Genomic DNA, 144,179 nt, shown 5'->3' on the forward strand with positions numbered 1-144,179 from the left:
GAATGCTTAAGGATGCATTCTGGAATGCAGATAAGGATGAAGAAAAGGCAGTTAAACTTTTCCACAAGAAGAGTGGTTGAACGAAAGAATGGGCTGCCTCAAAGAGTAATGGGTTCCAATCATTTCAACTGTTGACATGCAGGCCCACTTGTCATTTGTCAAGGGGATTCCTGACAAATGACAATGTTATGTAAATATCTGTATTAAAGTAACTTTTTATATATCTTACCTCTGAACTATTTGCTTTTATTCATGTCTTTATGTATCAAAAAACTTAAGAGACTGATTCCTATCTGGGCCCCTGGGTGGCTCAGTCAGATAAGCATCTGACTCTTGATCTCAGCTCAGTTCCATCTCAGGGCTCTGAGTTCAAGAAAGATCCAGAGAGATAGATCACTATCAAATTAAGAAGTTAGTTTGAGGTAAGAGGACTGTCTTTATAGGTCGAGTAGTAAAATTGTGATGACCCATTGCCGAATGTGAAAGAAAATCTTTCGAAACTTCAAGAATAAGTTTGTCATATCTTCTTTCACTTGAACAATATGAAACGTACTGGTTTGGAGCCACTGGAAGTTGACTTTAAAAGAAAGACAGTAATTAAGGAAAATATTTTACTGGCATAAGTTAGGCCAAACGACAAGGCCTGTCCATTACTGATGCTTATTGTCCATTTGGCTGTGTAGGATGGGGACTTAATATCTCCAGTATCATGGGTCCTAAATATCTCTCTGTCTTCAGCTCTGATCTCAATACCTTCAGAAGATTCCATGATTCCCATTTCAGATAGGCAAGTAATAAAAGTAAGCTATTAGTTTCATCCTCCATTGAAAAAAGTACTTGATATTTAAAGTACCTTAAAGTGGAACATGGAATGAATCCCTGAAAATAGGAGTTAGAAATCTATTTAATCTGATCTCAACAGTATTTTGGGATTTACACAATTTCTTAGGAAACTGGTTAATCTTTCTAGAATGAGATGGTTTGTGTAAAATGCTAACAACCTGAAAATATATCATTGAACTAAGATAATTTCTTTTAGCCTGAATATTCTAGAAGTTTAAGGTTATTTGTTTCAATATATACTTTTAGAAGACTTTCTGACCTGTCACCTAATTCTCTGAACAACATTCATAGTTGCCATAGTGATTATCCCAATTTTTCCCCTTGTAAATCCAGAGCATATAAAGGTCAAGTAACTCACTCAAGACACATGATTAAGGGAGGGAGTCAGAATTTGAACCCAGGATTCATGTTCTTTGCCTGTTTATGAGATCGTTTTTTGACATTCCTTCCATTTTAGATGATTTTATTCAGTGACAAGCTGGCAGAGAAAAAGAAGGCAAGTATTGGGAGGAAGTTTAATTTGAGGGTGTAATAATGGTGCCAGTTGAAATTTTCTTAGCACCATAGGAGTTAACATAAACTCATCAGTGTTGGAGGCTTCATTATACAATTTCTTCAGTGTCAAAGATGGCAGTGACCAGCCTTAATGCGTTTTTGGAAAGAATTCTGATATGGCTCTTGCAGAACTTCACAAGAGCTTATCTTTCAGATTAGACAAGGAATACAGAAGACATATTGTGTAAAAATAAAAACAAAAACATCTTTTTATCTCTCAGGCTAGGGTGGTTTAGCTCTCTTCACCTGTTTTCTTTCATTAAAGTTCTCTTAAATCACACACTTTCTAAAAATTCAAGCATTTCAGGGACATCTGGGTGGCTCAGTCAGTTAAGTGTCTGCTCGAGTCATGATCTCAGAGTCCTGGCATCAAGTCCTGCATCGGTCTCTCTGCTCAGTGGGCACTCTGAGGGCTTCTCCCTCCTCCTCTATTAAGAGATCTCTCTCTCTCAACAAATAAATAAAAATCTTAAAAATATTCAAGCATTCCAGTATATTGGAATACAAAATTTTTATATAAATATTGCCTCAAAATTAAATTGAATTTTAAAAAGTATCAAGTAAAATAAGGGCTTTGTTTATTTGTTTAAAGATAGAAATATATACATTTCTTCTAGAAAATCTTTTAAAAACACAAACATAAGATAAAACTATCCATAATTCACTATCTAGAGATAAGCCACTGCTGACATTTTCTTTCTCTCATATGCAATAAACCAGAAAGTTCATACCCCAAGAATAAAACAGTAACTTTATTTGAACATTCATCAAAATTGGATATTGCCAGAAAATATAACCAATTATATTTGATAGACAAAAAGTATTATCTCAATTCTTGAATATCCATTTCTTTGACTCCTAATGACATGAATACATTTTTTTTCCCATTTGAGTATGGCATATGGCATATGAACAAACTACAGTGAAAGGACAATGGATCTGGTTTTGGAAATGTGCAATACAAATTCTATGCACTGGTGTGACATTTCAGGAAGACAGCTTGGAAAGCTGCATTGCAGTTCTTCTCTCTGCCTTGCCCTTACTCTGCTGTCTTCAGTACAGGGACTGCATAGTGTCTCCAGCTTAAGACTCACAGACACATTCTTAAGGAAAACATATGAATATGATGACATCGCACAGGTCTGTATGGTATCTTTGGCCATTAAAGTGGAGAGCTGAAGATTTCCAGTGCTTTTCATTGAATTTCACAGAACTGTTTTTTTTGTTTTGTTTTGTTTTGTTTTGTTTTGTCACCTTTGTGAAATGATCGAGTCTACAACAAAAATAGGTACCTATTATTTAAATTTCTTTCCTGGCAAAGTTAAAATATTAAATATTTGTTTTGAAAAGAAAAAAAAAACTTCTCTGAAGGTTTTCTGTTAAACCTTCTATTTCTTTTTTTGTGATGTTGTTTTGTCTGTCTTTCAGTTATAGAGTCATTGGTTTATTGTTGATTAGCAAGAAATCTTTACATATTAAGGATATCAAATTTTTATTTTGCATTTTTTTACAAGGTTTTCATTTGCCTTTTCATCTTAGGGTGTATTCTTGTGCCAAAATATTTTAGTTTTTTTTTTTTTAATTCCATTAGCTAACACATAGTACATCATTAGTTTTTACTGAGTGTTCAGTGATTCATTAGTTGCATTTAACAGCGAGTGCTCATCACATCATGTCCTCCTTAATGTCCATCACCCAGTTACCCACCCCAAACACACCTCTCTTCCCACAACCTTCAATTTGTTTCCCAGAGTCAAGAGTCTCTCATGGATTTTCTCCCCCTCTGATTTCTTCCGATTCCATTTCGTTTCCTTCCCCTACAAACACCTCAGCTCCTTCCACAGTTTAGCTATTGTGGACATTAGTGTTATGAACATTGGAATGCAGGTGCCCATTCTTTTCACTACATCTATATCTTTGGGGTAAAGACCCTGTAATACAATTGCTGGATCCTAGGGTATCTCTATTTTTAACTTCTTGAGGGATATCCATACAGTTTTCTAGAGTAGCTGTACCAGCTTGAATTTCCACCAACAGTGTAGGAGGGTTCCTCTTTCTCTACATCCTCACCAACATTTGTCATTCCCTGTCTTATTAATTTTAGCCACTCTAACTGGTGTAAGGAGGTATCACATTGTGGTTTTGATTTGTATTTCCCCAGTGGCAAGTGATGTGGAGAATTTTTTCATGTGTCTGTTGGCCATTTATATGTCTACTTTGGAGAAGTGTCTATTCATGTCTTTTGTCCATTTCTTGACTGGCTTATTTGTTTTTTGGGTGTTGAGTTTGATAAGTTCTTTATAGATCTTGGATACCAGCCCTTTATCTGATATGTCATTTGCAAATTTCTTCTCCCATTCCACAGGTTGCCTTTTAGTTTTGTTGACTGTTTCCTTTGCTGTGCAGAAGCTTTTTATCTTAATGAAGTCCCAATAGTTCATTTTTGTTTTTGTTTCCCTTTCCTTTGGAGACGTGTCTAGTAAGAAGTTGCTGAGGCTGGTTGAAAAGGCTGCTGTCTATGTGTTCCTCTGAGATTTTGATGGATTCCTGTCTCACATTGAGGTCTTTCATCTGTTTTGAGTCTATCTTTGGGTATGGTATAAGACAGTGTTCCAGTTTCATTCTTCTGCATGTGGTTGTCCAATTTTCCAAGCACCATTTATTGAAGAGACTGACTTATTTCCATTGATATTCTCTCCTGATTTGTTGAAGATTAGTTGACCGGACAGTTGAGAGCCCATTTCTGGGCTCTCTACTCTGTTCCATTGATCTGTGTGTTTATTTTTGCACCAGTACCATGCTGTTTTGATTATCACAGCTTTGTAATATAGCTTGAAGTCAGGTATTGTGATGTCCTCAGCTTTGGTTTTCTTTTTCAACATTCCTCTGGCTATTCAGCATCTTTTCGTGTTCCATGTTTGTTCTAGCTCTGTGAAAAATGTTGTTGGTATTTTGATAGGGATTGCATTGAATGTGCAGATTGTTCTGGGCAGCATAGACATTTTAACAATGTTTCTTCTTCCAATCCATGAGCATGGAATGTTTTCCCATCTCTGTGTCTTCTTCAATTTCTTTCATAAGTGTTTTGTAGTTCTTAGAGTACAGATCCTATACCTCTTTGGTTAGGTTTATTCCTAGGGTTTATTATGGGTTTTGGTGCAATTGTAAATGGGATTAACTCCTTAAATTCTCTTTCTTCATTCACATTGTTAGTATATAGAAATGCAACTGATTTCTGTCCCTTGATTTTGTACCCTGCCACATTGCTGAATTGCTGTATGAGTTCTAGCTATTTTGGGGTGGAGTGTTTGGATTTTTCACATAAAGTATCACGTCATCTGTGAAGAGTGAGGATTTGACTTCTGCCCTGCAAATTTGAATGCTTTTTATTTCTTTTTTTTATCTGATCACTGAGGCTAGCACTTGTAGTACCATGCTCAACAACAGTGGTGAGAGTGGGCATCTCTGTCGTGTTCCTGACCTAAAAGGAACAGATCAAATCTTCTGTTTGGTGTTATACATAAAATGTCCTCACCAACCCAGCTATATGCAAATAATCACCCATGTTTTCTTCTAGAATCTTGCTTTTGTTGGTCACATTTAATTTTTTAACATAAAAAAATTTTATTTTGGTATTTGAAGCAAAATAGGGACCTAACTGTATTTATTTTAATGATTAACAACTTGTCAAAAACCGCTTATTAAGTAATACATCCTGCTCATCACATGTACTATTTGTTCAATTTGCCTGTATTTAATATCTCTCACACATACACATAGCTGCAGATATATCTAAGTATTAAATGTATGTATAAATATACATATACTTCCTATTTTATGCAAATGATCTATTTCTTCTGGCAATCACCATCATTTTAATGAATTATTTTACTTTAAAAATACTTTCTGATCTGTTAACAAAACTGACCCACCATATCACTCTTATTTTTCCTTTTTTTTTTTTTTCTTGCCTAAGCCATTTAAAAATTATTTCTTTAGGTACCTGGGTGGTTCAGTTGGTTGAGCATTCAACTCTTGATTTCAGCTCAGGTCATGATCTCAGGGTTGTGAGATTGAGCCCCGAGTCTGGCTCTAAGTTCAGCAGAGAGTCTGTTTAATTCTCTCTCTCTACCTCTGCCTCTCCCCTGGCTTGTGCATGCTTTCTTGCTCTCTTTCTCTCTCAAACTCTCTATTAAAAAAAATGATTTTCTTCTCTTTCTGTCTTTTTGTTTTTATTTAAATCCAGTTCATTAACATACAGTGTAATATTAGTTTCAGGTGTACATTTTAGTGATTCAACACTTAACACACCCAGTGCTCATTATAGCAAGTGCCCTCCTTAAATCCTCACTTATTTAACCCATTCCCTCACCTAATTCCCCTCTGGTAACCATCAGTTTGTTCTCCATAGTTAAGAATTTTTCTTGTGGTTTTCCTCATTCTTTTTTTTCCCCCTATGATTATTTGTTGTGTTTTTTAAATTCCACATATGAGTGAAATCATGTGGTATTTGTCTTTCTCTGATTGATTTATTTTGGTTAGCATTATATTTTCTAGCTTCATCCATGTCAATACAAATGGCAAGAGTTCATTCTTTATTATGGCTGAGTAATAGTCCCTATACTTATATATACCACATCTTCTTTACTCATTCATCAGTTGGTGGACATTTGGGCTCTTTCTATATAGATAATACTGCTATAAACACTGGGATGCATGTATCCCTTCACATCAGTATTTTTGTATCTTTTGGGTAAATTCGTAATAGTGAAATTGCTGCAACATAAAGTGGTTTTATTTTTAACTTTTTGAGGAACTTCCATACTGTTAAAAATGAATTTTCTTAGTTTATGTTTTAATTTTAGGCTTTTGTGGGTTTTTTTTTTTTAAATCTACAGGTCCTGTCTTTTAAATAGACATCATATTCTATTATCAAGCATTCTTGACATAGGTATCTAGTCTTTTTCATGGAAATGCCTAGCAGTTAGGGTTGAGAAGTCAAAATGCTCTTGGAACCAGCATAGCAACAAGCATGGTCAACATTAGTGGTGACTCTGTGTTCTGAGAACTCCACAGTTACCGCAGAGCAAGGAGCAGGAAGTGAGGCAATGTGAGTGCTCCACTGTGAATTCATGGCCACACCTCAGTTTATTTCTGGTAAGCGCATGTGACAACTATTCACATACATTACTATCTTTATACTATCCAGGATATGCCAAATAAAGTAACAAGTCCAAAGGCAGTCTGTTTTAGAAAATTAATTAGAAGAGAGGGTAAAATCCAGTCTTGCTTATGCACAAAATATAAACTTGGAGCTTCTTCTGAGACTTGGTATAGTTTAGGAAGAAACAAGCTAGGGTTTGGAATATTTTGATCAGTTGACTTGCTCTAACCACTTTTTTAATGAGTTCTCCTCAGCATAGTGCAGCAGTGAAATGTGGAGGGCAAGGGTGGGGGAGTTTTCCTCGCTATTTGCAATTAGAGCATCCTATGAAAACGTCCCTAAGTGGAAATGGTGTAAAGTGAAGAAGCAATTCTTAATTTATATGGAGAAATTTTTGAGCATTCCCAGCCCACTCCTCCCAAAATAAACTTTCCTGAGCTTTTCTCATACCTTAGGATACATCGTGCTAATGGAAGCATAAGATCAACTGAGATAAAGCCCAGATGCTCCCAGGATACAGTTCAAGGCTGCTGTGGCTCTGAGGGGTGTCACCCAGGGCGGTCCCATAGTACGAGCTGGGCAGGGCCAGTCTGGCTGCCTACCATCCTTGCAACAGCTGGGGCAACGCAAACACCCAATGCCAGTTTCCAAAAGCAAGTGATTCTTGTGTAACTAATTTTTCTTTATACTTCATCGAATTCCACCAATAAAAGCCAGGAATGAGCAGTGAATGGTCAGATTGTTGCTTAATTCTATTAGACATAGCCTGAAAAACCTCCCTGGACATCCCTAAGAAGTCTTCTTGCTTACTGGAGAGCAAAGCAGGACCTATTTAATATGGTTTGGCACTGATCTCCAGAAGGTGGTCTTTGCTCTTCTGGCTTCCAAGTTGGAGAGAAGGAAGAAAAGTTGATTTCTTGTGCATTTTGCTGTAAACTTTAACCCTTGGGCGATTAAAGCCTCTTTATCCAAAGCGAGTCTCTGGTTAATAAGGCTCTTTTTAAAACCACTCTGAAACACACTTTCAAAACAAAAGTTAGAAAGCTGTATGATCCATTCTCAAGAAAGATCTGTTTCTGTTCAGAACCCGCCCTGACCTTTTTGTTGAAGAAGAACAAAATAATGGAGTAACAAAAACACAAGTGGCTGCCAAAGGAAGAGAAAAAAAAAGTTCCTGTAAGGCACTGAAACAATAAATCTCCTCTCTGCTGAACTCCCAAAGGGAGTGTGTGTATTTCCTCCCGTTCTTTATCAGAGCCCCCGAAATAAGTGGGAATGGGCAGTGGCTGCTCACACTCCGCGCACCTTTTCCATTTGCTAATAAGGCCCTGCCAGGCTGGAAGGGAGTTGTCCCTGTCTGACTCTGGAGAAAAGCGCCACTGAGACGATCCACAAGACGATCCACGAGCACCATGAAACTCATTCAAGTGACCATCCTTTGTCTTCTTCTGCCCAGTCTTTGTAGCAGTAACAACAACACAGGTACCGTTTTCTCTTATTCCGCTGACAGGGTGGATCAGAAATCACTGGGAGGGGACTCAGCCTCAGTTGACCTTCAGGGACCTTCCCCCGAAACTTGGATGCAGCAATTCCTTTGCTGTGTCGGGTGCATGGGTATTGATTGACCTGGAGTGCGTGGAGAAGGCTCCACGGAGAGGATATTTGTTTGCACGGGAAGGAAATGCTTGCTGGTGCAGTGGCCTTGCTGTGTATTTATTTGATGGCACCATAAAGGTACTGAGAATGCATGACAGCATTTTTGAAGAATAAAAATCTGGGGGTAAAATGCTGGTTACAAATGTACTGTTTCTCAGAAATGTTCCTCTCAGGCGTTAAGCCTAGAAATAACAAGATTGTCACGTATGGGTGAAAGGCTGTAATCAGAAATACTGCATTGCAGATGTTGGCCTATATTTGTCCCAACTATCTTTTGGTTCTGATAAATGGTGAGGTTGGATCAAGCTGCCTGCGGAAGTGAATATTAATATCTCGAGAGGGCAGGACGGGTTAAGAGAGGAGAGTCATTTGATTAAAGTTAATAACATTTCATCTGGAAATAAGTGCATACCTACACATATACACACAACATTTTGCACAACATTTCAGAAATTTGTAGATGGACCACAATTTCAGAAATTTGTTAATAAAGATATATATGAACCACTATAAGCTCTGACTATATTAATGACCACTTGCAAGAAATTATTATATTACTGTAGCCCCTTCTGAGAGATTCTCTGTAAGCAATTAAATTTGATGAATATTTATTAGGATCCTAGTACTTACCAGTGCAAAGAATACATAAATGATTAAGATTACCAATGATGTCCTTACCAATGATTGTCCTTACTAACAGTGGTAAATGTACTATTGGGGAAAAACAAATATGTAATTCTAATACAAGACAGATTTGGCAAGTGTGAAAACCAAAGTATCATCTATCATAAAAGAACACAGTTGGGAAATCTTGATTCTGAGAGGCCCTGGAAAACATTCATTTCAATTTTATTTTACGTGTGTTCTTTTCAAAAGTTTGCTTCCTACAAAAATTCTAATTTAGAATAATAGTGTAGGAAAAATTAGACACAGTCTTTCAACAATCTTTGTCATTAATTTCCCAAAATACATATACAAATTTAGGATACATTCCCAAACATTTCAAAATCATGTATGATTGCTTATCATGCATCTTGGCATTTCCAGAGTTAAGTTGCCACAGGTCTAAAGACCAGAAATTCTAACTTAGAAGAGTTACCAAGGCTCTGATTTTTTAAAATAAAGAGTATGAAGGGCCACAGAAATCAGTGCATAAGCGTGTAAATAACTCTTCAGTATGCAAGGGAAATCCTGATGCCATGAAAAACTCTGCTCACAAACAGGTGTCAGGTCAATATAAATTTGGAAGTCTGGCTTAGGCTGCTTACCACTCCAGCTCTTCTACCTCACTGGTAATGAGCCCAGCCTGTTAATAGTGTCTTCTTTCTAAGGAACAGTTAGCGCAAGTAGGATAATTTCTCTTTTGAGCAGAGATAATAATTACATCATGACTATCTCCTTAACCTTTGCCAACAACCCTATTTGTTAACTTAAAGAGCATGTCTGCAAAAACTACTCTATTTGTCTTAGAAAAGGAAGTTCTAGCACAAGAGCGTAAACTGACCATCTGAGTGGTGCTTGGAAGGAGCTGGAAGAGATTTTCCATCCAGGTGTATGCTTTGTCACACCTGGCTCTGCCGGTTTTATGTTTCCCTTCCCAGACAGGGCACAGGAAATGAAGCATTTCCTTAGCTGATTTATTAAGTTCTTTCCCTAACCCCCTATACCGGAAACACATTGATTTTAAAGCTTTGTACCTTGCCCAAACTTAGAATGCTTACCATATTTCCTCAGCAGGGTTGATTATTAGGGATGAGGAGGGAGACAATTTCTTGGCCTTAAATTCACAAGTTGTCAAGAATATCCATGCTTCTTTGCATAGCAATTTATTCCTAAATAATGATATTTTAGAGAAATTGACTACTTTTCTTTTTTCTTCTGACATTTTTGTCAGTCACAGATTTAAATACATACAATATAGTCTTTTGTGCTCTTTGTGAAAATCAAGTGAATCTTTTTACATGCCAGCCAGTGACCTTCTATTACTTGGTTGGTGGTATAATATTTTACCATCTCCCAATTTGGAAAGCTCTTCTGTTGAAATATGCAGGGAAGATTCCTGAAAAAGAATTGTCATTCTTTCCCAAGGTTTTCTGAATTGTATTTAAAACTGAACAGCCCCTCCTCCTGTGGCTTTTAAACCCCTCTGGTTTATAGGCCTAGATGGAAGAGCCTTTGGCTGTCAGGACCAAAAGAAGTTAAATGAAGAGGGATTCCAAGAGAAAGGAGGCCCAGAAAACAATATACTCTCCCAGCACCATTTGTTTTTTGAATTTTACACTAATTTAGGAGAGATTAAAATGTATTAGGCATTTGCAAACAGGAACAAACATCATTTTATTGATATCTGAAGAATCATTGCTTGGAGAAATTCATTTGTTAGGGATTGAACATTCAGTTTCATGGGGAAAAAATGGATCATAAAGATTGTGAGACAGACATTATGCTAAATGCTATAGATTTATAGAGATCAGTAAGACTTGGCCATGACCCTTGAAATGAGGGAGAGATGAGGAGTCAAGTAATTATAAGTTTGATTATATTGTAAGTCTTAAGTGGTAAATAAAGAACGGTCCAGAGCTTAGTTTTCAGTGTGGGATATCAGTAAAAGTGGAAATTGTGATAAACTTTGAAATTTGAAAAACAGATTTTAAATTGATGAAATTTCTTGAGTAGGAACATGAAAACCTAAGGATATTCTAAAGTACACATGTAAGAAGGTCAAAGATTGGACATAGGTTAAGTTTTGGAAAATAAGGTTGGAAATAGAGCCTCAAGATATATACTGACTACCAGGATAAGAGCTATTGACTAGTTAAGAGTAAATAGTTAAAATTGAATAGTTGTTTAGTTTAGAGCCTCTAAATACGTTTGAATGTGAGAGCTACATGATCAGGGATATGAATTGGGAAGATTAATCTGTCAACAAAATATAAATTAGACTATTGTAGTCAAGAGAGACAAAAGATAAAGAAAATAGAGCAAATGTTATTCTAAGTTTGAAAGCCTATCAATAAAATAAAAAGAAGGATCTGGGAAAGCACTAAAGGAAGTAGATAGTTAGTGATTTGACATATTCTTGACCAACAATGAGGGAGAAAGTGACTGTGATGTACAGAAAGGATTATCTGAATACTAGGAGTAGGGAAATGGTTTGGGAAGAGAGGAAGGGAAAGAGAGGTAGAGACAGTGTAAGGAGAAAATTCATGTATTTGACTTTGGACATGCTGAGTTTGAAATCCCAGTAAGATATTTAAATAGAAATGCACAATGTAAATTAAAATCCATGGGTAGTTGGAATCCCTCTGTAGCTGGATGAGGGGGTGAGTTTTCTTTACTCTTGAATCCCAGGAGTTCTTAGTTCTGCTTTTTGTAGAATTAATAACATAGAAAGACAATTTATTTCTCACCAACTACTCATATTTCTAACTCCCTTATGGCACTTGTTATTTAATTCTGTCATAATTATGTGTAGGCATATCTTATTTCCTCTATCAGACTATAAGCACCTTGAAAGTAGGGACCATATATATTACCATATGTAGTTTGTCCAATAATAGTTCTTTTTTTAAAAGATTTTATTTATCTATTTGACAGAGAGAGAGAGAACATAAGCAAGGGGAGAGGCAGGCAGTGGAGAAGGGGGAAGCAGGCTCCCTGCTGAACAGAGACCAGATGTGGGACTTGATCCCAGGACCCTGAGACAATGACTAGAGCCAAAGGCAGATGTTTAACACACTGAGCCACCCAGGCACTCCTGTGCAGTAACAGTTTTAAACATATAATAAGGGCATAGCTGAATGAACACTTAGATTAATGATACAATTGCCTTTATTTTCTTTCATTTTTAATTTCTTCCAATGACAATCACTTACCAGTTTACTGCCTTGTCCTTGTGAAAAGATTATGGACACATAAAACACATAGCATAGAACATGGATACAAGTTGTGGATTACTTTGATCCCTGGCAATGAAAATGGGCACCAAATACAAAGAAAGGGGCTTCTTATCAAAGGTAAGCCAATTCCCAAAGTCTAGCCAGAGGAGAAGGTGATAGGTATAGATGGACAATCTAGTACCAGGTGACAGTAATCGACAAAAAATCTGGAGATTCAAACTGCTCTGACTATGATTTTGGGGGGAAAGAATATGTAAAAAGAACAGGCTCTACCTTTCCTTTTGGTGTATAAAATAATTTACATAATATCTTCTTATAGTAAGAAATATTCAAGGAGAAAATTTATGCTCAACCAACTTCTTAAAAATACAAAATAGCTTTTTTAAAAAACGAAGTTCATAAAAGAAGTTTAAGAAAGTTAAATAAATACCACATATCCTTAATTGATGTGTTATTTTAGATCGCATATGAGTTGCTCTAGAGCAGATCATTTTACTTATTACTTCTGTTTAGCTTCATCACTATCAGAAAATCTTACCTAAAATAAGTGATCTGTTGTGGGAAGAATGAACCAATATGCAAACAAATCCAATGGGAAAGTGTTTAGTCCCCAAACCATTCGTTTAGCATTCATTTTTTTCCACACTCATTTTTTTAATAGTCTCTGCTTAAAAGTAGATATAATTTCATTCTAGAATTCCTGTTCTCAAAAGACTCATAACAGCTGTCACCAGAAAGTTCTCTGGTGATTTTATCTTGCTAATTTTAATTATTCAGGTAACTCAGGGAAAAAAAATGATGCACATTTGAGGGTTTCAGAAAGCTTTTATTTTACTGGATCATTGCCCGTTCTCTCATTTTCATTGATAAAGGTACATTTCAAGCTTTTAACTTTAACAAATTTTAACAATTTTAACTTGTGAGTAATTATCTAATTCAAGAAATTTCTATGTCTTTTTTTTTTTTTTGGCCATCTCTTTCCAACTTCCTCTTCATCTTTGAGAACAATTCGAGATGCACATTTCTAAACACTGAATGTCAAAGCAGGAATGTACTCTAAGGGACTTTCAATTCCTGTTAGTAAGTGCCTCCTTTCCTGTTACTGAATTCCTGTGGGTCATTATAGCTCTATCAGGGTAGGATAATAATGCCTGTTGGGTGTTAAAAGAAACTCTTTCAGTTAGCAAACAAGACCCTCTTTGTGCTGTTGCAGACACATCAGCATCCATGTGAAAAACATTAGTGATGTTAATTACATCTAGAAAGGCCACTATATGGGTCCTGAATTTGGGAAAACCATAAGAAAAATCATTTTAAAAAAAGAAAAGAAAAATCGTTTTCTCAACTAAAATAGAAGTTTTGTGTCTTTTAGAAATATTAGCAGAGATATTCGTAACTAGTCTCTAAATAGAAGCAGCCCTTGTATAAGTATTAGATACCTGTTGTGTCTTTTCCTGTACCCTCTCTGGCTGTGCTTACTCCAGCCATTGCTATGGCAACCTGTTATGCACATGTGTAACCTCATGTGAACTTGTATCTTTTGCTTTCCTGTCTGCTGTTATTCTGACAACAAGGCATGTGTCACTTGCAGAGCCCCTGATGGCAGTGATGTATGTCTGAACTGGAAGAGCAGGAGCAGTAGCCCTCTATGAGACCAGTCATGCCAAGAGGGGGGATGGAGCCAGTGAGTGAATGTTTTCCTCCTCTATTCCTGATCCATTTCACCGCCTTAGTCCTCTAAGCTTTTCCTTGACTTCACTCATTTATAGACTGTCTGCCCACAAACCTTTGTCTCAGGCTCTGCTTTCTGAGGAAATCCAGAATTTATTATTTTTCTTAATGAGAACCTTTTGGTTTGAATGACAATATATACCAAGATATAGATCATCACCATTTCTCTGATACTCCAATTATTATTATTATTATTTTAGATTTTATTTATTTATTTGACAGACCGAGATCACAAGTAGGCGGAGAGGCAGGCAGAGAGAGAGGGGGAAGCAGGTTCCTTGCCGAGCAGAGAGCCCGATGCGATGCTCCATTCCAGGATCCTGAGATCATGACCTGAGCTGAAGACAGAGGCTTTAATCCACTAAGCCACCCAGGCACCCCTCTGATACTCTAATTATTATTCACTACCTTTCTTCCTCTTCATTTAAAAAATGAACAAATGAGAAGTTTTATCAACCTTTTATTGAATACATTCAATCATGTTCTAAGCAGATCCTGTCCTAAGGCAATCATTTGCTTATTTGTATAGAGTCAGTAATGAACTAAATTGTGAGGTTGATAGCCAAAAATGTTGGAGTCATTGATTTTATTCTTGGTGTGCTGCCCATCTGAAATATGAACTGCTTTTGACATCTGTCTACTCAGTCATGTTCTGGCTTGAACCCAAATTAGCTGGGTCAAAACCCAGACTCATTTGAATCGGGTCCAAGTGAACCCAGGTGAGTACCGTCACAACATTTACTGACATCTACCATTCATCGTGTCTGGCCCTTCATGTAGATTCCTTCCATCACAGCATTTAAGGCCGACTTTATGATTCCCACTTTAGGAAGCGAGGCTATAAAATTATACTAGAGCAATGTGGCTTAAAATCAAACCAGAGGATGTTGTTCTTCAAAAGCCTCCTTATAGCTTGCTGCCTTCCAATGTGGTGAAACTGTAGCAAGTTGAGATTTTCGAATAGAAGAGAGGAAGCAGAGAAACTTGGCACTTGAGTAATTCAGAAGCCACTGCTGCCTCTCCTAACATCTTCCACACCTTTAAACCACAAACTAAGTGCCACAAATGAGTTTCTGCTTAATGTTAATGATCCTCTTCAGACGTTTGATTCAATTAACTAGTAGAAGATGCATTGAAAGGAGTTGCAGGTATTTGCCTACCTACCCCTTGCTAAGTTAGTTGAAAAATATATATAATTTTTTTTGTAATATAAATGTGAGTGCAGCTGATATGGGACTTGGAGGAGAAGAAAAAAGCAGAGGAAATAACTATTAGTGAATTAATCACTTAGTGTCACATTTATAATTCTTTTGGAGCCGGAATGTCTGGGTTCAAATTCCAGCTCTCCGATTTTACTGTCTTTGTGAACGTGGGCAAGTTACTTCACCTTCAGTTTTCTCAGCTGTAAAGTGGGATGAGTGCAGTGCCTACCTTGTAGGAGTATTAGGGAGATCACGTGAAGAGATGTACACAAAGCACCCAACATAGTGTCATGCATGTGAGAACTCTAGAAGGTTTGCTGAGTTTTGGAACTCAGAGACCTATACATTATTATATCCCATTCCTTAGATAAACTGACTCATTTCCAAACTGATTCTAATGCAAAATCAGCAAATATTTAAATAACTACTATGTTAATTCTCACAAAATGAAAAGCCAACACATGAATATTTTTCATGGAAGAATTGGTACGAGATACTAGAAAGGTGATTGCCAAGTGATATTTTAAACACATTATATAAGGCACCATTTGCTATATACAGATTGTATACAGTGTTTTCCAGATTTGTAGGTTATTTAACTCACTAATCCCTGAAATTCATAAATAAAATTATTTTTATTTTTAATGCGGATTCTAACTGTGGAGTCTGGGAATTGTCAACATTCTCACACGTTATTACCTGTCTTCTAGCACTGAGCACTGCTTAATCTGAAAAGTGGAATGTTAGTAGAAGGAACCTTGATTTTAATGTGAGAAACAAGTTTGGGTCTAGCTTCTTAGTGTGCTGAAATTGATCAAGATATTAAGTACTTCTTAGCCTCTATTTCTTTATCTAAATATGAGACAAATGATATTTGTTGACACAGTATTAGAGTTACATGGAAATCCAAAAACCTGTTTTAAGTGCTTTGTAAGTCATAAATTACTATTTAAATATTAGTTATTGATACACAAGCTAACATTTAACTCACAGAATCAAGGGATAAGTAGGAAGACATTTCATAAATTTGAGAACTTTTCCTTATTGGCTTGGTCTATAATGGCCTTTCCACTCTTGCTCTTTTGGCTATAATACCTTTATATGTTTCTCTACGGCTGCTACATATTCAAAGAACCATGTGTTGAAATAATAAGTTATAAAAAACACACACAAAACACAGGAAACCATTTGTATCTTACATTGAGCTTATTTTTTAACTAAAATGGGAAAAGAAATTGTTTTCTTTGGTATGAATTGTGAAATCGTCCTCCCAGGGCATTCGGCAAGTGTGAGGACATAAACACTGAGCTCCTAGACACTGTCCCTAGGGCTCAGAGGCCACTCCTGTACTTGCCAGCGCATGGCCATTGTGAGAACTCCCCTCTCCAACAGTGAAACGTCCCTCAACTAACTCTCCCTGCAAATACAGTTTTAAAAAATGAGACCCACTATTTTAAATGCACAGAATTAAGTAAGTAAAGAATTATTGATAGTTATTGCATTTTGGAGATTAAGATAATGAAATTATGTGACTCCATAAGCTTCTTCTTATTTTTCTTTTCTTCCTTCCTTTCCCAACAGCCTCATTTGTTGAGTACAAGTTTTATATCAAAGTTTACAACTCTATAGATTTGCGAAGTAGAAGAAAGAAAAATGACAATGCTAAAACCATTTAAAAACCTGTTATTAGACTCTGTTTACAGCCTGACTGAACGTAAATCTGTTGGCAACAAAGAAAATGTCCAATTGATATCATTTCCCCAGGACCTATCTTTGAACACATAAGTGATGCTTACTAACTATCCCTTGCTTTAATTTGGAGAACTGTATTTCTTCAAAAGTCAGCAGAGTTGAAATATACAAGGTATTCCTGGATTTGTTTTCAGTAACTTGAGGACAATATTAATTTTTGTCCTTGGCCTGTATAGTGGAGAAGCTGTGAGTGTGTCTTTTGGGATACTCTCAGTTGGCTGAACCAATGTGATTTGTTTTATGAAACTGACCTTATTGCTGTTTAAATAGTAGAATATGCCTTAATTTGGTTTATATGGACTATTCAAATCACATAGGAATGGTGTATCAGAATGCAGGTGTTGAGTCATTCCTGTCTCTTGTTCATGAGAAAAAAATGGTATCCCATAATTCTGTGTATCATTCATTGGATAATTCTGAAACAGATAAAACTATTCCTTATGCCTACTAAAATGCAAAATTATGAAAATGCAATTGTAAAGATGCATTGATTTAAAGTTTTACCACTCTAACTCTGAGGTCTTCATTCACTGTGTTGAATAATTAACTTTATTCGAATCCTATCCAGAGGCAAAGGCATTACATAATTCAGTTATTCCTAAGTTTTAAAAATTCCATTGATTGGTAAATAAACAAATGCCCTTTGAACAGTTGACAGGGAGTTCTCAAGTTTTTACTTTGCCAAATAAAGACAGAAAGCACCTACAATGTGTATACCATTTACTAGTATATTACATAAAGTCTACTTTAGCTGTATGCATATATTTGGCAATTTAACAATTTTTTTTTTTTTTTTTTTTCACTGAGCTCTGACCAGTGTCACAAGCCAGAGCCCTGTGCAATGGTGGAGTATACTGCTGGCTAAGTCAAGAGCTCTTGGTCTTAGTTACCAGGGGTCAGAAGCTTGTTGTGTGACTGAACCAAGCAAATATTTTAACCTCTAAAGTCTTTAATTTCCCCATCAATAATAAGAGTGTAGTTTGACTAAATGATATTGAAGTTTTCTTCCAGATCTACAGTTGTATAATCTCTCTGTAACAAGTGATTTCTGTATATTTTGCCTCAAGTTATCTTGCTTCACTTTCATCCTGTTATTCCTAGATTTGTTCACTTTGGACTAAGATGCTCAATTCTGTTCCCTAATGTTTGTTTCTTTTGGGAATTTTCAGATAAGTCTGTAAGATAGTAACTGATTCTCATGTAAAGGGTCAGTTCTCTGCCATGAGAGACAATTCTCAGAGTACACATCGACAAAAGACCGCTTTTTCCATTTTCCATGGGGTATTATTTGTATATAAACTGGAGACACATGATGGTGGGAGGGATTAAAAAAAAAAGGACAGAGAGAGAGAAAGAGAAGCTCATTGATATCCAGAAAGAGATTGAGAGAAAAGATGGGATTAAAGGAGACTGACAAGGTACCACAGGCTAGGAGAAAGAGAGAAAGCTTCTCGGAGAGATTTGGAATGGGGAAATACCAGGAATGAGAAGGGGAGGGAGAAGGATGTGTAACAAATGGTCCAATAGTTTGGAAAGAATGCTCCCCATAGGCCTTCTAGCCACTCTTGCTACTCTAATAGACGTGCTATTTGGTACAATTCTTTCTTCTTTTTCTTCTTCTTCTTTTTTTTTATATTTTATTTATTTATTTGAAAGGGAGAGAGAGAGAGAAGGTGGGGGGCACAGGGAGAGGGAGAAAATCTCAAGCAGTCTCTGTACTGAGGGTGCAACCCAAGGCGGAGCTTGATCCCTTGACCCTGAGATCATGACCTGAGCCCAAACCAAGAGTCCGAGACTTCAACCAACTGAGCCACCGAGGCATCCCAGATTCTTTCTTCTCATCATTAAATCTCTTGCCTGTCCTTCATCTCTCCATCCATTCTATTTGCAAAATACTTCACATTTTTCAAAGTACTTTTTTTTTTTTTAAGATTTTATTTATTTGACAGACATAGATCACAAGTAGGCAGAGAGGCAGGCAGAGAGAGAGGAGGAAGCAGGCTCCCCCAGAGCAGAGAGCCCTATGCAGGGCTCGATCCCAAGACACTGGGATCATGACCTGAGCCGAAGGCAGAGGCTTTAACCCACTGAGCCACCCAGACGCCCCTCAAAGTACTTTTTGATCAATTATCTCATTTATTCCTTGCCATTGCCTAGGGGATTATACAGGCTGCTGTTATTGGGTTCATTATCAAGGACACACACATTAGAACTGAGATCAGTAAGTCTTAACATTTATTACTCATAAGAAACGCTTAAGGTGTCTGTTAAAAATAGATTGTCCTAGGGCTCAACCCTGTGATCCCAAGACTTCTTCCAGTAAAACCCATAGAACTATGCTTCCAGAAATTACTACGAATAATTTTTATACACTGGTATATGGACATACATTCTGAGAAATCCTAGACTAGACTCCAATTTCCTGACTAGCCATCTGAATTCTTTTCATTGTCCTATACCCACAAAATGACCAGAGGTGTTTATCTTTAAATACTTTTAAAGAAAACTTTAAATACTTTTAAAGAAAATTTTAGAGAGAATTTGACATTAATTCAGTGTGATCCTTTTGTTTTGTTTTGTTTTGTTTTGTTTTTGTTGTTGTTGTTGTTTTTGGCTTGTACTAGTTTTTATAATAGAAACTAGATTGGCCAAGTCAAATATTATTTGAAGTGTTGAAATCTCCATAGGCACATAGATACTATTCTATTCTACAAAGTGAGATCTTTACAGTGTCTCTTTTTCTGCTTCCTTGTCCCCTCTCCAGCTTCCTTCTAATCATTCTATGTTGGAAACAGAGTGAGGAAGGAGTGAGAAAGTTGATTGAAAGGTATTACTTGACCTGGCACTATAAGTTGTGCCCAGAGCTGTAGAGTGGTGCATTTTCATGGGTTCCTCAAAGGTGTGCTTTTGGGCCTTTCTCTTTGCAGGTCTTTGGTTCCTAAGAACGGATCCTTATTCTGGGAGTTCACTGGTTGCTCATTCCACAACCCTGGTAATCCTGTGTTAACCCAGAGTTTCAGATGCTAAAATGCCCAACTCTCTAAATAGCCCTGAGGAACAGGATTTAAAACAGCTCTAAGTCTACTCTCTCACTCTTTCCCTTCATTTGATCCACAGGAGACAGTCACGTGTCTCTTTCTGCAATAATCCCTGCTGGGGCAGTCATTCTCAGCATAGTAATAACTCCCCTGGTCCTACACCAAAGCAGCTAGCCAGCAGTCTTTCATTCTGTTGATTTTACCAGATGTGAGTCATTGTCCCTATGTCATTCAACTATAAGGACAACATATTTTAAGGGAGGTTTGAATAGCAGAACCAGGCGAGCCTTGCTCCTTTGGGATGAAGGAATTCAATATTTCTTCAAAAGAAGTAATTTGCAATAGCCTCCTATAAAAATATATCTATTTATCTCTCTCCACACTTTTATATTATGTTCCAGGGTGAAAAAGGGATTCAAGTGTCCACAGAGCAGATTTTAGCTATTTTATTTGAAAAATTATATGTAATTATTTCTCTCACAATTTTGTGATTTCTCATACATTAGTAACCAAATAAAACTTTAATGTTCACATATTGTGCCAAGTATTCTGTGCCAATCTTTCCTTTGAAACAGTTAAAAACTTGAATGTGTATTTTCTCAGTTTAATGTAATTTTGCTATAAATCAATATTATAATTAGAACAATAAAATTCTATGTATGTTTAGAAATAAAGACATTTTCTTACAAATAACCTAGGGATTGTAGAAAAAAGTCATGATGGAAATTAGAAAATATGTTGAATATGAAGAGAAATAAAATATTTTATACCAAGATGTGTATGATGGAGTTAAGTCAATGATTACAGGGAACACTATAGTCTTAAATATACACATTAGAAAAGAAGAAATAAAAGGACAAAGTAAACCCAAACAAAGTAGGCAGGAGAAGTTAAGAAAAGTAAGAGTGAAAATTCATGAAATAGAAAAAAATATATATAAAACAGAAAATTTCTGTATATAATAAGATTGTTAAACTTCTGCCAATATTAATCAAGAAAAAGAAGAGAAAAAACAAAGAAAAATGAAAAAGATGACATTACTATAGTTGCCACTAAAAATTTAAGTGGTTATCATGAAAAACTTTAAGTCGATAATTTTGGAAATTTATATAAAATGAACAAATTTCAAGAAAAATAAGCCTTTCAAAACTAACTCAAGAAGAAATACAAAAGTTTGGTAGACTTTAACCATTAAAGAATTGCATTGGCAATTAATAATATATTCACAAAGAAAAATCTCAGTCCAGCTGGTATCACCAGAAAATTATACTAAACATTCAAATAATAAATAAATCTAGTTTTACACAAATTCTCCCAGAGTCCTAAAATAGAAGTTTTACTCCCCCATTTATCTTATGAGGTAAGCTTATGGCTAAAATCAAAACCTGACAGGAGTATTTAAAGAGAGGAATACTGTTGACCAACTTCATTATGAAAAAAGATTTAAAATCCAGCAAAACATTAATGTGCCCATGTTGGGATTATATTAGCAATGTGAAGTTGGTTTAAATCCAGGAAATCAGTCAGGGCACCTGGCTGCCTCAGGCAGTGGAGCTTGTGGTTCTTGATCTCAGGACTGTGAGTTTGAGCTCCACATTAGGCATAGTGATTCCTGGAAACAAATGAACAGAACAAAACAAAACAAAAACCCATCCAATAACTATGAAATCAATCAACAAATTCGCTAGATAGACAGAATAAGGAGAACCACATATAATCATCCGAACAAATATCAAAAGACTCTTGTAACAATTCAATATTATTCTTTGTAAAAAAACATTTAGGGAACAAGACTATAAGGGATTTTTTTAATCTGACAGAGTAGCTGCAAAAACTACAGCAATCATCGTGCATAGTGGAGAATTATTAGCTTTTCCTCTGCAAATGACAAGATAATCTTGTCCAGTAATATTGCTTTTTTAAAAAGATTTATTTATTTAGAGAGCACAAGTGGTGGTTGGGGAGGGCAGAGGGAGATGGACAATCTCAAGCAGACTTTGTGCTAAGTGTGGAGCCCCATGTGGAGCTCGATCCCACGACCCTCAGATCATGACCTGAGCAGAAATCAAGAGTGGGAGGCTTAAAGGACTGAGCCACCCAGGGAACCCCAGTAATATTACTTTTATAAAACATTGTACCAAATATGCTACCTAGTTCTATAAAACAAAAAAATAAATAAATATTACAATAATTGGAAAAGAAAAAATAAAAGCTTATATGGTATGATTGCATAAGTAGAAAATCTACAAGAATTTACTGATACATTATTAGAATTAAATACCTAACTAAGGTTTCTTGATATAGAATTTATATAAATTGATCGTATTTCTATCTATCAACAGCTATTTTTAAAAAAAGTAAATTTAGCAAAATACAATTTACAAAAACATCAAAAAAAGACCACCAAATATCTATAAATAATGCATGACTTTTTTAAGATAGACATGATTCTTAAAAGTAAAAAAATAAAATTTATTGAACAAAATTAAAGATTAAAGAAAGCTTTAAAAGTTAGAAAAATGAGCCATGTTCATTGATTGGGTAGCCCAGTGTTTAAATGATGTTAAGTTTCTCCAAACCGATCCAGAGAGTCAATATAATTACAATAAAGTCCCAATAAGTTTTATTGTGAATATAAATTTTATATGGAAATGCATAAAGTCAAGAAAATCTTAAAAGTGATTCTTAAGGAATAGAAACAAAAAAGGAGAACTTGTTCTACCAGTTATCAAGTCCCATAATAAGGACATAGTAATTAAAACTGTGGAACTGGTGCACGGTAGAAGGATCAAGCAATGGTGGCGGCATTAATGCCACATAGATCAGTGGATAAAATTGAAAGCACTTAAACAGACCTACAGATAGGTGGATCTTTGATATAGAACAAAGATGGTACAGCGGAGCAGTGGGAAAGGATTGGCCTTTTTCATAAATGTTGCTGGGACAATCAGGTAGGCTCTAGGGAAGAATTAAAATTGATTCCCATGTAACAACATACACAAAAGCGAAATCCAGATGAATTACATGCTGATGTAAATGTAGAATTTAAGCTTTAAAACTTTAAGAAGAAAATATGAAAGAATATCTATGTAACTTTATTCTAGGAAAACACAAAAAAACACTAAACATAAATGAAGGACATATATTCTGTTGCATTAGAATTAATTATTATGTTTATCAAAAGAAATCACGCAAAAGTGAAAAGACAGCCACAAAATGGGAAAAGTTATTTGACATGGATAAAACTGACTAAAAAAAGATGCAACTAGAATATGTAGAAAAAACTACAAATCAGGAAGGAAAATTAAAAACAAAAACGAAAACATTCTTAAATAGGTACCTCATTTTTGTGGGAAAACAAAAACGGAACACAAGTATGCTTATAGTGGCATATTTTTTATGATAGATAAAAATTAGACAGCTAAAAGTCCTATAGATTACAAAAGTGATAAATAAATTATGGCTTATTCATTCAATAAACCATAGGCAGCAACAACAATGAATGAACTGGAGCTATAATCAATAAAATAAAAAACCCTTAAAATTGATGATATTGAACAAAACAAAAAATACTACAATATATTGTAATTTATGTAGTTAAGAACAGTCAAGTTTAAATTCTATCATATTCAGATGTGCAAAAAGACAATAAACCTATAAAGAAAGGCTAGAAATAATTACCATAAATCAGATTAGTTACAAATTACCTCTAAAACAGTGGGAGAGGGATACAATTCATAGAATATTCTCTGGAAGTTTCTGCACTCCTGGGAATATTCTATTTCTTTTTTTTAATTAATGCATAATGTATTATTTTTTTCAGGGGTACAGGTCTGTGATTCATCAGTCTTACACAATTCACAGCATTCTCCATAGCACATACCCTCCTCAATGTCCATCACCCAGCCACCCCATCCCTCCCATCCCACTACACTCCAGCTATTTCTTAATTTGGGTCATAATTAAACCAGGTTCTGACTAATATCTATTCACAATATGCATATTTATATTTTTTTCACTTTTCCATTTATGTTACCCTTTTATAATCATAACAAAAGTTAGGAGGAATGCATAAGATACAGAGCTTGAGCTTAAGAAACTTAAAAATGAAGCTGGGATCTATAAAAGGGGAAATTAGCTGTCTTATTGGGTAGATGATAAGACTCCTTGAGGTTTCAAGAGTGATAAATATGTACCAAAAGCTGAAGATATTTAATCAGAAAACCTTAAGAAATACCAAGGGGGGAAAAAAAAAAAGCTATGGAGAGAAATATCAGCAGCCTTCTGAAGCATTTGATGAGAAGAGCAATCTCTTTTTACTAAATAAATCTCTACTGTCACTATTCATACAAAATTTGTGATTCCCCATTTACCCTCCCCCTGCCCCCACCACATCTGTAGTACAAACTCTTAAGAATAGGAAGACACTGCATGCTTTTTTTTTTTTTTTGAAACTGTATACTTTAAGCTTTTATTTAGATGTTATCATTTTCCCCCAATCTCATTCTATTTTTCTCTTGAATTTTAGGTGGTCATTCACCCTTACTTATTTAGGGTCAGAAGCTTTCCATGTAGGATTTGACCCTGCTTGGGTTTTTCAACTTGTACTGAGCTAGCTTTCTGTCTTTCTATAATTATTTTAGTACTCAGAGGCATTCATCCTCTTTAATTTAATATGCATTCATTTATTTGTAAGTTTTGCTCCATCAGACTAAATGCTGACCTGAGAACTCATGTCTAGCAATGCACCTCAAGATCTCTGATCTTAGATAAGACCTCCTTGAGGCCGAAACCTATCTTGCAAAGTTCTAATCAAAGCTTGCTTGCTATGTTGCTTGTGTTCAATACAGGCTTTCATGTGTTGGAACAATGTTTAATCCTCCTAGGTCTTTAACTTCATTTAAATTCAACATTTTCCAATCTCCATCTAATTCAGGTAAGGAAGTACTGTTTAAAGATATTCACAGCCATTCTAAGAAATAATAAAATATTCATTGAAAGTATTTATGAGCAGGGGCATCTGGGTGGCTCAGTTGATAAAACAAGTATCTGCCTTTGGCTCTGGTGTGATCTCAGGATCCTGGGATGGAGCACCCAACTGGGCTCCCTGCTCAGCAGGGAGTTTGCTCCCTCTCTCTCTGCCCCTCCCCCAACTTGTAAGCTCTCTCTCTCTCTCTCTCTCTCTCCCTTACTCTGTCTCTCTCAAATAAAGAAATAAAGTACTTGTGAACAAAGTCAAGTGCTTAGATTTCTATTGAATCATTTTAATACAGAAGCACAACTGACCTTATGATTTAATAACAATAATGTCATATTTATGCATAAATTAGGAGTTTACAAAGTATTTTTATATATTTGATCTCTACAAAATCCTAAAAAGCAGGCAAACTGGTATATGTTAAATATTTTCAATTTATTAATAGAGTTTTACATATTTAAGAGAATTTAACCAAATATTTAAATAGGATTAAATGTTAAAAGGTCTCTAAAATGATTGCTAAAATTTCGTATTAATAAATTGAATAATAGCTGAATATATACTCCCAAAACTGAATTAACATCTATAAAACATTTTCTGCACACAAAATGTGTATTTGGGAACATTTAAAAAAAAAAGCTTAGGGGCGCCTGGGTGGCTCAGTGGGTTAAGCCGCTGCCTTCGGCTCAGGTCATGATCTCAGGGTCCTGGGATCGAGCTCTCTGCTCAGCGGGGAGCCTGCTTCCTCCTCTCTCTCTGCCTGCCTCTCTGCCTACTTGTGATCTCTGTCTGTCAAATAAATAAATAAAATCTTTAAAAAAAAAAAAAAAAAAAAAAAAAAGCTTACACTTACCAACTTGAAAATACACTTATAGAGTTAATATATTAAGTATTAGTATCATGAATATGAGATATACAAGTAAATTCTTTGGATTGGTAAGGGAAATAAATCATTCATTTTATGCCATCATTTAGTATAGACCTAGTACATAGTGGGCATTCTCAGTTATTGTCTGTTAAGTTAATGAAAAGCACTCATTAAGTATTTAATTGTGCAGTTTAAGAATATAAAATATAGAAATTCTAAGGAGATGATAGTCATCTTAGAAAGAACTAATAAATAAGGCTTCATGCAGGTGGTACAACTTTAGCAGAATTTCAAAGAAAAGAATTATCCATATTCTCTAAAATTTTTATTGAATTTTCTAAAAAGGAACAAAAATACAGAGTAGGAAATAAAAATGCCATATTTAAAAGATGGCAAAGAAACCAGCTTATCTGTGGGGAAATAATGGGCAAGTTGAGTGGGTAGATTCGGTTTATATATAAAACTTAGAAGATTTTTTTCTAAAATACAGAAATTCATTTTTTAATATCTAATCATTTCTGTGCTTGTAATCCAACAAATTTCAAGTATTGTGGTAGCAAGTTTCAAAGATGGCCTCCAATGAGCCTTGCTTCTTGGTATTCAAGCATTTGGGTGGAACATTCTCACACTTAATTAGGGCTGACTTGCCTGACTCATAGAATTCCATGAAAGGGATGTTGTGTGATTTCCAAGGCCTAAGCAGTAAAAGACATTATAGCTTCTACCTCAGTCTCTCAGATTGTTTCTCTGAGGGAAACCAGCCATCACACTGTGAGAAGAGTCAGGTGACGCGGTGGAGAGACCTATTGGAGTAAAACTGACAGCCAGCATCAAGTTGCCAGCAATGTGAATAAGCCACCTCACAAATGGATCTTGCAGACCCATCACACCCTGAGCTGATTGCTGCTCCAGCTGCAATCTCTGCAGACTGCTATCTTGTAAGAGACCCAAAGCCAGACTTGCTCAAACCTGCTCTCAAGTTACTTCCTAGCAAAAACTGTGAGATAATGAACAACCCTTGCCAGACAAGTGTGGTTTGTTACACAGCAATGTGTGGCTAATATAAGTGCCATCACTCAAACTTGTAATATGTTCTAGTGTTTGATACAACTTTAATTGACATTCAGATCAGAAAGAACTCCTGTATCAAGGGAATTTTTCTAGATTTCAAGTTAAATTATTTTCTCTCAAGCTATATCCACACAGTACATGTTTAATTATACTGACTGAACTTATTTAACTGATCCATTATTACTTGCTCCATAAAGTGAAAAACATCTTTAGGATTATATGTCTTGCCTTATTACAGTCTTAAAGTTCAAAGCTTTAATTTACTGTTGAAGAAGTGGTGCAGATAGAACAAGAATAATGCTTTATCACCTTGTTTATAATACTGAAATAATTATAGTAGCAATAAATTTTATAAGCAACATAATTTTTTCTATAGTCCAACATAGATAATTTAGTATTTTGAAGATTTTATTTTTTTATTTGAGAGAGAGAGAGAGAGAACACAGAGAGGGAGAGGGAGAAACAGGCTCCCTGCTGAGCAGAGTTGGACATGGGGCTCAATCCCCAGAACCCAAGTTCATGACCTGAGCCAAAGGCAGACATTTAACCTACTGAGCCACCCAGGTGCCCCCTAACATAGACAATTTAAAAGTTATACACTGTAATTAATGGAAGTTATAATGTTATTTTCCTTGTAAATATATTTGACTAATGAAGTTGGCTTAGTTATCATTTGCATTTCTTATATGAGAAATTGCTTATATGAGAATTGCTGTGAATGAATTGTATTTGTATTTTACATCTCTGAATATTGGTAAAATAATTGGTAATTTTTTTCATCTAGTGAAACTTCAGAAATTTTAAGGTGAAATTCTTTTCACTGTCATACACATATTGGAAAATTAGGTTAGAGAAACAAGTGATATTACAGAAACAAATTTGGAAAGGATTAAATATAATTTCAGACTTTCTTTCTCAGATTAAACAGTAAATCATTCCAACTCCTTTTTCTTCTCCTACTGGAATCCAATTTCCATCTTTACTCACGTTAGTTCCTCTTCTTTGACGATTTTGCTCCTACTTGTTCAAAACACAGAGATCAAATTGAATTAATGTTGTAATAAGAATCTAACCACTATTGAGCAAAATAGCAGTTGTTACTTCTTAGTTATATAACCTGATCTATCACTACAGCTCCATTTGCAAGTATGAATTTAAGATAAAATATTACATTAATTCATTCTTTTTTACTTGGAGTTTCCTTTCGCTTTACATCTTTTCTTTATACTATTCTATTAAATTTGTCTACCCTTTGCTTTTGCTGTTTTGTTGCTCACTTTATATTTATTGCAACTCAACTTTATCTTATAAATAAACAATGATTTATCTAATTATTTTCATATTTATTCATTTCCTTATTATTTAATCCAAAATACTAAAAATCCAGTTCAACATACTATCCTTTAAAATCTTGATTTGGATTATTTTTTAAAATGTAAAGGTCAGACTCATTTGAAATGTTGTGCTAGTTTTGTTCATAAATTGATTTTATAGCTTGCTGCCTTCTAGTTTGTCTAGTTTGTTGATGAAATGGCATAGGAGACAAAAATCAGAAGCTTTTCAGGCCTAACTTGATTGTACTAGGCTTCTATGTAGGTCTATGGTATATTTAAGACATTACATCATTATTAATCACCAGCTCAGCCTTTACTTTATACCTATATTTTCAGCCCCTAAAACATTGCTGGCTTTAAGCTGCTTTGACTTTGGTTCTTAAAAGCAGATGGGAACAAGTATGCTAGTTTGAGGAGCAAAGAGAAGGACAGAAAATAATTAGGGCTGACTTTCTGCTATATGGAAAAGCTATAATTTGTTGCATTTCAAGGTACTTTATGACTAATTAGGTGGCCTTAAGAAGCTTTCACCTAAAACAATATTTCCAGGGCATATAATGAATATAGCTGGCATGCCTGAGATAATTTGGGGGATAAATGTCAGAGAATTAAATAATTTGGACTCAAATGTCTATTGTACTTTTGGTTATCTCAGTGTATGTTTTGTGTTCTTAAATTTTTGTTATGGCCTAACACTAATTTCACTTTTCAACACAGACTATGCAGGATCAAGAATGGGACCACCATAGTTAATGGTATCTTTATGGAATATGACTGTTTTTATGGTTTTTATTTTTCTGGTTAATGACCAGAGATCTTACTCTTCTTTTGTGGTACCCTTATAATATTTCTTTTTAAAAGCTGGATTAAATTTTTAAAAAGTGATTTTACTTTTAAGGAAAAGAGTAAGGTAGAATAAAGTAATAGAGTAAAGTAGAGTGAAGCATGTGAAGAAACTCACAAAGGTGGTACAGGAGTGGATGAAATTTTGGGCACATTTTCCTGGAGATTAAACGTCAGGAGAGAGCTTGAGCCAACTTTGGCATTTTCTTTACTATCTCTTTTGTCCTTGCTAGTAGGTTGTTAAAATGAACAAGAGTTCTGAGGACACTATGATAGTTGGTTAGTGACTCTTCTGAACTTAGCAAAAACATTTTACCTCAACCTTTGTCACCAGGAGAATATGAAGAATGTGTTTTCAAATATCATAAAAGTCTCTCTGGAGGTAAGAAAAAATGCCAAGAACATAGAGGAAATGCCCCACAAATGATTCCCAGATTTTGAAGTAACCCTATATCAGGAAAAATACCATAAATCCAAATTTAGCCACTATTCAACACTACTGAGTTTACAGAAGAGTAGAGATATATTTACAACTAGTAATAAAGTATAAGAAATAATGATTTACCATTAAATGGAGAAAATTTATTTCAATATGAAGTTTCAACAATGAGTCATATGTTCACTATAAAATCAACCCAAGTTTTTTGCTTTCTAATTTTAGGAAGTAGTACTTCTATTTAAAATGACAGTAGTACCTCTATTTAAAATGATAGAATAATTACAATATTTTGAAAATTCTGACTATTCAGGAAAAATTTACTCACATTTGTCATTTAATTAACATTTAATAAGGGCTTGTTGTTAAATACTATACTAGTAGTTGAAGATACACAGATAAGTGTTAATGCTATTTACTAGAATTGCTTGAAAATTTATCATTCTGGTATGTTTTACATAATGATTCTAAACTAATAACCATGTTTATACAGAGTACTGTATTTCTTAGGAATTCTCAATAAAGGAAACCAATTATATATTGATAATAATGTGAAATTACACCTATTGGTTTTCCCTTATTAATAGTTCTGTCACTTTGTCAGGAAAATAAATTTGTTTCGGCATGAATCTGTCATCAAAACCAGGAAAAAAATAAAGCAGTTTACAGGTAAATGTCAACTGTGATCTAATGCTAACCTTCACACTTAGGAAATATTTTTTTTGCTCAACATTGCTAATATCTCACATTTAAGTAATTATTGATGCTGTATTGAAATCTTTTTTCTGTAGAGTCTATTTGTTCTGATAATCTCTCCTTCCACCTGTGTGAAGCAAACAATTTAGGACCTACTCTGGAAGGATTTTCTATAGAACAAATTTATGATTATCCTCTTCTCAATAAAAGCATTGTCATAATCATGAATTAGCAAATATGATTCTCATTCTAGCATTTAATAAAACAAGGAAATCATTTTCTGTAACTCCGGTGTCACCTGGATGTCACCACACTCAGATTCAACTTTAATGTAAAGCCTTTAAAGTAAAACTATGTTCATATTCAACTTATTTTCTCCTCTGGGTACAAGCCCAATGCCCTGCATTTCTGCAAATCCTTCATGGCAGGGGAAGGAGTAGGTTCTCATGCCCCCACCTTTCTTTCTACCTCCTGCACCCCTCAAATCAGGTACGACATTTGGCTTCTTGTGAGCTTTTCTTTAACTCCACTTCAGCAAAATCCAAAGGACAGCTCCCCTTTCTTTCGTGCATGGCCCGAAAGATCCACTTAACTGAAGTCTTGATGGGTAATTTGCAGACTTTGTGCCTAGTAGCTGGTATTACTGGAAGGCCAGGTTTTACGTAAGAGCTATGCAAAGTTAAGAGAGTATTAGGTATCCTTGGTCTGAAAAGTCCTTCGGACACTTTACCTTCTTCCTTGGCCTTTTCTCTCTCCTCTTCCCCCATGTCTTTCTCTTACTGTTAGGGTAAAACACTGAGTTCATTTGGCAGAGCAATTCAGTTCTCTCCAAACCTTTCTATCACATCTATTATAGTTCTGAACATCCTTTTGAATTTCCAAAATTGCCTCTTCCAAGGGTATGCCTGACAATTTGTAATTAGCTAAAAGCAAGTTTTCTATATCCTAGTTTCTGTCTTTACATTTTAGGAAGGCTCTTGGAGTAGCTCATTATTCTAGGTGAAATTGGACAATATCATGCAATGGGGCACTACTTTTAAATAGTGAAGTAAATTTGAGTAATTGAGAAGTAAAAGTATTATAATTTACTTCTTGTTCTCCTTTACTTTATATATGGATTTTTTTTTTTTTCTCCTGCTGTCACAGAGCAGACATTTCCCAACCAGGATTTGAAAGCATATTCTGGAAATGTCTCTGTTGCCTACTATTAAATACAAAAATCTGTTGCAATGTTCAGTGTAGGCTCCTTCTTTTTCCAAAGGCTGCATCTGTCCAACAACACGCAGAGTTATTTTTAAATGTATTCAATTTAATTAACCCACCATAAGTGACTCCTTTGTTGACGTCCTAATGGAATGTTCAAAATATTAATTTGGAAAATATACATAAAAGCTAGACCCTGAAATCGGAAAGCAGATACTTTGACTACTTTCTTATTCTTATATAAATACATGATGGACTCCTACTGGGCATATGGTTCAGAACAGTTTTTCCATCGCCATTGTGGAGGAACTGTGGGGAGACAGATGCAGAGGAAGAAAAGATATGCTTTTGTTCTAGCACTCAGAATTGGTATATGCTAGAATCAAAAGGGCTCTAAGTCCCCTACTCTGTTGGTCTTTGCTTATTTGTTTCTAATTAATAAGTATGAGTCATTCGTATGTGAAAAGTGTCCCTGACTTTGTATTGCAGTGGATAAGACAAGATTTCAAATTCTGGCTGTTTTGTGATGCCTTTAATGCCTTCAGCCAAATTTTAAAAATTTTACTGTTATTGAGATACTTAGATCCACAAAGAAGTGGTCCTTAAACTTTTTGAAAAGAAACACCTTATTTACAAGGGAAAGTTGCAAACTCCCCTCCCAGTAGGTTAATATTTGCACCCACTATCTGAGGAAGCTGAATGGTGCTAAATACTAAGCAACTACTTAAAATTTGTATTTTATTAATAACAATATAAATTATATGTGTGATTCATATTTTTTAATACACAGACAATAATTAGTGTGAATACAGATTTTTAAAGTTTTTATTTTATCTTAATTCCAGTGTAGTCAACATGCAGTCATATAAGTTTAGGGTATACAATATAGTATTGTACAATACAATGTAATATTGATGTACTTGCGTACATCAGCTGGTACTTGTGTGAGACTTAGTGATCCCTGCCAGAAACTCTGCGGATCCCAATAACGCCATGCCCACAGCATGGTAACAACCTTGTGCCCAAGGACTACAGCATGAAAACCTCTTTCTTCTATACATGAAACCAACTTTCCAATTTTCTTTTTTCTATCCTGCAAGCTTTCTGCTTTGCTACTTATAATCAGGTTCTCATTAGAAAATGAGAATAATGAAAAAATAATTTATAAAGTCTGGCAAAGTGGTTGTCAAAGGTAGGACATAATTGGGAAAATGTGGTTATGATTTAGGAAAGAGCTTCAGCTTTTTCAGACTTTTCTAGCAGACTTTTCCTGACTATGTGGGACATGGCCCTGTAAGCAGTTAATCAAGTATTTAGGGGCAGTCGAAGTCAGAAACATAATTTATCTGACCTAATGGTAGAACTCTAAAAGGAGCTTCAGTTCACTGAGTTTTTTATCAGAATAAATTAAAGTGTAACCTAGCTATTAACTGTACCCCTCACCTTTCGAGGCATATCAGTGGTTTGATCTGTACAAAAACCATATAGAGTAGGCTTCCAAAATTTTGTAAACTGGGACTAAAGAGATGAAGCTATTTGCAGAAAGACACATCACTGGTCAGTGGAGGGGCCTGGACTGGACAACATGGCCCCAGAACCCTGCTGTTATGACTCCCAACACTACACATCCCCTTGTTTAATAACCTCGCTAAGAGATTATTTTCCTTTATTTAGTGTCTTTTCTTACATTCATATGGGGATACTGGATATATATATATATATATATATTAAAAAATAACTTCATGTGAATAAAATTAAGAGGGTAAAATCGTTTTTTTTATTTTTAAAGATTTTATTTATTTATTTATTTGACAGAGAGAGATCACAAGTAGGCAGAGAGGCAGGCAGAGAGAGAGAGGAGGAAGCAAGCTCCCTGCTGAGCAGAGAGCCCGATGCGGGACTCAATCCATAAAATCGTTTTTTGATGTGACTAAGGTAATAAGTGATTTTTGCTAAGTGAGACCAAACAATAATATATTTACAATAATACGGTGACTTTACCCCTAAACAAGAAAATAAACATTTATTTATATAACGTCACCCTAAATCCAGGACAAGTAACAAATAACGTGAAAAAGAGACTAAAAAAGTCACAGCTTCAAAAGCTGTTCAAAAATTTTCTGTGTGATTTGCTATTACAATAAAAGTTGACTTTCTTCCTTTTTAATTTTTTATTAAAATTGTTTTACCCTAATGCTGTAGTCATGGACAAGATAAGACCAAGCTTTGAGCTAAGAGATTTTGTTTTGATTTGATTTATTTATTTATTTTTTGAATATGCCATTATTTTATTTTTTTATTTGCATATTTATTTATTTATTTTTAATTTATAATTTTTTATTTTTTATAAACATATATTTTTATCCCCAGGGGTACAGGTCTGTGAATCACCAGGTTTACATACTTCACAGCACTCACCAAAGCACATACCCTCCCCAATGTCCATAATCCCACCCCCCTCTCCCAAACCCCTCCCCCCAGCAACCCTCAGTTTGTTTTGTGAGATTAAGAGTCACTTATGGTTTGTCTCCCTCCCAATCCCAGATTCTTTCATTTATTCTTCTCGTACCCACTTAAGCCCCCATGTTGCATCACCACTTCCTCATATCAGGGAGATCATATGATAGTTGTCTTTCTCTGCTTGACTTATTTCGCTAAGCATGATACGCTCTAGTTCCATCCATGTTGTCGCAAATGGCAAGATTTCATTTCTTTTGATGGCTGCATAGTATTCCATTGAGCTAAGAGATTTTGTTTTGATTTGATTTGATTTATTTAATAATCACTTATGGATCAACCAAAAAGAGATGAAATACTACTGAATTTTTTTTACTTTTAGTATTTTACATATGTTCATTAGTTACAATTATTTTGATAACAATTATCAACAATATTAGAGAAAAATTAGGTACTCTAAAGTCATTAAAGTAGTGGCATAACAGTACCACGACTGCAAACGTAAGCTTACAGTTCTGGGATTCTAGCCAGTATTGAGGGAAAGAACATGATAATTAGATGAGATAATTAGGATTAGAACATCTGAGTTTAGGGAAGGCTCTAACACCTTCTAACTCTGCATCTTAATAATTCTCAGTCACTTACCAGGACCTCAGTTTCTTCATCTATAAAGTGTAGTTAACACTTGTGTCTGTTTAACTGTTTCACAAAATTGTTGTTAAAATCAGCTGATGTAATTGACAGTAACTGTTACATGAGTTTGTGTCCTTGGGATATCTATCATTGAAAGGGTTTTTGGTTTTGGTTTTTTGGGGGGGTATTTTTGTTTGTGTGTTTGTTTGTTTTTTGGTCCTAGGGCACCTGGGTGGTTTAGTTGGTTGGCTAAGTGTCTGCCTTCAGCTCAGGTTAATGATCCCAGGGTCCTGGGATGGAGTCTCCCATCCGGCTCCCTGCTCAGCGGGCAGCCAGCTTCTCCTTCTGCCCCTCCTCCCTGGCTCATGCTTGCACTTGCTCTCCCTCTCTCCTTCTCTCTCTCTGAAATAAATAAATAAAATCTTCAAAAAGCATATTTTTAAAGTTGTTTTATACCTTCAAGCAACTCTCTTCAGGGCAAGAAAAGATTGACTTCTCATAAAAGAAAAATAACTCTTTTATTATTTTATTTTACCCCTTTATAACTAAAAGTATAGTTTCTCAGCTGATAATAAACTAAACAACATTTTAAATCAGTCAGAGAGTTTTTTTTACATTTAGAGAAGACAAAAATTAAAGTAGATGAAGTTATTAATAAGATACCTAAAATTTAGCTAAATACCGTTTTCTGGCTTCAAATGTAATGCTGCAGACAAAAATTTTTGGAAATACAGTTGTCACTAATCAAATATAAACATGACCATGTGTGCTCATTCACACACACACACACACACACACACACACATTGGTGAGAGGGAGTTGACTACCTTATTTACTATGGGCTCTATTTATTCATGTAGAAAATAATTTACTATGGGCTCTATTTATTCATGTAGAAAATAATTCACCTATACAAAGTATTTCTTCTTACACTTGCTCTTCTATTTGAAAAAAAAAAAAAAAATCCGGGGACGCCCGGGTGGCTCAGTTGGTTAAGCAGCTGCCTCCAGCTCGGGTCATGATCCCAGCGTCCTGGGATCAAGTCCCACATCAGGCTCCTTGCTCGGCGGGGAGCCTGCTTCTCCCTCTGCCTCTACCTGCCATTCTGTCTGCCTGTGCTCACTCTCTCTCCCTCTCTCTCTCTGATAAATAAAAAAAATCTTTAAAAAAAAAAAAGAGAAAAGAAAAGAAAATTCCGAAACAAAATATTCCCAACGCCTATTTCAAAGTTTGTCTTTCACATTTCCCTCTAGTTCTGGATAGACCAACACCCTACAGGGGACTACATTTAGTCCAGGTAACATTATCAGACTGCAAATGAATGTAGTCACTGTTGCCTCTTGAAATACAGAATTCCCTTTTGAGCTCAGATTTCTCCCTGGTAGCAAGTTGATGACTCCATAAAGCCATTGTGTATGACTGCTAAAGTACAAGTTTCCATAGGTATATAGAAATGCAACTTGCACTAAATGATTTGCCATAATGGATAATTTACATAGCAACTTCATCTTAGAGGAAATACAATTTTATTGTTGAAGTGAAGTTGTTCAACAGATACTTTTTATAGAGAGGAAACAGAGACGCAGAGAGGTAGAGTGATTCACACCACATTACACGGTCAGTTAATGTCAGAATTGCCAGGTTTGGGTCTTGCTTCCATCTCCTGGTCATGTCATTTCATGGGTATAAGTTAAAATTCTAAATGAACATGATCTGCTGGTCAACAGTGTCTAGTGAGACCTTCCCTTCTGAGAAAAAAACCGTCAGGAGAGCTTATACTTAAGACCCAAGATCTGATTCTACATTCAGAAGAAAGTTGGAGGTGCCATTAGAGAGAGAACAGAGAATGTTCTCCTTTATTATCACTGTCCTTCTCTGGAGCCCAGCAAAGGGACAGGACAGTGCTGTTCCTCCTGGGACTAAAGCCCCCCCCCCCCAAATTCATCCTCTTGCTGAAGTCATGAGATGGGCCCAGGAGACTTGCTTGTGAAGTCTGCTGGTGCCTATAAGAATGCGTGAAGCCTAAGCATCTTGTTTTCTTGGAAGAAGTTTTTTTTTTTTTTTTTTTTTTTTTTTAGCTTCGAAACCACAATTCCTTTCTGGCCCGAGTTTACAGCCCAGAGAGAGGGATGGTGTGATGACTGTCTAAAAGTCTGAGAGTATGGCTAGGTTGTTCCTTTTCCCTCCTATTCCCACCCCTATAAATATTAAATACAACCTTTTTCTTTTTATGCCTCAAGAAGTTGAAACTCTTAAAACCCAAAGTTCGCTTATAATGGAGTCTACAATCTAAAATATCTCATTATTATGGATGATTTTTTTTTTTAAAAATCACAGTTATTTTTGTGAAGGCAAATAACTGTACTGCCCTGTCGTTTCCAGCCTGACATCTGGGTGAGTAAAGGAAATTCGCCTTTTACACTTCCATCCATTCGTGAGCCAAAATATCTTGAGTTCTCAGGTCCATTTTGTAGATATTGTTGTTTTCTGTTTAAGAAACTCACCAATGGGATGCTGCCTTCCTGTTGTCCCCAGAGGGGCCAGGTGGCTGAGACACCTGTCCACCCGCTTGGAGCCTGCCAGGCTTGGCTCTCCCTCCCCACCTCACAGATGGCTGGCAACCTGAGGAGATACCTCTTTCGGGCACAGCATTCTTCCTCTTATCTGAATATTTTCCTCACTGTGAGAGATGAGATTTTCTTCTTCCTTATCTCCCTAATTCATTCCACCTAGGAAATGTAAGCATTTTCAACACTAGGGTGTTCACCACAGTTTTTTGTGAGTCTTAATTAAATATACTTCCAGGGGTGCCTGGGTGGCTCAGTGGGTTAAAACCTCTGCCTTTGGCTCAGATCATGATCCTGGGGTCCTGGGATCGAGCCCCAAATCCGGCTCTCTGCTCGGCGGGGAGCCTGTTTCCTCCTCTCTCTCTCTCTGCCTGCCTCTGCCTGCTTGTGATCTCGGTCTGTCAAATAAATAAATAAAATCTTTTTTAAAAAAAGAAAAGAAAATGTACTTTCAATTTAAAAGCTTTCTTTCAAGATCTGCCTCTATCTCTAGCATCTCCATTGGGAGATGGAAAAGAGCAGTGAGTTGGGGGAAATCAGAAGGGGAGAAAAACCATTAGAGAATGTGGACTCTGAGAAACAAACTGAGGATTTGGGGGGGGGGCATGGGCAGGTGAGCCTGGTGGTGGGTATTATGGAGGGCACGTTTTCATTGAAAATGGGATTTTCCAATTTTCCTCTCCCAAAAGAATGTCCCTTTTCAAGGCCTCATGTTGTATGGCCTCTGTTTTACTTAGCACTGTTGACTTTCTTCTTTTGGAATATCTTTTCTTTCTTTTCTTCCATGAAAATTTTTTTTCCTTGATGTGTCTAATTATCTGATTACTCTTGAAATCTCTTCCCCCAAGAAAGTAACTCTAATTATTCCTGATTCGTCACCTTACTTTGACTTCACTTAACATCATACAGAACCAGCTATGCCTAGTATTAATGAGCACCAATTTATATGCTCCATTAGCATAATCTTATGGTTGTTTCACATATGCATAGCTTGAGTATCAACATAAACTTTAAGTTCCTCTGGGAAAAATATGGTTTTCTATTTTTGCTTAGCTTCTAATGAAAAAAGTGCTTGGGGTGCTTGGGTGGTTCAGTCAGTGAAGCATCTGGTTTCAGCTCAGGTCATGATCCCACGGTGCTGGGATCAAGCCCCTTGTCAGATTCCCTTCTCAGTAGGGAGCCATCTTCTCCCTCTTTGTCAGACAGCCACTCCTCCTGCTTGTGCTCTCTCGCTGGCTCTCTCTTTAATAAATAAATGAATAAAATATTAAAAAGAAAGGAAGCTTAATAAATGTTTATTGAGGTAAAGAGTGCATTGGTTAGTGAGCCACTTATGCATTTTAACATAAGATATTATGAAATTCCAGGACAGTGCAAAGAAGAAATCATCAAAGACACATCATCACATAATAATTGTTATTTTATTTTAATTGATAAAAAATTAACTGTTAATTTGGTTGGCAATAAACCAAAGTGAATTTTGCTCTGATAGAAAAGAAGGCTCGCTGATGAGATACTGATAATCAAAAGGAGTTGGAGTTAGTGTCTTGTCTTTCGTGAAGGTGCTGTTTTGATGGGAATATAGCAAGTAGTACTGTATTATATTTATTTATGTGTTTCTCTTTTTTATTATATTCATATATAAATATATTTTATTTTTATATTATTATAAAACTTGAGACCCAAAAAGAACTGTAAAAAAATCCCACTGTAACAGAATCCCAACATTTTATAGCTTAGAGAATGTATGAGTTTAAGTTAGTTTCAAAAGATCATAATACAAATTACTAAAAAAGGTGTTAAAATTCCTAAATGAATACCCTGTATTATGTAATATAGAAAAATCTTTTTTTCCCCCAATTCTATTTGGGCACGTGGAATACACTTCTGACAGAAACAATGCTTAAGTTTCCCTTTGAACTATAGGAATAAATATTTACTTTGTGAGTTTTACACCATACACAAAGATAAATCCGAAATGGATAAAAGACCTTAATATGAGGCAAGAATCTATCAAAATCCTAGAGGAGAACATAGGCAGTAACCTCTTTGACATTGGCCACGCAACTTTTTTCAAGATATGTCTCCAAAGGCAAAGGAAACAAAAGTGAAAATGAATCAAGATCAAAAGCATCTGCACAGCTAAGGCAACAGTCAACAAAACAAAGAGGCAATACACGGAATGGGAGAAGATATTTTCAAATGACAGTACAGACAAAAGGCTGATATCAGAGGTCTATAAAGAATTCCTCAAACTCAGCACACACAAAACAGATAATCACATCAAAAAAAAAAAAAAAAAATGTGCGGAAGACATGAACAGACACTTCTCCAAAGAAGACATACAAATGGCTAACAGAAACATGAAAAAATGTTCATCATCACTAGCCATCAGGGAGATTCAAATCAAAACCGCATGGAGATACCACCCTACACCAGTTAGAATGGCCAAAATTAACAAGACAGTAAACAGCAAGTGTTGGAGAGGATGTGGAGAAAGGGGAACCCTCTTACATTGTTGGTGGGAATGCAAGTTGGTGTAGCCATTTTGGAAAACAGTGTGGAGATTCCTCAAGAAATTAAAAATAGATCTACCTTATGACCCTGCAATTGCACTACTGGGTATTTACTCCAAAGATACAGATGTAGTGAAAAGAAGGGCCATCTGTACCCCAATGTTCATAGCAGCAATGGCCACAGTCACCAAACTGTGGAAAGAACCAAGATGTCCTTCAATAGATGAATGGATAAAGAAGATATGGTCTGTATATTCAATGGAGTGTTATGCCTCCATCAGAAAGGATGAATACCCAACATTTATATCAACACAGATGGGACTGGAAGAGATTATGGTGAGTGAAATAAGTCAAACAGAGAGAGTCAAGTATCATATGGTTTCACTTACTTTTGGAACATAAGGAATAACATGGAAGACATTGAGAGATGGAGAAGAGAAGTGACTTGGGGGAAATCGGAGGGGCAGTCAAACCATGAGAGACTGTGGACTCTGAGAAACAAACTGAGGGTTTTGGGATAGGTGGAGGGGTGATCCTGGTGGTGAGTATTATGGAGGGCACATATTGCATGGAGCACTGGGTGTGGTGCATAAAAAATGAATTTTGGAACACTGAAAAAAATAAAATTTAAAAAAACAAGATATTTAAATGCAAAATTATTTACTTTGTCTTTAATTCCACAGATTAGTTAATCTAGGTTATGAAATTATTACCTACTAATGGTACTTTAAGGTTTATAAGACCATTCAGTAATTAACATTTTCTATATACTCTATATATTTCTAAAGAAATCACTCCTTTATTTCCTTAAAGAGCTTAAAATTTCTTCTAAGATTTTGTTTATGTTTAAAACTCACAAAGTAAATATTTATTCCTATAGTTCAAAGGGAACTATAAGCTTTGTTTCTGTCAGAAGTGTATTCCACATGCCCAAATAGAATTGGGGGGAAAAAAAAGATTTTTCTATATTACATAATACAGAGTATTCATTTAGGAATTTTAACACCTTTTTTAGTAATTTGTATTATGATCTTTTGAAACTAACTTAAACTCATACATTCTCTAAGCTATAAAATGTTGGGATTCTGTTACAGGGGAATTTTTTTACAGTTCTTTTTAGGTCTCAAGTTTTATAATTCTAAGTTACTGTCATTCAGTATTCGTGTTGATCTAGAGAAACCAAGACCTATTCTCTCTAGTAGTGGTTTTCCAGGGGACTTTAAATGTAGACTTAGTAGGGGAAAAGATAATTGGAGAGCTAGCTTCTCATTATGAGTATGGATGAAACTCTAACTTCTAGAGACCATTTGGGAGTTACTTAGAAATGTAATTACGAAGCATCTCAAGAAGATTGGAGTAGATGACCTAATCATTTGAAAAGAGGAAAAAATATGATAGTTGGGTTTTCAGCCATATGCTGAATTTTCAAATTTCTCATGATTTCTGTAATTAAAATATTTTTTTTAAAAAAAAAATCCCAATCTTGCTTCATCCTTTCGAGCATAAAAAACTAAGTGTCATAGTATCTCTTATGCTCTCTCAGCTGGTGTCTGGGTATAGGGTAAAATCAGGACAAAATGCCATCTGTTTCTCTTACAACATGATAAGAGCAGCACTATCTGGCTGGGCATAAACAAAGATGTGAAACACAGGTCTCCTTGTTAAATTTATCTCTAAATACCTTGGAGATAAAGGAAAGTGAAATGCTACCTCATTATGTCTTGTAATGAGAAAATATTTCAAAATAAGCCATTTTCCTCAATAGTTTATTAAGAGATCAAATCAAACCTGAAAGAAATTTAGAGAAAATGCTGTAAAAACATAACCGATGATTACGTGCATCACAGTCAATAAAACCTTCAACAGCAGTAGTTAGAATAATCCTTTCCCACTGTAGAGTAAGAGAATGTTTCTATTTCTCAAATTTCCCAACTGAGTAAATCTCTTATTTTTATTTTTCGTAGATAGCTGTAATAGATTGGAAATTGCCTTCAGAGATTTAAGTCTAAACATTTTACAGATGTTTATGGATGGACACATTTTATATGTGTATATATGTAAATGTATATGACAAAATGATAGTATGTTTCAAGAAAAAAAAAACAGTGAGGTATTTTGTCTGTTTCCTCATCCTAGGTACATGAGGGCAAAACATCAATGTATCTAGTCACTTCTACCCCTTTAATATCATACCCCGTCAAAGGCAGAGAACAGGCAGAGCAGCAGGATGTGGCTTTACATGGAACCAACTTCCCATAGCAAAATCTGTGGTGGTTAAGAGTATCTTCTCTGGATTCCAAGGGGCCTGGATTAAAATTCCAGCTGTGTTACTTCCCACTGCATAATGCGGGCAAGTTGCTTTTTTTCTTTTTAGAGCCCCATTGTCTTCATCTGTACAATGATGAATGATATGAGTATGGGCATCATGGTTTCTTCTTAGAATTAAAGGAGATAATTCACAGAAAATGTTTTCATGGACCTGGCACACACTGACACTCAGTATTTTCAGGGGTGGTTTGTCAGTCCTTGCCGAAGGAGGGCATTCTCTCTGATGGACAATCTGAAGAACTATTAATGGAGACATTAATGAGCACTACTAGATTAAGATTTTACTCAGGGAAATCAGTGACCAAATGTAGCAGTCTGGTGAGGACAAGCCTTGCAGTACATCTCAATCTTACCTCACCAACCATTAAAAATGTGCCTGCTTCACCTGGGTGGCTCAGTTGATTAACCGTCTGCCTTTGGCTCATGTCATGATCTCAGGGTCCTAAGACTGAGCCCTGCACTGCTCTCCCTGCTCCCTGGGGAATCTGTTTCTCTCTTTTCCTCTGCTCCTCCCCATTCCCGCTGAGCAGGAGCCCGATGCAGGGCTCAGTCCCAGAAGCCTGGGATCATGACCTGATACTAAGGCAGATGCTTAACAACTGAGACACCCGGGCACCCCTAAATTTTTTTTTTTAATTAAAAATGTGCCTACTTGTATTTGGCCACAAATCAGTTTATAGATGTGAACTCACTGATCTCATGTGATGACTTCAAGAGGTCAGAGACATCAGTAAACATAAAAATGGGGATTAGCTGCTCAGTTCAGCTGGTGTCTTCTCATTCTCCGCTGCACCTGCTTCCCCATCATTTTTCCTACATTAGAATTTCTATTTGGTCACTCTCCAGAGCTCTCCAGTGGCAGCCCTAGTCCCTGGTTTGGTGTTCAAGGTCCTTTATGATCTAGCCTCCAGTATTGTGGCAGACAAGGCCTTCTATGTACTTTCATAGTTTAGAGCAATCCAGCCAAACACAACTGTTCTCAATTCTCTCAATTACCTCTCACTTCCCCTCCAGACCTTTGACTATGCCTCTTCCTCTAGGCAAGTGGACATGCTACTTACTCTTCAAATTCTAGCTCCTAAGTCCACTCTTCAGAAAGGAGTCCTTGTTCATGCCAGCAGGGTAGTCATCCTTTATCTTGAAAACTCTTGCCCAATTTTTTTATCCAGTAAAATTTTTAGCCAGAATCACAATAGGAAACATATTTTGCGTGGACACGTGTTTTACTCAAATACACATATACACATCCACGTGCATGTGAACTTCATGAAACAATACTTACCCTCATTATTTGCAGTATCCCTCTAATGTTTCTTTTCTCTTTCATTTGGCCAAAGTTCTGACTGCAGTCTACTAACTAGATCTTAATTACTCTTTACTTGTACCATAAACTGCAGTTTGAAAAACAGTGATCCACCTGCCCCACACAGAATAACTTTGTTATTTATTGTGTATAGGCATTGTGTTCCTTACCAGACTGAGAGATACTCACAGGTGACACCATGTAGTATGATATAGTCTTTCACTAGATCTAATCATGCCTTTCACATTAGTTGCCCAGTAAGTGTTTGTGAAAGAGAAAAGGAAAAAAGGAAGGGCGGAAGAGACGAAGGGAAGAAAGAAATAAGAAAAAAAGGCTTTGAAGATATTGATTATACCCAGAAATTGAGGTTGTTACTTTATAACAAGTCAGCAGATAGGGATCATTTCAGTTATTTATAGGTGATTTTTCCAAAGTGGTGTGTGCTTCTTGGAATAACTTTCTTCAACTTCAGTTTAAACTGAAAAATCAGTGTTACATCACAAACTCTGCGATGAAAAGAAGAATAGCGGGAAAAAAATAACTAATACAGAAAAGATAACATCATGCATGCTTGCTGTGTTCCTTCTCCCTGTTGGGGGAGTCAGGGAGTAGTGGTGAGAACACGGGTGTGAAGTGTATCCAGAGGTGGAAAAAGCTTTCGACTTGATTTCTGTAAAGCCTGTGAAAAGGCACTCTGTGATTCCTGGATGTGCTGAACACATCCATATGTGTTGAATACATCAACCCATTTCCCTATATTGCCTATAAACAAAGTCAGTGCTAAGTGCTAGCACGTCCAAGCACCACAAGTCTATAAAATGAAACAGGAAGTGTGCTCTGTCTCCTCACATCTGAAATATTGCTTTTCCCCGATGTGCAAGAATATTTTTTCCATATTCAAACAGGAAAATTTTGGATAAAATTTTAAATTTGAAAAGTTATACTAATGACATGTATTTACTCTAACGACATATCCAGTTTGACTGGGATCAAGACACAAGTCTTTGTCGCTCAAAGTCCATCCTCTTAACTAATGTGCTATACTATATATATTCTCCATGGACGAAGTAACAACATGAACACAATGCCTTCCATGGGCATGAATAGATTGTCCAAGTCCTTCGTACACGTTTGTTTGTTATTTTCTGATCTTCGATACAACAGTGAGTATATAGAGACAGGACCAACAAACACAGAATTAAAAGGATTCTATAAAAGCTAATAAATTCAGTAATATTATATAAAACAAATATTTCCATAAATCATTGAGAATTATGTTCTATATACTTCACTTTGAAAAAACAAGAATATTTTAAGATGAGTTTTAAGAGTTATTATTACTTTCTCTTGTCAAAGAAGTATTATCAAAAATAAACATATAACAGCAAAACAAAGTTTTGTTTTGCCACCTTCATTTTGGTGCCTTTGATTGTTAAAATTTAGAGAACTAAATTATTTGAAAATGCATATTCATGGTGGTTCCATTGCCAAAAATTTAAGCATGTTGCTATGTTGAATTTCTTTAAAATTAATTGAATTTCTTTAAAAAATTAAAAAACAAGACTTTTTGTCTTCCTTTGGCATATATGTAGAAAGAGAAAGGAGGGAGAAATCCTTTTTTTTTTTAATATCAGAAAGAGATGTACTAATACTGAAATTTTACTGCTTAATAATTTTTTTTTGATGGCTAATGTGGGTTTTTTTTATTTTTAATTTTTTATTTTTTATAATTTTAATGTGCTATAAAAATATTTAGTAAAACATCCACAGTCCAGAGAACGTCCATTTAATTATTTCATCTGACAATGTTTGTTAGGTTGGCTTAAAAATATTGTTAAATTTCAAATTTGTACTTGTATTTCTCACTAGTTTTGTCAGCTATAATTTTGTTTCAGAGCTATGGACTGTTCCTGACGGCTATCTTGAAAATTCATGCTGTTGGTGAGAAGCAGATAGAGTTCGTGAATGAATAGCGACATGAAGGCTCAATTCATTACAATTAGAAAATTAATTTCAAATCCATGCCTTACGTACTGTCTTAGCAGGAGTACACTACAGTTGGCTTTGCTTAAATGTACTAGTCTGTATTTGACAAAATAAATGTAAACTTTAAAGCAGCTACTTTAACACAGTTTCCCTTTTGCAGATGTTGGAAGTATAGTCCCTCAAGGATTACCATCAGCAACGACTCCTTCGGCAACTGCATCTGTACCAACAACCACCACAATGAACACTGTTATGGGATCAACGAGTGAAATGTCTATAGGTAGGATTAACTCTTAGTGAAATTTACTCTAACCTTAGCAGATAAAATTAGTAGCATCTATATAATCTAATCACTGAAAAATAATTTGAGATCTTACATCTATTGTTATGAAGGTCTGTTCTATTTCACTATTTTGAAACTTATGTGTTATTTTGGTTTGAATACAGAACCCTGAGATCACAGTAGGCTTCTTTGATGATATCCCTCTGGATATCATCTCCTGTTTGAGAATAATCCTATTGTTAATGTTACATACACAAAGTTAATTTTTAGAGAATTAAAAAAAATCCCTATTTCCTTAGTTATAAAAATATGTTCTAAATATTCCAATTGTCCACTTAAATATCACCAATAACAGGGTGAAACCATATTAATAACACAAGGATCTTGTTATATTGGGCCAATAACAGAACTAATTTGTAAGGTTCCGTAGCAATGTCATCATTATTGTTACTGAACTGAGTTGCAACCTCATCATGTTTTATGGTTCTAGGTGTTTTTACCATTCATGAAAAGTAAAATGAGCCATTGGGGTCATTTAATTAAAAACCCAAGAGGTAAAAAAAAAAAAAAAAAAAAAAAAAAAACCCAAGAGGTTATCAATCCAATGCATACCGCCTTGTCCATCCTGCAACACACATAAAATGAGGCATATCATTCAGGTTCTGTAATCAATGGAGAGAGAAATATAGAATCGCTTATTTATCGCTTATGGGCAGGAACTCTGGTTAGGATGCTGACGTCACAAGAAGACCTGAAAATCATACACCCTAACGAGGAGATAGCTGGAATTCCTCTGCTCCCTTTCTCTCCTCTCCACTTCCTCCCCGTTTAATTTTCATTCTAAGACCAAGTTCAAATAAAATGTTGAGGACCAATGAGGGCTGCTTCATGAGACTTAACTGGGGTGGTGATCCTCGAAGAAAAAGGGTCTGATGCATATAGTCTGTTATTTCTGAAATGTGCAATTCTAAGATGAAACCAAACCAGTTCTCCTAGAATTCCTGTACCAAACTGGAGAAAGCTTTACACAAAAAGGGCCACACAGGGGGTTTTGTTCCCAGAATGTGGTAGGACCAATATCACCAACCAAGGGAAATTTCAAATGACACAGTCAAAAAACAGTGAAGGACCATGGAGTCTCCAGCGAATTCCTGCACTGTATATTTTCTTTTCTTTATTATATTGTATTGTATGAGATAGAAGTTTACTGAATGCACTGTAAGGGAGCAAGCAGGCAGGATAGCAAAGGGAGATTGTCTGCCCTTTATTTTTAAAAATTGTTTCAACCCTATGTTTTCTGGGTTTAAGCAGAGAGGCACGCTCATACTTTCACCAAGTATAAGCATTTGCTGCTCTCCTCTCTCTGTCTCTCTCTTTCTTTCACTCTCTCTGTGAGTTGCCAGTGGTGTTCTTGACATAAAATTGCATTAATTTGGTAAAAGCATGTTACTTTTGTAATAAAAAAATCACCCCAAAAGGACCAATAAAGAGAAGGTAGGTACTGATATTGCATACTGACTCAAAGGGTTGAAGTTATGCAATTTATACATTAATCCTTGGAACTTATGCTTTCTCAGTGAGATGATTACTAGCCCTGACCATAGTGACCTGTGGTGACTAACAATGTCAAATTAACACAGACCCTAACTGTTATGTTATGTGACCATGGAAGGGAAAGACGGGAGCTTCAGAGAAAGAATTCAGGCAGAATTGTCATTTCTGATACTGGGAATTCTTCTTACCTGCCCAGCTCGGAAGGGAAACTCTCTACCTACTCATATAAACTGAAGAGATAACCCTAACAACTTTACACTGGTGCCTCCTAAAGTGGGTCACTGAAGCCCCTTATCTGAAACAAGTCGCTTCGGAAAACACTTGAAATCAGAGAACACACACACACACACACACACACACACACACGCATAGCTTCTTCTAAATTTCTTTTCTGGGCACTTCACTGTCTTATATAAACCAGTTAACAAAAACTAATCTCCAGTCTGTGTTCTTTAAAAGTTCTCCCAGATGAGTTTTAAATTACTCACATTCAATTATACAAATTGTAATAGGCCAGTGAAGCTTTACTTTTTATTACAAAAATGTCCAGATGTACCCACAATAGAGCACTATAATTAATCCCCATATGCCCATCTCCCAGAATTAATAGTTATCAAAATTTTACCATATTTGCTTTATTTTTCATTTTCTTTCTCCTCCCTCCCTCCCTTGTTCCCTTCCTTCCTTCCTTTTCCTTTTTCTGTTTCTCCATTTTTATTTGGTTGTCAAGTGATTTTTTAAAAAATATTTATTTATTTATTTGAGAGAAAGAGAGGGCAGCAGGAGAGGCAGAAGGAAAGGGAGAGAAACTCCAGCAGACTCCCTACTGAACTCTATGCAGGGCTGGACCTCATGACCTTGAAATCATGACCTGAGCCAAAATCAAGAGTTGGAGGCTTAACTGACTGAACGACACTGGTGTCCCAGACATCATGGTCATTAGACAAAATAAAAGTATTTGCAAAAAAACAAAAACAAAACAACAACCACAACAAAAAACATGGAAAACATCTTTATTTTTCTTTTGTCTTTCCAACCAGATGTTCTTATTTTGAAGTCAAAAGATACTTGATTTAATAGTGCTTATGTCTATCTAAAGCACGTAAATTTCCTTTTTCTCGACAATGGCAGAAATTCCATCATCAGAAAAGTGGAAAATGTGCTACTGAGATGAGAACTCTTTTTGTAGCAATGTATCAACAGTGGCAGAAGTGACTGACAGCTTTGCTTGGAGTAGGTTTCACATTCAGAGGTTTACCCAATAAGAGAGAAGGGACCTGATCTCTTCCTAGCTATGTACCAAGTTCTCTGCCCATTTTGTTCAAAGGCCAAGTGGCCAGAGTTAATATCAACACTTGGCAGACACTGAATGTCCATCATCATGAGATTAATTTTTTAATAAATATTTTATTTTTAAAGATTTTATTTATTTGACACAGAGAGAGAGAGAGGAAAAAAAAAACACAAGAAGACAGAACAGGAGGCAGAAGGAGAGGGAGAAGCAGACACCCCAATGAGTAGAGAGCCCAATGAAGGACTCTGGGATCATGACCTGAGCCGAAGGCAGATGCCTAACCAATGGACCCACTCGGGTGCCCCAGGAGATAAACTTCTCAGAGAGAAAAATAACCTGAAATATCATTCTTAAAACATAATTATTATTCAGCTTGATTTTTAAACTTTTTAATAATCAAACTCTTTTGGATTAGCTGAATTAATTTGTCAGCCCTGATATTTCACATTTCTGATACTAAATAGATATTCAGTGTCTGCTGAGGTCAATAGAGGAGCCCATTGTTTTTGGCCATCTCTTTCATATAGGATGCCAGTCACGGTGATGTTTACAATGGACTTCGTTTCTGGAAACTAAGATAAAACTGCAAAGAAGGGACTTTTAAAAGGCAGTCTTATAAATTTTCTCTTATTAGTGAGAAAATAGGTTTGGGTACCACATTTTCTCCATATCTTTCTTCTTTTTTTCACTGTCTTTATATACCTTAGTAAGTTTGAATTGAAAATGACTTACTGGGGCGCCTGGGTGGCTCAGTGGGTTAAAGCCTCTGCCTTCGGCTCAGGTCATGGTCCCAGGGTCCTGGGATCGAGCCCCACGTCCAGTCTGGCCCTCTGCTCGGTGGGGAGCCTGCTTCCTCCTCTATCTCTCTGCCTGCCTCTCTGCCTGCTTGTATCTCTGTCTGTCAAGTAAATAAATAAAATCTTAAAAAAAAAAAAGAAAGAAAAAAAGAAAATGACTTCCCTGGGGTATCTTTGTACAATATTTTTTGGGTTTTCATTTTCATGGAGTTTTGAAATTATAAAGTTGGCTTTTTGCTTTTAGTTTATACTCATAAGATATAAAATGTTTATAAATTAGGCAATTTCTTGAAACCCTGATGTCCTAAATGGAACTAAACCAAGGTCCAAAAGATTATTTTGGAAAATATTAAGGATGATAGTTTACTAAAAATTTAATAGAGTACAATTATGATATTTTAATGACTTAATCTTCTATAAATATCTTAATCTTTTATAAATATCCATAAACATCTATAGTCTTTTATAAACAAGATTATATAATATCCCTAAATACATATGGCTATAGTATTATCTTATTGTTCATATTAAATTCAATCTATTTCTTTTATTAACTAGAATAAGTTCTTAATCATTGCACATAAAATTAACAGAAATCACAATCCTCATTAATTAGTATTAGTACATTTTACTTTTGCACTAATTAGTACATTTTACTTTTGCACTAATAAGGATGCATTTATACCTCAGAATTTCAATATATTTAGCACATAAGAATCTTATTGTAAGTTACACATAGAATGCTTATCCATATTGGAAAGTGAATATTCATACATTAAATATAAATCTAAAATAATTGTGTTCTGTTTCTATTATAGATAAAGTAACATTGATTAGATACAAATGATGATGTTCGTGATTACAGGTTCACTGTTCACACACAAGTTCAGGATCTCCAGAAATGGATAGCCATTCAGCTCTTCAGTTTTCCAAAGACCAAGACTGATATTGAAACCAAATAGATTTGGGCTGATGCTCGGGCCAAAGCTCAAATTTGTCACCTCTCTTTCCTCTGTCAAACATGAAGTCAGGGTAGCTATAAAAGGAAAGGGTTAAGGGCTTCAGAAACTCAAGAACTGCACACACTTGATACTTTTTCTATTTATATTCATGATTATTGTTATATGTATCCTGATTATTTCCTGTAATCATTCCTATTCTTGAAATTTTTAGTGAAATAGGAGACATATCCCAGTGAAACATATGAAGCAAGGTAATTATAAAAAATCAATTTAGCCTGTTCTTGGTACCAAGAATGCCAAGAGTAGTGCTGAAATGAAAACAAATTCACCACATCTGGCTGGAAAGGACAGTTGATTTATATCATTGCATCTTCACCTTAAGATGGCACTCTGGGAACACCTGGGTGGATCAACCAGTTAAGCACCTAACTCTTGATTTGGGCTCAGGTCATGATCTCAGGGTCATGCTCAATTATTGAGCTAATCTTGAGCTCTGCACTGAGCATGGAGAATGGGATTGGAATTCTCTCTCTCTCCCTTTCCCTCTGCCTTTCCCCCAGCTTGTGTGCTCCCACTCTCTCTCTCTCTCTCTCTAAAAAAAAGAAAGATGGCATCCCTGTGATTGGGCAATGCAAAAACCTCAAACCTAGCTTTTAGGAATAATGTGTCCTTTGTTGGTTTCTTCTTTTAAAATATAACCCCATATTGGGTAGAGAAGACTTTGAGAATGTCTTAAGTGCTTCAGCACTCTCCACATATTATAATTCCCAGTATCTGCATGTTACAGCCACTTTCCATTTCTATAATAACCTATCTCCTCTAATAAGAAGTGAGGAGAGAGGAGCAGAGGAGAACACCTCCACCATCCGCTTGGAGACAATTGTCCCCAGTGACCTTTCAAAGATCTTAACTTCCTTGTGATTCCTTAGTTTCTTCTGTTAGACAGATCCAGCCAGATTACCTTTGAAAACTTTTTTCTGGAGGGGTTTTAAAGTATTAAACTGTGCAGAGCCAAATTGTTTCTCCCCCAATATAGCATGCATTCCTTTAAGAACCAGGATTTTATATATGTCATACAATAAAAATAGAACCTATGCCCTAATCACAAAAGGATATCCTAAAGTGTTTTAAGAAGGGAATGTTGACTAGTAGGGCTATCATATTTGTAAGTTGTATTCACTACATAAAGCAAATCTTTGTCTTTTCTTGGTTCCCATGTTCTACATGAGTCCCTGCTTATTGAAAACAACATTTACTACATGCCTATCGTATGCCAGGAATGCCTTGATACTACTCAGATTACAAAGATGACCAAGAGTTTGACACTGCCCTCAAGAGTCTAGAAAATGGTCTTGCACAGACTGGGAACTCAGTGTATGTTTCATAAATGAAAAAATTATCTAATTACAAGAATTTGCAAGTTCCTTTATAACTTATGTAATTTTGGAAGTTGCAGGGTCATAATCAAATCAACAAAATGAAATGTAATTCTGGGGGGGGGAAGGTCCTATTGACCAGGTTATTTTTCTCTTGGGAAAAATAACAATTTTAAATCATGTATTTTTGCAATATATATTTTTTGCATGTTTAAAGATACCCAAGTAAAAATTTGCAGTGAAAATTTGCTTTGGGGTCCTATCGTAGAAAAAAAGTGTGTGTGTGTGTGTGTGTGTGTGTGTGTGTGTGTGTGTGTGTGTGTTTTCCTTGGGTCACCCAAGCATTCAGTACTTATGTTCCTTACTTTACACTAAAGGAGATAGGAAATGAAAAAATTAAAGATCAACAAAAGCTGACAGTACCACTGTAGAGAGATTCTAGTTTACCTCCAGATTTGACTGACATTTATTCTTTGGCAGGTGAGATGAAATTATGATTAATAATAATGTCATCTATCTTATCAAACTAGGAGCAACCAGAGAGAAACTCTCAAGTACATCTTTGCAGCCAACACATTCTTCGTTAACGTCAACACTTATAAGTGGAGGTGAGTAATGATCATTTGCAGTCATTTTTCTTTTATGTATGTAATTCATATGCCATCATAATCACTCTTCAGGAATGGACAACGCAGTGATTTTCAGTATATCAACAAGATTATGCAACCGTCACACTATCTAATTCTGGAACATTTTCATCACTCCAAAAAGAAACCCTGTATTTGTTACTAATCACTTCCCATTTACTCCTTTCCCCACTTCCAGGGACCACTAACCTACTCTCGGTCCCTCTGCCTATTTTAGAAATTTCATGTAAAAAAAAAAAAAACCACATAAATAGGATCATATTGTATATGATCTTTTGTATCCGACTTTCACATAGCAGAATGTTCTTAGGTTCAGCCACGCTCTAGCATTTATCTGTAGTTCATTTATTTTTATGAGTGAATAGTATTTCATGGTTTGGATGTACCACATTTTGTTTATTTTTTTAGTTGATGGACATTTTAGTTGTTTCTACTTTTCAGCTGTTACAAAAAATGCTGCTATGAAGATTCTTATACAAGTTTTTATGTGGCCTTTCTTTTGTGATACGTATCTTAATGTGGAATTGCTGAGGCACATGGTAACCCTATGTTTAACTTTTTGAGGAACTGATTTCCCAAGCAGCTGCACTATTTACATTCTCACCAGAAAAGTCAGAGGATATAAATTGTCCTAATTACAATCCCTACTTGTTGCTATCTATCCTTTTCATCATAGTCATTCTAGTGGGCATGAAGTGGTATCATTGTGGTTTTGACTTACATTTCCCTAATGACAAATGCTACCAAGCATCTTTTCATGTACTTGTTGACAATTGTATATTTTCTTTGGAAAACTGTCTATTTAATTCTTTCCATTTTTTAAAAATTGGGTTGTCTTTTATCATTGGATTGTAAGTTTTTTTAAATATATTTTGGAGCCAAGAGCCTTATTGGACAGATATTTTGCAAATATTTTCTCCCATTCTATAGATTGTCTTCCCATTTTCTTGATGGTAACTTTTAAAACACTATAATCTCTAATTCTAATGAAGCAAAATATATCTATTTTTTTATCTTTCATGTAGAGAAGGAAAAACTTTACCTCTACCCATTTTAGGTTTTCATCTGGGACACTAACAAGAAGACAGATTAACAAAAAACAGCTTATTAACATGGGCAGTGCACAACACATAAGAAACCTAAAACAAAGATTAACTCAAAGTAGTGGTTTAGAATTTTGGCTTATATAACATCTAGAACAAAGAACAGTAAGTTTGTAGAAAAATGACTGGACAAAAGAAAGTAGTTTAGGCTTCCAAGGGCAGGAAACAAATTGAAGGAAAATATCTGGAAGGAAAACGAAGGGAGTAAGTTTTGTTTGCGGAGTCCGCTAGTTTCTTCTCTGGGCTAGTAAGAGTCTGTCTCCAGTAAAAGGAGAATTTATATCCTGCCCTTAAGCAGAAAAGCTTTTCCTGTGTTGGCTGCCTCTTAATTGGCTGCAGTCAAAATAATTTTTATGTCAAAGATATTTCAGGGTAACATTCTGGTTTTCTTCAGTCAATGGGGTAAAATCTAAGAAACCATGCTCAACTCAAGGTCACAAAGATTTTTTTTAATTTCTGAATTTTTTTTTGTAAATATATAATGTATTTTTAGCCCCAAGGGTACAGGTCTGTGAATCGCCAGGTTTACACACTTCACAGCACTCACCACAGCATACACCCCCACAATGTCCATAACCTCACCACCCTCTCCCAATCCCCCTCCCCCCAGCAACCCTCAGTTTGTTCTGTGAGATTAAGAGTCTCTTATGTTTGTCTCCACCCCCCCATCCCATCTTGTTTCATTTATTTTTTTCCTACCCCCCAAACTTCCCACGTTGCATCTCCACTTCCTCATATCAGGGAGATCATATGATAGTCGTCTTTCTCCAATTGACTTATTTTGCTAAGCATAATACCCTCTAGTTCCATCCACATCATCACAAATGGCAAGATTTCATTTCTTTTGATGGCTGCATAGTATTCCATTGTATATATCTACCACATCTTCTTTATCCATTCATCTGTTGATGGACATCTAGATTCTTTCCATAGTTTGACTATTGTGGACATTGCTGCTATAAACATTCGGGTGCACGTGCCCTCAAGGTCACAAAGATTTATGCCAGTGGTCTCTTCTAAGAATTGTATAGTATTAGCTTTTCTATGTAAGTCTTTCATTTTTGTTTATGGTGTGAGTTAGATGTCCAGTTTCACTCTTCTGTGTATAATTATCTAGTTTTCCTAACACCTTTTGTTGAAAAAACTATTCTTTCCCTGTTTAAACTGTGTAGGTGGCCATAAATGTATGAGGTTCTTCCCACCCCCCCCACCCCCCCGGACTCAAATATATTCCATTTATCTCTGTATCTATTTTTATGCAAGAATCATACACTCTGCATTACCATTTGTATTAAGTTTTAAAATCAGAAAATGTGAGTCCTCCAACTTTTCTCTTGTTTTTCAAGATTTTTTCACTACCCTGGCTCACTTGTGTTTTCATAGGAAATTTAGGATCAACTTGACAATTTCTGCAAAATAACAACTGGGATTGTGATAAGGACGGCATCACATCTGCAGACCAAGTTGGGAGTATTGCCATCTTAATGATCTTAAATATTCCAATCCATGAATGTAGGACAACTTTCTGTTCATTTTAGGTCTTCTTTAACTTTTTTTTATAATGTTTGTAGTTTTCAGTGTAGAAGACTTGCATTTTTGTCCAATTTATTCCTAATATTTTATCCATTTCATGCTACTGTAAGTGAAATCATTTTCTTAAATTTTTTTTTGGATTGTTCATTGCTACTGTATAGAAATACAATTTATCATCATATATTGATATTGTACATTGCCATCTTGTCGAATCCATTTATTTGGTCTAATTTGTATTTGTGTGTTGTGTGCATCTATGCGTGTATGTGTGTTCCTTTGTATTTTCTGTATATAAGATTTATTTGCAAATATATATAGTTTAACTTCTCCCTTTTCAATCTAGATGCTTTTTGTTTTTTATTTTTTTAGATGATTTTTTAAAATTTTCTTGCCATTTTGCTCTTGCTAGAACCTCCAGTACAGCACTGAATAGAAGTGATAAGAGAAAATTTCCTTGTTTTGCTCCTAATTATAAAGGAATGCTTTCATTCTCTCACCATTAAAGTATGATGTTATTGTGCATTTTTCAAATGTGCCCTTTATCAGGTTGAGAAAGTCCTCTTCTGTTACTAAGTTGTTAAATGTTTTTATCATGCAAAGGTGTTAGATATTTCCATATGCCTTTTCTCAGCATATTGAGACTGCTGTGTGGTTTTTTATCCCTTATTTTATTAATAAGACATATTACATTGATTTCTATATGTTGAAATAACCTTGCATTTTTTAGATAAATCTTACTTTGCTATGGCATATAATGCTCTTTATATGTTTCTGGATTTGATCTGTATTATTTTGTTCAGAATGTTTGTGTCTATATTCATAAGAGAAATAAGTGTGTGATGTTTTTGCCTAATTTTGGTATCAGAGTAAGACTAGCCTCCTAGGACAAATTAGGAAGTTCCTTCCTTTACTAATTTTTGGAAGAGTTTATGAAGAATAGATCGTAATTATTTTTTAAATGTGTGGTAGATTTTACCAGCGAAGCCATCTGGTTCTGGATTTTTCATTGTGTGTGTGTGTGTGTGTGTGTGTGTGTGTGTGTTTCTCTGATTACTAAGTCAATCTCTTCGCTCATTATAGTTCTATTCAGATTTTCTATTTCTTCTTGACTCAATTTTGGCTACAGCTGGTGATTTCCTGAGAATTTTCTCATTTCATATAGGTTATATAATTGGTTAACATACAATTATTTATTGTATTGCCTTATAACCCTGCTTACTTCTGTAAGGATGATAGAAATGTGTTCACTTTCATTCATGATTTAGTAATTTGAGTCCTCCCTCTTTTTTCTTTGTCTGTCTAAGGGTTTGTCAATTTTGTCAATCTTGTCAAAGAAGTAACTTTTTATTTTATTAATTTCTCTATTGCTTTCTTCTTACCTATTTTATTTTTCTTCTTTCTAGTCTTTATTATTTCCTTTTCTTTCTGTTGGCTTTGAGGTTAGTTCTCTCTTACTAAATTTTTAAGTTGGCACACTGGGATATTAATATGAGATCTTTCTTCCCTTATAAACTGGATGTTTACACCCACAAGTTTCCCTCAGTTCCATTTTTGTTACATCCCATAAATTTTGGTAGATTGCATTTCCATGTTTGTTCATCTCAAAGTATTTCCTAATATCCCTTGTTATTTATTCCTTGGACCATTGGTTATTAAGTTTATTTTTAAATTTCTACATGTTTGTAAATTTCTACCTATTGCATTTAAAAAATTCTTTCCTCTTCAGTGTGTTTACTACCTTCCAGAAGTTACCACCCTTAAGCATACAATTTTAAATTTTAATTTAATGTAATTTTAAAAATAAATGATTATGGAGAGCACATATTGCATGGAGCAGTGGGTGTGGTGCATAAACAATGAATTCTGGAACACTGAAAAGAAATAAAATTTTAAAAAATGATATAGAGACTATTCAACAGTATATTGGAGATATCCTTGCCTCTGTTAGGCAGAGCATAATAAGCATAACTTGCAAATGCTTTGCGATTTTTCTCAAAGTACTATTTTTATGCACTATTTTTATAATAGTGCATTTGGCTCTTATTTTAAGAAATGTGTTATCATTTTTAAAGTTTATTTTTAAATTATTCTTTGAAGATGGAAAAACTGGGTTTCAGAGAGGCTAAGTGACTTAACAAAAGAAGCAAAAAATTCATGGTAATTCATAGTAACAATTTGCAATTTCAAACCTAACATTATTTCTTCCTATTCTGCCTTCTTCATCTTACTTTTAGTGTGGATGGCAAGGTTAACATTTTATGACCCTCCTTATAAAGTAAGACAATTGTGACCTGAATTCTTTTAATTGGAAAATACATTTCCATATAAAATTACCTATATGTATGGAATATGTAAGTACTACTTGTTTGAAGCAATGTGGTGGTGGTGCGTGCATGTGGGCAGGGTGGACTTCTATCCGCTTCTCTCTCTTATTGCTAAAAGTAGTCTTTGAGGCTTCCACACTTGAGCCCTTATGGCTTCAGTAGTGCAGTTTAAAATTGCTTAAATAAGGTACTATTATGTTATTTAAATGCCATTCACAGTAAAATTTTAAAAAGTAATGTGCATTCTACATCCAGAAAACAAACAAACAATTCTTTTTTGCCCATTACCTGACGTGGGAGTAACCCCATGGTGGTTGTCATGAACTATAGTTTTCAAAAGGGGCAGCTCAAATATTCCCAAAGCTTTTAAGATCCCCATAAGCACTGTGGCCAGTAATTCACTGATGTGTAAAAACATGTAGACAAATAGGATTGGTAGACCTAAGAAAATGAAGGAGACAACTCTACCAGTATTTGGTCTGGCTCCAAAACACTCTTAAAATAGATTTTTTTTAAAGTGGAAAGTCAATATTTACTTATTAATGAACTCTCTAAGGAAGAACAAGGACTTAAAAAGAATCCCAAATCACCACATCCCTCTGAGGTCACCAAACCACTGCAAATCACTTGATTTCTGGGGTACATAAGCAAAGAGTCACTGTAAATACAGGTAAAACTTTGTACCTCGCCTGGAATCAGTCCCAAATTTTTATATGAACTTGACTTGATAAACTGAGTTAGAAAATGGATAGATCTGAAGACACTTAGACACCCTGTTAGCCAAAGTGTCAGGGAGCTCTTGGTAGTCTGCCTGGCTCCTTTGCCCTGGGGTTATAACCAGATCCCAGTCAGTCTAGCAAAAGGGAGAATATTGGTAAATGCACAATTTCAAGGGGCCCTTCATTCTACCTTAACCCACTATCTAAATGATATGGAAAAGGAAAAGGAAATACAAAATTCACATAGAAATAAAACTCCCTTCTCTTTGTATCTATAGTCCTACTTCACCTAGACTGTCCTCCACCATCACCATTTTGTTTTCTTCAGGATCTCTGGAACTCCATTGTAGCCTTGTTCATTATCTGAGTTGGAAGAGCCACAGTTCTGAATTCTCCTTGAGTTTTTCAGGTGATTGGCCTACACCCTTTCACTTTTTTTGCTCCTGTGCTTAACATTTGAATTTATTAACATTCTGATGTATTACTCTTTACTCCAAAAAAAAAAAAGATCGGAAAATCTGAACAAAATTTTTAAAAAGATCAGAAAATCTGAACAAAATTTTAAGAAGGATCATTTTTCAGTTCTTGCCACTGCTTTGATGCATCTCTGTAAGCCCATTGGCATAAGTAAGTACTTAGGCTTCTCACAATCTTTCCATGAGTGGCTCTTTACTATTACTCCCAGAAGTCACGTAAATGAATCAAAACATTAATTAAGTTGTATTCCATGTTGCCATAGATACAAAATTTCTATGGAGCACTAGTCCATAAAATGATCCTTGGAAATGGAGGTCCTTGGACAATTGCTTTAAAAAAGACTACCCTCGGGGCACCCGGGTGGCTCAGTGGTGTAAAGCCTGTGCCTTGGACGACTCAGGTCAAGATCTCAGGGTCCTGGGATCGAGCCCCGCGTCGAGCTCTCTGCTTGGTGGTGAGCCTGCTTTCTTCTCTCTCCCTCTCTGCCTGCCTCTCTGCCTACTTGTGAACTCTGTCTGTCAAATAAATAAATAAAATCTTAAAAAAAAAAAAAGACTACCCTCTTGGGGTTCCACAATACACAATAACATTTCTTTTTATATTAATAATCCTATCACAAAAACATCCATTTAGCCTTTTTACAATCTATGCAGCTCCAATTAATTTGACTACAAAATGTCTTTCCTTAAACATAAAACCAATTTAACAGACCACAGTAATAGTATTTTTAGCATATGCTTTAGTAAATGCTAACTTTGTAAAAAAAAGTCACTTACCCTGTATTCTATTTCTAAAGACAAAGTGACCACACAAGCAGCTTTTGCTTATGTGCTTTAGATAAAACAATACTGTAATTCAAATTACATAATTCCAAAGGAATAAAACTGCTTAATCCCATGCCTTGCACAATTTAACTCCATAAACCCTCTCAAATCAATTGTCAATCTGTTATAAACACATCTATGTTCCTAATATAAGTAATACCCACATTTATTGCTTTCTCCCAAAAATTTAATTTCATGAAATATACAAAATGAATCTCACATCAATAATTCCAAAGCAATTATAAAACAGCCCTTCTCTCCCATTCATTCTGCTCAGTTCCCACCAATGGTTTTCACTTAAGAATATGGATGCAGTGAAGTTGTCTTCTTTGCTCTCATACTCTGGTATTGATGAGGTTTTCCAAGCATCTCATATATTAGACTCTTCTTATCCCAAGTCAAATCTGGTTTTAAAATTCTTACATTTTGTCTTCAGTTCACTCTATCTTTACCAAAGTTCCAAGAACTTAAAGGACATGAACTTCAAAAACACAAGTCCTAAAAGTAAAGTCAAATACTATTTTGATGTCACAATTTAAATTAATATTTCTCAAAAAAATAATGTTTGTCAAACCTAATATAATATTATATTTATAGGCTTATAGTTCAATTTGCACTTGTAGACCAAAGCAGATATGTAGTGTTATCTGGGGCGAAATGGCCAGACAGAAAAACTGAAAGAAAGCAAACCACGTAAGTTTAAAAAGAACAACTTTAAGATTGGTTCTATTTTTCTGAGATGTCAATCGCTTCCTGGAAGGAGTCCAGTATCTATTAAGTGTGAACCCAAAGTACAACTGGGAAAATTTTTAAAACAAAACATTAATACAAGATTGGATCTTCATATCTTAATAAATGTACGTCACCCATTTTCTTCTCTCTTGAATCTAGGATTTAAAACACTTCAGTATACTAGTAAAATTTCAAAATTTATGGCTGTGGCAACATTTGTCTCTATATCTTTCCTTGTTTGTTTTAGGTCCACCATGCATGTATATTTAAAAATATAAAGCATTCAGGATTCCTTCCATTGCCTGCAGGACACTGTGAAATTGACAGTCTGTCCTGAGTTGACTAAGAGCTCTGATTTTACCCTCATTTGTGAAGTATATTCCACATCAATAATGGGCAATTCTTGAAGGGAACTCTTTGGCATTGTATCCCCAGTTATTCCATTATTCCACTCTCTTCTTTGTATTTTTCTAATCTGCCAGTTTCCCACATCTTTCTTAAATATAAATTCTCTTTTCCATGTCCAAGACCATTAAGTCTGTCTCATGCTAGGGAATCCTTTGGGCCATCAGGATATCTTTTCCATGGTTTTCACAGCAGAAGAATTCTCCACCAAAAATTTCTAAAAAGGAAATCCTGTTCCAACGTTTTCTGAGTATGTTCTTGGAGTTCTGCTGAAAAGCAAAATCTTTATCCCTACATGTCCCTTGATCCTCAAATGTTGAGCTTCTACCTTTTGGGTGATATTTTATACTTCCATATTATCACGAGCATCACTGTCTGCTATAAGATATTTCTTTATTTTCTCAAAATTTTCTCTCTCAATTTATTACTTTAACATGCATGCAGGGGTGCCTGGGTGGCTCAGTCAATGAAGTGTCTGTCTTCAGCTCAGGTCATGATTTCAGGGTCCTGGGATCTAATCCTGCATTGGGCTCTCTGCTCAGTAAGGAGCTTGTTTCCCCCTTTCTCTGTGTCTGCCTCTCTGCCTACTTGTGATCTCTCTCCTATGAAATAAATAAATAAAATCTTTTTAAAAAGATGCATTGAAAGTTTTGCTTATTTAAATTCTTTCTTTCTCATATACAGTGTTAATGCTATAGCCTACATTTGAGTTTATATTTATATTATATTTATATTTATATTTATATTTATATTTATATTTTGCTGGAATATCAATTCCTGAAGGCTTTTTGTGTAAAGACATATTTACCTACTGTCTCTGAGGTCTTCTTGCAAACTCTCAGTTTCTCTGGCATCAATCTCTTAATTGCACTAAGAATTTGCGTTACAGTATAAATGCTTGTTGTCGTAGAATGGAAGCTGATTGGCACTTCTGGAAAACACCAGCAGTTCAGTCTTTCTGCCTATTGTGAGACAGATATCTATTAAACTGGCTTCTTCCCATCTCCACCCAGCATCATATGTAGTTAACATTAAGCATGCAGTACCCAGCATGCCTTTCTTTTCTTCACTAACCAATGATCTCCACATTAGACTTCGAAAAGAGTGAAAAACATTAATCATTTTTATAATATTTGTGCAAATATAAATTGTTTCAAATAATCTTATTCCAGTGTTATTTCATAATCTCAGGTTATTTTTGTTGTTAGTTTTCCTCCCCCCCTCAAAAAATGAACTAAGTATAATTAAAAGTTTATTTTAAGGAATTCCAATTATCCCTTTTCTGCTGTCTATTCCCCCTACCTGAAAATTTCTTCCAAGACAGCATGGAAACATGGTACCATCTTCAACTACTACCACTTCCTTACCACCCCCTTTCTAGGGTAGCTGAGTGATCAATTAACTTTTGCATCAGAAAGGCTTAGATTCAGATCCTAGCTCTCTCCTATTACAAGTTATGTGACAATGGAGAAATTAAGTCTTCTGAGTCTTATATATAAAATTATGATCACAATTACTACTTAATTAAGAGGATTACTGTCTGCCCAAATAAGATAAACTATAGTAGACATATAAAAGAGTCAAATATGCCTTGTTTTCTTAGCAAAATTAACCGGATCACTAAAAATTAAGTATCAAAATGTTGGATTTCTAAAATTTGATCAGAAAACTTTCAGTAACTAATATTCAAGTCATAATTGGATGTTAATATTAATACTAATAAGATAATAAGACTGTCTGTTTATTGGTTACACCCCTGATGGCTACTTTTTGTTTTTACATAATTAGGAGCCACAACCAGTGTCATCACGAAGATTGAGGTAACTGTCACAAATGCAACAGTGACAGAGATTCCACTTTCAAATGTTTTTTCAACATTACAAAGTTCCCAACACAAGAGTAAGTATAAAAAGTTATGCTGAAATGTTTAACTTATGTGGTGGATAGCATTAAACTGGGAATGTTTTCCAGCCCATAGCTACCAAAGAACCATGCCCAATGTGTCTTCTCTAGTCTCTGTCGAACAGGACAACCTTTTGGCAACTTAGCCTTGTACCATGAAACTTTATCCCTCCATAGCCACAAACGGGTGGGTGCCAGGAAAGATCAATTCAGGGCCAAGCAGTAATCTATGATATCACCTAACACAAAAAGTGAGCTTGGCAGCAAATTAGAAAACTTTCATGAAATGGGAGAATTCTCTTTTTTTGTTTTAAGATTTATTTATTTGGCAGAGAGAGATCACAAGTAGGCAGAGAGGCAGGCAGAGAGAGAGGCGAAAGCAGGCTCCCCACTGAGCAGAGAGCTCAGTGTGGGTCTTGATCTCAGGACCCTGGGATCATGACCTAAGCCAAAGGCAGAGGCTTTAACCCACTGAGCCACCCAGGCACCCCGAAGTGGGAAAATTCTTAGAAAGAAACAAATTGCTTAAACTGACTCAGGAAGATAGGTAGTCTAAAAAGATATAAAAATAATCAAGATATTACATTGCATTAGAAATTTTTAATGGTTCCACGAAGAAAATTTCCAGCAGGATGGCTTCAATATCTATATATTCTCTACATATTTTCAAAAGAAATGATACCAGTTCTTCTCAAACCCTTTCAGGAAGAGGAGGAGGGAAAACCACATAAGTCATTATTTGAGACCAACATTATCTGGGTACCAAAGCTAGGAAAAAAATGAAAAGAAAAAGCAAGTAAAGAAAACTATAAACCAATATCCTTCGTGAACATTGATGCAACTATCCTTACCAAACTAACTTTGACACATATAAAAAAGGGACAGAAAAATAAACAAGTGAAATTGATCCAGAAATGTATGACTGTTTTAATAAATTAAAATCAAGGACAGCAATGCACTATATTAGTAAAATCAGTAGATACAGAAAAAGCATTTGACAATTGGGAGAAGGGGGTGGGATTATGGACATTGGGGAGGGTATGTGCTTGGGTGAGTGCTTGTGAAGTGTGTAAACCTGGTGATTCACAGACCTGTACCCCTGGGGATAAAAATATATGTTTATAAAAAATAAAAAATTAAAAAAAAAGCATTTAACAAAATTTAACACCCACTTTTAATTAGAAATCTCAATAAACTAGAAATAAAATGTAACTTACTCAAATTGAAAAGGACATCTACGAAAAATGTATGGTAAGCATCATTCTTAATAGTTAAATATTTCATGCTTTTCTCCTCTTAAGATCTTGAACACAGCAAAGATGTCCATTCTCACCACTTCTATTCAAAATTATAACCGAAGGTTCTAGATAGTACAATAAGGTGATGAGAGGTAGTAGGTAAATACAGAGATTCACTCATGCAGAAATGAAAAAACAGAATAGTTTTTCTTAGCAGACTACATATTTATGCAGGAAATTAAAAAATCAACAGTAAAACTGTAGAACTAATAGAGTATTTCCTATCATAAGCTATATGATATTAAAAATAAATCATATTTCTGTATGTTAACAATGACAATCCAAAAATAAAATTAAATGAATAGTGATATCTACAAAAGTATCAGAAAGGATAAAATATTTAGGAAGATATTAATAGTCAAAGTATAAGATTTGCATACAGAACTACAAAATATTTCTGTGGGACATTAAATATCTCAATAAATGGGGAGACACTACATATTCATGGATTGAAAGACTCAATATTTTAAGATGGCAATTCTCCCCAAGTTGATAAATAATTGATTTATATATTAAATTGAATCTCTATCAGTGTCACAGAATCATAACAAATCATTAGAAATTGATAAGCTGATCCTAAATAATACATGAAAATGAAAAAAACCTCAAATAGTCAAGACAGTTTTGTCAAAGGAGAACAAAGTTGCATAAGCCAACTTCAAAACTTACTTTAAAGCTATAGTAATCAAGACAGGTGTTTTTGAAATGATATTCACAGTAACGTTATTCATTGGAGTCACACTGGGAACAATCCAAATGCCCATTCACTGTTGAGGTGGAATATTCCATGGGATTTTCCATCTGAAATGGATTTGGAATATTATAAAACATAGGTTACCCTTACAATGGACTACTATTCAGCAATTTAAAGGGACAAATTAGTGATCCAGGTTATAACACTATAAAGCCCAAAACCATTATGCTCAGTGAAAGAAGACTTTGACAAAACATCACATATTTTATGATTCCATTTAAATGAAATATCCTGAAGGGACATTCTAATAGGGATAGAAACCATATAAGTAGTTGTCTAAAGCTGGAGGTGGAACCAGGGATTAACTGCAGCAAGTCCCACTGGAGTTTTTTGTGTTAAAAATGCTCTAAAACTGGCTTATAGTGATGGTTGTACAATTCTATAAATTTACCAAAAATTATTGACTTGTATACTTAAAATGAGTACATTTTGTTGTGAATTTCTTTATAAAGCTTGGTTTAAAAACAAAAAGCTAGGCCAATCAAATTTCCTTTCTGTGTAATATGAACTAGGAAACCCAAACAAACAAAAGGGTGATTAGCTGTGAAACCCGAAGCAGCAAGGTTTCAGTAGAATGAGTCTGAGACAGCCATGGTGACTCCTGGGCATACCTGTGGCACGAGCGAACAAATGTTAGGAGGAAGTAAAATTGATGGGAAGAATGGAGAGAACGAATGCGAGGAGATGAAGAGATCCCATGAGCAAGATGAAGCTATTCATGAGAGAGAGAGAGCAGTAGGGCCTAGAGATCCCCTGAGCACAGACAACTTTCTAGCTCCAGCTACGCATATCATCACTATAAGCACTTGCTAAATCATGACCTTAATGATATGAAGTACTCAGTACTTTTAGTCCAAATATATCCTGACTAGAAAAGCTAGTCATCTGCCATAACAGCCTTATCGTATACCGTCCATTATAAACAACAGAGGCATTCTTGGCATATCCACAGTCCTCAATAAGGAGGAGCTATCAATGACTTCCAGTCCCCAGGTCTTTTCTTGGGAGACCTTTAGAGTAGAAGGAGATGGCAGATGGGAACTGCTGATGTTCTAGGCCTACTTTCATCTAGAGACACTCATGGAGCATCCATTTCCCCATATTTTATTGTAATTCTCTTGAGCAGAACCTAAAGAAGATTACATAGAAGAAACCTAATATAGTGATTTTATTTAAAGAGAAGATCACCAAATAGAGAAATTTGAAGAGCAGGGTCTTTTCTCCTTCAGATGTAGGACATTTCCTTGTGGGAGTGCTTTGGCTTCTGATAAGTAGAATATTTTTAGGCAAAATATGTTTGAAAGACATCTTTAGCAGACTAAAACCCTATCCATTTCATACCATGATTGTCTTGCTTATAAACAAAGTTAAAGTAAATATGCAACTGAAGCATGTATAGCAGTTGAAGGTTAAACTCAAATAATTTGCATTCTGCACTAATACCCACTCACTAAGTGACTGATTAGGAATGTTATTCAGGGACCATGGTTTATTAAAATTAGCACTTATACAGAAATGTGTGGTCAGCCCCAGGAGTCAATTAGGACTCCTAATTTTCCTTTGATTTATGTATTAAAATGCCCACTGCATCTGTGTTCTGGGGACTATTGTATTTATTTAGCTTCTAAACACAGTTTGAAGTGGCTTTCTTCTAAGTAGTTTTTTTTTTTATTTTATTTTTATTTTTATTTTTTTTATAAATTTTTATTTTTTATAAACATATATTTTTATCCCCAGGGGTACAGGTCTGTGAATCACCAGGTTTACACACTTCACAGCACTCACCAAAGCACATACCCTCCCCAATGTCCATAATCCCACCCTCTTCTCCCAAACCCCCTCCCCCCAGCAACCCTCAGTTTGTTTTGTGAGATTAAGAGTCACTTATGGTTTGTCTCCCTCCCAATCCCATCTTGTTTCATTTATTCTTCTCCTACCCACTTAAGCCTCCATGTTGCATCACCACTTCCTCATATCAGGGAGATCATATGATAGTTGTCTTTCTCTGCTTGACTTATTTCGCTAAGCATGATTCGCTCTAGTTCCATCCATGTTGTCGCAAATGGCAAGATTTCATTTCTTTTGATGGCTGCATAGTATTCCATTGTGTATATATACCACATCTTCTTGATCCATTCATCTGTTGATGGACATCTAGGTTCTTTCCATAGTTTGGCTATTGTGGACATTGCTGCTATAAACATTCGGGTGCATGTGCCCCTTTGGATCACTACATTTGTATCTTTAGGGTAAACACCTACAAAGCCATTTCTTGAAATTAAGGCACCCCAGAAAGCAAGATAATGCAATAAGAGTATTTACTGCTACCCTTTGCACTTGCCATTTGATTAACCAGTTCTATACTAAGTCCTTCAGATATGTTGTTATAAAAAACTCCTATTCTGGTATAGCCATTCCTTCCTGGATCTCTCTGGTTCCTTAAGGTTCATGCTGCTTCGTATGGAATCCACTTGATATAATGACTTGGCACACATTTCCATGTGTGCCCGATGAAACCAGGAGCTAACCCAGATTCCCGGTTAGTAGAGCAATGTTCCCTTTCCATCTCCACCCAACACACACATAAGCATTCAGAAGTAGCGAAGCCAAGACAGAGAGACAGAAAGAAAACAAAGTGATCGTGGGGAAGGTTGAACAGCTGAATCTTCATCTCTCCCTTAAACACATGGCAATGGGCCCTTGAATAGTGACTAAAAGTGTTGTGGGTATTTCATCTCAAGTGCAGATTTGATTTAGAGTAGAGTTAATGAGGTTTATTGCTTTACTCCCTAGAAAGGAAGGGTATAGATCAAAAGCAAGCATGTCCTCAAAGCATTTCTCTCTAATCATTTCCCATTATCTTTTTTAGAGATCTATTTATTTATTTTAGAGAGAGAGAGAGAGAGCACAGGGGGGAGGACTAGAAGGAGAAGGAGAGAGAGAATTTCAAGTAGACTCCATGCTAAGCATGGGGCCTGACTTGGGGCTCGATCCCAAGACACTAAGATCATGACCCAAGCCAAAAAAACCAAGAGCAGGACACCTAACTGACTGTTGCAGCCAGGTGCCCTTCATTTTCCATTCTCTTAAATTTCTGTGTATTTCTGTTTAACTATTTTATTCTGCCGGAGAAGCCATGTTCCCAGAATCCTAGAACTTTTAAGATGACTTTACAGTTAAATAAATGAGGGCCTATTGAACGAATTAATAGATTAGTGTATTCATTTCAAGGCTTTTGGAGGGCATCTATGTGCCTGGAATGCCTCTTTGCTTCTGGGAATGGCCAGCAATCTTTTGCATTCCTTGGCTTGTAGACGCACCCCTATAATCTCAGACTCTGCCTTTACATGACCTTTTTCTCTTTGTCTTCCATGGACTTCCCCTCTGTGTCTCTTCTGTTTGTGCATTCTGTTCTTTATTTTTTTTTTTATTTCTTTTTAGCGTAACAGTATTCATTGCTTTTGCACCACATCCAGTACCCCAATGTTTATAGCAGCAATGTGCATTTTGTTCTTACACAGATACCTGGAATTACCAAGATCCTTAATTAACTTCATTACAACAACAAAGATCCATTCCATTAAGGTCATATTTACAGGTTCTGGGTAGACATGTTTTAGGGACAGGGACTCTCCATTTAACCTACTCTGGATCTTTTTTTCTTAAAGATTTTATTTATTTATTTATTTATTTATTTATTTATTTATTTATTTTTGAGAGAGAGAAAGAGAGCGGGGGGAGGGTCAGAAGGAGAAGCAGACTCCCTGCTGATCTGGGAGCCCAATGTGGGACTCAATCCTAGGACTCCAGGATTATGACCTGAGCCAAATGCAATCACTTAACCAACTGAGCCACCCAGGCACCCAGATCAGATCTTGAACTACCTTTGCCACACCTAGATTCTGTTGTCCATGCATTTGTCATTGTCTATCTACAGGGGTACCTTTTTGGGCATTGAGGGGGGATTCAAAGGAAATGTCAATCACAGCAGTCCCTACTCCCCAACAGCTACCCTATGGCGGGATCACAGGTAAAGCTCTGTTGTGCAAGTACAAAACTTGCCCTCTTCCTGAGCTCTTTATTTCTGCTAAGGGCTTGAAAATGTGACGCCCTCTCTGACTCTTTTTGTTCATTTCCCATGCCAGCACATCCTGTTGGTTTCTGAGGACAGAAGAGAAAAGTAAGAGGAAGATGGAGAGGAGAGGGCCAATGGGTGATTTTCTTGCTGGTGATTTAATGATTCAGGTATCCGTAACCAGATTTGAAAGCAGGCGTGGTACACATGGTCAGAGGCAGGGGGGAAGGGAGGATGATGGCTCTTTTTCTCTCCAGTGAATTCTCACTTGGCTGAGGAAAGAAAGTGGAATAAGATGATAGGTAGAAGGCTCATTGAAATGGGCGCTATGCCAATACATTACTTTACTGAGCAAGGATTTGGAGGGAATACCTCTAAGGGTTTTGCCCAGCCAGATTTTTTGCTACATCAGCATATATAATATTCCTGACTTAAAATCTGAAGGGAAAGCCTGGCTTTTGTCAAGTGGAAATGAGTTATATCTATAAGTCATCAGTAGGTTATTAAGTAAGAGTTAATAACATTTATATATAGTAACTCATTTATCAAATATATATTCTTCTTGCATAATTTATTCAAGTACAGTATGGAATTTATTTTTACATGAAAAGCACAGATAACTGTACAATAACCAAATAGATATTTTAGATACATTGGTGGCTAAACATGAGAACAGCTTATGCCTAAGCCTTGCTTTTTAAAGCCCACAACCTTTTTTTTTTTTAAATTAATATATAATGTATTATTTGTTTCAGGGGTACAGGTCTGTGATTCATCAGTCTTACACAATTCACAGTGTTCACCATAGCTCATACTCTCCCCAATGTCCATCACCCAGCCACCCCACTCCTCCCAGCCCTCTCCCCTCTAGCAACCTTCAGGGTATTTCCTGAGATTAAGAGTTTCTTTTGGTTTGTCTCCCTCTCTGGTTTTGTCTTGTTTCATTTTTCCCTCCCTTCCCCTATGATCCTCTGTCTTGTTTCTCAAATTCTTCATATCAGGGAGATCATATGATAATTGTCTTTCTCTGATTGACTTATTTCACTCAGCATAATACCCTCTAGTTCCATCCATGTCATTGCATATGGCTAGATTTCATTTCTTTTGATGGCTGCATAGTATTCCATTGTACATATAGACCACATCTTCTTTACCTAGTCATCTGTTGATGGACATCTAGGCTCTTTCCATACTTTGGTTTTTGTGGACATTGCTACTATAAACATTCAGGTGCATGTGCACCTTTGGATCACTACATTTGTATTTATAGGGTAAATACCCAGTAGAAGGCACACTGCCTTCTTGAAATAAAAATTAGGCACTTCAATCACACCAAGAGGAAGTTGGTTTATTGACTATGAAGAATGATTCTGAAGCAGGATTGTTTAGGTTCAAATAATAGCACAACCATTTATTTGTCCCATGGCCTTTGGTAAGCTACTTAACTTCTCCAGGCCTCAGTTCCCTCATCTGTAAAAAAAAGATTATAACCTTATGGGATTATTGTTAGGAATAAAAGAGATGGGGCACCTGGGTGGCTCAATTGGTTGAGTGTCTGCCTTCAAATCAGGTCATGATCCCAAGGTCCTAGGATCCAGCCCCGCATCAGGCTCCCTACTCAGCAGAGAGCCTACTTCTCCCTCTCCCTCTGCCTGCCACTCCCTCTACTTGTGTTCTCTCTCTCTGTCAAATAAATAAATAAAATCTTTAAAAAGGGTAAAAGAGATAAAGTAGACAAAGCTTAGAACTGTGTCTGGCAAGTAAACACAACAAACATTAGCTATTATATTATTAATAACAATCCTCATACAAGCCAGGCAAGGTTGGTATTTGACATCAGTTTCACAAACAAGGAAACCGGTTCAGAAAGACTAAATGACTTGGCTAGAGTTAAACTAAAAGGATGAAATTCAAATGCTGTTTTTCTTGCCACGAGCCCTATAAACTCTTCACTTGTCCTCATTACAACTATTTTACATAAAGTATCTAAAGGTAGTAGAAAACAACTTGCTTTTAATTGGGTGTATCATATGCTTGACAAGTAAGTGTTCAATAATTATAACACAAATTGGCTGACTGGCTGGCTCCCTGAACATAAGCCTGTGATTCTAAGAAAGGTGATTCTCTTGCTGCCGCCCACTGACTGTGGTTTTGCTCATCCTGCCCTCCTCGTTTGCATGATCCTATTCTTTCTTCCCCTCTTCTTTCCTCCAACTGCTTCTTCCAATTCTACACATCCATCAAAGGCCTCTACAAGATTTTGCCTCAGTATTTCCCACAACTTTATGAGTGTCACGAGATACGTAAACCGTCGGCACTATTATTTATTTAGTGCTTTCTTTCAACGGATGCACTTTTTATTCTTAAATTTGTTTGAAAAGAAAACCATCATAAATGAAAAACTGTTTCACTAGGCATCAACAGGAGCTATAAAATCACTGATATAAACAAAATATAATTAAATTATAGCTAGATTTTGTTGCTTGCCAAAGGCTTTTAGTTTGAGGCTTGCTCATTCTTGTTTAAAAAATAAATCAAGATAAGCACATTAGATATTAATGACACATTTTCTTTAAATTGTGATTTTGAAAGTTCTTCATTGAAATAACCAAATAAACTGAACGAAGGCTGAAAAGCAAATAACGTTCTCGCTGAATGTTTCAATCTTATTTAATGTCGCTTTCCAGTACTGCCATATGGAACCTCATACAATGCTATGCACCTCAGCCTTTGGGAAACAGTCATTTACCAGATCATTCAGCCTCATTATTTCTTTTGTGAATCGCACCATTTACCTATGCCACTTATTTTGGAACTTGTCAGAACATTTCTTATGTGATATTTAATTCATTTGTATCATTTCATATGGGCAGATACAAGAGGAATTATCAGGGTAACACAGTCTTAGTCACACACAAGTCACAGTTTAGCCAAACCAGAAATATACGTTGACCCTTGACCAACATGGGTGTTAGTGGCGCTGACCCCCTGAATAGTAGAAAATACACATAGAACTTTTGACTTCCCAAAACGTTAATTACTATTAGCTTTCTGTTGACCTTACCAGTAACATAAACAAATAACATGTTTCTGTGCCGTATGCATCACATATTGTATCCTGACAATAAAGTAAGCTAGAGAAGAGAAAATGTTATTAAGGAAATCATAAGGAAGAGAAAATACATTTATAGTACAGTAATACATCGAAAAAATCCATGTTTAAGTAGGAGCACACAGTTCAAACCTATGCTGTTGAGGGTCAGCCAACTCTTAGACAGTTATAATGAGTCAGCCAATGAGGTATACATGTGAATGATAAGGAAAACCTGAGGGATGCCTGGGTGGCTCAGTTGGTTAAGTGTCTGCTTTCAGCTCGGGTCATGATCCTAGAGTCCTGGGATCAAGTCTAGTGTCGGGCTCCTTGCTCAGTGGGAAGCCTGCTTCTTTTTCTGCCTGCTGCTCCCCCTGCTTGTGCAGTTCTCTGACAGATAAATAAAGTCTTAAAAAAAAAAAAAAAGGAAGATTGAATTTTCAAAGGAAATTATTTTTAGGCAAATCAATAAAGAATTATATATGGAATATATATGGGAATGGCCATATGTATATTCTTTCTCCTTGCCTGTTAATGACATTTTCGATAGATAACTCTACACAGTGATATATGCATTTATAGCTAGAAACACAATATACTTTGTAAGATCTTTTAAGTAAAATATTGCTGTTTTAAAAGCTTTCTGTTTTAAAAGCTAATTGAGTAAAGTTTAGCTTTGGATTAAGGTGAATGAAAGTTTAGACATTTTGAAGTTCATTTCCATTTCATAAGACTTCCATATCATATTTTAAATCAAACTCGACTCACAGATTTTAAGTCACCAACCACCTTGACTAAGGTTTTGGTCTTTACTAAATATCTAAGTTTGAGAATAGCTTAACAGAATGCCCTATATTCATTTGCTATCTTACTTTACTCATTTCACTACAGATCAGAGTTTGGACTTTTCTCAAAACATGTGCATTATGAATATTATAAGTAAACCTGAGGAATAACTGCAAATGACTTCACATTTCATTAATTCACACTCAAATTATGTTCCATAGCATTCATCTTTAGTAAGCTTTTATATCAACAGAACTGAGTCCAAATTTGAAGTGCTATATGAAAACACTTTATTGTCTTCAATATAGTATCTCTTTGATTTCAGACCGTAAAAAGGCATATATTCCAGTTTTGATTAAATATTTAAAATTTGAGCAGAATTTTGTCTTCAGAATAACAATGTATACATTATCATATAAATGTCTGGATTTCTCAGTACACTTAATACAAAATGTACTATGTAGGGTTATAAATTGGTATATATTATTATTTTTTAAAGTTCATCTAAACCTTACAGCACTGTTGTTTTTCTTTAAATGACATGTCTCTCTAAAATTATTATACATTTCGGAAGGCTGATTTAAAAAAAACTCAAATAAAGAATAGTCAGAAAGTTTTGTCTGATATAAGCTTCAAATTTTTTTACTCTTAATGAAGTCTATCAGCAAGAAAGGTTATGACCTGATATTAATAGCAAGAGGAACAAAGGGTTTTGATTTTCTTTGTATCCTAATCCTTTAGCAGCTGATAAATATTTTAAGTGTGTCTTCCAAACTCAGCATTATATCATTTTCAAAAGTATTTTAACCCTTATCAAAATAGAAATTAATTACATAGGCTTTCTATGCAGAGTGGTTTATTGGATAGAAAATCCGTCTTTTTTAGAAGAGGATAGACATTAAAATGACCAGACCTGATTTATAATCATTGTCCCCATCTTGAGAAAGTAGTTTCACTTTTCTCAGCTAATATTTGTAGATCTACAGAATGCAATGATGTCTCCTTTGCAGACACCAGCAAATAATATATGGAACTGATCTTAAGAGCTTCCTTTAAAAATGGTAGCTATCATTATCCAACTAGCAAATTTTAAATAAATCATTCCTTTTTTTCCTTAAAAATTGAATTCGAATAAACAGAATTTGTCATATTTATTATTATTTTTGTTTTGTATTCTCACTTATTCATCCCACATTTTTACTGGAGACCTGGAGGTAGGTACTAGAATCGTGGCTCTGAATAAAACAAGTAATATCTGTCCTCCTGGATTTATATTCCACTGACAACAAACACATTTAAAAAAATTAAATGTCACTGACAACAAACACATTTTAGAAAAAAACAAATAATTGGCACTGTAATAATAAAACACTGTTGAGCAAATGAAGCCCCATGGTAGAGTAGTTTGAAGAGAAATAAGGAGACAACTTTAGGTGAGAGGGTTAGAGAAGACCTCTTTAAGTGGTGACATCTGAACAGAGTTACAAAAGATAGAAGGAAGCCAGCGTGTAGCCTGAGAGAACACCAAGGCATAGGGAAGAGCCAGCAGAGAAGCCTGAGGCAAGAAGAGCCCCATAAGGTTATCTACCAAACAAGGTGAAATGGGGCTGAATGGTTGGAAATTAACTGAGCAAGACAGAGGCCATGTCATGTAGGGACTTAGCAGCCATAGTAAGAGGTATAGGGAGCCATTAGAGCAGTGAAGTTTAAATTTAAATAGATTTTTCCAGGTGGCCATTGCAGGGAGAGATGAGGGTGCTAGATGAACAACCAATTAAATAGTATATTTGGAATATATTTTGAAGCTAGAGCCCATAGGGTGAAAAAATAGGAACATCAAGAAAGGCCACTGTTCTTTGGCTTGTGCAGCTGGAGACAATGGTACCACACATTGAACCAAGAAAGCATGGGAAAAGGCAGATTTAAGGATACCAGTCAGGACTTCTGTTTTAAGCATGTTTAGTTTCAGATGCCGACAGTCAAGTGAACTTGACAGTCAAGTGAACACACAAGAGAGGCATGGATTCTTTTTTTTTTTTTTTCTTTTTTTTTTCTTGAGAGGGAGAGAGAGAGCAGGGGCAGAGGGAGATAGAGAATCTTAAGCAGCATAGAGCATAACCCAGGGCTCGATCTCACTACTCTGAGATCATGACCTGAGCTGAAATCAAGAGTCAGATGCTTAACCCTAACTGAACCACCCAGGTGCACCAGCAAATGGATATTTTAAACTATCATTAATGGGCTTCTCTTTATTTTAAAATCATTTTCTGTATTTTTCACATGACAGATTTTGTTCATGGTGCATTTTTGCAAAGTTGTTAAAGTGATCTTTTCATTATAATTTTCTCAAGTAATTTTATGGTAGAAAGGTCATCTGAACTATATTTACTTTTCCCTAAGTTTGAGAGGTATCCATCTGAACCTTCCTGAAACTTCCTCAAGTCAAGAGATCTGTCATATCTTAGTGAGAATATGACACACGGCAGTGTCACTCATGAAGCCCTCCCCAAAGTTAGGTAGTTGTCTGCAATATCCTGGTTTATTGAGGATGTAAAGTTGGAACACATGCTCTAAAACAGGATTCAGCAAACTATGGCCCACAGGCCCAATCTAGCACCCCACCTACTTTTCTATGTAAAGTTTCTTTGGAATACAGCTGTACTTACTCTTTAAGTATTATGTGTATGGCTGCATTCATGGTACAATGGCAAAGTTGAAGAGTTACAAGAGAGACTTAAGACTCACACAGCCTAGGGATGCCTGGGTGGCTCAGTGGGTTAAAGCGTCTGCCTTTGGCTCAGGTCATGATCCCAGGGTCCTGGGATCGAGCCCTGCATCGGGCTCTCTGCTCAGCAGGGAGCTGGCTTCCCTTCCTCTCTGCCTCTCTGCCTGCCTCTCTGCCTGCCTCTATGTCTACTTGTGATCTCTCTCTGTCAAATAAATAAATAAAATCTTAAAAAAAAAAAAAAGACCCACAAAGCTTAAAATATTTACTATTTGGCTCTTTTAAGAAAAAATTGGACCCATGCTCTGAAGTTTTTCTAACCATAAAGTCTGTGTGATTTTATGATTTAAAGAAAAATAAATTAAAAATGAAGTAGGATCTATACCCATTTACCACCCATAACAATTGGGAGAGTAAATCTGATATTCAATAACTACTTTCAGTGATTGTTTTTTCTTTTATTTCCTCTGAAGCTGAGAATCAGAGTTCAATCAAAACAGCAGGAACACCAGGTAAGTTAATTATTTTCTCTCTGAGAATATTCATGAGTAAAATCCCCAAAATGAGATAAAGAAGATCAGTCAGTGTAGGAGCATGAAAAAATAGTACAAGGGAAAAGATTACATAGCAACTAAAATGTTTAGGAGAACTTGCATTCAAAAAAAAAAAAAAAAAAAAGTGCAGACCAGACCATAGGATGTGCCCAAATGCTCTGTGGCAAGAGTAAGTAGAACGAGCCCTGGTAAATGCATGAAGCCTGTGCAAGTGTCCTCTACCCAGAACCCACTGTTCTGGTCTGTTTCTGCGGTCGGCCTGCCCTTGCCCAGAAGTACAGTGTGTCTGTGACTGTCTTCTCTGTGTTTCCCAACACAGCCTGATACTGGCAGCTTGAGAGTTGATGTTACAAACCATAGTTAACAGCCTAAAATATTATCACTCCAAGAAGAGCTTTTTTTTTTTTTTAATCCTAAGTTTTAAACTGAATAAATTGAGGGTGATGATGCAATAGGAATTGGAAAAGATTGCTGGGCGGGGGAAGATGGAACCGTTGAGTCTTTCTGTTGTTTTGAAATCGTAATTACCTGGGAAACTTCTTTCTTCCTACATTTTACCTCATAGTTTTATAAATGACAAATTTCTTAGGTTCTCAATCCCGGTCACATTTGGCATATATAAAAATGAGAAATATGTGAAATTAACTTAGAAGCTTACATAACTTAAAAAACTGTCAAAAAAATAAAGTCATGAAAACTATGACTGAGTCTGTTTTCACAGTAAATGTACAAAATGATCATCACAGTCTACCTTCCCCATCATGTGTTCAAGGAACTCAGAACTGAAGTGCTTAAGTTAACTTTTAATTATCTTCTACACAATATTTCTCATGAATAAAAGTTATTTTGATGTTAATCCTCCTTATTTCACCTCATCACTATATTTTTTTAATTTTTATTTCCATTTACATAATCTAGAAATGCACTAGAAAAAGCACTGGGAAAAACAAAGCAAAACAAAACATAAAAACAGTGCATCCAAACAAACAGGGCAACTTTGCTTTGGCTGATGGTTTGCACTGCTCTGGAGAAGTCCTTACTTTCTGCTTCATGCACTGGTCATCCAGGAGAAGTTACATATGGAAGAGAATTGAGAAGCTGCCAAAATCATCAAGTCCTTAAAAGGAGGGATCAAAGCATCCTTTAAGAGAAAAATTTACAAAATGTCAGCTTTAACTATAGCTGATTTTTAACTATAATAAAAAGTCCAACTATACTGCTTAAATTTTGAGTTATAGAAACTAGTTCCCCTAAGACAGATAATAAATATGTCATTGATTTGAGCAGTGGATTAAAATAAAGTGAGACTGATTTAATAAACTATGAGAAAAGTCAATCTTAACTTGAGAGGTATTTGTTATGGGTAGATTAAATCCAGACTCACTCAAAAAAAAAAAAAGTGTAATGAAAGTATTCGTTACACATCTGTTAACAACTGTAATCATTTGTTTGTTCAGTTATTTGTTTGTTATCAAAGATGTTCAATCATCAAATTTGTGAAAGTCACTCCTATGATCAAGAATAAGCATCTTACTTGAAATAATTAACATTTTTTAGGAAGAAATTGAGGTAGAATTCTAGTCTGCAGAATTATTATTACTGCTTCCTTTTTATAAATATGAGCTAATATGCATTTAGCCTTTGATTAGATCATATGCTATACATTTGGCATTTTCTTTCATATTATGCATCCAGCTTTCATTTTCTTGAAAAAATTGTGTTTTTAACCACTGACTTCAAAAATTATTATTTAGAGTATAGAAATTGATGCTTGTTTTTACATAAAAATCGTTTTGGGAATTCAAAATAAGCAAGGCAACTGTACATAAAGCATCAGTTATAAGAAATTGTACATAGATATAACATAGTCATAGTAATAGGGAAATGATTGATCAAGGTCTGAAAACATGGCCATTTATTCCACTCAATAGAGGAAACACAGTTTGAGGTGGATCGTTATGTTTTAACAATGCTGACAATGGCTTAGTGTCTGAAGTATGTGAGAAAGTCAAACTTCACCTACCAACTATAATATGTATGGTAAGACCGCAAATTTAGTATGATACTATACTAAATACACAGAACCATATATTTGATCAACCACTGCTAACTCAGGCATTTAATAAATAGTTCTTCTGTTTCTTCACATGTAACTCTAGCTAAGAGTTATGAGTGATACTGGAGCCTGTCATTAGGGTTACCAAGAAGACTAATCAGCATGGCAAAAAATAAATAAATACTGTAATAACTCTAGTGGCCATACAGGTCTACAATGATGTGTCATAGACAAACTTCAGACTTCTTAACTTCAAGTTAAGATTGGAGAAAGGAGAGATTTTTTTCTCTCCCTTTAGCTATGGCTGTGTTATACATCAGATTTAGAAAGCAGTGTAAGGAAGATGAGAAAAAGGTTCATGAAAGAAGTGACTGGGTATCTTCCAGATTATTCTGCCTACTCATTTTTCTAGCTCCGAGTTCAGAGCAACTGAAGAAATGCAAAGAAAAAGTGATGCCGGACTATTTATTCCCAAGAGTTAAATGCAGGCATCATATGGCCATGACAACAATTTTAAGCAATGATGAAATTCGCTTTTCTTTAGCCTTATCATTTTGCCACAGACGAGCAGAGATAATAATGTGTCTTTGAAAGTGAAACTTGATTTCTTTGATAAGGGACCTTAGATCTGAAGAAAAATGGACTAATACGCCTCCATGGATTGGGAAAGAAATAAATGACTAGCCCTCAATTTTACTCAGGGTTCTCCAGAGAAACTCTATATATCTCTGTATAGAGATTTATTATAAGGAATTGGCTCACGCACTTTGAAAGCTGAGAAGTCCTAAGATCTGTAGCCAGGAAGCCTAGAGACCCGGGAGAATGAATTGTATAGTTACAGTCCAAGGCCTGAGAACCAAGAGAGCTGATGGTGTATGTTCCAGACTGAAAGCCAGCAGGCTCGAGACCCAGAAAGGCACAATATTTGAGTTTGAGTCCAAATGTAAGGAAAGACTTATGTCCCAGCTCAAGGCAGTGACACAGAAGATTTCCTTCTTTACTCCTTGTTTCTTACTGAGGGGTTATTAGCCTGTTTATTCTATTCAGGTCTTCTACCAATTGGATGAGAGGCATAGACTTTATTCAGTCTACTGATTCACATGTTAATAGCATCCAAAAAATACACTCACAGACATAGCCAGACTAATGCTTGAGCAAATTTCTGGGAACCCCATGACCAAGTCAAATTGACACATAAAATTCGTCTTTGCAGCCACATTCCCATAGCTATCAGTACAACTTGAGAATGGTCTCATTGTACCCATCTTCTTTACTTTTTTCACTGTGTTTCACAAACTCAATTGCATTGTAGACATTAATTTTGATGGAAAATTAGAAGCCAGAACAGACATTACTAGTCCTACCAAACCTGACCACTGGCCTTTTGGAAAGGAGAATGCTCCAGCCAGGCATCTTCATTGTGCTCAACACCCTGTGAAATGCTTGAGAATTAGTTGCTGACCTCTAGGAATTCATATAACGTGAAGCATCGATCCTTCTATGCTGAAGGTTACTTACCTGAGTATTCTAACTTTGAATAACAGAATCTTGACACAATTATTTAAGTAGAATCCACTCAAGCTAAAAATATACCTATAGTAAAGCAGTATCCAGAGGTTTATTGTGTTTTGTTTTTTTAACTTCGAAATTTTATAAATGTTTTAAAGACTAGTTGAGAATAAAAGGACTTCCTAATGGAACATGTCAATACGGAGGTGATAGGGTCTGCCATAAACTTTCACTTAGGAAACTATAAATTTGGATATAGCTGAATGGTTTCTCTTCTGGTTCAGAAATCTGTGGAGTCTCTGAGAAGTGCTTGTGCCTCTCTCGTCTACAAGGAAAGCCATAAGAACTCACAGTCTCAACTGATTAGCTACCCAGCATTCACTTTAAGAGCAAGCACATTTCAATGTTATTACTAATGGTGTGTGCTTTATAAACTCTACAATGTGCTTTATCTAATATATTAGGAATAATTCTCTCTGTCTTCTTGTATGTATCTGCATGGTCTGGTTTGTCCTGTTGAAGGAAGGAGGTATTTAGTTTGCCTTGATGGAAACAAGTTTGTCTTGAATGGGGTCTAAATTGAAATAGACTATATTTAATGTAACAAAAATAAGAGGCATAAACTTGTAACTCATTCCTGCTGAAATGCAACAGCAAGCAGCATGGATTGATGTTTGACAGCACAGACTCGAGAGCCTACATTCAAATCCTGACTGACACCTGCTTGCTGTGTAACATTGGGCAAATCACTTAATCTCCCTGGGCTTCAGTTTCCACTTTGTAAAATGCAAATATTTATAACGTGATAGCTGAATGAGTTAATATTTGAAAACACTTAGAACAGTGCCTGACACATAGAACCCTGAAAGGGTTTGAAAATAAAAATCCTATTTAATATTTTCATGTCCATATTTTGAAATGCTTACTTTCTTATTCTCAGAAAATATAACATTAGCACAGTTATATATTATAATGCTTTTCAATATTTTGAGGTCATGTTATTCAAATTGTGAATTTAAGGTAAAATGATGTTTCTATGTTAGGGGAAGGGTAAGAATACTCTAAAACTTTAGAATGTTGAGAAAAAAATTTCATTGATTTCACTGAAAATGATGCTATTAACAAATAGGTTGAAGTTAACTCACTTAAAATCTGTTGGCTACCTGGTATAATGAAAAGGGAAAAGAAAGACTTTTAAGTCCTACTTGGTTTATGTCTTAGTTCCAAGCCACGGTATCTCTCATATTCAAAGCACAAGATTAAAAATATTACAGAATGAGATGATTAATACAGTGCCTCATTCATTCTTTGTATACTGTATACAGCTTTCTGGAAATTAATGACTATTCACATTCAAATAACCAAAAAGAATACATGTTTCTTCAACATACAATTCTACAAAGTTATATAAAGTAAATAAATCTCCATTCACAGTTATCACTGGGTTAGAAGATTCTGTTAACCAAGGTTAGTTCATTGATGACCCAAAGCAAAGTGAAAGAAATTTGAGGTAATTTTTTTTTTTTTGCATTGTTTTAAGAGTACATCAAGTTTGGGGCACCTGTGTAACTTAGTCCATTAAACATCTGCCTTTGGCTCAGGTCATGATCTACTAGAATAGAAGCTCCTTAAATGCAATAACTACCTCTTGAATTCCACTCTATTTCTTTCAATATTTCCTGTTGAACTGGAGTAGGTGTCTATTTTTTCTTATTATAGAATGAATGAAAATATTAATGATACAATTATCTTAAACATGCATCTGTCCAAATATGAAGACACAAATGGTATGCCCATTAATTCATTTAATCTTTAGCAGTAGTCACTTCTGCCAAAAAATTTGTTTACCCATAAAGCAAGGACTTAGAGACCCTACATCCAGACACTGTTCTAACATTTGGAAAACACGAGTGACCAAAATATTATCCTGGTCCTCAATTTAGAAGGTGGTCAACATGATGAGAAAGAGAGAATTCACAGCAGTGTAGGAAGGAGAGCTCACTAGGTGAAGAAAGGTGGGGACCAGTTTGCAGGACCGAAAAAAGCAATCAAGGTAAGCTTACCTAAAAGATTTGAGTAAATGCGAGGAAGTAAGTAAACCAGTCTGTGAGAGAAGAGCACCCAGGCAGAGCTAGAACTTGAGGAGAGAACCCATGTGTTTCAGCGCCTGTACTGAGTAAATGGGGTAGGAGATTTGCCAGGCAGATTGCCTAGGCTTTGGGGGGCTATCACAAAGACTTTGGCTTTTTCCATAAGTGGAATGGGGAAACATTGGGTGTCTGGAGCAAAGTAGTGACATGATCTGACTCATATCTTATAAATGTAAATCTGAGAACTAAGGAGAGCCTGTTAGATGAAGCAAAAATATTTTGGAAATTTTCCAGGCGAGGAATGCTGTTAGCTTGGACCAGGGTAGTCACAGGGTAGGTTGCGTGAAGTCTCCAACTCTGTATATATTTCGGAGGTGAAACCAATAGAGATTCCTGCTGATCCTGCATGTGGGTTAGGATGCAAAAGATGAGACAAAAATAGCGTGAGATCTTTGGCCTGAAAGATTGGAAGGAATGATTGCCAGATGGGAAGGCTGCAGATGAAGTAGAAGTTCAAGTTTGGATGTGTTGAATTTAAGATGTTTGTTATTTGCTGAATAAGCATGTAACTTTATGTCTGGAGTTTAAGAATGAAATCTGGGCTGGGAATATAAATTCAGGGATCAGTGGGATTGATGTTGTATTTAAGCCTTGAAATTGAATGAGATCGTCAAGGAAATTATTGTAGTTAGAGATGAGGACAAGTACTAAGCTCCAGGACCCTCAAAGATTGTGAGTCAGAAAAAGAAAGGGGAAGCAGCTGGAGACCAAGAAGAATAAGCCATAAGATGTGTTCCTGCTGCAAGCCACATAAAGTTGGAGGGTTAAGGAAGAGTGAATGATTTATTGTGTTAAATACTGAAAAGTTATTTTTAAAAATGAGACATAAATCCATCAAATTGCAATTAAACACTAGTACCAATTATTTATAAGTAATGGGAAAAAATCATTGAATTTAATTGAGTTTAACCTCTCAGGTACTTAACTTTAAGTGTCCACATTTTAGAAAGAAGTGTAGGCAACATACAAGAAATAAAAATAGAATATATAATTTTCCTTTCTTTTTTTATGTAGAATGTCTTCTCCTCTACAGCCAATCACACTTTTCTCCCATTAATATCTATGTATCTTATATACCCCCTCTTAAAAGGCAACAGGGACTTCTCCAGTCTGAGTCTCTCCTCAGAGGAGTTTCTGACTCCCAGGAACAAGCCTGCTTCCTTATCTTTGCTAGGCTCAGTCACGGACTAGGAGCAGCCTGGGGGACGCATGGCATCAGCAAGAACACAACAGTGAATTTCAGAAAGCAGGTGGGGAAGCTTGGTCAATTACACGGCCTGTAGTTGATTTTTCTGGCTTGCAAACTAGGTTTAAATTGTGACCCAACAGGGGCTCCTGGGTTGCTTAGTAGGGTTAGCATCTGCCTTCAGCTCAGGTCTTGATCCCAGGGTCCTGGAATCAAGCGCCATGTTGGGCTCCGTGCTCAGCAGGGGAGCCTGCTTCTTCCACTCCCTCTGCTGCTCTCCCTGCTTGTACTCTCTCTGTCAAACAAATAAATAAAGTTTTAAAAAAACTTATGACAAAACATATTTGCAATTAAATAATCATTATAATCACCAAAAGTCAGGGTCCCACAGTAAATCTATGTCGTCTAAGAGTGCTATATACTCGTCATTCCAGTTCCTGGTTAGAGAAAAGAGGTATCCAAAAACATGGAGGTGTCTGAATAGTCTATCGCATATATTTTTACATCAAGAATTTTTGAAAAAAATGGGACAAGTTGACTGTGGTTGAAAAGTACAACTCTTTAGAGGCCTAATTACAATATAATAAAAATATTATAAAATAATATAATAATAAAATATTATCATAAAATAACATAAATATCTTAGTATCAAGTACTTTTCTAAGCCATTTAAATTTAATTTTACCCATTTAACTTTACAACACTATGATATAGAACTATTAAAATCACCACTTGTACATGTGGAAACTCAAGCACAAAGAGGTTAAGTGACTTGCCCAGCATTCTATGGAATGATTTGACCTACCTACTCTGACTTCAGAATCACGCCTGTAACTACTCCACTATACTCCTGTATCTCCTCTGTCAATCCTGTTTTAGTAGTAATGTAGCATAACCGAGTCTCAACAAAATCCACAAACATCATCAGCTCTGAACACATCATAAATCCCTCTATCTTAGTCACAGAAAGAATTTCATTAGGGCCACAATTTATGAATTAAGCCAAGAATAATAATTTCATTGATATGAGCATGCTAATAGACAAGTTTCCTCAAATGGTGAGTTAGTTTTCAACAAGTGGGTTATGGCCAGTTTTGGAAAAAAATAAATAAAAGACAATAGAAAACAAAATACCAGAGGCATTACACGTAACCGAGGCAAAGTAAGTGTGTGTGTAGGTGTACCAGATTCAGAATTTTTTTTTTTTTTTAGTATTTATTTATTTATTTATTTGAGAAAGAGAGAGAGAGAATAAGAGCATGAGTTGGGGGAAGGGCAGAGAGATAGGGAGAGAGAATCTGAATCAAACTTACTACTGAGAGCTTAGCCCAACTCAGGGCTTGATCCAACGACCCATGAGATCACAACCTGAGCCAGAATCAGAGACATTCAACCAACTGAGCCAGCAGATGCCCCAAGAAATGATTTATCAATTGAAGGTTGAGGTTAAAAGAAAAACAAAAATTTTAAAGTCTTTGTCCAAGAAGCCAATAAATTCTTCTTTTGAGATGGTTAACTCTATTGCCAAGCCTATGGATCGTAAGTAATAACAGATGGCACTGGACAATCAATGTGTTAAGTAGGGCAGTTTGGAGTTTTATCTAAACCACAGAGGTAATAATCAGAATTGTAACCACTTGGATTGTCTATGAGAAGATAGTAAGATAAGGTATGGAATCTTGAAAATTAACCACTGGGAAAGCCCAGGGAGCTTAATACTATTGGTAATTTAATTGGCCATCTTGTTCTCTACCAACACAATCAAAAGGGCAACATTCTCACTAAAACACTTGACGCAGGAAAAAGGAAAAAGCAGCTAAAAGTACCACGGTTTCAGCTAGTTCCCACTCTTTCGTTTAATATTTCTTTTTCTGCCTGTGTAGTGCACTAGCCTGACATTTTTCTTTGTTCTTATGGGCATATATCTAGCTCCCTCCCACACATCTCTTGCATGGCAAGAACGGTACAGACTCTAAACATTATTCTTCCCCCACAGATGTCAAAAATGCATGAGCATGCAGGGCGTGCTGGGCTGTGGGTGGCAAAAAGGGAAAGATCCAAGGCAGTCATAGGCAATATCAATTTCTCTGATGCAATTATACACGTCCTCAGTACTCCGAAGGGGGCCGTAATTATAAGAAATGCCTCTTGCTTCAGCCAAGCAGCCAGCTCCATTTCAGTGCATACCCACCGCCGTTAGAGCCTCATGTGGAGTATGGTGGCAGTTACGGCCTTCACACCACAGGAACTTAAACTTCAGTGGTGAAAAAAGGCAAACAGGTGTGATCAAAGGAAATTACTTGAAACTACATTCTTTGAAAAATAATTCTTTTTCAAAACCATTCTAAATACAAACAGTGCTTCATCGTAAATTCACAAGAACAGATACTACAAACTTATAAAGCATTTACACATTGGTATTTCTGTGCAACTTGTTGAGATTAGTAGATGTTGAATCATGCACTTTTTTTTTTTAAGATTTTATTTATTTATTTGACAGAGAGAGATCACAAGAAGACGGAGAGGCAGGCAGAGAGAGAGAAAGGGAAGCAGGCTCCCTGCTGAGCAGAGAGCCCGATACGGGACTCGATCCCTGGACCCTGAGATCATGACCTGAGCCGAAAGCAGCGGCTTAACCCACTGAGCCACCCAGGTGCCCCAAATAATGCACTTTTATTTAGAACTTTTGTTTCAGCCCTTCTAAAGAAAGGTGGCAGATGTTTCATTAAACAAATTAATAATAATGATGATGATAATGAACTTCAAATTAACAATTTATTTGGAAGAAAAGAGCGTGAAACAGTGGTGAAAATGCAAGCAAGCAGCAGATATTCTAGAAAAGGCACATACGTGTAAAAGAACCACTGAATTTTAAAGGTGAAAATGAAGCAATCTTCCATGCTATCTTCCTCAATCCTTTTAACCAAAGCTTCAGTGGCAATCTTTTATTCGATCACAAAGAAACAGGATAAAATCTGAAGTCTTGTGCATTTATGTCTATTTGAAGTACATGTGTTGGGAAAAAAAAAATATCTCTATCCCCCAAAGTTGCAATATCTGAAATGTGACTGCTGCTTCCGAATAGATCTGCATCCCACAAAACTTTCATGCAGCGGGTGACATAGACTGCAGCCAAGGAAAGAGACTTACTCCAGCTTTCTCGGCCAATCCTTCAAGATGTGATACTGATACCCAGCTTTTGTGATCCCAACTTTAATCATCTTTACAGGAGGAATAGAGGAATCGTGATTTAATGTATGATTGTGTGTATCCTATGATTCCACAAGAAACAGTTTTCACAGGTCCTCAGAAATGCAAACTGTAAAATCAGCAAAGAAATTCAGTAAGAAGAATTAATACCCTCATCTGACTGGATTTGTGATTTCCCTACAGGGGAAAGCTCTCTACCTCCGGAGGGGTCAACTTCTCATACCAGTACATCACCCTCAGTCTCAGTAACAATGCCAGGAAACAACTCCCAATTTCAAGGTATGACTTCTGTGTGCGTGAGTGGACATGTGCTTTCCTTGATCCCTTCTCACCAAGAAAACCTTATGAATCATTTTTTAACAATTTTACAAGGTATAAGTGAAATACAAAACAAAACTGCATATCCGTGGTAAAGCAAGGACACAAGGAAACTTTGAAAGTGATAGACATGTCTATTACCTTGATTATGGTGATAGTTTCACAGGTATAGGCATTTGTCCAAACTCGTCAACTTGTATACATTAACTCCCTACCAATCTTGATTTACAAAACAGAGTCCTTTCAGAAGGAGGGTTTTTGCTTTGTTTTGTTTCCACTTGAAACCATCATACCTAGAAATCACAGAGGCTTAGTTAAATGGGGTGGTTGGGGGGGTGTGGATTGTGAGGATTGGCATACATTAACCAAAGGTGACCTATTGTTTTTCTTTTTTAAAATAATAGGTACTGAAGATGCAAAAAACGCAAGCTCTTCTTCAGCCAACCCCTCTTACTCCAGTGAGTAAAAGACGTTTCTTCATTTGTGTATAACAAATATTCAAAATGTTTTAATGTGGCTGAGAACAGAGAGGATTCGATTATAGACAGTCTTTTATCAACTTTGCTGAACCTGGAATTTCATTATAATCCTACCTAATTACTGCCTGTTTTAAGAATTTCCTGCTGTTGGGTCTGGTTTTAATGAGCACACCTTTGGGATTTTTTTTTTTTTACCCCAGCATTAAGCGATTACCACCAAGGGTCAAGGTGAATGGATAAGACTAGTCTCAGATAAGCCAAAGTGCATAGGCAGAGAGCTCCATAAAGACAAATTGTTCACCTTCACAGAACTTTACCTTATGTTAAAAATGGCCTTTAAAGAAATGCTCCATTTTAGCCGAAACATAAATATATCATGTAACCTATGTGTGTGTTCTAGGACTAAATAGAAAAAAAAAAAATCCACTCATTGCCCTAGAAATTAAGAATGAGATGAATGTATATGAAGCAGATGACAAAAGATGATCTAGATTTTGGTAAAACCATCCCATTCAAAAAGTCACCACTGCATTTATCGACCTGCTAATTCACAGCATCTTCATTTTTGGAGGCACTCATGATCTCACACAAGGTCTAATATGAAGCATATATTTAACTATAAAATTGGAAGTAGAAGCCATCCTACAGAAAACTGGATAAATACGAGGAGGACATATGCAAGCCGATGAGAATACTCAGTAAACTCACTATCACTATGGCCTCTGCATCTCTGGTTGTATGACTATGACAGCTCTGTCTTTTCATCACCGTTGTTTTCACCTGGGCAATGACTGTCACAAAAGAAGACCAGATGCTAAAAGCAAAACCAAAACAGCAAGACCCTCTTCTGAATAAAAACTCACCTCAATTTACTGTCACAACACCACTCCCCTAAATGTATGTGCACATACACACGTACATCATTCTTGAACCATGGGCTCATTTTTAGAAATCATATCCATCCTGATATGCACATATGTCCACTTATGCTATTTTATGCCTTTTCTAGTTCTAAGATATTATTATGGAAAAATAAGCCGTAAGTGCACTGGCAGAGAGCTCCATAAAAATGAACGGTTCACCTTCACAGAACTTTACCTTATGTTAAAAATGGGCTTTAAAGAAATGCTCTGTTTTAGCCAAAACATACATATCATATACCATGCATGTGTATTCTACGACTGAATAGAAAAAATCCACTCGTTTCCCAAGAAATTAAGAATTTCTGAATTTTTTAGGAAGCCCACATCACAGCTAGAGCAGTTCCAGTACGTGATAGATGATAGATAGATTGATCGATTGATTGATCTATCGATTCTGGTAACCGTATTATAAAGTAGTAAATAATACAATGTGTGAATGTGGATTTATAGTATAGAGGACATCTTCTGCTCCTCCAGTCTTCCATCTCCTCACTTCTCTAGTCTCTAAGAAGGTGAGGAAACCAGCTCCCGCACGTTCGGAACTTGATTTCAAAAGGCTGCAAGACTGACATCAAGTGGATACATCAGAAATAACAACTAGAGGGAAACCTTTGAATCAGATACATCTTTGCTGAAAATATAGTATGTTTAATAGAGTGATGTTTAAAGAAGGAAAGATGCATGCCTGCTTTTGTTCTGTAAATTCTTTACTGTTAAATTCAATAGCCACCCTAATTGCCAACGTCTTCAATACTTTTAGGTATTATTTTGCCAGTGGTGATTGCTTTGATTGTAGTGACACTTTCTGCATTTGTTCTTGTGGGTTTGTATCGAATGTGCTGGAAGACAGACCCAGGTAGGTAACAGAGTTTTGTTTCATTTTGTTTTTTCAAAGGCGAATGGACGCTCAGTCTAAACTTGAATGTAAACTCTTCCAGGGAGAGAAGGATTACAGAAAGAAATAAAATGCCCTATTGCTTGATCACAGAAATAGAGGGGAAGGGACAGAGAAATCCACTGAATGCTGATGAATGGATTGATGATGATTACCTGCTGGTGGCAGATATTATCAGATATGGACAAAGTCTTTTTAATGAAAGAACCCTCGTTTTGTGAGTGGCCAGGGGATTATAGTAGTTAACGGAGGCATAAAATGACATACCTTATCTGTAGTGAAAAATTTTTCTACTTCCATGTGACAGAGAATAGAGGTAAGCATTGCTAAGAATTTAGGTGAGGGCCCCACACTCTCATGAAGGGCATTCTGTGATGTGGGCTGTCCCGGGGGGGGGCGGGCAGAGCTTTCTTCCAGGGAAGGTTGTTCCGTGACTGTGTGTTTTGTTGATTCATTCAGCTCCTCAGAACTAGACATGATTGCGATTTTTAGTGGGTTTTAAGCTTGACAATTCTTTCTTATCCTCCTTAATCTCTCCCATGGCATTTAAAGTCTTCCCTTGCTTTGTTAGAAGTCTTTCCTTCTCTTCTTTACTGCTGCTCTCAACTATAGAGAACACACAGAGAGATGCTGGAGGGGAGGTGGGTGAAACGCGTGTGGGGATTAAGGAGAGCACGTGTGAGGAACATGGGGTGATGTATGGGAGTGATAAATCTCTAAATTCTCCTGAAACCCAATGTATTTTTTTAATATTTATTTATTTGAGAAAGAGCATGAGTTGAAAGGGCAGAGGGAAAGGGACAGAGAATCTCAAGCAGACTCCGTACTGAGTGAGGAGCCTATCACTGGACTCATTCTCACCACCCTAAGGTCATGACCTGAGCTGAAACCAAGAGTCGGACACTTACCAGATCACGTGCATCACGCCGGCACCCCAAAATTGATTATTTTTATAAGATATGCAAGCCATACTATTTTTTACCCAATAAAGAGTGTGCCCCCAGGGCATTAAGGGATGCTGTTCCTGCAGCCAGTCTCCGCCATGCACCACACAGAGAGTTCAGGGCACAAAGGTGACAACACAAGGCAAAGTTAACACATAAAAACCAGTAGTGTTCATTTTAGCTCTTATTGGAAAATGAGCAGAAAACAAATAAATGCCTTTCCTTTTGAGAGTTCGTGAATAAACTTCTTAATAATGTCTGAAATATGTTTCCTTAGTCTATTTCCAGAGGGGAAATAGCAATTTTATAAATCAGTTCACTTTCTCTAAGTTTCTAAACCACCAGTCCTATCTTTTATGGGACATTGACCATCCAAGTTGAAGCCTGTGGGTGTTGAGTATGTAGGATAGGTAAAAAAATTAACGTGCTAAATCCACTTGTAAAAATACCCTACACTGAAAGACTGCTTTGCATAAGAAGATTAGCAAATAAGTTATTTGAAAAGTTGACATTTTCTAATGAAGAAGATGAATTGGGTGAATTGGATCATTCAGGGAAAATAAGTATAAAATTCCTACAGCTATGGAGAGTTATTGTGGAGGCATATAATACTTTATAACAAAGTTCAGCAATTGTACAATTAGCCAAACCTATTTGGTTATTGTTAACTTTGTTTTCCAAACAGAAGTTTCACAGCATTGTTATTAAATTAGCACCATTAAACACCTACAGTTAATCTCTCTTGAAGTATGTGGGTGAGACTTCATCAAGTTCAGAAAATTTGTAAACCCTCTCTGCTCTGTGGAAGACAACATGAATCAGAGATTTCGGTATGAAATTAAGCTTATCTAGATAATGTTGACAGCAGTCTGAGCTTTAACTCAAGGAAGAACAGCCTATATGCAGAAGGTAATCTTTTGGTGTGCATCTATCTGCTAATGAAACTGAATTACAGTATTCTGAGGAAAAGTATTAAAACAAGCACGCAAAAAAGTATCAACTCATTCTGAAATAGGGTTATGAGCATCACAAGTGATATCATACATAACACTTAAAATAGGAATAAAAAATGCTGTTAAAATCCTACTGATGTTGGGAAGACAAAGTTAGATCAAGTTAAAGAATAGCATATGGTGCCATGAGTTGAATCCTAGGGATTAAGAGTCATGATGGCATATCTTAGCCAAGGTGACAGAAATAGAAGTAGCCAAAATATCAGTGGAAATCAAACTCTTTGTAAAACAATGATGGTCACCACCAAGAGAATTGTATTTAAAGGGCATATCCCAAAGACAAGGACTACATTAGAGGTGAAAGGAAATCCAAGAAGACAAAAGCTGAGTACCTATGAAATAAAACCACAAAAAATTGGGAGCAAAACAGGAGGGACTCTGAGCTATTACATTAGTTTGCTTAAGGCATCACAGATTAATGATGCAGGGTTTGACCACCAACAGAAGCTCCCTAACATCCAAGGCTTTGTGAAGAACGAATCATTCCGAATTCTCACTCTATACCCCAAATGTCTTCTGTCAGACCCTGGTGGAGCAGCCCAGCAAAACAAAAAAAGATTAGTTACAGTTAGTAACCTCAGTGACATTTTGCAGAGCACTTTTGAGAGGCCAAATCAGTGGGCTCCAGATGCAATTAGAAGCAAAGTCTACAATGTTGTTCACCACAAATACAGTGATTTGTGTCTCCAGAAAGAGCAGTGTATGAAGGAGAGCCAAAAATTCAATTCTCTGGTATAAAAAGGTAATGCAATACTTTGAGGAAAATTTTTTTTCAGAGATACTGAAATTAACTGAGACATTTTCTAGCGTCTGTGGGATGTGTGATAATGGATAGTAGTTTCACATAACAATATGAAACTATAAGATTGAAATTAGTCCAGAACTAAATTCAGTGGAGTTGGCCTACTTAGGACTATCCCAAGAATGTATCAGCCGTACCTAAGGAATAATCAGAACCATATCTGAGAAAAAGACTAGTGGAGCTGGAGGAAAGACAAAAAAGTTACAAAATGGCATCATAAACATCTTTGCTCAGAAAGTAGCAGAGGACTTGGGGTTGTTTTTGTTTGTTTTTATAGTCAAGCTCCTCACAGCTCTAATAACTGTTCTTTCCTTCCCTAGGCACACCGGAAAATGGAAATGACCAGTAAGTAGCAACATCATTTTTTTTTCCCCAGAAGCTCTAACCCTGCCTTTTATATAAGGGAAAAAAAATTAATCTTCTACTTACACATTTTGGTTTATTTTTTAAATAATCTGTGTAAAAAGCCCAAGAAACAAGGTTTGGCTCTTTGTCAGAATTCCCTGAATTAACAGAGAAATTCCAACAACTAAAGAGACATTGTTCTCAATCTTGGATATGGTAGTAAAATGAGAAATCAAAAGGTAAAATGCAGGGGCGCCTGCCTGGGTGGCTCAGTCAGTTAAGCGTCTGACTCTTGATTTCAGCTCAGGTCACGATCTTAATGTTGAGAGATCAAGGCCCATGGGCTCCATGCTCAACAGGGAGTCTGCTTGGGGTTCTCTTTCCCCATCTTTCTCTGCCCCTCCCCCCACCTGTGCTCCCTTTCATTCTTTTTCTCTAAAATAAATAAATAAAAACAAAAATAAAGATGAAATGCAAAGATAGAAGAATGAATATAAGTAACTATAAGGAAAAATCTCAAAGAAAACATACTTAGAGTTTAAGAAGAGCTTTTCCAGTGAAATTTTCAGTATATTTATCACAAGGGATAACCATGACTGCACCATGAGACAGCTCCGAGTGGCTTTATCTTAGCAGTAGATGGTTATTCTATTTTGAGTTTATCAAAACAAAACAAAACAAAACAAAAAAGCAGTTGTCACCAATCCAGCCAGCTGTTACAGTCAAGGTTCTATAAAGAAATAAATTGTTTTAATGTCAAAAACAAGTTTTGTAGTTAAGACTTCTTTGTTGACCCAAATTTGCAGCCTGCCTTCACGTAGTCGTTTTTGTATGTTCATCGAATAGTGGACTTTAAAAATAATATCCTTAGGTCATCTATCCTTATGTATTCAAACTGGTGTCTCTTGAGATGTCCAAGAAACTAATCTGGGTTTGAAACTGTTTCGAATGTGGGAAAGGATAGGTGGGAACTCTTGGTCAGAACAGACACTTCACTGCAGTAGCCACAGCTTCATGAAAAGAGTTCCCCAGACCTCGGCATGGGACCAAAAGGCTGGGAAACACCCCTATGTCTTCCCTTTCATAATGCAGGACTGGAGATCTGTGCAATATGGACCTTGTGAGCAATGTTTCACATGACCCCGTTTTGTGTTTGATTTACCTATCATTGCTTAACTGTATGACAGAGATTTATTGGCTTGATTCTAGAAGTAGAAAGTGCTATAAAGGTATATTATGTCTGTATGTAAAAAGACACAGGTTTGTCATAGAAACACATAAAAAATATATGTGCTTGCATATCTTCTTCATTCTGTTTATATCATGTATATTTTCTTTCATAGACATGCAATGTTAATTACTGTGGTGCTGACTTATATTTTCTGTTCCAAATAGACCTCAGTCCGATAAAGAGAGTGTGAAGCTTCTCACTGTTAAGACGATTTCTCATGAGTCTGGTAAGCTCCCAGATTGCTGATTAGCTGCAAATGGTTATTTCAAAATCTATCTCGGATTTTGTTCAGGTGAAACATGACCAAAAAGCATAATTTCTTAAGAAATAGACAATAGGTAACTCCCCACAAAGCAAAATTCTCCCCTACGGAAATTATGAGTCCTAGAAATATCATTTTTAGTAAGATCATTGGACTATTGTACTTTAAGAGGTTGCTTTTTATAATATATATGAATATGTTCCAAAAAAGGGGTGATGACTCGAAAGATTTTCTACTCTGTGGTAGTAGCACAAAGGACTTTAATGGTTTTTATTATTGCTGTTGCTTTGTTTCATTTTTGGTAATGACTGCGTATAGTCAACTGAAACCCGGATTCATCATGTAAAATAAAATCCTACGTTGTATTACATAAAATTATATTGTATTACATAAAATTTTATATAATTTTAATTGAGCTTCCCAATGAAGAGGAAATACAATCTCCTGTTGAAAAAATTTATGTTTATTTTTCCCAATTTCCTACATTTTTAAATTGGATTTGAAATGTATAAATTTTCAAAATATAGGTATGATTTGTATTAATTATATTTGCATCAAGAATAATGAAAAATGCGGATGTGAGGGCGATCTGGCTGCGACATCTGTCACCCCATTGATCGCCAGGGTTGATTCGGCTGATCTGGCTGGCTAGGCGGGTGTCCCCTTCCTCCCTCACCGCTCCATGTGCGTCCCTCCCGAAGCTGCGCGCTCAGTCAAAGAGGACGACCTTCCCCGATAGAGGAGAGGACCGTTCTTCGGTCAAGGGTATACGAGTAGCTGCGCTCCCCTGCTAGAACCTCCAAACAAGCTCTCAAGAATAATGAAAAATGAGGTGCTAAGTAAACATGAAAACGTATTTAAACATGAAAAAGCATAGATTTTTTTCTTGTTTTGAGTAAACCATAGATTTAAAACCTCAATATTATAAAACAGATATATAAAAAACAATTATTCTCTCTACAAAACAATCCATGTGGATCTAATTTAAATAGCAAGTTACATGAATACGTTCACAATATTCCACTCCCCATTTTACCCATACAAAATAGTGAAAAAATACAGATACCTGGTCAGGTGAAAGCTATGGAAAAATAAACTCCATTGTATATATGTAGCAAAAAAAGCAATTTTGTCAAACAAAAAGCAATCAATATTGTCCCAATTCAAGAGCAAGATACCAACAGTTGAATGTGGTCCCAACTTTAGGTGGAAAATTCTAATGAGAATAAACTACAACATGCAGACAGAGAAGCCTTAAAATTTGAGGGTGTCCGGAATCTGCAGACATGCTCAGACTCCCCTCATGGGAGTCAATTTCTTATGAGAAACATTCTTCATTCTTATGTCTCCTCTATGCTTTCTATGCACACATTTCTTTTAGTCCCACACAGTTCTCTTAGAGGTAACAATCTGAATGGGCAAAGGAGTAAAATTCATTCATAAGATAATTGGAAATCACTTACAGGTTTCTCCTGATTATTCACCAGTCTTGACTAAGTTGCCAAGCCTATTTTACCAGGTCAGGAAAGAGCAGCCTACATGTGAACTAATCCTAAGTAAGGATCTTGAATGTGACCACCCCATTTCCCAAGAAAAGCTTTCAGAATCTGCCTATAGCTTGCAAGAAAGCATAACAATAATTTTGCATGCTGTCCTTATTTCCATGGGGATTTAGCAAAACACATTGCAACCTCAGGGCTCTCTAAGCTATGGGAGACCCCGGCTCCATCTAAGAGGCCCTGGCTATCCTTGTCAGGAGAGGCCTGTGAGCAAGGCCACCTGTCCTACCTCCCATTTCTACCAGGTAAATGACAACTGATACCAAATTGGGGATTGTGGGTGGGAAATTCCAGAGAACCTTGTTTTTCGGTTGCAAATTTAATATCTGAGTCTTCTTTAAGGTCCAGGGAAAATTTGACATAATTTGGGTTTTCCCACTCCCATAATCACTGCAGTAACAAGTGAATAGTCCATGGAGGAGATAGTTAAGAGGACCCTTAGTTCTCCAAGATTCCTTTCCCTCATAAGTAAATTTTCAGGTCACAGGTCTAAGGAGGAAATATCATCACAGGAATAATAAAATCTACTCTCTGGTCTTTTTGTTTCTGCCAGTCTTAACTTAGGAATCATACCTCTTTTAATGAAATAACCTCTCAATGGTCAACCTACCTGATTAACATGGAAGATATTTGGTGGTAGGGCAACACTGAAATTGCTCATTCAGAGTCAGTTTCAATCGCCTAGAATTAATAATCTAAAACATAACTATCTCCAAATCCTGTTTATACTACAATTTTTACTAAAGTCTGCTTCCTGAAACACTCATCAACAAATCTCTGTTCACTTCCTTTTAAATGTATTCAAATATGCTTTTTTAATAAAACTGTGCTGACTACACTCAATAGAAGTTACATTGTTATAATTATTTTACCTAAACATCTTTTGCGTGACCATCACATTTTTCCCAAAATATAACTAGAATAAAATCTGAAATGAGAAGTTTGATATAAATTCAGGCTTAGCTCAATTTTCCACTATCTCCTATATAAAAATTTTTAAAAATGTAGAAAAGAGTTTGATAGAATAAATACCTGTCTACCCAGGACTCTGAATTGATGATTATTACATTTTATGTTATTTGTTTGTGGCCTAAGAAATGAAATGTTAATATGCCTCAGTGGTAACAAAATGAAATTTGAGCTTCAGTGGCCAAAAGAACTCATTGGATTGGTCAGTACTTTAATTTATAAGCTCTGGTTTTCTATCTCAAAATAAATTATGCCATTTTGGAGGTCAGTAAATCATGTTTCTAAGGAAACAATGCTCTGCAGCAACCCACCTACAGTGGAAATGCCAGTGGGTGCTAAAGTATCTGGATTTCCAGAAGTCTCCAAGAACCATGATTGTTCTTCAGGTCATCTTTTCCTAGTAAGACAGTTGCTTACTCCAAAGCCTCCTCTAAAAAGGCCATGGTATTTATCCATCAACATTTCTTGCTTTCTTCTACAATGTTCTTTCTTAAATGGGTTCTTCTGCTAAAAATGTAACCCATAAATGTTTAAAATTTGATTATTTGTTTTCTTTAATATGAAAGAAAACATTTGCTAGAGTATAATAGGAATCTGCTTTCAGAAACAAATGAGCACCAAACATGGCAGATCAAGGAGTCCTTTATGAGAACATACAAGATCCCACTCAACTGTAGTAAGAAATCTTGCTCAGTTAAACATCATCATGCCTAAAAAAAAAAAACCATCATCATGCCCGATGCCAAAATGTACATGCGACAAGGATGCATTTTAAACATGACCCCCACTTGCGCATATCTCAGAAAGTGAATATACATGGTCTTATTTTTAATATCGAAAACTTTAAGAATTACGAAGAAAAACTGCTCAAATTAATGAAAGAATAGCTGACTTCACAGAAGAAACAAAGCATAATATCTTTGAATTTAGTTTTAAAGCACTACTTGATTTTGAACAATTTGGAAGAAGAAAAAGCAGATCTGAATCATTATAATATTCCTCTGCTTAGAAAACTGTTAAGTTTGTATTATCTAAGATGAAGTTCAAACACTTTAGTATGTCTACAAAGGCCTTTTGTGACGCACCAAGACTTCTCTTGCTCAGTCTGTGAACCACTTACTAACTCATATTCTCCAGACATCGTGCATCTCCTGCCCCCATCTTTCTTGCTGAATTCAAGCTCTTTTGAAGGAGAAGATGGTCCCTTGGTCCCTTTTGTCACCCTTTCCCTTCTACTACTTCACCATTATGGTAATGACACATTATTAGCATATTACTAGAATGCCAATACTAATTAGTATGTTATGGTAATTATTAAATGTACAGTCACTGTTTTGCTTAGTTATTTTTACAAACAAAAAAGAAATGTGAAGTGTGAAGATGAGCAAGAAGATCAAAAGATTCAGAAAGTCATTCACAGATTCAGCGTCTGCCTTCTCAGCTCTTCAATGTTTGGCCATTCCCTTCATTTCCACCAAAGCTTCCTTGACTGTCCTTGGTGTACGTAGTCTCTCCCACTTCTGAACTTATTTTTTCATTTGGCAAATCAACATGTATCATTGCCTTGTGATATCTCTTCATGGCTTACACTGCCATTTTAATATTAGACCATTTATGCATAATAGAGAATAGGGAGAACTAGAGAATAGAAAAGACTTAAAAATTATTCATGAAATCAAATGCAATGCAATCACTGTTGGCATTGGTGTATTTCCTTCTAGTTGTTTATTTTTTTCCCTAGGTAGGTGTTTCACTCACTTTTATCATACACATCATTATTATAACTTATTGGATTCATACTGTGATTGAATCTTTATCATATTTCTATTACCAATTAGACAGCACTTAGAAGGAGATATTAAGAACTGGATTGATTTTCATATGATTGCTTTAGATGACCCTGACAAACAGTAGGGGTTCAATAAGTGTTTATTTTTTTCACTTCTCATTCCTGTCCTTCATAGCCATGGATTACAGGAAGTGCTGTGCTTTCTGCAAAATAATGATATGAGCAAAGAGTTTTTCTGGAAGGTGGCTGGGAGGGCTGTCACTCTGAAAGTGGCTATCTCTCAGAACACAGCACCTAAGGGGTTCTTAAGGGCGTCTCAAGTTTATTCTCCTCATCGGTCCCTGGCACTATTATCACCGCGATAGTGCTGGTGACAAGTAACATCATCAGAGTTCCCAGAAACAGGTTTCTAAGTGACATATAAAAGCTGGAGCAAAACAACGACGTTTATTCTCAAAGCCAGAAACTTTGACCCATACTGCTTTTGTATAGTATGACTGATGTTGATAGTTGAACTTACCTGAAAGACACAGGTAGTGTGAACGTGTTGATCATGGAGTCAGGGGCATATAAAAACACTTGGAATCGTCAGCTTCCCATCAGCCTAGGTCAATATTTATATTGGCTGATGGAATAACATGATATTTTGAGTAATATGCCCTGTGCTGCTCTGTATATCACCAAAGGGTTTATGTTGGCCTCTAAATCATTTTTACAAAAGTCTCTCAATTATTTAAACAGAGGAACCATTCTAATGGCTTCTTGATAAAATGACACTTTAAACATATAACATAGTTTTGCTTAGGCTGAGGGAAGAAACAAAAATCTATACCTCATTCCCTAGGGTGTCTCTCTTGTTAACTCACACACACCCCCAATTCCCAGGGAGTTAGCTCATAAATCTTGCTGAACAGTTTCCGAGCAATACCAAGAGAAAAGTTGTGACTCTAATGACATTCTTGAAGGAAAATTGGACTTTCCTGGGGGAAAAAAAAGAATCCAAGAAACTTTATTTTCATCTTTCACTCTCTGAGCTCATAGATCAAAACACATCTTCTGTTTGTAGGTGAGCACTCTGCACAAGGAAAATCCAAGAACTGACAGCTTGATGAATCCTCCCCACACCTGGGCAATAAATATGTAAGTTTTTTTTTTAATTTTATTCACTGAGATGCTCATTAGTATCTGCTTTGTTAGAGTGCTACAACTTAGATTATTTCAAAAGACTTTTACAAGCTGAAAAGTTAATGGTTTGTGTCAATGAAACCATCCTTGTCTATTTGTCTAAAAACAAACTCCAAGAAGCCTTGCCAGAGGAGTGCATATGTTGGGGGCTGTAGAAGATTCTTCCAGTTGCCTTGCCCACCTCAGAAATGACACAGTTCACTCGGCCTTTTGGTAATGTTTTCATATAAAAGCAATTTGCCTTTACCTCAGTCGGTATGTGCACACTAACAGTGGTGGTTAGACAGGGATCTATAGCTAACAGAGGATCCAGAATGAGAATGCTTACAAATTTTCAGTTCATTGCAGGAAAAAGATATGACACAGCAGCTGCACAAGTAAAGATATGCATCACGGCCAAAGGCTGGTTCAGGGCAAGGGTTTCTGAGAAGGCAGGTGGGAGGCTCATCCGTCCTCACACTGTAAAGACTATACCAGGATATACTTTCTCTGTGGATGCAGGAACCGTGGATGTGTACACAAGACACGTCAAACAAGGTGATCCAAAAAGGTAGTCTCAGCTGGGGTTTCTTATACCCAGCTGGTCACAAGGGCATATTGTTGCTGTATAACTAGCTGAGGGACAGAGTCCGCCAGTGTCTCTATGAGAACAGATGCAAATGAACAATCTCATTATAGCGATTGTAAATCAATAAATATGTGAAATCTTCTGAAACTACGGTTATGAACAACACTGTTATTCTGCATGTCCTCTGCTTTGTCCAGGAATTAGTGCAATGCAGATTCACTTCTTATTTCAATAAAATGTCTCAGGCCAAGTTCTTGCATTGTGGAATTAACCCTCTCAGTTTAGCATGAGATTGTCTTTTTTTTCCCTAGAATTGGGTAAAGAGGTCTTCTTCTGATATCAACTTAGTTTTCACAAGAAACAGTGATTAAGTGCCCTCACAATTAGTGTTTGTTGCTTTTTAGAAACTGAAGAAGAATTTATCCTTTGGTAACTAAGAGTAAAAGAGAAAAATACCAAATAAAGATGTATATGCCCAGAATTGACCTGACCACTATGGTAGGCACTCTGGGTAGTGTCCAGAGGGAGGACCATTATTGTTGTGTTCACTCCCCATGCTTACTATCCAGCCACTAACACAGGACTATTACAGACACATAGAGAGTGCTTGCTGAGAAAATGATGCCTGCCAGTGTTTCTCTGGTCAGTAGCAGGAGATAGAGACAAAGCATCACCATCCAGATGTGAATACCAGTATCACGATCCTATCCCTTTCTAGCCATAAAAGTGGATTAGAAAAAGAGGAATCAGAGTCTGCCTATCCTTTTGCATTGGGCAATTTAAGATGCAAAGTTTGAGAAGTTGAGAAATTTATGTTTGTTGAAATAGGTGGTCCAAACCTACCTAGGGCATGGAAAGCTTCCTTGCATACCCACTATGGTTTCTTGGCAACCTTGTGGCTAGTAAAAAGATGCTTTCTAAATTATCAAAATGCTTAACTCTTTGTGACTAATCATCCAATTTAGAGAAAGACAAAATCTTCTTTCTAGTCAGAAAGAAAAACTATACAGAGATAAGGAATATTGGTGACCCAAACAAGTTTGACAAGATAAATTATCATACAGTTCCTATTCCTTTCCAATTTTTTGTAATTAAAAAAAATTGCCTAGCCTTTAATTCTACATCTTTCAATTTGGAGAAATAAGTAGCTTTTGTTGCTCTTCTATGTAATTTTGGAATTATGTAACAATGTTCTGAAGAATAAAGATCAGAAAGTAAAGAGAAGAAACAAGTTTGACATGTCAATCCTACAATGCATCTTACTTTTTTTCAGTATGTTTCTCTTGGCAATCATTGTACTTTTAATGTAGTAACCAGTGAGAATAACTTTCTAGGTTATTAATGAGAAATCAGGTTTCAACTCAGAGATTCAGAATAAATAGGAATATAGTCATCAGAACTAGGAGATTTGGGAATAAAAGTTGAGAAGTCTGGATCTGTATGCAACAGCAAACACTGATATGGAAAGTTCACAGTGTTAAAAATTTTCATCTCAAAATCCAATTCCAGAATAATTTAATGCTCAGTGCTTCATATATTGATCCTCTATTTTGTGCAGAGCATTATATTTAATGTGATTTGGCAAGATAGACAAGACTTCCAAAATACTTATAATCTATGATCTTTGCCCTCTGCAAATCTTTGCCTAGTGGGAACATGACATCACATTTAAGAAATAAGATAATAATAATTAAAGAAAAAAATTAAAAGCTATGTGAGCATGATTGATACTGATTCATCAGTTCAAACAGATTCTAAAATCTCTGAGACTTTTATATCAACAATAGGAAGATCGATAAGGGTTTCAAAAATGTTATCCTTTCACTGCAGATGCACTGCTCTACTTAGAGATCATAACTTTTTAAGAATAAGAAAAGGATTATTTTAGCCGAAACTTTGCCAGTATAATTAACTTTGGTCCCAACTACTAGCTGGTACCACCTTCAAAATAGCTATTAATGCAAAAATAATTTGTGTTAAGTTTTGGAGACCACCAGAATCAAAGATTAGAAATATCTTAGTGATATGCATGTCCATGTATATATAGATATATCTCTCTATATATGATATAGATATATACATCTCCTCATTTATAGTGAAAATGTGTTATTATTTTCTTCTGAGATTAATTCTTTTATGAAAAGGAGTGGTAAGGATAACAAAGCTAAAGGAAATCATTTGCTGTCACAAAGAACTTACACCAAGGCCAGACTTTCTATGCAAAAATGTGCAGCAGTCAAACTACATTCTTTTTTTATCATTGATGCCAATAAATGAATAAATTTGTCCATAATGATTGTGGAACTGGGGACATTAGCTAATAGGGTCTATATGTGGGAAGATGTATAAGGAACTAAATATTTAAAAGGAGAGTAAAAGAAAAAATATGTATATGTTATTAAATAACTGATTAAAAATTTTTGTTAAAACATAAACAACATAAGGAAATTCAATGGAAAAGATAGGAATTCTATCACACCATGACTTAAAACATTCAAACAAAAAGAAATTATCATAAAAAAATTATGAAACAAAAAAACAGGGGTACCGGGTGGCTCAGTGGGTTTAGCCTCTGCCTTCGGCTCAGGTCCTGATCTCAGGGTCCTGGGATTGAACCCCCATTGGGCTCTCTGCTCAGCAGGGAACCTCTTTCCCCCTCTCTCTCTACCTGCCTCTGCCTGCTTGTGATCTCTCTCTCTGTCAAATAAGTAAAAATAAAATCTTTAAAAAAATAAACTGGGAAAATGTTTGCTATAAATATGAGGCCAGTTAACTAATATCTTAAATGTACCATATAGCAAAGACATTTATACAGATTAGGAAGTAAAAAAATGAGCAAAGGCCAAGAACAAGCAATTCATGGAGAAAGAAATAGAAATGGTAATATAAAATTATAAGAGTTACTATAATAATGAAAAAATGTGAATTAAGACCAAAAAATTATAACCTTCAATTTACTTAAATTTTTTTCCTTAATTTTTAAAAGTCATACTGATGAAGCAAATAATATCATATGCTGCATTTGAAAGTATAAATTAATCTTTCTGAAGAACAGTATTTTCACTAAAGGACTTAAAATATTCACAGTTGTTGCCTAGTCAATTCACTTCTAGGAAATTTTCATAAGGCATTATTTGAAATGTGATTAAAGGTTAATATACAAAGAATAGTAGTGAACATTTAGAAAGAGTTTACATGTCTAATGGTATGGAAATTTCAAGTAAATTACGCTTCTTCTAATCAAAGACATTATTTAAGTTAGCAAAAGTAATTCTCAAGACAGTTTTTTTGTTGTTGTTTTTGTTTTTTTTAAAGATTTTATTTATTTATTTGACAGAGAGAGATCCCAAGTGGGCAGAGAGGCAAGGCAGAGAGAGAGGAGGAAGCATGCTCCCCACGGAGCAGAGAGCCCGATGTGGGGCTCGATCCCAGGACCCTGGGATCATGACCCGAGCCGAAAGCAGAGGCTTTAGCCCACTGAGCCACCCAGGCGCCCCAAGACGGTTTTTTAATTACATGCAAACATGACTAAGGTATATGTTAAATGGGTGAGGGGACAATTTTAAAACTGAAGAAAGCATTTGATTCTTCCACAAGAGATTCTGTGCTATGGGAAGGGAGAGAACTAAAGTAACCTGCTAGTTCCCTCACCAGTAGGCTCTCTCTCCATTCTGTTTCAAGCCTCCTGACAGTTAAAGTAGAAAAGGGAGCTTCAGATAAAGAACAATGATGTGGATGGACCAGTGGCTTATCATATCAATATCATACTCAAAGGATCTGTCCAACAAGAAGATCTAAGAATTTTAAATATCTATGCCCCCAACATGGGAGCAGCCAACTATATAAACCAATTAATAACAAAATCAAAGAAACACATCAACAATAACACAATAATAGTAGGGAAGTTTAACACTCCCCTCACTGAAATGGGCAGATCATCCAAGCAAAAGATCAACAAGGAAATAAAGGCCTTAAATGACATACTGGACCAGATGGATATCACAGATATATTCAGAACATTTTATCCCAAAGCAACAGAATACACATTCTTCTCTAGTGCACATGGAACATTCTCCAGAATAGATCACATCCTCGGTCCTAATTCAGGTCTCAACCAGTATCAAAAGATTGGGAACATTCCTTGCATATTTTAAGACCACAATGCTCTGAGGCTAGAACTCAACCACAAGAGGAAGTTTGGAAAGAACCCAAATACATGGAGACTAAAAAACATCCTTCTAAAGAATGAATGGGTCAACCAGGAAATTAAAGAAGAATTGAAAAAATTCATGGAAACAAATGATAATGAAATCACAATGGTTCAAAATCTGTGGGACACAACAAAGGCAGTCCTGAGAGGAAAACATATAGTAGTACAAGTCTTTCTCAAGATACAAGAAAGGTCTCAAGTACACAACCTAACCCTACACCTAAATGAGCTGGAGAAAGAACAAGAAAGAAATCCTAAACCCAGTAGGAGAAGAGAAATCATAAAGATCAGAGCAGAAATCAATGAAATAGAAACAAACAAACAAACAAAAAACAATAGAACAAATCAACGAAACTAGGAGCTGGTTCTTTGAAAGAATTAATAAGATTGACAAACTCCTGGCCAGACTTATCAAAAAGAAAAGAGAAAGGACCCAAATAAATAAAATCATGAATGAAAGAGGAGAGATCACAACTAACACCAAAGAAATACAGACAATTATAAGAACATACTATGAGCAACTCTATGCCAACAAATTTGACAATCTGGAAGAAATGGATGCATTCCTAGAAACATATAAACTACCACAACTGAACCAGGAAGAAATAGAAAGCCTGAACAGACCCATAACCAGTAAGGACATTGAAACAGTCATCCAAACAAACAAAAGCCCAGGGCCAGACGGCTTCCCAGGGGAATTCTACCAAACATCTAAATAAGAACTAATTCCTATTCTCCTGAAACTGTTCCAAAAAATAAAAATGGAAGGAAAATTTCCAAACTCATTTTATGAGGTCAGCATCACCTTGATCCCAAAACCAGATAAGGATCCCATCAAAAAAGAGAATTACAAACCAATATCCTTGATGAACACAGATGTGAAAATTCTCACCAAAATACTAGCCAATAGGATTCAACAGTACATTAAAAGGATTATTCACCACGACCAAGTGGGATTTATTCCAGGGCTGCAAGTTTGGTTCAACATCCACAAATCAATCAATGTGATACAACACATCAATAAAAGAAAGAAGAAGAACCATATGATACTCTCAATAGATGCTGAAAAAGCATTTGACAAAGTACAGCATCCCTTCCTGATCAAAACTCTTCAAAGTGTAGGGATAGAGGGCACATACCTCAATATTATCAAAGCCATTTATGAAAAACCCACCACAAATATCATTCTCAAGGGAGAAAAACTGAAAGCTTTTCCCCTAAGATCAGGAACACGGCAGGGATGTCCATTATCACCACTGCTATTCAACATACTACTAGAGGTCCTAGCCTCAGCAATAAGAAAACAAAAGGAAATTAAAGGCATCCGAATCGGCAAAGAAGAAGTCAAACTATCACTCTTCGCAGATGATACGATAGTATATGTGGAAAACCCAAAAGACTCCACTCCAAAACTGCTAGAACTTGTAAAGGAATTCAGTAAAGTGTCAGGATATAAGATCAATGTACAGAAATCAGTTGCATTTCTCTACACCAACAACAAGACAGAAGAAAGAAATTAAGGAGTCAAACCCATTTACAATTACACCCAAAACCATAAGATACCTAGAAATAAACCAAACCAAAGAGGCAAAGAATCTATAGTCAGAAAACCATAGAGTACTCATGAAAGAAATTGAGGAAGACACAAAGGAATGGAAAAATGTTCCATGCTCCTGGATTGGAAGAATAAATATTGTGAAAATGTCTATGCTACCTAAAGCAATCTACACATTTAATGCAATTCCTATCAAAGTACCATCCATCTTTTTCAAAGAAATGGAACAAATAATTCTAAAATTTATATGGAATCAGAAAAGGCCTCGAATAGCCAAAGGAATATTGAAAAAGAAAGCCAACATTGGTGGCATCACAATTCCAGACTTCAAGCTCTATTACAAAGCTGTCATCATCAAGACAGCATGGTACTGGCACAAAAACAGACACATAGATCAATGGAACAGAATAGAGAGCCCAGAAATAGACCCTCAACTCTATGGTTAACGAATCTTCGACAAAGCAGGAAAGAATGTCCAATGGAAAAAAGACAGCCTCTTCAATAAATGGTGCTGGGAAAACTGGACAGCCACATGCAGAAAAATGAAATTGGACCATTTCCTTATACCACACATGAAAATATACTCAAAATGGATGAAGGACCTCAATGTGAGAAAGGAATCCATCAAAATCCTTGAGAAGGACACAGGCAGCAACCTCTTCGACCTCAGCCAGAGCAACATCTTCTTAGGAACATCACCAAAGGCAAGGAAAGCAAGGGCAGAAATGAACTATTGGGATTTCATCAAGATCAAAAGTTTTTGCACAGTGAAGGAAACAGTTAACAAAATCAAAAGACAACTGACAGAATGGGAGAAGATATTTGCAAATGACATATCAGATAAAGGACTAGTGTCCAAAATCTATAAAGAACTTAGCAAACTCAACACCCAAAGAACAAATAATCCAATCAAGAAATGGGCAGAGGACATGAGCAGACATTTCTGCAAAGAAGACATCCAGATGGCCAACAGACACATGAAAAAGTGCTCCATATCACTCGGCATCAGGGAAATACAAATTAAAACCACAATGAGATATCACCTCACACCAGTCAGAATGGCTAAAATCAACAAGTCAGGAAATGACAGATGCTGGCGAGGATGCAGAGAAAGGGGAACCCTCCTGTTGGTGGGAATGCAAGCTGGTGAAACCACTCTGGAAAACAGCATGGAGGTTTCTCAAAATGTTGAAAATAGAACTACCCTATGACCCAGCAATTGCACTACTGGGTATTTACCCTAAAGATACAAATGTAGTGATCCGAAGGTGCACATGCACCCAAATATTTATAGTATTGATGTCCAGCATAGCCAAACTATGGAAAGAATCTAGATGAATGGATAAAGAAGAGGTGGTATATATACACAATGGAATACTATGCAGCCATCAAAAGAAATGAAATCTTGCCATTTGCGACAACGTGGATGGAACTAGAGGGTATCATGCTTAGTGAAATAAGTCAAGCAGAGAAAGACAACTATCATATGATCTCCCTGATATGAGGAAGTGGTGATCAACATGGGGGGTAGGAAAAGAATAAATGAAACAAGATGGGATTGGGAGGGAGATAAACCCTAAGTGACTCTTAATCTCACAAAACAAACTGAGGGTTGCTGGGGGGAGGGGGTTTGGGAGAAGGGGGTGGTGTTATGGACATTGGGGAGGGTATGTGCTATGGTGAGTGCTGTGAAGTGTGTAAACCTGGTGATTCAAAGACCTGTACCCCTGGGGATAAAAATATATTATATATTTATTAAAAAATAAAAAATTTTACAAAAGTGATCATTTATTCTTTTTTAAATTATTTTTGTTAACATATAATGCATTATTTGTCCCAGGGTACAAGTCTATGAATCATCAGACTTACACATTTCACAGCACTCACCATAGTCCATACCCTCCCCAACATCCATAACCCAGCCACCCTATCCCTCCCATACAGCCCCCGCCACAACCCTCAGTTTGTTTTGTGAAATTAAGAGTCACTTATGGTTTGTTTCCATCCCAATCCCATTTTATTTCATTTTTTCCTTCCCTACCTCCCACAGCCCCCACTCTGCCTCTCAAATTCCTCACGTTGAGCACTTTTTCATGTGTGTGTTGGCCATCTGGATGTCTTCTTTGCAGAAATGTCTGTTCATGTCTTCTGCCCATTTCTTGATTGGATTATTTGTTCTTTGGGTGTTGAGTTTGAAAAGTTCTTTATAGATTTTGGATACTAACCCTTTATCTGATATGTCATTTGTGAATATCTTCTCCCATTCTGTCAGTTGTCATTTGGTTTTGTTGACTGTTTCCTTTGCTGTGCAAAAACTTTTGATCTTGATGAAGTCCCAATAGTTCATTTTTGCCCTTGCTTCCCTTGTCTTTGGTGATGTTTCTAGGAAGAAGTTGTTGTGGCTGAGGTCAAAGAGGTTGTTACCTATGGTCTCCTCAAGGATTTTGATAGATTCCTGTCTCACATTGAGGTCTTTCATCCATTTTGAGTCTATTTTTGTGGGTGGTATAAAGTGATCCAGGTTCATTTTTCTGCATGTGGCTGTCCAATTTTCCCAACACCATTTGTTGAACAGACTCTCTTTTTTCCATGGGACATTCTTTCCTGCTTTGTCAAAGATTAGTTGACCATAGAGTTGAGGGTCTATTTCTGGGCTTTATATTCTGTTCCATTGATCTATGTGACTGTTTTTGTGCCAGTAGCATACTGTCTTGATTTTTGTAGCTTTCTAATAAAGCTTGAAGTCTGGAATTGTGATGCCACCAATTTTGGCTTTCTTATTCAACATTCCTCTGGCTATTCAAGGTCTTTTCTGGTTCCATATAAATTTTAGGATTATTTGTTCCATTTCTTTGAATAAAATTGATGGTATTTTGATAGGGGTTGCATTAAATGTATAGATTGCTTTAGATAGCATAGATGTTTTCACAATATTTGTTCTTCCAATCTATAGGCATGGAACGTTTGTCCATTTCTTTGTGTCTTCCTTAATTTCTTTCATGAGTACTGTAACTAGTTTTCTAGTTACAGGTTCTTTGCCTCTTTGGTTACAATTATTCCTAGGTATCTTGTGGTTTGGGGTGCAGTTGTAAGTGGGATCAACCCCTTAATTTCTCTTTCTTTTGCTTTATTGTTGCTGTATAGAAATGCACCTGATTTCTGTGCATTGATTTTATATCCTGACACTTTACTGAATTCCTTTACAAGTTCTAGCAGTTTTGGAGTGGAATCTTTTGGGTCTTCCACATAAAGTATCATATCATCTGGAAAGAGTGGGAGTTTGACTTCTTCTTTGCTGATTCAGATGCCTTTAATTTCTTTTAGTTGTCTGATTGCTGAGGCTTGGACTTCTAGTACTATGCTGAATAGCAGTGGTGATAATGGACACCCCAGCCATGTTCCTGATTTTAGCAGAAAAGCTCTCAGTATTTCCCCATTGAGAATGATACTCGCTGTGGGTTTTTCATAGATGGCTTTGATGATATTGAGGAGTTATCCTCTATCCTTACACTTTGAAGAGCTTTGATCAAGAAAGGATGCTGTACTTTTTGAAATGCTTTTTCAGCATCTACTAAGAGTAACATATGGTTCTTGTTCTTTCTTTTGTTAATGTATTGTGTCACATTGATTGATTTGTGGATGTTGAACCAAACTTGCAGCCCTGGAATAAATCCTACTTGGTCGTGAATAATCCTTTTAATGTACTGTTGGATCCTATTGACTAGTATTTTGGTGAGAATTTTGCATCTGTGTTCATCAAGGATATTGGTCTGTAATTCTCCTTTTTGATTGGGTCTTTGTCTGGTTTTGGGATCAAGGTAATGCTGCCCCATAAAATGAGTTTGGAAGTTTTCCTTCCATTTTTATTTTTTGGAACAGTTTCAGAAGAATAGGTATTAATTCTTTAAATGTTTGGTAGAATTCCCCTGGGAAGCCATCTGGCCCTTGGCTCTTGTTTTTTGGGAGTTTTTTGATGACTTCTTCAATATCCTTATGGGTTATGAATCTATTTAAGTTTTCTGTTTCTTCCTGGTTCAGTTTTGGTAGTTTATATGTCTAGGAATGCATCCATTTCTTCCAGATTGTCAAATTTGCTGGTATATATTTGCTCATAATATGTTCTTATAATTGTTTTTCTTTGGTGTTGGTTGTGATCTCTCCTCTTTCATTCATGATTTTATTAATTTGGTTTGGTTCTCTTTTCTTTTTGATAAGTCTGGCCAGGTGTTTATCAATCTTATTAATTCTTTCAAAGAACCAGCTCCTAGTTTTGTTGATTTGTTCTACTGTTTTTCTGGTTTCTATTTCATTGATTTCTGTTCTGATCTTTAAGATTTCTCTTCTCCTGCTAGGTTTAGGCTTTCTTTGCTGTTCTTTTTCCAGCTCGTTTAGGTGTAGGGTTAGGTTCTGTACTGGAGACCTTTCTTGTTTCTTGAGAAAGGCTTGTATCACTAGATACTTTCCTTTCAGGACCACCTTTGCTGTGTCCCAAAGACTTTGAACAGTTAATGTTTTCATTTTCATTTGTTTCCATGAATTTTTTCAATTCTTCTTTAATTTCTTGGTTGACCCAGTCATTCTTAGTAGGATGCTCTTTAGTCTCCATGCATTTAGTTCTTTCCAATTTTCCTCTTGTGACTGAGTTCTAGCTTCAGAGCATTGTGGTCTGAAAATATGCAGGGAATGATCCTAATCTTTTGGTATTGCTTGAGACCTGATTTTTGACCCAGGATGTGATCTATTCTGAAGAATGTTCTATGTGTACTAGAGAAGAATGTGTATACTCTTGCTTTGGGATAAAATGTTCTGAATATATCTGTGATGTCCATCTGGTCCAGTGTGTCATTTAAAGCCTTTATTTCCTTGTTGATCCTTTGCTTAGATGATCTGTCCATTTCAGGGATAAGGATGTTAAAGTTTCATACTATTACTGTATCATTGTCAATGTGTTTCTTTGATTTTGTTATTAATTGTTTATATAATTGGCTACTCCCATGTCAGGGCATTGGTATTTAAAATTCTTAGATATTCTTGTTGGACAAACCCTTTAAGTATGATATAGTGTCTTTTTTCATTTCTTCTTATACTCTTCGGCTTGAAATCTAATTTATCTGACATGAGGATTGCCACCCCAGCTCTCTTCTGATGTCCATTAGCATGGTAAATTGTTTTCCAACCCTCACTTTAAATCTGGAAGTTTCTTTTGGTTTAAAATGAGTTTTTTGTAGGCAGCATATCGATGGGTCTTGGTTTTTCGTTTTTTGTTTGTTTGTTTGTTTGTTTGTTTTTTATCCATTCTGATATCCTGTGTCTTTTGATTGGGGCATTTAGCCCATTTACATTCAGGGTAATTATTGAAAGATATGAATTTAGTGCCATTGTATTGCCTGTAAGGAGACTATTACTGTATATTGCCTCTGTTCCCTTCTGGTCTATTGCTTTTAGGCTCTCTCTTTGCTTAGAGGACTCCTTTCAATATTTCCTGTAGGGCTAGTTTGGTGTTTGCAAATTCTTTTAATTTTTGTTTGTCCTGGAAACTTTTTATCTCTCTTTCTATTTTCAATGATAGCCTAGCTGGATTTAGTATTCTTGGCTACATATTTTTTTCTTTAGTGCTCTGAATATATCATGCCAGTCCTTTCTGGCCTGCCAAGTCCCTGTGGATAAGTCTTCTGTCAATCTAATATTGTATTAGTAACCATTGTATATTATAGACCTCTTGTCATGAGCTACTTTCAGGATTTTCTCTTTGTCACTAAGACTTGTAAGTTTTACTATTAGATGATGGGGTGTGGACCTATTTTTAATGATTTTGAGGGGATTCTCTGTGCCTCCTGGATCAAAATAATAGGGAAATTCTCTATTATAATTTCTTCCAATATCTTCTGCCCCTCTTTCTCTCTCTTTTTCTAAGATCCCAATTATTCTAATATTGTTTTATGATATCACTCATCTCTCAAATTCTCCCCTCATGGTCCAGTAGTTATTTGTGTCTCTTTTGCTCAGCTTCTTTATTCTCCATCATTTGGTCTTCTGTATCACTAATTCTCTCTTCTGCCTCATTTAACCTAACAGTAAGAGCCTCCATTTTTTATTGCATCTCATTAATAGCTTTTTAAATTTCAACTTGGTTGGATTTTAGTTCTTTTATTTCTCCATGAAAGGGTTTCTCTAATATCTTCCATGCCTTTTTCAAGCCCAGCTATCACCTTGGGGAATCATCATTCTGAGCTCTAGTTCTGACATATTACTAATGTACATATTGATTAGGTCCCTAGCCCTTGGTACTGCCTCTTGTTCTTGTGTGTGTGTGTGTGGTGAGTTTTTCCACCTTGTCATTTTATCCAGATAAGAATATATGAATGAGAGAGCAAAATACTAAATGGGTGGCAAAGACCCCAGAAAACCAAATCAGAAGGGATGTGAAATTGGAGGAGGAGGAAAGGTTAATAGAACAGAGCCACCCACTTGATTCTGGGTGCATTCTGGTCTCTTAGAAGAAACTATCTCTCAAAATTTTAAAGAAAGGGAAACCTGCATATGTACAAAAATAAGGGTAAACACAATGAAAGGATGGAATATGCCTGTAAAGATGAAAATTTTTAAAAGATTCTAAAAAATGAATTGATAAGTTGGTTGGGAAAAGAAAAAAAAAAGAGGAGATCAGGCTGGAGCTATATTTAAGGTATATTTTGATCTAGTAAAAGAAATTATGTCCCAAAATTTTAAAGGCAAAAACCCTACATGTATACAAAAAATAAGGTTAAATACAATGAAGGAGTAAAGCATAACTATAACAATGAACATTTTAAAAGGTATTGATAAGATAAAATAGTTTAAAAATGTTAAAAGAGGAAACAGGAAAAGTTAAAAAAATAGAATAAGAAAATATAAAATTAAAAAAAATTATCTTTGCAAGACTAAAGGATCATGGGGTTAAAGCCATGAATTCTATGTCTTGCTTTCCCCTAGCTCTGGAATTCTGCGGTTTCTGTTGATCGATAAACTTAGTCTTAACTAGAGGTTCTTGCTGATCTTCTGGAGGAGGGACCTGTTGAGGTGATTGTCTTTGCCTGAGGTGGAACTGCACTGTACTTGCCAGTGGCCAGGCTAAGTAATCTGCTCTGGTTCACCCTTGGGAGATTTTGTTCCCTGAATGCTTTCCGTAGAGCTTTGGAGGACAGTAATGAAAATGGCAAGCTCCCAGTCTCTGGCCCCAGAGGAGCTGAGAGCTGGAGGCCCCACTCCTCAGTGCACCCTCAGAAAAAAAACAGTCAATTCCTCCCATCTCCCTGGTATCCAGCTGCAGTCTGTGCTCACCCAGCCTGTGACTGAGCATTTCTATCTCTGGTGTGCAGCCCCGTTTGGAGTCTCAAAACCCAACAGATTCCTGTTGCGCACTCCTGTGCCACTCTTCCCAGAGGAGTAAGGAGGGGGTATCTCCAGATCTGCCACTTGTGGGGTCCCTGCTCAAAGAGCAGTGGCCCAACTGTGCCTTGGACCATGGTTTAAGGTAACTTCGATCTGAGAGCCCTCCACCTCAGCTCCGTCTCTGTAGCTAGCTTCCCTGCTCCAATACCTGGCAGTTCTACTACAGTCAGCCACTCCCAATCTTTCTGTGTCCCCATGGGTCCTGAGACCACACTGTCCCCATGATGGCTCCACACTTTCTTAGCTTCTGGAGCAATGTTTTTCAGTGGAACAGACTTCTGAAAGTTCTGATTTTGTGCTTTGCTGCTCTGCCACTTGCTGGGAGCTGACCTCTTCCCCCCATGGTCTATTTTCTTCTAGTGTCTTCAGATTCACTTCTTCACATGTCCTACCTTCCTGAAACTGGTTGATTTTCTGTCCCTAGAATTGCTGCTCTTCTTCTCTTCTATCTCCTATTGAGTTTGTAGGTGTTCAGAATGGTTAGATAACTATCTAGCTGAACTTCTGGGACCCAATGCTATTTCAGTTTCCTACTCCTCTGCCATCTTGCTTCCTCCTGAGTGTGATCATTTTTTCCTTATAAGCATCATAGATTTATAAGATTTTAGGGTTGTGAGACATTTAGTGACCATAAAGTCATGCATTATTATTACTGAAGACCGCACACTAAATTTAGAGAGATTATAACTTTAGAATAGAAGCAAATACTGATTACTGGTACATTCAAATTGAAACTTCTAACTGAGGGAAAAAATCATTAATGTAGCAAAATCCAAGTCTTGAAAAAAGATTATCAATGTGAAGAGTATTCTAATGAAAATATCAGTTTGTTCCCATATTACTTGCTGATCCTTGAAAAATATAATCAATAGTATTAATCAAGAGCATTATCCTATTCACATAAATCCCGGTGTTTACCTAGTTGGTCTGTGCTGCAAACTCTTGACTGCACCTGAAAACTCACCTACAGAAGAGTCTGGGTCAGTTGAACAAAAAGTAACAGAGATCCTGCTCTTTGCCAAATATGAGACCAGGTACATGGCATGTTGCCATGAAGAGAAGAGAAATACACATAAGGAAGATAATTTTACTTTAATATGGTAAATAATAAGATAGTGGTATGTAAAGTTAGACATAAGTACCTTGAACTTAATGGCTAATTGCTTAGAAAGATGGCATTTGAGCTGAGACTTTTAGAATAAGCAACTATAGGTATATGAAAGAAATGAAAAATAACTGGTTGTCCTAGGGCTATGCTATGCACATCTGCTGCTAGGTCAGTGAGCTGTTGATACTGTTCTATGGTTAGATTAATTATAGAAACTGAGTATGAGTCTTTAAAAATTATTATAGCAATTTGATATCATTGCAACATTCTATTCATGTTATTATATTTTTTAGTATCATTTTGCTGCTGATTAGAAATTGAAAAAAAATGTATATCTGTCCTAATCGTTCATAGTTTGAGATGCACTGGCCTAAATGATATAGTTCAAATTCAGAAATATTGGAAAACAGGGCTGAAGCAGTAGAGGACACCAGATAGTGGGAGGTCTTGTTTTCCACAGTAAATGGGCAAGGACTGCAGGAAGCAAGAATAAAATATGTTTTCTACACAGAATAAAATGAGGTTCTTTCTTTCTTCATTAACACCATGTAGATATTTAATCATTTTGGTAGACCCCCTAATCCTACAAACTTGGATGTAAAATATCCAGGAAATCAGTTCCAAATTTTAGAGGGGGGTTCTGTTCTGCAGTCATGCCTATGATCACTGTGTTTCTTCTAGAGCTATGCCATGCTCTAACATAAACTGGACCATCTGTCTATTGCAGATACTCTGGGAGGATATCAGAAATACTCTGTTTTATGATCTTTTCCATAGACTAAAGCTTGACATGGATCCTGTGGCCACTCACTGCTCTCCAAACCACTCTCCACCATGGCAGCCAGGGTTTGGTTTTCCTCCACGTGAGGCAGAAGTATGACTAACCATCCCTACCAAAGTACCTGCAGTCACCAACCATGCTATGAAGGAGCAGGGTGCAGGTTTTTACCCCTGGTACCAGGGGCCTACCCCATCCAGATTCTTGGGAACTGCCAGTCCTGCCATCAACAACATGACAACATCTAACATTTGCCAGGTCAGACCACTTACCCTTTTCCACTTAGGCACAAAAGTCTCCATCTCCTGCTCCTTGTGGGACCAACAGAGAAAGTTGTTTCTGCAAAGAAGCAAACCCCAAAGTCATAAAGAAAGCTCTGGCTCTCCTTCTCTCCTTGTGAAGAAGAAGTAGAGAGTTGTCTGTTCATGCTTCCCCCTGATAGCATCCAGCAGCAAAGCTTAAAAGATGCTAATAAGTATCTCCGTTTTTCACATTGTCACCCCAAGGAACAAACCTTGAACTGTGTCCCATTAATGATAGGGTAGAGTCAAGGACTTCAATCAGAAGAGGAATATGATGAGATTTGTGCTGAAGACACATCACCAAGTGTTTAATAAATATTAATTCAAGAGGAATAAGACTGGAAGCAGAGCAGTTTAAAAAACTGCTGCAATATTGATTGCTTAAGTAAAGCTCAAGGGTTTCACCAGTTCTGCAGGTATAGTAGGGATGAAGATGAAGAGGCAGAATGGAATAGAGAAATGTCTGGAAGGTAAACGTCTCCAGAGGTCATGATTGATTGAATGTGGGCACTGGAGAATGAGGAAGATTAGGAATATAGATATATCCACATTTCCAACATGAGTGCCTGGGTGGACCATGGAAGTTACAGCAAAGATAAGAATTTTGAAAGGGAACAGGTTTGGCAGGCAGTACACATGTTCCAAGACCCCCAGTGGATAGTACTAAACCCTGTACATATATGTTTTTTCCTGTATATACACACCTACGATAGGGTTTAATTTACAAATAAGGCACAGGAAGAGATTAACAACAATAACTAATACTAAAATACAAGTTTTAAAAATAAACTGTAATAAAAGTTATGTGAATGAAGTTTTTCTCTCTCTCCAAATATCTTATTATACTGTACTCACCCTTCTTATGATGATTGAGATGACAAAATGTCTGCTTGATGAGATAAAGGTGACTGGCATAGGTGTTGTGACGTAGCCTCAAGTTACTATTGACCTTCTGAACAATAGAGGAGAAGGAGGATTAGCTGCTTCCAGACTGAGTTTGACTGCAAGTAGCTGAAATCATGAGAAACAAAGCCATGGATTGGGATGGGGGTGAAGTTACTGTAGTGTGTTTTGTTGACATGTTGAGTTTGGAAGTGCTTGTGAGATAGTCAAGTGATTCCACTGGGTGGAAAAAATTCAGCAAGTTATTAACACTTCTTAACAAGAAATGGCCCCTCCAGCGTCTCTACTTCCTCCCTTTCTTGGAATCTAAACTTTCTTTTTCCACCCCCACAGGCTTAATCTTCAGCTTCTATGCTCCAGGGAAAAGAAGGGATATTCAATTTGTGGACGCAATCTTGACTTCCATTCCTGCTCTCCAGTCTGTGCCAGTCACCTGTCCCAATAAAGTGATGTCCAGATGACATGCAATAATTTTAGAGAATCACATAGAAGCCTGGGCCTCTCCCATCATTTGAGAAGTGAAAAAGCACATTCTTACATTTTACAGGAATATTCTTAGGAGATCGAGTTTTAGGAAGGACATTTGTGAGCAGTTATCCTGACAGCCTAGGCAGGTGGGTTCATGATGGCATGCCTTCGAGTTTAAAGTTGCCAGAGCCAACAGTTCTTATCCATGGAGACTTTCCTATTTTCTTGGTGTTCTTATATTACCTGACGTTTGTATTTATTGTTTTGTACTATGTTAATGCAGGGACAATTTGCAAGTGTATTATTAAATATTAGGTAGAAATCATGCCATGCCACTTTGTACATAAAGATACTTTATTTGTATTTCCATGTGTTACTTTTAATAAATATTTACTATATTCAACTCACTAAAAATAACATACTGTGACTGTGAAAATATCAATGATATTGTCTTCCCATAATTATGAATATTTGGGGGCTGATTATTTGAATGTGAGAATTCACTAATGAAAGGCATCTATAATAAGTGAGAAAGGGGCAAAAGATTCACAAATCAGACTCCATGAAAGAGAAGTCAGTTTAGCATTTATTTGGTCTTTCTATTTGTAATTCACACTGTGACAAGGATGTAAGGGGCATTTATGACACTCTGTACTGCATTCATTAAGATGACAACAGGATTGAGATTTTTCATAATCAATTTGGTTGACAGTATGTGCATTTTTTTTCTTTAATATTTTTAGGAATGTAATGATTTGTTCTAGCAGTCACCATCAAATCCCCAGTTTGCAGAAACCAACTCTTCATAAATATATAATTATGGTATTATTTTTCAGTGTATCACTTTCCTAAAAATACTGTACAATTATAGCTGCCCCTCCATCAAGAACAAATTCTTCTGCTGAAAGCTGACTGATCAACCTTGACCACTTCTTGGACACAAGGGATCAAAATGTCATGTTGGCTGAAGTTCTGTGGAAAGCCTTGGAACTAATAAGCTGCCAGTGGCAGACAGCTCTTTAAGTTAATGATTACCTAAATTGTTTTCACTGCTAAATTATCTTAGTGATGGGAGAGCAGTGTAGTGGGTAGATTCAAAGCTGTTTTTTAAAATTTCTTTTGTTGCACAGTATTTCAAAACTTCCAGCTTAAAGAATTGTATAATCATCTTGGTTTTAGGTTCCTGGTGTCCGGACTATTTCTAATTAAGGACACACCAAGCAAGCATGTCTGTATTACTGAATGGTGTTCCTTTGTGTTTCTTTGAGAAGAGAGAAGGGGGATATGGGCGTGGGAAAAAAGCAAGCAAGAAGGTAGAGAAAAAAGCAAGGCTATCCAATACATACACTTCGCTTGAGGGATGTTTTAACTATGATCACCTCTAACCTAGAAGCCTCTAAATGGGAACAACAAAGGCTGGAGAAGGCCAACCACAGAACATTTGTCTCCAGAAGGAAAATACTCCTTCTGGAAAGTGAAAACACGCCTAGAATGCTGTACTGAGCTGAGCTCCTCAGTGGAAGTCTTGTTACACAGAACGTACTGCAAAGAAGCAAACTTTCCTGCAGTTTAAATGACTACAAGTGATACGTTATTCTGGCTTCTAGAAAAACCATTTACTTGAATTTTCATGAGTATTATTGGAAGAGAGTTTATAAGGATCAGAAGAGGGAAAGCTTTTTGATGGTCATAAAAGAATGCAACTCGTTCTAGTTCAAGATTTTTCCACAAAGAATATGCTTTATACTAATAAATATAGCATTAAATCTTTAAAACAATCCAAGTGAAAAGAGGATTGAGGACTTGGCAGAGATATTAGTGGCATTTTGTAGCACTAATGTCTGCATTTTTATAAATCAACTTTAAACTTCTGTTGAAGTAGCGTATTTTGTTTTCAAACAGAATTATTATTAATCAGATGTTTTTTTAATTATCTGATTTAGATCTACTTTTTATGCCTGACTTATTATAATCTTTTTATTCTGATATACAGTTCAAATGTCACTGCAGCAATAGAAAGGCTGTAATTAGATCAAAGCTAAACCTTTTTATCTATTTATTCTACATGACAATATGAATATAATTTAAGTCTATCAATAGGCAAAACATAAACAAGAGCTAATTAACTGGCACTGTTGTCATCTGAGAATAAGCAGATGTTGTTGGCCAACACAGGGGCTGTGATCAGCTAGCAGAGAAAGACTTCTAAATTCCCCTTGCTGAGCTGAAATATTCCATTACACATCTGACAAATCTATGTCTTATTTTTTGTCTACCTGCCATCACGAGGATCAACTTAGGACATCAACAAACCTTCATCAATGAACATGCTAGCCTCCCTTGATTTTCCTCTGTTGAGCCCTACTTGTGATTATTCAGAATTTTGTGGGGTTCTAAAAAGAAAACTGGATATGTCCTTTAAAACTTATGCTTTGGATGACACTAGTATCAAAAGTATGAGACTGTTTATTATGACCCATATTCAAGATATCCATCATCGTGGTTAATTAAATAATAGTTATCCTGAGCTAAGAATTAATGGTGAATTATGCACAGATATTCCCTTAAAAATTTCCCCACCAACACAAACTAGGTTGCTCATGTTTTATTAAATGAGTATACTTTGTCATTGCTTCAGGGGGATGGGCCCTGCGGGTGGACCTGAATATATTTTCCTGTACTGGATATTAAAAAAAAAAAAAAAAAAAACTGTTTTGGTAAATAATGGAAAAAAATCTATCATGTCCATCAATGTTACATTCCTGAACTTGAAGTCAGAATTCTACTGATGTGATCATGGACAATATCATTAGTTTCCTAACACCATATCCAAATTGACTACATGCCAGGCATTATGTTAAACAATTCACATTCATCATCTCAGTAAATCATCACAATAATGGTAAGAAATAATTTCTAATATTATATTATTTTTTATTGTTGTTATCATCATAAACATAAACATAAGCATATCCATTTTAAAAGATATGGAAGCCAAGACAGAAAGTTATATAACTTATCCAGGTTGTACAACTCGTAAACAGCAAAAATTTGGATTCCAACCTAAATCCTAAATCTCTGTTCCTCATCACTGTACTACTTTGTCTTTTTAATCTAAGTTAATTTATCTAAAAAAATGGGTGAAAGCACTATACTCCTGGCCATAGTTAAAAACAGGGACCGTATTTCTCATACCCCTATAAACAATTAAAAAAACTAAACAACTTTTTCAAATGATGAACAAAAGACAGAACAAGACCATGATCCATGAAAAGAGAGAAATAAAATTGTTAGCCCTATGAGGGCTTGACTTTGACACATTTCAGACCAGCTGCATAGAAGAGGATCCCTAAGCAGAACCTGAAAGTCACACTGGGTTGGGGAGACATAGATTGGAGCAAGGGGCCTACAGTAGCTGGAATTCGTGAAGCACAGTACCAGACAGGAAGGAGCTACACGACAACCTCCAAAAAATCTGCATATAGGTGACTTTCTATCTGCTGATAATGGGATATTAAACTGTGCAAACACTTAGGGTAAATCTTCATGAAACCAGGCAAAAAAAAACTGTATGCTGAAAATTCCTAGACATCATCCAGGGCGGAAAGACATTCAGGGTCTGACCAGCTATATTGGAAAATCCTTACTGATCATGTTAATTGATGATATCACAAGAGTCACACTTTAATAGTTATGCTAAAATACCCCTAGAGTGAGGGTGACTCTAGATAAACCCTAGCACAGCCTAAAAATAAGCCCTGAAAAAAATGAAAAAAACTAACATATTTAAAGGCTTCCCAGGACAAGGTCTGATAATCTTTGATAAAGACAACAAAATATAACAAAGCAACACATCAACAATGTAAAGTACCAAATAGTCATCACCCAATCTAAAATGATATAGATGTCCCCAAAGAAGTAAGCTGTGGACTATAATCGTGCAGAAAAATCGGTTAATAAAGAGGGACTCATAAATGATAAAAACGGATGGATACTCACAACTAGTTCCACAGGATAGTATTACCCTGATAACAAAACTAGCCAAAGACATTGCAATAAAGAAAAAATAAAAATAAAAACAAAAAACCATGGGTCAATGGCCCTCATGAACATAAATACAAAAACAAAACAAAACAGAACAAAACAAAAACCTATTAACTAAATATTAGCAACTAAAATTCAGCAATATAAAAAATATTAAGTGAAATTTATCCTGGGAATCCAAGGTTTTCTGACATTTGGAAATCAGTTATTGTAATGCAACATATTATCTGAATAAAGGAAAAAAACTCATATGCTTACCTCAATAGATAGAGAAAAAGCATTTGATAAAATTCAGTATTCATTGATGACAAAATATCTCATGAAATTAGGATTAAAAGAGAATTTCCTCAGTCTGATAAGGTTTATTTATGAAAATCTAACTCATATAAATGGTGAAAATAAATATTTTTCTCTAAAATTTGAAACAAAGTAAACTTTCTCTCATCACTTTTATTCAACATTGTTCTAGGCTGGAGTAAGGGAGGGGGTTAAGTCTTAGCCAATGCAATAATGCAAGAGATAAAAACATACAGGGACTGGAAAGAAAGATGACAGAACCTGCCTAATCCTATGAAACCCTCAAAAATCTCCTAGAATTAATAATCAGATTTGTTTTGATTATAGAATGTAAGCTCAATAGACAGAATCAATTGATTTCTCTAGTAACAAAAAAATTGAAAAGATATACCATTTACAAAAAAATGAAGTTCTTCGGGATAAATTTTACAAAATATGTACACTCCTTATACGTTAGAAACTCTTAAACATCTGTGTGAAATTAAAGAACATCAGATCATAGTTTAAACTACTCAATATTAAGATGTAATTCTAAATTGACATATTTATCAAAATTCCATTCTAAATCAAGTTTTCATTTTCTATAGAAATTGATAATTCAAAAGTTTATATGAAAATAAACTTAGAATTGCTAAAAAATTTTTTTAAGGATAAACTTGGACTACTCACACTCCTGGATTGGAAGACTTACTATAAAGCTTCAGTAATCAAAATGGTGTAGTACTAACCTAAGAATAGAATTTAATCAATGAAACAAAATAGATATCCCATAAATAAATAAATATATGATGTTGCCTTATACACGCATGCATATATACTCAAATGACTTTTGATGAGGGTGCCATATTAATTCAACAGAGAAAGGAATGGCTCTGGAACAATAGTTTACTCACGTGCATTAAAAAACTAAGTTCAATACTCACCTCATATTATATATATACCAACTTGAAATGTGTCATAAACTTAAACATTAAATCCAGATCTATAACATTTGCTTTCTATAGAGTCAGTAAAGATTCCCTAAATAGGAGATCAAAGGGTAAAATTAAAAGCAAAATGATAATTGAACTTAATCAAAACTAAAAATTCTGCTCTTAAAATGAGCACTAATAAACCCAGAATTCAAGCTAAAGAAAAGAAGAAAATATTGGAATTACACATGTCTGACAAATGGCTTATATCTAGAATTCATGAGGAGCTCAAAAAACTTAGAAATAAGTCAACACACTAAAAACTGGAAAAATATTTTAAAAGACAATTCACAAAAGAAGATACATGATTTTCCCATAAGCACATGGAAAGATACTTAATATCATTTAGTCATCATGAAAATACATATTTAAAACTACAATGACATACCACTTCACAAAAAAGGCTAAAATTATAATGACCAATAATACCAAGTGTTGGAGGGGATATAGAAGACCTAGAGCTCTCATATACTGCTAGTGCGATTATAGTAGTATAATACAATCATTTGGAAAACAATGTAGCAGAGTCTTCTTGGAAAAAATTTTTTTCAAAGTTAAATGCATACTTCTCATATGACACAGTATTCCACTTTTATATATTTACCCAAGAGAAATGAAAACACATGTCCTGGCTATACAAAGATGGATAATCAAAGGCTCATTTTAGCTCTTTTCATAATAGCCCGAAACTGTAAACAATAAACAAATGATGATAGAGTCATACAATGGATTGCCACACAGCAATCAAATGGAACAGACTGCCGATACACACAAAAAATGGATGAATCTCAAAACATTATGCATCATGTGGTAAAAAAGAAGCCAGGGATAGTGGTGTGCATACTTTATGACTCCATTTTTATGAAACACTAGAAAAGAAATCAGACCAGTAGCTTTCTTGAGCCAGGGATGAAGGGGGAGTGCCAGGAAATAAGCACAAGGCAATTTTTTTGAGATGATAGAGATTTCTACAGTTTGATTGTGGCATCGGTTAGATGGTGTACATATTTGCCCAAACTCAAGCTGTACACTTAAAATGAGTATCATTTTAAGTACAAAATAGGCTTTAGTAAGATTGACTTTTAAAAAGATTTTATAAACTTTTTAATTTTTTTTTCTTTCTTAAACCTTTACTTTAAGACATTATGGAAAAATTCTACAAGTACACATGGAAAAATAAGACACGGTCACACTTAAAAGTGAAGACACTTTAACCAGAAAGCTTTAACGCCTGTCAGCTACTGTTGAAGCTAAAGTTGTGAGTTTAACATGCTGTAGTGCCGAATGGAATGGTAATTAGTGTTCCTCTCTTTCTTCCTCATGCTCTTCTTCAACAGAATCCATACCAACCTCTTCATAACCCTTTTGCAAGGCAGCTATGTTCTCAAAAGCCTCAGAATACTCTCCTTTCAGGGCATCTGGATGGCTCAGTGAGTTCAATATCCAACTCTTGATTTCAGGTCAGGTCATGATCTCAAGGTTATGAGCTTAGGGTCATGAGGCTGAGCCCCACATTGGGATCTACACTCAGTGGAGAGTCTGATTAAGCTTCTATCTCTCCTCCCTCTGAAAGAAAACTCTCCTTCCCATGCTCTCCCCCCTGGACAGTGAATGCACGCTTGGCACACATACATGAGATCAAATTTGTGGCCCAGGTGAGCCCAGGACTTAGCAACAGCTGTGGTACTACTCAGCCTGCACATAGCTCATTGTAGTTTGGTCAGGTCTCCACCAGGTACCTCAGGGAGAGGCTGGTAATTAATACCAACTTTGAAGTCAGTGGAGTACCAGTCTACAAACGGAATGCTTGGTCTTAATGGTGACAGCATTAACATTAACATCCTCTGGAACGATGTCTCCATGGTACAAGAGGCACCAAACCATTATCAATAGAGTTCCATCAGTGAGGAAGTGAACCCAGAAACAGTTCACCCTCCAAAGCTGTGGAAAACCAAGACATCCTGAACACCTGTGAACTGGTGAGCCAGTTTCTGAATTTAGTACAAGATATGGTCAATCTTGCCAGTGGTGTAGTGCCCTTGGACGTAATTGTTGGCAGCATTTTCCTTGCCGGTGATGAGATTCTCAAAGTGGAATAGCTGGAAGTAGGCACCAGTGTAAACTTCATCCATGACCATGGATTCCAGGTCTACAAACACTGCCCTGGGCACATGCTTGCCAGGATCCATCTCACTGAAGTAGGTGTTGAAGGGGTCATCTTTTCCCCCAGTGGTCTTTTGCCTTGGCATGTGGCTATTGGGCTGGATGCCATGTTCCAGGCAATTACTGATATATGTTCCAGGCAATTATATGTTCCAGGCAATTATATGATATATTGAATGCCTCCCAGCAGGCATTATTGATATGAACAGCAGTCTGTCCAAGATAGATAGAGAAACACTTGTGCGTAATAGCTACAGGTTAGCAGGTACAGAGGACAGGAGCAGAGAGCGGGTCCCACTTCCATCCCTGACAAGCTGAGTTGAGGTAAGTAATGCACTGACAGTATAGTTTTTTTTTTCTTTTTTAAAAGAGGGTTTATATTACTAAATTTCTGTTATGGGCTGAATTGTGCTCCCCAAAGTTTATATGTTCAAGTCCTTGGGGATAGGGTCATTAAAGTGATAAATTGCTGATGTTATTAAGATGGACCCTAGTCCAAAAGACTGGTGTCCTCAAGAAGAGGAAATTAGGAGACAACACACACACAGGGAAAGCCATGTGAAAACACAGGGAGAAGACAGCAATTTATAGGACAAGGAAGGAAGTCTCAGAATGAAATCAGCCCTGTTGACACCTCAATTTTGGATTTCTTCCCTCCAGAATGGTAGGAAAATAAATTTCTCTCATTGAAGCCACTCAATCTGTGGTGCTTTATTATGGTAGCCCTAGTAAGCTAATACAGTCCGACAGAGCTACTGAGATAATTAAATGAGATTATGATGCACTGGGATACAAGATATAATAACCCTTCCCCTCCTTGATTTTTCTAGTGACAGCCAGGGTTAGAACTACTCATATTTGTATTCAAAGTTAATTGGCAAGACTGAGATCCCTTTCCAACACCTGGGAGAATTTCTAAACCCTTCTAGTCTACCACTAGACTAGAACTTCCTCTGTTTCCAAGTGTCATGATTCTAGGATTACCTATCAAAATAAAGGAGCTCTTACCAATGTTAACATTTATCTGGTAAGCTGTTAAAATATTGAAATGTTTCAGTATCATTGATAAATAGCTGCTATCCTAAGCTTACTCCCTCCCGAGAGCCCCCACAGCAGCCCGCCTTGTCCCTCCCCGGGAACCTTAGATCTCTCTCGGATCCAGCTCCTGAATGGATAATGTCTGGCAAAAGTGAGGCCATCTGTTCTTATAAGTCGATGCCCTATGTCACACCTGTGGTTAGATATTTTGATGATCAGGGCACCTGCTCAGTGGCTCAGTGGGTTAAGCCTCTGCCTTCGGCTCAGGTCATGATCTCAGGGTCCTGGGATCGAGCCCTGCATCAGGCTTTCTGCTCAGCAGGGAGCCTGCTTCCCCCTCTCTCTGCCTGCCTCTGCCTACCTGTGATCTATCTCTCTCTCTGTCAAATAAATAGATAAAATCTTAAAAAAAAAAGATATTTTGACGATCACTCATTTTAGGGATGTGTTTTATAATGAGTAAAAAGGCAATAAGGGTAACTAATTTGAAAAAAGTTTTAATACAGATTTGTTTGATTTCTGGGACACCTTTGTTTTGTTGGCCTGATGTAGGCTTGGACCACATCAATTTAAGCAGACTCAAACAAGATCATGTTTGCAATGTTTTAAGGTACAACACCTTACTTGTACATTCAAATTTAGGGTCAAGCCTTCATTAACCTCCTCTAGGATCGAAAGTTTGTGATATCCATGTACTTCCTTGCTCACAAATATAAACCAAGCCTGGATGTGTGCATGTGCATATGTGTCTGTGTGTGTGTGTGTGTGTGTGTGTGTTTGTGTGTGAGCGAGAGAGAGAGAGAGAGAGAGAGAGAGGACAGAGAGAGAGAGCACGTGCACATGTGCTTTGAAAAGGGGGGAGATTTGGGGCGTGTTGGCAATATATTGGCAGAGTAAGGGCTATCTTTTGCCAGCACTGCACTGCAATATAATAATGCTGCATTTAAATTTTAACTGTAAGCACTATGCAGGATTTAGGGCATTTTGCTTAGAACTTAAACTAAAGCAAATGAAAGCATTTAAAATAAAAACTGGCAGCCAGGACACTGCTGCTCCCACTGCAATTCCATTTAGTTATCTCAAAGAGCTTAGATGATCTGATAGATCAGAGGAAGCCCAGATGAGGTTTTCCCTGGCTTTGCAGTAAAGCCCACTTACTTGCCGAGTGCTGTACCACTATTTGTCATGTATGTGCCACAAGAAGCAGTTTTTAATTCATGCCTCTATTACCTAAGACTAAAGGTTCAGTCAAGTATCAGATGAAACTCTGGCATCTGAGAATATGTGCTCAGTCTCAGCTCCATCCTCTTATTGGGATCTGGCCCACTCCCTAGAACTGGTGTGAATTTTTATTTCAAAAGAAGAACAGTTCTGATAGCTGTGCTTCCCACTCAGAGGAGGTTCAGAGTGTGAAGTATGGATCTGAAGTCTAACTGTCTGGATAGAGAAGTGTGGGAAGATTTCAAAGGTTGAATCTTTAAGAAATGTGTGTGGGAAGGGAACAGAAATTGAAATCTGCTATTAATACCAAATGTTAATAGTTTTATCATTATTATGATCAATAAAGTTTTATTACCACCTACTAGTCCAAAATATTATTTTAGGCACAGGAGTTATGAAAAGACATCCTAGGTGATAATTCCCTCTGAGAATGTATTGCTGGTACAAGAGAAGACAGATAGCTTAAAGAGGAGGGCATTACTTGACCTATAGCTACTATGGGCAGGTGAAAAGAAGTGAGGACCTAAGCATAACATTTACTGTTATGTGACACTGCTTTGTTCTCCAAGTGGCGTACAGTGGGGTGCAGGGCAAGGAGCGAATGAACGATGAGCTCCAAGTTAGACAGGAGCTCAAGTCTAGCTTCCAAGATTTAGCCTCTCAATGCTAAAAAGGTGATATTAAGGTTTTGAGAGGACTTAGTAAAATAATGCATGCAAATCATTTAACACAATGCCTACCCCATAAACCAAGCATGAACAACAATCACTTCAAAACATCAACAATAACAACAAAAATTAAATGTAGCAGAGAGTTAATACAGACAAGTGAGTAGTTATACAAGGTTGGAGCATAAATATAAGCTGTACCCCGGAAATTTTTGCCTCTTTTTCTATAAGTATTGAGGAAACTTTAAAAGTATTTCAGCCAAATAGTACGGGGAAGAAACAATTAAGGGAAGATAAAACCAGAGATTTCTTTTTTTAATTTTGCTTTTTGACTTTTTTTTTAAATGCAGGAAGGGAAAACACACAATCAAGATTATTCCCAAAAGAATATATGTGATTTTATGTTGAGAATAGCAAACTTCAAGAGAAACAATTTAATGACACAGAATTATATTTCCTACTCTTAGTGTCTTGGTCTATTTTAGAGGGTAGTTTTGGCCAAAGATTGATAGGATTCTTTTCCTTGCTGAGCCCAATTAAGAATGAAGTATTTTACCAAAGCAATAAAATAGTCACACTTATAATATACGAACATTAGTCTAAATATTTCCCAAAAAATCCCTTTACTTGCTACTCAACTTAATTAGTAATCAACTATGACCCACACTGGGTTCTCAAACTCCCCCTCACCTGTGTCTCTTTCCTTAGTTATTTCAAAGTCCTGAGATTTTTGATAACTCCCTCCACTCTCTCCCTATCTTAAAAAGGTTAGATTTTTAAAAACTAATTAATTCAGGGTCAAGGTCTACAGACCACTGAATATGTCCTTAGAAGTAATCTGCCTGCTTCTTTTATCCCAAGGTGATGGACAACAATAATAACCAATTATAATCTGTACTTTCCTATTATGGACATAGGGAGGCAGGTCTCCACTCTTCTCTAGAAGACATTGCAAAATTTCACACAGGCAAAAATTCCCATGAAAGTTCAAGCTCCAATGACTTAAGTAGATCCTGTACTGAATGATCACCTGATACATAAGCTGCCTTTTGGACTAGAAGAGCACACTGCTTTCTCTTTCCAAGAATGACTTTTCAGTCCACAAGGAGGAAGCCTCCACAAAATGGTGCAAAGACCCTTTGAGGTAAAGCAAACCTTACTCCTGGATTCTGCTGTGAATACACTTTATCTAATCATAATAATGTAAGATATGTTCACGGTTCTCAATTTTGGAATTATTCAGTAGACAGAATTTAAGATTGAACCCAAACTTAGAAGATCCAAAATAACAGCAGAGTTGAAAGAAGTTATGGGATGAGAAAGAAGTTGTGGGAGGAGAGGTGAGAGATCCAGTAGGGACACTAATGCCTGTATTTCACACAAGGAGAAAGAAACACTCTTGAAGCTAATGGAAAAAAAGAATAGGCTTAATTATATTATTTAAGGTTAAAAGAAAACAATAAAAGCACTGAGGAGCAATATAGGTTATTTAACTTGGGAGATAGTGTTTTTTAGTTAACTTCTCTCTCTCTTTTTTTTTAAATTGTAAATAATAAACCTATGTTTTTTTCTGTAGGTAGTGGCTAATTGACCCCATGCTATGAGTAAAAGAGACCTTAACTGGTTGGGGTACCAGTTAACGTCTCTTTTACTTATAGCATGGGGTCAATTAGCCACTACCTACAGGAAAGAAACATGGGTTTATTATTTGCAATTATAGTGATGAACCCCATAACAGCTGAAAACAGAAATAGTTAAGATCATTATCTCTAGCTGGAATCTGGGACAGAGAGTAAATGTAAATCTGACTGTGGGCTGTGTACTTTATCAAATAAATACTACATATATATTTTTCTCCTTCAAAAAGCATAATAAAACAAGTATACATATAGTTTTATTGTCCATATATTAAAAGGCAACAAAACCACACCTTATATATGTAATAACAATTTACAAAAAATTTTACTGAAATTTGATTCCATTTGCCACAACAACTTCATGTGTAAGTTGGGCTCCTATTATTAATTTTCCCCTTCTTAAAGATATGAAAACACATTGTTGGCTCCCAGCAAGATAATTTATTACTAGAGAACATGCAAACTGTTTGTAACTGGCCAAGAAAGTTTTGGCTTTACCCTAGGACTTCTGATGTTAATTCAAAGCCATGTCCATCAGGGAAGCTGACATTTTTTGCTTTCCCTAGACTTGAAAAATTATGGCTTGCCAGCCTTGCCTAGAACTACCAAAAATTGTCATTATGTTAACAAGAAGTCAATCAGTCACCCAAAAGTTAAGAGCAAGTTATTGTTTTCAACATCTTAGCTTCATGAGAAAATTTAAAAAAAAAAAAAAGAATTTAATAGGTATATATTTGAAGACACATGATCAGAATGTTTTAGGCTAATGGAATTATTAAAGCTTACATATTCACTGCCTAAGCAAATTATGTCACTAGACCACAATCCTATGACAATTTTTCTAAAGTCTAAGCAATGTTATTCAATAGAAATATGTGAGCCACGTATGTAATATTAAATTTTCCCTGGTAGTCACATCAAAAACTAGAAGGAAGCAGACAAAATTAATTGTTTTAACATATACACAAAATACATATTTTTATAAACTACAAAAGAAATACATTCTTTTTTTTTTTTTTTCAAATGAAGTCTTTGAAATTTGGTATGCATTTTACACTTATAACCTATCTCAGTTCAAATTCACCATATTTCCAATGCTTGAGATTCACATGCTCAAACGAGGGAGATTTCCTGAACTAAACATAGCCACTGTGTTTAATGGCTACCAACTAGGTCCAAATACTGTAGGGACCTCAGACCTGGGATTTAGTAACTCCAATACCCAGAGGAGAAAGAAGATAGAACAATACCTTAAAATATCAAGAGTTCAGAGCCAGTCCTTAATGATGAGATCAAATGTTTGTCAAACTATCCAAATGTTTGTCACCTATATCATTTTTTTAATTTTATTTTTTCAGTGTTCTGAGACTCCTTGTTTATACACCACACACCGTGCTCCATGCAATACGTGCCCTCCTTAATACGCACCACCAAGCTCACCTATCCCCTTATCCCCCTCCACTCCAAAACCCCTCAGTTTTTTCTCAGGGTCAGAGTCTCTCGTGGTTCATCTCCCCCTCCTATCTCCCCCAATTCACTTTTCCTTTCCTTCTCCTAATGCCCTCCATGTTATTCCTTATGCTCCACAAGTTAGTGAAGCCATATGATATTTGAATCTCTCTGCTTGACTTATTTCATTCAGCATAATCTCCTCCAGTCCCATCCATGTTGATACAAAACTTGAGTGTTCATTCTTTCTGATGGAGGCATAATACTCCATTGAATATATGGACCATATCTTCTTTATCCATTTGTCCGTTGAAGGGCATCTTGGCTCTTTCTACAATTTGGTGATTGTGGCCATTGCTGCTATGAATATTGGGATACAGATGGCCCTTTTTTTTCCCTACATCTATATCTTTGGGGTAAATACTCAGTAGTGCAATTGCAGGGTCATAGGGAAGCTCTATTTTTAATTTCTTAAGGAATCTCCACGCTGTTTTCCAAAATAGCCACACTAAATTGCATTCCTACCAACAGTGTAAGAAGGTTCCCCTTTCTCCACATCTTCTCCAACACTTGTTGTTTACTGTCTTGTTCATTTTGGTCATTCTAATAGGTATAAGGTGGTATCTCAATGTGGTTTTGATTTGAATCTCCCTGATGGCTAATGATGATGAACATTTTTTCATATGTCTGTTAGCCATTTGTATGCCTTCTTTGGAGAAGTGTCTGTTCATGCCTTTGGCTGATTTTTGATGTGATTATCTGTTTTGTGTGTATTGAGTTTGAGGAGTTATTTATAGATCTGGGATATCAACCATTGTGTTTGCTGGAATTCCTAACAACAGCAATCAGAAAATTAAAAAGGTAAATAAATAAAAAGTATTCAAATCGGCAAAGAAGAAATCAAACTCTCTCTTTGCAGATGACATGACACCCAAACTACTGGAACTCATACAGCAATTCAGTAATGTGGCAGGATACAAAATCAAAGCACAGAAATCAGTTGCTTTCTTATATACTAATAATGAAAATATAGAAAGGGAAATTAGAGAATTGATTCCATTTACTATAACACCAAGAACCATAGATACCTGGGAATAAACCTAACCAAAGAGGTAAAGGATCTGTACTTGAGGAACTACAGAACACTCCTGAAAGAAACTGAAGAAGACACAAAAAGATGGAAAAGCATTCCATGCTCTTGGATCGGAATAATAAACATTGTTAAAATGTCTATACTGCCTAGAGCAATCTATACTTTCAATGCCATCCCGATCAAAATTCCACCAGCATTTTTCAACATGCTGGAACAAACAACCCTAAAGTTTGTACGGAATCAGAAAAGACTCCAAATTGCTAAGGAAATGTTGAAAAATAAAAACAAAACTGGGGTCATCATGTTGCCTGATTTCAAGCTTTACTACAAAGCTGTGATCACCAAGACAGCTTGGTACTGGCACAAAAATAGACACATAGACCAGTGCAACAGAGTAGAGAGCCCATATATGGACTCTCTCTACTCTATGGTCAAATAATATTCAACAAAGCAGGAAAAAATATGCAGTGGAAAAAAGACAGTCTCTTCAATAAATGGTGCTTGGGAAAATTGGACAGCTATGTATAGAAGAATGAAACTTGACCATTCTCTTACACCATAGACAAAGATAAACCCAAAATGGATAAAAGACCTCAACCTGAGGCAGGAATCTATCAAAATCATAGAGGAGAACATAGGCAGTAACCTCTTCAACATCAGCCACAGCAACTTCTTTCAAGACATGTCTACAAAGGCAAAGGAAACAAAAGCAAAAATGAACTTTTGGGACTTCATCAAGATAAAAAGCTTCACACAGCAAAGGAAACAGTCAACAAAACAAAGAGGCAACCCATGGAATGGGAGAAGATATTTGCAAATGACAGTATAGACAAAGGGCTGATATCCAAGATCTATAAAGAACTCCTCAAACTCTACACTGTATCATCTTTATCAATAAAAACTATCTTAAATTATCCATCAGTTTCCCTGCTAGACATTCCCACTCTAATTTTCTTCTTGCAAAAGATTACCACCAGGTTTTTAAATTTAATATGCTACACATAAACTCAGCAGCTATTTGTGCTTGGTATCCATAGTGAGGTTATTATTAAGAATACAGTTAAGGGTGCAGTAGGACAATTTTACCAACCACTTATCAGGTTGCAAATTCATAAAGAGGAACCACCTATAACTCAAATAGGGTCATCACTCCCTTGATCATACGCTATTAATATTTCCTTGAGGCTATTTCCTAATAAAACTGCTCAAAGAACAGGAATAAGCTTATTAAGAGGAAAAAAAGTTAATTGGTAATGATGTGAAAATCAAGCTTAGGTTTTAAAGTCCCCAATCTACAGCATATATTTAAGTAGTTACCAGATGACTGGATGTTGTCTGCTAGAGTAATCATTCTTTGTTAAATTAATAAGTTTTACTCTTATAACAAGGAGGTGCTTTAAAGATAACTGTACATATTAGCCATAACATTAGCCATAACAAAATATATACATGCTCACAAAGCTCCATGCCAACTACATTAAAACTGAAATAATTGTGTTTGTAAATACAATTTAATTGGAAAATATTAAGTAGTCTCATCAAACAGATCCGTTTATTCAATGTTTTGGCACACATTTGCATATGAATTTATTTTAGTAGGCTCATCATAATATAGTTCTGTTAAAGCACCTTTACTGTTATAAAATAATCTTACAAACTTGCAAGATTATATAGTTCTGTTAAAGCACCTTTACTGTTATAAAATAATCTTACAAACTTGCAAATCAAAACTGCCCCTTCTAAGTCAAATGCCACAAAATTCTCTCGTTATGACACATTACCTGGGATAGCTGCAGTAATTCTAATGCTGATATGAAATACCGTCTTCCCAGAGGACGATGCTGGCCGAGCTCCTACACATTTGTCCACTCACTCATTTGTGTATTACATGTTTCATTTTCTTTGTTTGTATCTGCATCGAATCGGTGACTTTTTGTCCAGGTAGATGCACAATTAGGCAACCAAAAAGTCATTATGAGTTATATTTTTCAGATCTCCTTTCTTCTACTTGTATTTCTCAACACTTGAAGGAGATTTCCTTACCACAGCAACAAATTCTGAAAACTCTCTTTTCTGTTCCATCCTTTTTATTCATAAAATACACTTACCTTTCTCAAATCTTCTCTAAAGGTTCTCTGAGGAATTCTTCTGCATGTCCTATCTGAACACTTCCCTTCACACTCTCCTTCTTATCTTAATTCCCTATTACAAAAATCCCAGAGAACCAGGCAAAAACCTGCAAAGAAGCCAAGCAAAGAGAAATAAATGAGATGACAAGGCCTCTAACCTTTTTGAATTTGTGCCATTGAAGTTTGTTTCTGCTGATGATCTGATATTATTTCCTTTATAGGACAACATGAAACCAACATATCTTCCATTTTGCCAAAGTTGTCAGGACACTCAGAATGAAATCTACATTAATCCATTAATTTGATGTCTAGTAACAAAAAGATTTACCTTGCTATTTTTGTTTCTTTTTAAATTGTGTTTACATGTTTAAAGCAAACTTAAATACTTCTTAGATTAAAAAAAAATCAGCTCCAATTTCCCCTACCCTCTTATTCTCCCCCACATCTCTACCCCAACAAAGCTAGGGCATCTTTCCACGGTGGCTCCTAGCAATTGTTAAAATGCAGTGAGTGCATGTCTTTCTTGAAAGAAGTCCAGATATTAAATAACATTAAGGAATGATTCTGAGCATTATCATGTCCTTGGTCCCTTTCACTATGTTCAGTGGCAAATAACTACTACCCGGGATAATGACGAATCCTTATTATCATTGAAAGATCTATCTCAGCACTATAAATAGTCCCTCTGGGTTGTTCAAGTAATTTGCATAACTAAAAGATATAGCAAAATAGTGTGATTGTTTTTTATCTCCATACACAGGATATTTGAACACTTATCAAAAACAAAAATCTCAAGAACATTCTTGAGCATACTATATTTCTTGATTTAAATATAAAAGTTATTTTAAAATTACCTGTGTGTTTGTGTGTGTGTGTGATAACAACATTTAAATTATCGTAGGTCTGGGGCACCTGGGTGGCTCAGTGAGTTAAAGCCTCTGCCTTCGGCTCAGGTCATGATCCCAGGGTCCTGGGATCGAGCCCCACATCGGGCTCTCTGCTCAGCGGGGAGCATGCTTCCTCCTCTTTCTCCGCCTACTTGTGATCTCTGTCTGTCAAATAAATAAAATCTTAAAAAAATTTTAAAAAAATAAATTGTCATAGGTCATAGCAATGGATGCCACTGCTCGATGACAGTATGAAGAAATAAAGGTGTAGAAAACCTAGATTATGCCAAAGGGCCCATGCAGGGGAGGCAAGAAATAAAACCAACATTGGTGGGGTGGAATTCAATTTTGAGGAAAAGTGAATTGGGGTAAATCAGAGGGGAAAAGAGTGAATTGGGGTAAACCATGAAAGACTGTGGACTCTGGGAAACAAACTGAGGGTTTCAGAGGGCGGGGGGGTGAGAGTTTGGGTGGCCCTGGTGGTGGGTATTAAGGAGGGCACAAATTGCATGGGTGTAGTGCATAAACAAGGAATCTTGGAACACTGAAAAAAAATTTTTTAAATAAAAAATTTTAAAAAAAATAAAAAATATTTAAAAATAAAAAATTAAAATTAATAAACAAATAAAGTGGAAAATTTGGTACAGTCAATGATGGGGTTTATATAAGTTTCTAGAGGTAAGGACTGCATTTTGAATAAAAGTGAATCTCCATTCTTTATGATTTTAATATCCTAATCCTCACATCCTGCTTGTCTCGACTTACTCTTCTTCTACACCCTTTACTTAATAGTTTTCCAATTATATTTACTAGTTAAGGTTATATGTTCCCTCAATATATCCCTCTTCTGACATCAGCTCAGAGTCCTTGAAAATCTGTGGTGATGTTTCCCTAGCAATTTCCCTGGTGGTTCATTTTGTTCTATTCTCCAAGTATTCTTAGTTCATGATTTAATTTTATCTGTACTTTTCCTCTCTTGGAGTTGAGCCAGTGTTTTAAGCCATGACTCCAAAAGATACCAAACAAATGCTGGCTGAGTGAAGCAGGAGCAACACAGCTCAAACTCTAGGTTATGTGTGCTTCTGATCACACACACACACACACACACAAACACTTCTCTTTCCGTAAGTACACAATAATTCCCTCAGCATGCTCTTCTAACGTGTCCAAGGCTATTTTAAATCCATTTCCTTGAAGGACGTTTTGTCCAATTATATAACTCTTACCCACATGCCCTTCTCACAGCCCCACATTCACATAGCTAACTCTGTCATTATCACTCTGGTTTATGGTCCACCACCCTTCTGAATCTGGTATCATCCATGCATTCCAGGGAAAACTATCCTCAGTGACCCATAGATAACTGCATTTTCAAGACCTTCCCAGGTAGCCTTCACCCTCTTTTTTCAATCACATTTAACTACATATAGTTTCCTGACTATTGTAGACCCTGGATATTACTACCTTCCCCAGAAATGCTCTTCCTCTTAGATCTTCATCCTTCAGAACTCTTAGCCTTATGATCTTCTCTAAAGACCCCATAACATAACTCAAGTATCATTCCTTCTATAGCTCATTGCACATTTTACATTACTTTATTATAACTTACTGTGTGTTGTAATTATGCATGTACATTTTACATTTTACATTACCTTATTATATCTCACTGCATGTTGTAATTACTCTTAATATAAAAATGTATTTGTATATTGAACCTATGCTCTTCATATTTATATAGCTGCCCACAAATCCCTACCTGAAAAGAATTCTATCATGCCATAGTGATAACCTAAGTAGACAAGTAATAAATGTTTGTGAAAAAAAAGATTGATCTTAATACAATTTCTTACATATCAAAATTTCCAAATCAAGTTATTAGCTTCTGTTATTTTTTTAAAGATTGTATTTATTTATTTATTTGAGAAAGGGAGAGAATGAGAGAGCACAAGTGGGGAGGAGGGTAGAGAGAGAGGTAGAAACAGACTTTCTGCTGAGCAGGGAATCTGAAGTGGGGCTCAATCCCAGGGTCCTGACAATGTTACCTGAGCTGAACATAGATGCTTAACCAGCTGAGCCACCCAGGCTCCCCTATTAGCTTCTGTTATATACCAACACTACTAAGTAGGAAGAAAATAAAATTAGCACTAGAATTTTTTTTTCACATTCTTTTTTTTTTATAATTTTTTATTTTTTATAAACATATATTTTTATCCCCAGGGGTACAGGTCTGTGAATCACCAGGTTTACACACTTCACAGCACTCACCAAAGCACATACCCTCCCCAATGTCCATAATCCCACCCCCTTCTCCCAAACCCCCTCCCCCCAGCAACCCTCAGTGGGTACGAGAAGAATAAATGAAACAAGTTAGCACTAGAATTTAATAAAACTAACCATAATAGTGAAGTCTCATTTAAAAATTTATTCTAATTGTCCTAATAACACAGTCATATAACAATGGTGACATTCACCCATTTATGAAATGAATTGTTTATTGAACACCTAGGGTATTCCAGACACTGTGAATATGTCAGAAGCAAAATGAAAAACCCAACTGCCACTTAGAAATCAAAGAAAAAGATGAAAACTCATACAATTAGCTAAAGCTAGAGTTAAAATGATGAAATGGGACTGGTAAATAAAACTATTATCCCACATGTATTTTGCTTCTGAAAAGAAGCAGATATGTTCTGCAAAATTTAAATAACAGAAAGGAAAAAATCTTTTGATTTCCTCACTCTTTGTCCCACTCCAAAGGAGGATATGAACCAACCAACATATTGAGCATGAAACCTGCTGCTGTGTGGATTCTATTTTTTTGAGGCAAACAAGACATGACAAACAAATTGTCATGCTTCTCCTTCCCCCAGGACATCATACTGCTCTTTCTATATCCATCTAGAGGATGCAACACTCAGAAAATAACTGGCCAGAAAGTAGGAACAGGTCTTAAGCACAGGCATGGAAAGAGCCAGAGGAGTAGAATATTCTGAGTACTACTCTTTTTCATCCAGTTCACCAGTTTAATTCATTATAAAAGGAAGTTGGGTGGGGAAGTTCAAGAAGGGATATCAGGTGTTGAACTTCAGCAGGGTTGCATTAGGCAAAAGGCTTTCAAACTCTAGAAATAGAAATAAAGACTATGTGCAATAATTTGCTCTTCTCTTGTCATGCATCTAAGATGGAACCAACAGAACAAATACTCAAGTGGTTGGTGAGTAAGGTCAAAGATAATCAATATACTGTATTTGTTTATAAACACCAGATATAGATCTATTCCTTCAAGGAGGAGACAACAACAAGCAAGTTAAAGACAACCTATGCAGTTCAGGAGAACAGAGTGTAATGATGAAGACTCAGAAGAAGAATATAAGTCTGAAAGTGATCCACCACAGGAATCAGGATAAGCTTGGAAAGAATGTAATCTCTATATCCTGGAGAAACCCACATGACCCCACAGGTTAAGAGGAGAGGATGGCAGCATGTGAAAGCAAGTGATTTGAAGATTCCAAGGGAACCAAATATAATAGAAGGATTTAATTTTTCTCTGGAGGCAATAAAGAGTAGGGAGAAAAAAGAGGAAGAAGACAAAATATGAAAAAAGGTCTATAATGAATACAGAAGATGTATTATTTTAATTAGAAAAGAAAAACCCATACAATTAAAGAGACTAATAAATTTTAAAATCTTGATAACATGAGTGACTTTATAGAGAAATATAAGTAGCTCAGACTTACTCAAGAAGAAATAAAAACCTGAAACTGCCAAGAATATCGTTTTCTCTTCTTGTGTATACTGTCCTCTAGCATAACCAGCCAGGGGCTAAAACAGGTGTGAATTTCCTTTCCTTTCACTGGAAGGAAAGAAGCCCTCATCCTACTACCTCACCCAGCAGACCAGAGTTCTCTAATGGTATTCCACACCAAGCTATGCTTAACTTCCCACCATGCATCATAGACTTGCTCTTGGCTCATCTCTTCCTTGAGTGCCCAGGGAAGAAGAGTGTTGTGGTTTGAGAGAGAATTTAGCTTCTCCTGAGCCTCCCTAAACAATACTAATAGCCCAATCTTGCTGTAAGCTGTTAAGGCCATTCCTGTGCACTCTTTCTCCTTCATTTGTAATTATTTTTCTGAATCCCCTCTTCTCTCATCAAGATGTATTAGTTTGCTAGAGCTGCCATAACAAGGTGCCATAAACAGGGAGTCTTACAAAATAGAAATTTCTTTCCTGGTTCTGAAGGTTGGAAGTCCAAGATCAAGGTGCTGGCAGGGTTGGCTTCCTCTGAGTGCTTGCTCCTTGACTTGCAGATGGCCACTTTCTTGCCACATTTTTTGAGTCTCTTTCTGTATATCCCAATCTTTTGCTATAAATAAATCAGATTGGATGAGGTCTACTTAATAGCCTCATTTAACCATATTTACCTCCTTAAAGACCCCATATCCAAATACAGTTATATTTTGAGGTACTAGGGATTAGGGCTTCAACACGTGAATTTTGAGAGAACACGATTAAGTCCAATGTACCACAGAAGATCATAGCAAGTTTAGGTTCCCCAGCTGCTTAGCCATGACCTTACTCTGCAGTGTCTACTCCATTTACTCTGCTCTGTCTTTGTCTACATGTGACTAAGAAAACATTGTCTCTTACCTCTATGGATATCAAATTTCCTCTTTCACCAAATAAAAATTTGTCTAGATAAAATTTGTGGTGTCCTTAAACCTTAACAAAATCAAGACCCTAAGTCATTGTGTATAAATTCAATCAGATGTTACAGTGAGGGGGTAAGATGCTGAAGAAAAAAGTGTGAAAGCTCAAAACAAAGAGGGCAGGGGCCATCATGACACAAGCCCCTTGTCTTCCAGGTTACAAAGGCTGCAGGTTGATACTCATAAAGGCAGCTTGAGGGAACTGTGCCCAGCCCTTGCAGCTTTGCTCTGGCAGGTTGAGGGAATTTTCTCTGAGTCTTTCTTTTTTAGCAAACCACCTGTGCCATCTCCCAAGTTCCCCTCACATGTGAAAGTGCTCTGTGTTGCAAGAACTCTTGTCTTAATTTACCAATTTGAAAAGTCTGCTGTCCAGTTGATGCATTAAAAGTCCAACCCTTAAGGAAGGTTCTATTATGTTTATACATCGGTCTATTTTGAAGCCACTGTCTTTTCGGTCAACCTATTATTTTTAAATTGTCTAGTGCCCAAACAAGATACCTCTGTATAAAAAGCAATGCCCTTAAAATATAGATGAAATTATTTTTTCAGCCAAGTAAATTAATCTTTGAATAATATGAGTGTTCTAAGAAATTTTAAATATCATATGCATTAACCTCCGTACCAACCATTTACATTTGACTGTCATTCAGTGTTAGTCTGATTGATGTGCTTACGTAGATTTCGCCTCCACAGAAGACAACACAACAGTAGCAAAAACAACCATAATAAGGTGGATGGTTAATTTTATTTAACAACTTGACTGGGCCATGGACTATCTACCTATTTGGTTAAATATTGTCATAGTTCATTCAGGCTGCTAGAACAAAAATGCCATAAAGTGAGTGGCTTACAAACAACAGAAATTTACTTCCCACTCTTCCAAAGGCTGTTAGTCTAAGATCAAGGCACCAATAGATTCTGTCTCAGTTTTAGACCTTTGGTTGAATCATGTCCTCGGAATCAAACTCTGAGACTTAACTTTCTCATCTGTAGAATGGCAACTACAGACGATATGTCTGTTGAGGACCTGCTTCCTATATGGTTGGCTGTCTTTTTTCTGTAAGCTCTTTTCTCTTTTTGCTCTCTTTTCTCTTTGGGGACTCTTTTATAAGGGCAATAAGCCCATCAAAAGGATTCCATCCTCTGGAACTAGAGCGTATCATGCTTAGTAAAATAAGTCAAGCAGAGAAAGACAACTATCATATGATCTCCCTGATTGAGGAAGTGGTGATGCAACATGGGGGCTTAAGTGGGTAGGAGAAGAATCAATGAAACAAGATGGGATTGGGAGGGAGACAAACCATAAGTGACTCTTAATCTCACAAAACAAACTGAGGGTTGCTGGGGGGAGGGGGGTTGGGAGAAGGGAGGTGGTGTTATGGACATTGGGGAGGGTATGTGCTTTGGTGTGAAGGGTGTAAACCTGATGATTCACAGACCTGTACCCCTGGGGATAAAAATATATGTTTATAAAAAATAAAAAGTTTAAAAAAAGAATGAATAAATTAAAAAAAAAAAAGGATTCCATCCTCATGACCTAATCACCTTTAAAAAAAAAAAAAAACTCCTAAGCCATCATCTTGGTTTTAGGTGTTTAACATATGAATTTTGGAGGGACATAAACATTCATTCCTGCGTGCGTGTGTCTGAATGAAATTCACATCTGAACCGACAGGTAGAGCAAATCAGATCACCCTCCCTGAGGTGACTGGTGCTTGTTGAAGCCTGAATAGAATAAAAGGCTGAATAAGAAGGAGTGTTTCTGCTTGACTGTCTTTGAGCTGGGGCATAGAACTTCTGCCTTTGGACTCAGACACAGATTATAATTCACACTACTGGTTCTCTTGGTGCTCCAGCTTGATTACTGCAGATAGTGGGTTTACTTCTCAGTCTTTATAGTTGCATCAGGCAACACCTCATAGTAAATATATATGTGCAACCTGTATGTATATATACATATGTGTATACACATATATGTGTGTAATACACACACACACACACACACACACACATCTTGTTTGCTCTGTTTTCCAGGCTACTTCAAAAGCTACCAGAATAGAGCCCTTAGTAAGTCCCACACATCATATTACGTCTTTACATTAAGTCCAGGTAACCTTGTAAGCAGCTATAAGGTAAGTACTCTTACTATCTCCATTTTTACAGTAACACAGAAAACAAAGCTCAGGAAAATCAGGCAAATTTCCTTAGGTCAGAGTGGAGATTCCAACCAACCCTAATGGTCTGAGTCCAGAATTCTGAGCCTAAACACTTGTCCCCGCCAGCAGAAGCCAGACTAGTCAACAATTTCCATTCTGTGAATTCTCAGTTTTAGACCCTTGGTTGAATCACATCCTCGGAATCAAACTCTGAGACTTAACTTTCTCATCAGCAACTATAGATGATGCTGTGAAAAGCAAAGGAGATGACACACATTTCATTATTATTGTAGTAGTCATTGTGGTCAGCCTCGGTCCCTCGTTTAGTAACTCTTTTTTTTTTTTTTAAGATTTTATTTAATTATTTGACAGACAGAGATCACAAGTAGGCAGAGAAGCAGGCAGTGAGGGGGTGGGGGGAGCAGGCTCCCTGCTGAGCAGAGAGCCCGATGTGGGGCTCGATCCCAGGATCCTGGGATCATGACCTGAGCGGAAGGCAGAGGCTTTAACCCACTGAGCCACCCAGGTACCCCTCGCTTAGTAACTCTTATTGTTATTGTTAATGATTTGTGTTTGTTATATGCTGTGTTATCACTAATTTAATGGTTAACCCTCACAACTCTGGACGCTTCATTAAAACTATTACACGCTGTCATCATTTAAGCGGCTCCGTTGAAAATGAAGCTTTATCACCTATTGCTTATTTCACAGCCTTGGCTCTCCCTGAGTCCTCAATGACAACAAAGAAGGAGGGAAGGACAGAGGATCCGGGTGAAGTGCCAAGTGACAGAGGGATGGCTTGGAAAACGCTTCGGAGTCGAAGAGCTCTCTCAGGAGGTAGAGCCAAGGTTTACGTTGCCACCAGACCACATCTAAGAATGGAGGCCATTATCTTCCATTCTGTCTTAGAGTTTGGAGCAAGTGGCAAAGGCAATCCAAACAGGCCCAGTGCCCCCATCTAAATCTTTTCTTTGAGAATGGTACAATCCAAGTAGGCCATCCAAGCAGGGATATAAATGAAGCCACAGTAAGCATTTAAACATTAATCACAGAATGTCCATGTTTACCACCAATTAAGCATAATCAGTGAGGTAAAAATCTTTCCATCTCACCTGTAGCTTCAGAGTACTTGGCTGTTTGATTGATGGACTTCCTACCTGGGTTCATTCTCAGGCTTGCTTAGAACAGCGCTGCTGTTTTATCAGCTCTGCTTCCTTTCCCCCAACTCCCATGCCTCTGGGAAAAGTTGGAGGTATTTTTCTAGCTAAAGTCGAAACCTCAGTTGGCTGCGTGCAACACTTGTTTTTTTTTTTTCTCATCAGCTCCCACTCCAAAATGCTTTAATCCAAAAAAACTGTGAGTTGCCATGGTGACTCCTATTGTAGTTGCTAGAAGCTTTTATAAGATGCAGTCATGCTCCTATTATATTTCACTTTTTAAAATTTCCAGCAACAACAATAACAAAATAAAGCTTCATTTGTTACAGTAGGAAGCGATGTGCTTAGCAATTTGCAAGCAAAATGAAAAAGAGCTGAGGAGCAGGAAACACAGGGCCTCCCCACAAGACCCCCAGGGAAGAAAACCTTCAATGCAGACTGCAGAGGGGAGGTATTTCTAAAAGAGCAGATGCCAGCACAGAACACAGATCCTCCTATTCTCTCCAGCTTAAAAGATCTTCTCAATTTCCAGAGGTCTAAATAAATGACTGAGTAAGTCAGACAAAGAAAATCTCTGATGTGCACTTGAAAGACCAGGGGTCGGCAAACTATGGCCCAGGGGCCAAATATGCCCTGCCACCTGTTTTTTAAATAATCACAGGCCGACAGACACATCCATTCCTTTATGTACGGCCTACGGTGGCTTTCATGCTACAGTAGAAGAGTTGAGTGGCTGTGCAGAGACCTTATCACCCAAAAGCATAAAACATTTACTATATTGCCCTTTACAACAAAGTTGGCTGATCCCTGCTCCAGGGCTGGGGAGTGGTAAAAGAGTTAGGGAAAGAGAAGGTGGCCAAACGCATTTTGGAATCCTGTTTGGATATCTGCCTTGGTTTTCCATAACACCTTATTTTAACTCAGATTTCGAGCTCTAAGAAAGTCAACTTCCCTCCTGTGTTCGCACAGGTCCTGAGCAGATGCCAAGATAGGGTTAGACTGCAAGAGATTTTCTGGAGAATAATCCTGTGAGGGGCAGAGTCCGGGGAAGCTGGAAGAAGCAGGAGAAGGCTTTGGAGAGGGCTGCAGATGGGACTCCAGCAGAAGGAAGGGGAAAGGAAGGAGAGTCGGTGGGAAGAGTCTCATACTGCAACACAGCTCCAAAGGTTTTAGCCAGGCCTCCAGAGTCTGCAAGCCGAAGTCACCCACAAGAGGAGTCCTGCCCTTACAGGAATGGGTTTGCCTCAGAACGGAAACGGGTTCAGAAGGCAGCCGCAAGACCTCCAGCACCTATGCGTCCTACAGCAGATCCAAGTTTGCCTTGGAAGAGTTTGCCTGGCCCTCACCTCTCTTCCAGCCCATTACTTCATATTTAACTTACATCCAACTCGCTCCTGACTGCTGAGAGGCTGATGTGTGTGCAGAATGCTGCATTAAATACAGTAATGAGGGGCGCCTGGGTGGCTCAGTGGGTTAAGCCGCTGCCTTCGGCTCAGGTCATGATCTCAGGGTCCTGAGATCGAGTCCCGCATCGGGCTCTCTGCTCAGCAGGGAGCCTGCTTCCCTCTCTCTCTCTCTCTGCCTGCCTCTCTGCCTACTTGTGATCTCTGTCTGTCAAATAAATAAATAAAATCTTAAAAAAAAAATACAGTAATGAGGAAGAAGAGAACAAAGGATAAAAAATTCACTAAGAAGTTCAAAGAGGGTGAAGATAACTTTGGAATCGTTGACCAGGGACCTGGGACCTCTGACTTTTCTCTGTGATTGTTTGGTAGGCTCTCAGAGCAAAGGTAAATCTGGAAGACTCTCCTCCTGACTTCATTCTAAGCCGTCTGACTAGACAGCCCATAGAAGGGTCTACCATGTGTTGGTTCTCAAGTTGCTATCCCATGGGCTTCCTCTGAACGTCCTCTGTACGTGTACGTCTAGAGAGCTGGCCCACTGAGGGAGAGCAGATATTCTACACGTGAAGTGGGACAGATGTCAAATTGCTTTTGAGTTTCCAACTATTATTCCTGCTTTACAATGGAAACAGGCAAGGATGAAAAAGGGATTTCAAAAAGAGGAATTCAGATATTATTTCACACAGTGCAAATGTTTGCCTCCTTTCTTTCTTATCTTTCTTTCTCTATTCAACCTCCTTATGTTAAAATCTGACTGAGGAGTCACTATGACCGTTAACTGATAAATCATATAGCCCAGCATCACTCCAAGAGTGCCAAAATATTGTTAAATAAATAAGGCAATGAATTGGGATTGAAAACAATCATGCATGCTTTCTCTCTGTTCTAGCAACTTGAAAGGATGACCTGGAATCTCAAGAACCTGTTGGCTCTTGCTTAAAAAGTGGAATTCTCCTAAAATAGCACTTGAGTTTCAGAATTAAAAGACAGCTTTCTTCCATGAAGGAAAATCAGCAAGTCAGCCTTCTCCTTCCATTGTTTTCTTACTGATACATTAAAGATCAAACCATCAGACCCAGATATTTGTTCATCTGGAACCTAGGTCACCTTTCTCGTGCTCTTATTCCTCACTGCCATGTAACAAGGTACTGCCACACTTGTCCTCCCCGCTTCAATTCTAGTTGGTATTAGGAAAGAAATAGAAAAAGGACAAATAGCTTTCTTCTGTTCCTCAAAAGTTAAAAGCTGGTAGCTTTCAGGGTTTCCCATCATAATATTCTTTCCTTAGTAACAACTTTTTTAATGAGAGCTTGCTGGCAGAAAATCTTGTTAATACTACAGAAAGATACCCAAATATCCAAACTTTTATTTATCATCCATTATACAAACAGCAGTAAGAACAATATTAATAAGCATCATATTCACAGATATATTTTTCAAGTCAACCATTCATACCTTATGTAAGACCCAGAACTTACTGATGAGAGTAATTTGGTAAAAATGCATTCTGAAGTTGAGACTCCCACGTTCTCACCACCCACAGAACCCATTCCAGGAAGAGCAAGGGTGTGGAATTCAAATTTACTGGAGATTAATCAAACACGTATAATTTTAAAAGATCATAATTAAAATTAATAAATGATTATGCCATCAATATATGAAGAACTCTATCCTTAATAGATTTGTTTCTCTTTCTTCAGTCCACCTATTATAGAACAAAATACAAATCTTTACACAC

At 36.4% G+C, this 144,179-nt stretch overlaps 1 protein-coding gene across 3 annotated transcripts; it reads left to right on the forward strand.

Moving 5' to 3' along the window:
- Nucleotides 1–7,748: 7,748 nt before the first annotated feature.
- On the forward strand, nucleotides 7,749–115,836 carry EMCN (endomucin). Of its 3 annotated transcripts, XM_082727662.1 has the most exons (13): nucleotides 7,794–8,044; nucleotides 13,709–13,801; nucleotides 45,220–45,339; nucleotides 51,856–51,933; nucleotides 61,878–61,988; nucleotides 75,194–75,232; nucleotides 85,569–85,664; nucleotides 86,108–86,161; nucleotides 87,866–87,961; nucleotides 91,080–91,104; nucleotides 92,500–92,561; nucleotides 97,981–98,054; nucleotides 115,288–115,836. In XM_082727662.1, exons 3-12 carry the CDS (start codon nucleotides 45,300–45,302, stop codon nucleotides 98,013–98,015), a joined length of 636 nt encoding a protein of 211 aa, XP_082583788.1. In that variant the 5' UTR covers nucleotides 7,794–8,044; nucleotides 13,709–13,801; nucleotides 45,220–45,299; the 3' UTR covers nucleotides 98,016–98,054; nucleotides 115,288–115,836. The 3 variants fall into 3 exon arrangements, with proteins under 3 accessions (XP_082583786.1, XP_082583787.1, XP_082583788.1); XM_082727660.1 differs by lacking the exon at nucleotides 13,709–13,801 and having other exon boundaries at nucleotides 7,749–8,044; XM_082727661.1 differs by lacking the exons at nucleotides 13,709–13,801; nucleotides 75,194–75,232 and having other exon boundaries at nucleotides 7,757–8,044.
- Nucleotides 115,837–144,179: the final 28,343 nt, after the last annotated feature.

Source organism: Mustela nivalis (genome assembly GCF_964662115.1).
Source record: "Mustela nivalis genome assembly, chromosome: 4".
NCBI classification, from domain to species: Eukaryota; Metazoa; Chordata; class Mammalia; order Carnivora; family Mustelidae; genus Mustela; species Mustela nivalis.

Excerpts from the sequence above, each read along its gene's own strand:
- EMCN (XM_082727660.1), top strand. The coding sequence starts at position 7,975 with ATGAAACTCATTCAAGTGACCATCCTTTGTCTTCTTCTGCCCAGTCTT. Across the intron at positions 51,934-61,877 it reads GTCAACACTTATAAGTGGAG|GAGCCACAACCAGTGTCATC; the intron begins GTGAGTAATGAT and ends TTACATAATTAG. Across the intron at positions 61,989-75,193 it reads ACAAAGTTCCCAACACAAGA|CTGAGAATCAGAGTTCAATC; the intron begins GTAAGTATAAAA and ends TTTCCTCTGAAG.